Source organism: Lynx rufus, unplaced genomic scaffold, assembly GCF_022079265.1.
Source record: "Lynx rufus isolate CCGP_SWC_20201006 ecotype Redwood Valley unplaced genomic scaffold, mLynRuf1.p SCAF_12, whole genome shotgun sequence".
Taxonomy (NCBI): Eukaryota; Metazoa; Chordata; class Mammalia; order Carnivora; family Felidae; genus Lynx; species Lynx rufus.
In genome coordinates, this window is record NW_025814826.1 from 39,980,741 (window position 1) to 40,124,919 (window position 144,179).

At 40.1% G+C, this 144,179-nt stretch overlaps 1 protein-coding gene across 2 annotated transcripts; it reads right to left on the reverse strand.

The window, feature by feature from the left end:
- Nucleotides 1-655: 655 nt before the first annotated feature.
- SYBU (syntabulin) lies at nt 656-118,034 on the reverse strand. Of its 2 annotated transcripts, XM_047073794.1 has the most exons (8): nt 117,957-118,034; nt 73,122-73,205; nt 71,215-71,419; nt 48,308-48,505; nt 11,726-11,828; nt 5,111-5,314; nt 3,299-3,448; nt 656-1,760 (listed from the first exon to the last, which is right to left on the reverse strand). In XM_047073794.1, exons 2-8 carry the CDS (start codon nt 73,143-73,145, stop codon nt 656-658), a joined length of 1,989 nt encoding a protein of 662 aa, XP_046929750.1. In that variant the 5' UTR covers nt 73,146-73,205; nt 117,957-118,034. The 2 variants fall into 2 exon arrangements, with proteins under 2 accessions (XP_046929750.1, XP_046929749.1); XM_047073793.1 differs by lacking the exon at nt 117,957-118,034 and having other exon boundaries at nt 71,215-71,416; nt 73,122-73,145.
- Between the last annotated feature and the right edge of the window lie 26,145 nt (nt 118,035-144,179).

Below are 144,179 nucleotides of genomic sequence, written 5' to 3' on the forward strand. Positions count from 1 at the left end.
AAACAATTTCCAATAAAACACTATATAATAAGCAAAAAATAAGTTAATACATCGTAAACTTACATACAGTCTCATCAATTAACAGGTTTAGGAACAAACAAGCCATTTCACGACTTTGAAGCTACATTTAGTAAAAAATTGCAAACACTCAAATCTTATCAACCCCAAGTAAGACGCTAAGGAGCTATTCAAGACTTCTTCAAACCAATTACACAAGTACAGTTTTATTTTTGGTTACAGTCCCCTGCTGTGCACAAGACCATTGGAATGCTGTAACAATTACACATTTTAAAACGGCACAAAGCAAAGCAAGGAGATAACATGCCAGCCTTACAGAAGCTGTCTTGAAAAGTGCAAACTCTGCATTTTCTCTTCCTGAACCACTAGGATAAGAACGGGTACCTCAGACGACACGGCAGGGTCATGAGCATGCTTTCTCTACCACTGGTGGGGCATTTACTTGAACCAGGTCTCCATGCCTTTGAAGATACCTCCGGTTTTAAACAGTGAACAGGCTTCAACTAAATATAGTGCAAATCAAATACCGAGGAGCAAAAACGACAGACTAGAGGCCGCCGCAAGTCGACCTGCTGTTTCTCCACCTGGCACGACGCCACACGGGACAGATTGGCACACGGAAACGACGACTTCTATTTTAGGTTTTGATGTGAAAGGCGGTGCGGCGGAGCGAATGCAGGGCGACCACACAGCAGCCCCGGAGCAAGGCCCCGATGTTGTAGACGGGATCTGTCCCCCCTCTCTGAGTACTGAATGCCCACAGAACAGTGGGGACCACGGGGGCAGCCACAGCCAGGAGATCCACCAGGAAGCTGCTGCTCCAGTACTGCGTCCCGACGGCCCCGCGCGACAGCGGGATGATGCCGTCCGACCTCTCTTCCGTGGGGCCTGCAAAATCCAGCTCGCTCATGAGGCGGGTTGCGGGAGCTTCCGGATCCACCGTGGCGGAGGGGGTCTCCACGGGAGACAAAAGGATGGCCGAGTTGGGGTTTCTTGGCGTTAAATCCACCATGAACGCAGAGACGGACTCGGGGAAGCTTTCTGTCGAGTCAGCCCCGGACTCGTCAGGCGATGCCGAGCTCGAGGGCCACGGGTCCCGGAGCTGGAGCACGTGCTGAATGAGCTCCGAGACGGCGGGGCTGTAGGGCACCACGTCGGTCTGCACCGCTCGCTCCACCACCGCACTGCCCTCTTCCTCCCCCGCCGCCAGGGGGAGGCCGTCGAGGGCCGCTGCCGCGGGGGCGGGGTGAAGGAGCTCCAGGTCGCCCGCCTCTGCGGTGGCGGCGGTCACCATGCCATCCAGCAAATCTGTGCGGTCGGCCAGACCGTCTCCCACCAGCGGCTCGCCGTCGGCCCCTTCCTCGGTGCCCTGCTCCTCCGGAGACAGCCCGTCTGCCATCTTGCCGAAAGGGGTGCCGAGGGGGAAGCTGTTCTCTGGGGAATCGCATGGGAAGTCCAGGCACAGTTCATCCCTCAGGGAGCCACTGTGCGCCATCTCCATGCTCTGCAGTAGAGACTCCAACTTCTTGTTTTGAATATTTATGTCCACAAAATATTTCTGGATGCCTTTATCTTTATCAGCCAAGCTGCTCCTCATAGTTTCGATGACCTGTTTGAGCTGTTTGATCTCCTTCCTGGCTTCCTTCAGGGCCAGCTGTGCCTCCACGCGGTGGCACTCTTCTTCAATCCAGTCTTCCCTCATCCGGGCCAGCTGGGACTTGAGCTCCACAATCTCGCTTTCCCTGCAGGGAGAAGGCAAGGTCAACTTCCAACCGGGCGCCTAGCGATTCTGCGCCAAGGCCAGGAGACCGGGCTCTTGCCCTTGAAACTTGGAGGTTAAATCAGTTTTGATTTTTTCTTTTCTCTCACAGGTATTAGCCGGGAACTGCCCCCCTTAATTGCAAAATAGCAAAAATGATAAGAGTAACTAGAATCAGAATAAAAAATGTGACTATTTTCTGCTTTTCTTTTCTTTTTGAGTGCTGTCAGGCGATGCGCGAAGTGTAAGCATTAGCCTCTATTCGGTATTTAATATTTGAAATTTCGTTAATAGGACACATTAGAGTTTCTTAGCCTCCTTTTATGTCCGTAGACCACCTTTTTCGTATATCTACACTTTCTGGAAGTAAAGTTCATTTCACTTTTAATTACCGATCAAAGATGGAAGGCAAACTGGTAAGTTTTAGCCTTGCAGAACTCTTCTGATCATATTCCAGTAATAATTTGAATTTTTTTTGAATTATAAAATGCTGCATATTGCAAGGACTTTGTGAAAATTATTCCCTCTCTTCTCAGGGGAAAATGCTAGTGGATCCATCCTACACTGAAGAAAATCTATCCCATTTTTTAGATCCTTCACAGGACCCTGATTTCAAGATCTTTGTTGGCGATTCCTCCTGATAGATAATTTCTTCACAGTCAATGTAAATACAAGTCCTCATATTCTCAGTGGATATGAAAACCAGGCAGTCAGGATCCTGATATACATGAGGAGATGTTGTTAATTTTGCTTCTCTAAGTTTAGACTGGAGTAGTCTCCAGTTTCATTGCCTTCCCCTGCTTCTCTGCCATGACTGCTCAAACCCTCACAGGGATTCTTCAAATCATAAACAAAGACTTCCAGAAAGTAAGGTCTGACTCACGCCACCCCTGCCCTGAACTCTCAGCCACCCTGGTCAGAGCTCCATTCGTCTATCCCAAAAAGTTCCGAGGGAAATCATGAAGCAGAAAATCTGGCCTGCCCCAAGATGTCAAAGGTCTTTTCTCTGTGATAAGATCTCTTAAGCATGGGCTTTTTTTTTTTTTTTTTTTTTTTTGGTTTTTGTTTTTTACCTTAACACTTAGCCAAGAATAATGAACCTCTTCCTTCGGCCCAGAAATAGCTTGCAGGAATCATAGTGCACATGGCCATCCACGCTCTCAGAGAGATAAACAGGACTCAATAGGGGCCCCATGTGTGACCCTTACTGCTGGAAGTATGGGATTGTTCCTGCCAGTGTTCCTGCCATTTAAAAATAGCCACGCACACACCCAACCCTTCATGTCCGAGCTGTACACACCCAGAAGCAGAGGTTCCCCTCAAACCTTAGAGGGTCCCCGGTGCTCCTGAAACAGCCAAATCACTGAGGAATAGGAAATGGCTCTTTTGAAAGGCTGATTTCAGAAATTTACCAAAAATGAAAAAAATTTTCTTTTCTATTTCTCTACAGTGTGGGTTTGTGTTTCATTTCATGGAAAAAGAAACCATCCTTAGCTCAGCGTGCAAGGAATGCAGATTCACCTTTCATGAAGCCGGCGCTCCGATTCTTTCAGCTTGGTCTTCAGGTGTCTCACTGTAACCTCTTTTTGCTGCAGAGGAGTCAAATATTGCTCTGGGTTTGGGGGTTTGACACCATGATTTTCACCACAGGACATGTACCTTCCAGACCGCCTGAAACAATCCAAGCAATGAAATGTTACTTTTTCTATAAAAAGAAAAGTGACGGCACAGCTCACAGCTAGGGAAGGAAAGACAGCTGGGTACCGGGGTCTGAAACCTCAATGATGCAGGATTCACTTAAGAAGGGGGTTGTAATGTTACCTGCTGATCTTAGGACTGCTCATCACTCAGGAGAGTGTGGGGAGGGTGTTTGTGGAGAGGGTGTACACAGTGGAGAGGGAGGAGTTTTCTATGGCTTAAGAATGACCTCATACAAAATAATGCATGATTGTGCACAGGCCTGCCTGTGGATTGATTCGGAGTAATGCACTGTTAGAGGACAATGAGTGGGACGGGTGGAGGGGGGAAGGACTGGAGCGAGACGGCCTGACTTTCCACACAATGTGCCACTGCCTAAACATCCCGATTGTTATTAGCTGAATTCAAACAGTTCCAAAATCAATACCTGGCAAGAGTGTGCTGATTTGGTGGAAAGTTTCCTCATTCCAAAGGGGAAAGGCCACTCCACTGTCACCAGAGTGTGTGTTTTGTAAGAGAGATGCCTGGTGTTGTAGAAATCTTCCTGAGCTGGAATGTCGGCCCCTCTCAGGCCTGGCCGGGGCTGGGCATCCCTGCTGGAAGACAGCTGACTAACGAGAATGGCCACCCAGAAGGAAGAAGGCCGAGGAAGGAGGGCTAGCAGCTTTCTCCCCAACGCTGGAGCCCTCGCCCTGGTCCCGCTGAACCTGCACTCCACCCAGATGGCCTGTGTCCACCTCCCAACCTTCCAGTCCCCCTGTTGTGGCCCCTTTGGTTGTGGAGGTCCTTTTTTCTGCAGCCTCATGCCCCCCAGGGACTAATTAATTCCTTGCTTGACTTTCGGATTTCATTTCAATGTCATCTACTCTGATTCCTCCAGACTGAGTTGGACAGCCTCCTGACCTCCTACAAACACACGCAGCAACAGGTACTTGCAGAAAAGCCTTAACATGTCTTTGTCACTAGATGAGCAATGTCTTTGGTATCGTCTGGGCAGTTGGCACACGGACCCTCCCTGCTGTCCACTGTCCCATTTCCAGTGCTTTACACGGTCCCTGGCACAACATGGCACTCAACAGATACCTGACATTTGAATGAACATGTGGATGATTCTTTCCTGTTCTGGGGACCCTCCCCCTGCCACAGTGCCATTTTTCCTCCCTATCCAGTCCCTCCCCGGGCTGCTGAGCCTTACCAGAAATCATGGTTTGTGTTCTTTCTGCAGCTGCCTTTGAAGGATCAGCTTAGTGCGGGAAAGGAAAGAGAAGTGGCTTTCTACAGAATAAGGCAGGAGCTCAAGAGATGCATAACTTTTTTTAAGTTTTTAAATTTTTTGAAGTTTATTCTGAGAGAGAGAGACCATGAGTAGGGGAGGGACAGAAAAAGAAAGACAGAAAGAGAGAGAGAGAGAGAGAGAGAGAGAATCCCAAGCAGGCTCCACTCTGACTGTGCAAAACCTGATGTGGGACTTGAAGTCACGAACCTGAGAGATCATGACCTGAGCCGAGACCAAGAGTTGGATGCTTAACCAAGCCACCCAGGTAACTGCCTCCTCTTTTTTTCTAAGTTTTTTAAAGAAAACTTACCAAGTAGGACACACTAAGCCCCACGACCTGGGAGATGAACAGCACTCACCTCATGACTGGGCTGCAGTCACTTCCTTTGTAGGAGCCGGAGTTGCTACTACTTGGGGAAGAAGGCGCATAGCTGGGATGGATGTTAACGGGACTCAGCTGATTCCTGCACAGCATGGACAGGAAGTCCTTCTCCCGTGGGGAGGGGGGGCTGTTGCCAGACTTGTACGATGAAGCTCCATTACTCCGCCCATGGGGACCTCGGCTGGGAGAGAAAACATGAGAAATGTTAAAATGCTTGGGGCTCCCAGTGCTCAAATGCTAATACTTAACTCCTGCTAAAAGCCAGTTACTACTAAGGAAATCCAAGCTTCAGAGTCGAAAGGGGCAATATAATTACCGTCCTCAGGGACAGTCTTGTTGCCGCCTGACTGATACTTTCTTTCCTTCTGCCATTAGCACAGGCAACCTCACCCTCTGCTGTTCTTTCAAATAGTTTCTGACCATAAAGCTTGTTTTGAATTAATCCCAAATGCCTGTTAAGAACACAAACCATGTAAAATATTGATTTGGTTTAGGTTCACTTTAGAGGCTGTTTTGAAGATGTGGTTTTCATTCCAGTACACCTGTTTTAGCTTAAAAATGTTTGGGTTTGGTTCATGCTGGCGGAAGAAAATGAGGGTGGTTCATTTGGAGTATGAGGGAAAAACGGGGTTGCCCGTAAAGGAAGAGGAGAAAAGAGGACAGATAAACAGCTCATATAAGTGTGTCAAGCCTACAGTTTTAACCACCTATTTTCTTTCCATCCCCAATGACTTAACAGAATCTTTATCGTTTAACTGCTGAAATGTTTTAAAGCTCTTTCTTCATTCCCTGGCCTGTTATTTTGCCCCCTAAGCAAGGAGGCTGACTCTCTGGCTGGAGTGGCCTTTCTAAAATGGAATTGGATATCACTGTCCTCAAAGCCATTCAACAGCTCCCTAGGGCCTCAAGAAGACCGATCCCACCTACCCATCGAACCCATCATCTGCCACTCCTCCCTTCCCCCGCTGTATTCCAGAATTCCAAACAACTTACACTTCCCTTACGATCCATGCTCTCCAGCATTTTCATGTTTTTCAACTTATCATTTTCTCTGCCTAGAATGCTCTCCCACTCCCTACCCTAACCCTTGGGATACTTACAACTTGGAGACTGATGGAAATCCACTCCAAGCAGACTTCTCTGGATTCTTCCTTCCCTAGGCTTGTATATGTGTGGCTCCTTAATGTTCCCTAGTACTCCGTGAAAACTTGCATCCTGGGGTTTATTGCATTGTCTCCCAACTACACAATTGTTTGTCTTTCCCACTAGACTAGGGCCTTCTGAAGGCAGGAACACAGTCTGTTCTTTTATATCCCCACTACTTCATGGCACATGCTAGATGCTCCCTAAATGACAGCTAAATGAATAATTTGGGTTTGAGCCTTAGCAATGCCACTTACTAGGAACTTGGGCAAGTAAGCTACTAAATATATGGGGATATATAATAATAATCTTTTTTTGTTGTCCTCACAGAGTCGATGTGAAAATCCAATCAAAGAATGCATGTGAGTGCATCTGATAAGATGTTAAGGGCAATTCAGCTGTAGGATATTATTACAGGAAAAACTTGTTCAGACTTCCCTATTAATCTTGTTTCAGAGATTTGGCACCCACTATGTAAGGCAGCAACTTGAGAATGTTGAAATTACTTAAATAGGATAACAGTTCTGTGTCAGAAATATTTCTTGTTGACATTACAAGAAAACGAAAGAGAACAAGATACCTTTCATCCAGAAGTACTGCTTTTTGACAATCCCCTCTTTGCAATTCTGATTTACATCTGTATTCAACTGACACGTCTCAATGAGAAACTTGTGTAAATGTGAGTGTGCGTGTGGGTATACTTGGCTCCAAAACCACACTTACTCAAAATCAAATATAATTTCAACTAGCTGTCAACCCAGTAAATCACACATAAATGAAACATCACCAAATTCTAAAGTTAAAAAGTTCTTTCCTTTTGAAATCATCCAAAGGGACTCTGCCTCTTTTTTGTGAGAAGGGGACACTTTATATGGAACAGATGGGCTGATGGCTTTGTGACAAACCAACTCAGCAGCCCAGTGGTGCTGGGCTGAGCAGCAGAAAAGAACACGACGGGCTCTGGCTTGGATCTGCTTCTCCACACTTCACTTCCGAGTCTACTGCAACCAGCCTATTTCTCAATGTGACAATGAGAAATATGCAGGATTCCACACTACAAGTCAGGAGAGACAGTAAGGAGCTAACCTAATTTTGACTTGGGAATTCTCTTCTGAGTCGACCTTCACCAATGACCTTCTGTGCCCTAGCCCTGTTCCAGATGCTTTATGAACACAGTTTTACATTGATTTTGAGCATCATGCTATAAAGCTGGTACCTCTCATTTACATTATGTGAAGTGTGTGAAGTATTCAGTTATGTGAAGTGAGTGAGGTTCAGGGAAAAATCTGGTCCAAGAACACACAGCCAAACTAGGATTTAAATACAGATTTTTGAACGTTACAGAAATGCCTCCTTCTTACTTTACATAAATAGAATATATTGTTTGGAGCTTGTAAACAGGTATATTAGGTACTATGTATGTGGTTATTACCTGAAGAATTCACAACTGACCTTTTACTACAGTGCAGTCATTAAGATACAAATTAAGTTAGATGGGAATTTTTAATAACTCACCTGTGATACTGAATAAATAAAATCTCTTCAAGTATTAAACATTACTATAGTACAATAAAATCTTCAAATATATTTCAGGAAATGTGTTATTAGACTATAATAGTTGACTTAAAAAAAAGAAACTACATGCTTAAAAATATCAGTCTGGGGGGGGGGGGCGCCTGGGTAGCTCAGTTGGTTAAAAGTCTGACTTCAGCTCAGGTCATGATCCCACGGTTCTTGAGTTCATGTTCCCATCAGGCTCTTCACTCTCTGATCTTCGGTCTCCCTCTCTTTCTGTCCCTCCCTCATTCCTGCACTCTCTCTATCAAAAATAAATAAACATTTAAAAAAATGGAAAAGCTCCTTTAAAAAAATATCAGTCTTGCTCTTTACATTTAGTTCAGTTCAAGTGCTAACACATATGGGCACAAAGTCATTGCAAAACATTTTCAAAGGAGAGGCTAGGGTTCCATATTTGTCATGGCCATGAACAGTCAAACTCGACGATACCTTCCTCAGCCCAGTCTAAATCCCTTGGTGTGGTGGACAAGAAGAATGCCTTCCACAAAGAGGAGACAGAATTCTGTGGACCCTGCCCACCTCCCGAATACCTGAATACAGTAAATGGAAAGTGAGAGAGAGGGAGAAGGGAAGAAGGGAACCAACTTCATAAGGGGCCTAGGTGAATTTCAGTCCCTCCCCCAACATTGTCCTTTACTTCCCGGTAACATTATCATCATCATCATCATATCATCATCACTGTTATGGGTTGGATCGTGTCTACCCCCCAAATTCATAATGTTGAAGTCCTAACCCCCAGTACCTAAGAATGTGGCTGTTTTTGGAAACAGGATTTTAAAGAAAGGTAATTAAATTTAATTAATCCCAGTCCAGTCTGACTAGTGTCCTTATAAGAACAGATAACTTGGACACAGGAACAGAGAAAGGTTACGTTGAGGAACAGAGACAAGATTAGCCTTTTATAAGCCAAGGAGAGAGGCTTATAAGCCAATCCCGCTGACATCTTGATCTTGCACTTCTAGCCTCCAGAATTGTTGAGAAGGTAATTCCTGTTGTGTAAGCCTCCCAGTCTGTGATACTTTGCGCCAGCAGCCTGAGAAAACTAATATGAACATCATCACCACCATCGCCATCTTCTTCATCATGTCCACTAGTATCATTTTTACCACTACTGACTAAAACCCACTTAGGACACTTTTACTAAATTCTGGACACCATGTTAAGCACTCATATATTAGCTCATTTAACTCAGTGAGGGAGATGCCACTATTAACCCATTTTCCAGAATAGTAAGTCTCGGGGCTCTGGCTCACGTACCTAATAAATAATGGAGGCTAAACTAAAGCCCATGTTTCTCTGACTCCAAATACCAATTTTTTTTTCCCTTCTCATTTCTATCTGTCTCTGATCAGATTAGGATTTTAGTTTAAGAAAGAGAATTCTTCAGAAATGTTTGCAGAGTTGGCCTTCAGTAAGAAGAGATTATTTGTAAATCTTTAAGTTTTGTTTTTTAAATCCCCTGTCAAAAATATTCTCATCAACTCCACTTGTTTATTTCTCCCACTCCTTCCCCAAATGTTCGTGCTCACCTTCCTCCCAGGAGCTAATTTTCCACAGAGAAAATTCATTTATTACAGGAGAATCAAGCCATTTAAAAGGATCATAAGCTATTATAAAGTTTGGCATAAAAAAAATAATAAAGTTTGGCATGGATACCCGGCCCATCTAGAGGAGCTGTTCTCACTGCAAGATCCTACAGAGCACAAATATTACATGAGATGCCCAAGATACCCCATCACAGAAATCTACTGACTGTGCTCTGTGCCTGGGTCAGATAAAAAGAAAAAAAAAGTGAGGATCATGGATAGAACATTGTCAATTCCAATTTTCCATTGATGACGCCTGTACCTGATTTGCATGTAATTCTATTTAGCTATTTTATGATTAACATGTCAATTTTTAGTCACTTGGAGAAACCATGGATTCCAGACTAGACAATTTTCTGTAAGGCACTCAGTATTGTTGACATTAGCTTGGAAATTAACCACAAACACAAACTTCTTTGCAAGGCTTAATAAAATTGGCCTCTTCCACAGGCCATTTCTTTTTTCCTTTGCTCTGCTCTTTGATACCTTGTACCATGGCATGTGCTAATTTTCTTGAATGGGTTAGATAAATGGTTTATTCCCAGAGCAAGCCACATCTGATTTATACTGAGAATGTTTATATTCATGTTCTGTGATCCCAGAGGCACTTTATTTCCAAATTAGATTGTGTTTGGGGATAGAACAATTGTGCTTTTTCATTGTGGACTTCACGCTTTTGTTTGCTTGTCTGGCTTCAGCTTTGTTTTTTAACAATAAAACTTCACCAGAGAGGGTCTCAGGTCCCTTTATAAACATCAGTTAAACGTTCTGCTCACCCAAGAGGAATGGGAAATATTTGCTTGCTGAATCCTGGGAATGCAAGTTTCCAGAAATTAGCTAGTTTTTCTCCAGGAAGAGACCTTAAAAATTATGTGGTCCAACCCTTTTTTTGCAAACTTGGACACTACGGCCCGGGAAAGTCCAGTGACCTGCCCAAAGTCTAAAAACAAATCATCCCCAGTGTCTTGCTGCTCACTCCATTGAACTGTTCGGGTCCCTGGCTCAGAGCTCAGCTTATCACAGAGCTGTCTTGGAACCAGCCTATTTAAAATGTACCACGTATCCCACTGCTCTCAATATCCTTTCTCTCTGTGTTTTTTTTTTTTAATTTTTTAACGTTTATTTATTTTTGAGACAGAGAGAGACAGAGCATGAAAGGGGGAGGGTCAGAGAGAGAGGAAGACACAGAATCTGAAACAGGCTCCAGGCTCTGAGCAGTCAGCACAGAGCCCGACGTGGGGCTCGAACTCACGGACTGCGAGATCGTGACCTGAGCCGAAGTCGGACGCTTAACCGACTGAGCCACCCAGGCGCCCCTCTCTCTGTGTTTTTAAAAATAATTCTATTATTTATGTATTTATTGTCTTTTTTTCCTACTAGAATGAATAGAATTTCCATGGAGTTTTGTTTAATGCCATATCTCCAGAACCTGTCTCACAGCAGAAGCTCAATAAATACTTGTTGAATGAATGAAGTCACTGACAGTAGGAGAGAGTCCCAGGGCTTACAACCTTTCCTACCAAATGTGAACGGTGGGTCATGATTTCCCACAGTTCCTCTCTTCCCGCAACCCAAATAGCATCCATGGTGAACATCTGTTGATGCTTGGTATGTTCTAAGCACTGACCCCACACTATGTGTATATAAACCCTATGAAGTGGGTATGGGTATAGTCCTATTTTACATATGAGAAAACTGAGGCACAGAGAAGTTAAGCAACTTGCTCAGGGCCACACAGCTTATAGGTGGTGGAGCTGGCATTCGAACCAAGGCAGCCTGGCTCCAGAGCACAGATACTTAGCTATTCTGCTCTAATGTCTCTTTATGGTGGTGGCCACCCACGCCATTAACTTTAGTCTTTTTTCACCCCCTTCCCCTAGTGACTGTTGGGAGTATTCAGGGGTCACTATGAAGTCAGAGGTTTCACAGCCAAGAAGTCATGAAGTCAGCCACAGTCATGAAGGAGAGCAGGTAGGAGGTGGATACCAGGTGAGTACACGGGTGAGCGAGAGAAAGAGAAGGCAGAGGACGAGCAGACACACAGCCAAGGACCGGGTGAGAGACAGCCACCGGGTAGACACATATTGGTCAAGCCCTGTGACCACAGTTGGTAGGACAGGGGAAAGTTTCAATTTCAAACCATTATAAAAACCAAAACCTACTCACTGAGAAATAACAAAATCATGAACGGACAGTAATCCAGGTGGTTCTATAGAAACATAAAGTACAGGTGAGTCACCTGCCTAAAGCGTCTCAATAATTACAGAGCAGGAGACGGCGCCTACTTGCGTGAAAAGGAGGACCGCTTGCTTCCCGCAGCAGACATATGGACCTCAGGAGCGGAAATGCTGCCCGTGCTGCTCGAGGAGCTAAAATCAGCTTCGCTACCTGAAAAACAACAGGGGAATGAGAGAGAGGCCTGAAGGAAAGGAAACCTGAGAATGTGCTGGCCAGCCTCCTGCCTCTCCGGTCCGGCTCCCGGCGCGGCGCGTGCACACTCGAGCGCAGCAAGTGGCAGGATTCCAGACCTTCTAGGCTCCCAGCCTTTCCCTCAAAGCAAACAAGAGAAGGTGCAAGTACAACGACATCACGTCATAAAAACAGCTTAGAAGCACAGTGAGGCCAGTTTCATAAAGACACCCGTCATCCAGCTGATCGTGCACCGTGACCCAAGGTTGGGGCAGAAACGCACGCCTCTTCCTGTGTGTCGGGCACTCCTCGACAACATCAACGTGCAGGGCCCAAGCTTTAGGCAGAACGAAAAGCAGACTTGTCAGTCCCAAAGGAGTTTTTCCAGGAGGGTTTATCTTTGGGCTTTTGCAGTCAGCTAGCCATACTTGAATCTGGCACGTTAGGGTCTGGAGAGAATCAGTCTGTTAGAAGCCGTTGGGAAGAAAGCCTGGGTCCGGATAACTGCTTGAACCGGCACTATCTGATCAGTGACTCTCTGACTCCAGCTGCTGTTTTTCTATTAAGAGCACAACCCTAACAAAAAGCAGAAATGGAACATTTCCAAACAGAATGAAGAAAGTTCAGTGACAGTGATGGAAACGGGATTATACTGATATGTGAAGTTTTACTTGGGGGGGGGGGGGGAGCGGGTAGGGGGATTGTTCATTACTTTACAAAAATCACATTCTATTTTGAGCACAGACTACAGTTCAGTATGTAATTAGAAACATGCTGTGTTGCAGAATAATTAATATGAATTCATTTCTAACAAAAAATACATAATTCTGGAATAGTAATAATGGAAATATTCCAAGGATTGCCTGGGGGAAGTTAAGGAGAGTGAAAGATGCAAAAGAGAAGAAGTGGGAAGAAGAAAGAGAAGATTTAAAAAAAAAAAGATAATGTTCCATATGCTTTTGGAAAATAAATCTAGGGATACAATTTTATTTGACCTTATCTCTCAACTCCTACAACACAATTTATGACTCTTCTGGTCTAGAACCCAGAGCCAACTCACATTTTTGAGTTGAGGAAAATATGAATAATCTAAATCCTTTGATATTCTAACAATAATTATCATCACAATAATAACACAAGGCCCTATAAGGACATGATTTCTATTCTTTGTTTCTGTTAATCTTGACAACTCTGTAAGGCAGACATATATCTCACTATTCTACACTGAAGAAGTCAAAGCTGATTTGTCCAAGGCTTGTGGGGGAAAAATCCTGGCAGGACCAAGTTCCCCTGCCACTTCTCCATACCAGGCTGCATCCTCAGGAAAGCAGCGGGAAGGAGGGGCGCCAGGGAGATTCCTGGGTAAACTATATACTACCATCTGCCTAACTGCCAAGATGACCCATTGGTACAAGACGCAGCTGGACTGGCCCACTGGTGAACAGATCCTCTCACTGATGGGTTGTATTTGTTTTGCCAGGTGATGGCAAGGCAGAGAGAGAAAAATCCCTTTCCTGGCTTCCAGGACCTCTCAGGAAGTGCAGCCTCTTGTGGAAGAGACCAAGAATGACCTCTTAGCACAGATGTCAGCAGTGAATCCCAATTCCCAGCAGAATTCTGGGAGAACTAGGGTGGCAATTTATCAGGACTGAGACCGGCTATTCCTTCTGGATTTCAGAGACTGTCTAACATTGTAATGAGCTCCCCAAATGTAATTAGTTGCCTCTGAGTAATGCACTGGCTAACCTGTAGTATTTTACAATCTCAAGGATTCATCATTGGTAGTGCTGTCCAGCAATACACCAGTCCTGATGCCTTAATCAACCAGCCTTGCCGGCTAGTAAATTATCAGGTTGGTTATTAAGTGATAAAGGCAGACATTTTTCAAAAATAGATCCTGTGGTTGCAGCCACCAGGTTTAAGATATTCTTTTCTAACATAAAATTATGGCTCTGAAACACCCCAATTTTCATTCCTTAAAAGAAACACAAAAGCCCATCAATTATAACTTTACTACCTGAATAACAAGAGAAATTCTAGAACAAAAACAGACAACTGCTGAAAATCCATTGTTTCCTCAAGATGACTTTGATCTTTGGTAATTATGTACTCTGAACCGAAGGGACAAGTCTGTTCCACGTTTTATTGCTATTGGAACTCAATATATTGACTCTTAGGTATGGGCAGGGTCCAAGGTCACTTTTTTCGTATACTTCTCTAACTTCCCTTCTGCACTCTGAAAGAAGTTAGAAGACTCTTTTGGGGTACCCAGTGGCTGCATTCAGGACTGAGTAATATGATAGAGAAAAATGTCTATGCTACTTACGCCATTTCAGTTTCCTATTTTTTAAAATACATTTCCAGTTTGGTTAATGCAATGTAAAGTCAATACACTCTTTTGAAGGGGTACAAGGCAAGGTCGATTTTACTACATCATTTACTAAGCAAGACAAATAAGAGGAAGACTGGAGACCTGAAAACCCCCGATTTATCTACTAGCTGGCAACAAAGACTCAAGGAAGGAGAGGCACTCTGTTTCTTTTGAATTTGTATGCAACTAGGTTATTGTTGTGGGTGCTGTAGTTCAATGCTCATTTGTATTATTAAAATCATATAGGGGCGCCTGGGTGGCTCAGTCGGTTAAGCCTCCGACTTCAGCTCAGGTCACGATCTCACGGTCCGTGAGTTCGAGCCCCGCGTCGGGCTCTGGGCTGATGGCTCAGAGCCTGGAGCCTGCTTCCGATTCTGTGTCTCCCTCTCTCTCTCTGCCCCTCCCCCGTTCATGCTCTGTCTCTGTCTGTCTCAAAAATAAATGTTAAAAAAATTAAAAAAAAAAATCATACAAAGAGAGTACCTAACCTAAAAACACAGGCCCTGAGTCAGACAGACCGGGTTCAAATCCTACCTCTACCACTCACTTTAGGCAAATTACTTCACCTCTCTGTTTCAGTCTCTAAATCTGTTAAACAGAGATGATAATCATGGCATCTGTCAAGGTTACTGTAAGCAATGGATGTGTGTGTGTGTGTGATATAGTAAGGTCTCAATAAGTGTTAGCCATTATTACTCCTATGCAGGGGTTAAAAGGACAATTTTTATTACACATTTCCTTTGTAGAAAATTTAGAAAATAGCAATGATTCATAGGACAAAATGTAGTCTATTATTCCATCACCAAAAAAATAAATAAATAAATAACTATAGTTAACCTTTTGGTATATAATTACTCAGCATTCCAAGTAAATACATTACTATGTAACCTAATTGCTTTTCTTTTAATATGTGAGTATCTTTAAACATACTACATTTTGTTTTATTAAATCAATGAATAATAGGCTATGTCCAATTATTCCATTATTAGTAACAAACACTATGTGCCAAAAACCATTCTAAGCACATTTACTTATTTATTTTTAAATGTTTATTTATTTATTGAAAAGTTTTTAACATTTATTCATTTTTGAGAGATGGAGAAAGACAGAGCATGAGTGGGGGAGGGGCAGAGAGAGAGAGAGAGACAGACAGAATCCATAGCAGGTTCCAGGCTCTGAGTTGCCAGCACAGAGTCTGACATGGGGCTTGACCTCACGAACTGTGAGAGCATGACCTGAGCTGAATTCGGACACTTAACCAACTGAGCCACTCAGGTGTCCCACATATTTATTCATTTATTTCTCATGACAGTACAGACTCCAGGGGGTAGGGGACAATTATCAGCCCCTCTCACAAATGAGGCCAAGAAGCTGAGTGACATGCACAAGGGGACACAACTCCCAAGAAGCAGGGGCAAGACTTGAACCCAGGTCATCTGCCCAGGGTCCATGCTCTTAAAATACAGGCCTAATGTTTCATGGATATTCCAGGGAATGCAAATTTATACCCTTGCCTGCTATTCTTTTTTTTTTTTTAACGGTTATTTATTTTTGAGACAGAGAGAGACAGAGCATGAACGGGGGAGGGTCAGAGAGAGAGAGGGAGGCACAGAATCTGTAACAGGCTCCAGGCTCTGAGCTGTCAGCACAGAGCCCGACGCGGGGCTTGAACTCATGAACCGTGAGATCATGACCTGAGCTGAAGTCGGACGCTTAACCGACTGAGCCACCCAGGCGCCCCCTTGCCTGCTATTCTTTAGGATAAATGCCTGCAGGAATTTTTAAGTCAGAGTCCAGAGTGCTAACCATTACACAATGGAACCAGGAATTTTTAAGTCAAAGGATACGCTCAATTTCAAAACTTTTAATATACATTGCATCATATGTGTTTTTGGATGGCTAAAGCAGTTTTTGTGGTCAAGAATGTGTTTGCCCCCCATGTGCCTGTGCATAGATACCCAAAGGTAAATCTCTGATGTCACAGAGAATACTCTGACAAAGCAAAGGACACAATATTTGGCTGTTGAAGACTTGTGCTTGATCAGCTAAACAGGGTTAAAAATATGCATATCTAAGTCATCCTCATCAATATTGTCTTCGATCAGCTGCTGGCATTGGTGGAGCAGGATTCCAGGACTGAAAAGGGGAGGATGAACTTGTTTTGCCAATGTCCTAGTGACTATACATCCTGCAGCAAAAGGCATTCTCCAACTATCAAGAAGCTCAGCTCGCTGGCCTCCAGAAGCTCTGGTGGTTCTTGTTTGGTAGGTAGTACTGCTGTACTATTGCTAGGGTAATAAGCATTCTGTGCATGTGATGGTGAGGCCAGGAGTTGGAAAAGGAAAAATGGAAACAAAAATAGTATGTGCAAAAACTAATAACTAGACTTATTGTTTTGAAACACTGCCTGCAATCTGGTCTCTTAGGACGTTATTATTTTTGCCTGCTTTCAGGAGACTATGGAGTCCTCCTCATACATCAGAGCATCACAGGCCTCTGAAGACAGTCGACTAAGCCGTGTTAAGCCATTCTAAACCACTGATTGAAGCAACCCCAAACCTTCCTTTATCCTTTGTCATTACAAAGCTATCGAATTAATTCAGGTTGGCCACCTATATCCCCACCTCAAATACAGGCAGCAAACTAGAAAAGAAAAAAATAAAAAAATAGTTCCCCATCCCTTCATCCTCCCCCTGTTCCCCCAACACACACACAGATACACAGATCTTTTATTTAAAAGTCTCTAGGGAGGAGAGGAGCCATTTTCACTGAAGCCAAGCAGAGCGATTAAGGAGCAACTGGGGCAGTGGACACATGTAATTACAGAAGACACTCTAAAAAAAAAAGCTTCTCTAAAGTAGATTTGGTAGAACAGATTCTGAGCTGCGAAGCCTTGGGGCACCTAGCCAATGAATCCAAGAAATGCTTCACAACCTAAAGGATTTTTACTTTAGTTTTTGCAAACTATTCCCTAAAACCCCTATAGATGTTTATCTTAGAAAAGGAATATTTGATCAAAAGACCAATAAACTGATTGAAAATATATACACAAGTTTTCTTGCATTTCAGAAGTCTTTCTGAAAAATTCGAAGCATCATTTTCATTAAATTACACAAAGGATTTATCTTCATTCTGAATGATGTTCAATAGATGGAGACACCGTAAATTTAAAAACATATATAAACAATTAAAAACAAAAGGAAGTTCAAATTTAAAGTATTTAGAGAATAATTTTGTATTGAAAAATATGACTACATAACTGTAAAACTGCTTATGGGAAAACGGCAGTCAAAAACAAATAATAAACTGAAAGAAAATATTTACAACATATGACAGACAAAGGGCCAATCTCCTTAATTTACCAAAAGCTCATACAAATAAGAAAAAAAAAATAACAGAAAAATGGGCAAAAGACATGAACAGGCAGATGGCAAAGAAAAATAAATGATCAACCTACACAAACAGCCACTCAATCTCATGTATAACATTATAAATGTAAATGTAAACAAGGGTTTTTTTTTCATCCACAAGACTGGCAAAAAATTAAAAAAACAGTTTGATATCACTACTTCTGTTGAAGGTTTGGGAAAAATACTCCCATAAGAGTTAGCAAGAGTGTGAGTTGGTGTAATATCCATAAAAAAGAAAGCTGTATTGCTAGGAATTTGTCCTGCACCTAAGCATCAAAAAAACAACCTAACTGCCCATCAATAGTGACTGGTGAAATCAGATGATACAGGGACCTAAGAGTATAGTCTACAATCATGCAAGGAGTGAGTGACATGAAGCTGTGTGTGCTGGAGTGAAAACATCTAGAAGACCTGTTGCTACATAAGAAAACCAAGATGCAGAGGCGCCTGGGTGGCTCAGTTGTCTAAGTGTCTGACTTCCAGTTTTGGCTCAGGTCATGATCTCACGGTTTGTGGGTTCAAGCCCCATGTCTGGCTCCACACTGACAGCGTGGAGACTGCTTGGGATTCTCTCTCTTTTGCCCTCTCTCTGCCCCTACCACATTCTCTTTCTCTCTCAAAATAAATAAATAAACTTTAAAAAGAAAAAAAAAGAAAACCAAGAAGCAGAATAGTAGGTATGGCATGCCTGATTTTGATAAACAAATCTTTAAATAATATATAACTGGCTACATGCATAGAACATTTTTATTGAGGGATAAAAAAGATCTGATAATAGTGGTTTCTCTTGGAAATGGGACAGTGGGATATACAAGACCCTTATTTTCATTTTATATATTTCCGAGCTATTTGGCTTTTCTAACCATGTGCATATTACTCTTCAAAAAAAAAAAAAATAGGAGGCACTACAATTACTGACAATTTATTTTTCCTTTGAAACAATCTAATTTTTTCTAAAGAAAAAGCATTTTATAATACAAGCAGTCATGCCATTTAATGTAGTATCAAGAGGGCCCTGGAGTCTAGTCACTTGGGTTTGAATCATGCCTCTTCTAACTCTGTAAAGCCTTAAGCAAATCATTTACCCTCTCTCTCTGCCTTCGATGCCTCATCTGTGAAATGGAGATGAAGATATTAATAGTAAGTATTGTTAAGGGATTGCAGGAATTAGGTGCAGCATGCAGAGAAGTTAGAACAGTGCTTCGTACATGGCAAGCACTCAGTATATGTTAGCTATTACTATTTCTAGTTAGAACTACTGGTACAGTGGCTTGAAGGCCAGAAGAGAGCTTTTTAAACACCTTTCCCTTAAAAAGTCCCACAATAGGAAATGCCTTCTCCTATTTAAGTCAAACATTTTTATTTATTTATTTATTTATTTATTTATTTATTTATTTTTAATTTATTTTTGAGAGAGAGACAGAGAGTGAGCAGGGGAGCAGCAGAGAGAAAGACAGACACACCGAATCTGAAGCAGGCTCCAGGCTCTGAGCTGTCAGCATAGAGCCCGACGAGGGGCTCAAACTCACGAGCCACGAGATCATGACCTGAGCCAAAGTCAGATGCTTAACCGACTGAGCCACCCAGGCTCCCCTTTAAGTCAAACATTTTTATAATCACTCTTTACAAAAGGTGGTTTTCCTTCAGCCATTTGTCAGTGGAGAATATGTTTCTATTTTTTACTCTGTGTGTGTGTATGTGTGTGCATGTACAACAGAGTATGTCTAAAACATCTGTGGTTTTAAAACAAACTCCCTATGATCTCCTCCAAAAATCTCTAGAGTTGCACCCAGGTTAGACCCCTGCCTTCAGAAAGCCCCCAAGAAAATGTACATAGGTTTACTGAGCTCTACTTATCAGAGGCCAATCCCCTGAGCCTGGTCTGAGAAAAGGAGGGGAGGAGCATGAGAAAGGAGGCCCAAGAGGCCTGACAGGGTCGAAGACAACTTCACCTGTTCACTCCTTTATCTTGGGTTGGCTGAGCTGCCTGTCTTGGCAGAAATACAGGGAATACACCTGCTAACCAAGAAAGTGGATGAAAGAAATGATAAACATAGAGGGTGTAAAGAAACTTCAAGAAAGCAGGAGGAAGTGAACATTTCTGACAGGAACCCAGGATGCAACTAGTCTCCCTTTGCTTCACCCCCAGGGAAAATTAAGTCTGTGTATTGACCGACTTGAGTAAACTACAGGAGGGACACCAGGTGTTGTCTGGTTTCGTGAATGACCACCCAGCTTCCCTGGGCTTGCTCTCTTCATTAGTAATAAATAAATATGTGGCCCTTTTAGTTTGCCAGAGATGGCCAGGAAGAGAACGCTAGATGAGAGATCCATCAACTCAACCAAAGGTCAATCAGGTGCCAATCTGGGATCCTCTATCACCACTGCCATGCATTACCCAGCATCAGCAGAAGGAGGAGCCAGCCTGCAAAGTCACACACCCAACAAGCTCTACCTAAAGAAGGCACTATAACAGCCTGACTCCATGTATATATGTATATGTGTATGTATATGTCTATGTCTATGTATATGTGTGTGTGTGTGCGTGTGTGTGTATTTAACAAAAATTTATTGAGCATGTGCCATGTGTTATGTGTCAGCCCCACTCTAGGTGGATAGCAGTTCCTGTCTTGGAGGATTGTTGTGAAGCTGAAATAAATGAAAAGTGAAATGCATGAGATGTGCTTGACAGGCTCATAAATATTCATTTTATACTTATTATTAATAATGCAGTGATTCTTAAACCTTACTGTGCCTAAAGATCACTGGAAAGTTGAATAATAGTGCAGACTTCTGGATAAGAGTCACAAAAATTCCAGTTCAGAAGGCCTGGGGGGAATCCAGGAATCTGCATTTTCAATAAATCTCAGATGACTGTGCAGCCAGCAGTCACAGACCACACTGGGGAGGAGACCTCCAAAGATAAAGAGCACATGGAATCTCCCTCCAGGTGCAGTCAGATTGCAAAGACTTTCTTCAATAGGAAGTTGAAGGTAAGTAAAAAGTCGAGGTGAACCAGCTGCCAACAGGAGGAGTCAGTTTGAAGACAAACTGCCCAGAAGAGAAGAATCTAACTTCCAGAGTGGCCTGCACCCTCACGGCCTTCCGAAGGCACCCTCCTGGGCTAAATTCATCTTCAGAGGGTTGGAAAGGAAGACAGGGACTTGGAGGAGGCACACATTTGAATACTGGCCCAGGTCCAGTCAAACTCATGTGTACACATGTTGGTTTGCAAAGCTAGTGGATAATTAGTAGTGGGTCCATGATTTGAAGTCTTCATAATCCTGTTTTAAAGAGGAAGGACTGGCCAGTTTAGAGCTGGGGGTGTCAAATACCATTCAGCAGAGAGAATAATTTCACAATCTAGAAAACTCTCCATCTGGATTATGCCATCAGCCTTAACTTGCTGCCTTGGGTGTGGCCAATGTGTCCAAGGCTAACATGCTGAATGGCACCAAATGAACCACATAGGCAACACATCATCTTCCACGATGAATCAGCATCAGACACAAACCCTTCGGCAGGTGGTTCCATCTCCCACTGCCTTCCACCGAACAGGTCTGGGAAGGGTTACATCCACTGTGGCCATGAACTTCATCCTAACTGATTGTTCTGGGAGCCTGGTAATAAGGAAAGCAAATCCTCCCTGAAAAATTTTCCAGACTTTTGCACATTCCTTATCTTTAATTTCTTGTCAAATTCACAGAACTGAATGGACTTTCTGCTCCTTTAAAAAAGCTAGATGGGGAGTCTGCTGCTTCTATTTAAGGAGAAGTGTTGTTTATCCAGTGTTTACCAAAATGAAGTGCCTGCCCTCCAGGTCTGGCAGGAAAACCTAAATCAGGGAAAAGCAAACTGGAAGTGGCTGGTGGGATCAGAGTAAGGGTGTCAATGCAGAATGAGTTAATGGGGGAGGGAAGAGGTGATGAGGCCTGGGAGAGAGAAATGCGGACTGATTAAAGTCAGGGACAGGGCTAGGACTGAGGTCTGTGACTTTAAGTCCAGAGTGTAAGAGAAAGGGAGAGGATGAGTCTTGTTCGAAGTCACCTCATTTTCTACTCTCAGTGAAGCGGTGTTGTCCACAGGCAGTTTGACACCATGAATGGAACAAAAACACCCACTTCCTAGGAGATGACATAATTTACTATTCACTGCAGTGACCTGCAACAACACTCTAACACAACATGGTGTTTCATTTTGTTTTTTTAACTTTACTTTTGTCATAAGCACTGTTTTCCTAATTGACTCCAAGATCTAGGGGCACCTGGGTGGCTCAGTCGGTTAAGCTTCTGACTTCAGCTCAGGTCATGATCTTGCAGTTCGTGAGTTCGAGCCCTGCATCTGGCTCTGTGCTGACAGCTCAGAGCCTGGAGCCTGCTTCACATTCTGTCTCCCTCTCTCTCCTGCCCCCCACTCATGCTCTCTCTCTCTCTCTCAAAAAACAAAACAAAACATTAAAAAATTAAAAAAAGAAAAAAGACTCTAATATCTAACAGGCTTGATTGCCTCTCTTCATCCTTGCCACCCCGTGTGACACTCTCCAGGTCACACCACACAGCTCTTGTTCTGCACTCACAGGCCCCGCCACCTGTGACAGTGGCCTCACCTCCAGGGGTGCCACGATCCACATCTACACTGAAATTGCCTCTGGATCTCAGCCCACTCCCTTGACTTTCTCAGCAGCGCTGAACTTCCCCTCTCCTGCACTGAAACAGTCTGTCAGAGAGTTACATCAATGGACCTTGTCAGCACTCAGTCATGCTCCACTTCTCATATCTTAATGTCCTTTCATGTTGGTTCATGAATGATGTATCCCCTTTTCTGTTTCTCTCTTGCATTTCAATCTCTGTGAAGTTGTTTCTCTTTGCTTTTTATGAGGTGTTATGGTTTAGTAGCTTCCATTACTAGCTGTGTGACCTTGGAAAAGCCATGTAGCCTCTCTGTGTCTCCCTTTCTTCTATGAGAGGAAAAAAATAATAGCATCTATCTCGTCGAGTTGTTGAAAAGATTAAATAAGTTAATATGTGAAAAAGTAGTGCCTGGCATTCGGCAAACACTTTAAAATACTGCCCTCATTTTTATTTTTCTTCTTATGATTACCCTCCCTGAACCACATCTGGATCCCAACACTATGTAAGACCAGAATCAAGGAAGAGGACTTGGATCAGGAACCAGGAGTGAGGCGAGCTGTCCCGTGAAGTGTGAGCAGCAAACCAAAACTAGCATGAAAATAAACAAATAGAAGATGGTTCTGATAGAGAATGGTAAGGATTCGTTCTCCTCCAATTAGATTATAAATCAACAAGGGAATCCTCAGATACAGGCTGTATCGACTGAATTCTCCAATTTCACGTGAAAGCCTGAAACACACGAAAGAATAGCCAACTAGAGAACCTTCTCCTAGAGACTGTGGGTCACACGCACGGTGGGAGACGACATTCCACAAGGGTGAGATGTCATTAGTTCATATTTGAATGCCCACAGCTCTTGGTACACCTAGCAAATGTCAGGCTGAGACACTGATCCTGCTGTCAGAAACAGGCAAATGCCTTAGCAGGGAGCTAACTTAGGTTCTAAAAAAGGTCAACAAAGGGAAGTACTATTTCCTGCTGGAAAGATTAAGATTCCATGGAAGAGGCTGACTAAACTAGCCAGCTTTCAAAACTACCCATGACCATTCAAGCCTGTAGCACGAGGGGCTGTGGAGACAGTCGTGCAGGGTGAAGGGAACAGCATACGAGGGAAGTAACACCAGAGGAAAAGCAATAGCAAGGAAATGAGGCAATAAAGGCACTTCAGAGGCAAGTCGTTTAACACCCTTCTAAGACACAGGCCCCCAAATTTGTGTCTGGCAACAAGTCTTTTGTACTGGACACAGTCTTCCTCATTTTCTAAAATTCCTAGTTTTGCTTCTCTGAGAAAAAATGTAGACGTGTTACCTTTTTCCGAGAAGTAGGTATCAGAGAAAAGGAACCACATGTTTTTCCCACCCCAGTGATACTACAGCCATGCTTTGTCTGAATGACTCTGCTGGCGATCTTCAGTGACCTACTGATATCTTCCCTCAGTGACCTTCATTTATAAAGAACCAAATGGACCAAATGACATGAGAGATGGGAGAAAGAGGCAAAGCCTTCAGGCCACAGTGCTGTGTGGGAACCAAGCATGGGCCTAGAAGGTGACATTTCATTATTTTCTCTGCAACTTAGAAATCGATTTCCTCACTCCCTCCTCCTCTTTTAAAAATGAGTCGCAGATGCACAGAATTGGATTAATCAGACTCCTTGGTTCTTGACACACTCTCATCATTGGTCCATGCAAGACTATCTTTATTTCTTTACTGACTGGTTTGTATGAACCAGTATTTATGTTTATTTGTTTAGTATTTATTTATTGTATTTATATTTTTGTTTACATTTAACATAATAATCAGGGAAGAAACCACCACCCATCACAAAAACTAGAACATCCACACTAACTTGTATTTACCTCCTCATCTTATACCCTGTTCACCATTTCCTTCCTTTCCTTTTTATAAAGAATTATCACATGTATAAATATTCCAAAAACCAGATTCTTTTTTACTTTCTGTCTTGTCTATCTTTCATTTTTACAACAGGCTACCATGATATCTATAATCTTTGGGGACAATTTTAATTTAAAATCATATTGCTAAGATTCTCCATATATTTGCGGTGCATTCATTTGACTGCTATCTAATATTCCATTGTAATACTCATACCATCATTTCTTCAATCTCCTGGTGATGAGAAAATGAATTGGGTTTATTCCAGTTACTCATCTAGCCAGAGTTTCCATTCTGATAAACAACTATTTGTATTTCCAGAGGCACAAGTCTCCCTAAGGAAAAAACCCAGAGAGCAAATCCACTTTAATGTAATATATTCCACAGATGAAAAGAAATGCTCTGCAGATCGTTCATCTTTCTGTACTCTTACCTCTTACTGCCATGGAGGATCAACAGTTACAAGTAAAACTAGAATGTCTGCCTTACCCTATCCCAATTTTAGGGTCCAACATGCCTGAGATGATCCTCCATTCTTGGGTCATTCTGACCCTGAGTAGCCCTAAAAGATGAGAGATTACATGACGTCATTTGGGTTTTGCTTAGCTTACTCCATGACTTTCCCCCTTAGTGTCGACAATAAGACCAGCCCAGAGACATGAGAAGACCCCCAGAGTCACTGGACTATAAATATATCCTCACCGAGGGAGAAAATCCTTGCTCCATGGTGCTTCCTTAACACAGCCCAGAACTGGGTAAAGTACCTACTTCTAAAGCCAAACACTGGGTTTGAGTCACAGGTAAGGGAACCACCTGGGTTTTAAACCAGGCCCCACTTTTTGGGGAAGGGGAAGAGACTGTGTAAAAGTTTCCACATCAGAAAGCAACTGCCCTGCTTTGGAAATATTAAAGATAAAGATTTTTATATTTTGATTTTCATCTAACCATCTCCATGTTAGAGCTGACGATTTGTCGCTTCCAAGCGTCTTGGTCAAGTTAAGCAATGAGGTCTGTGGAGCAGGTCAGCAATCATGGGGTAGATTTTAAACCATCCTCTCCTCCTAAATTCACCAAAATCATCTACTTATTCCTCAGAGATGGTGGTTCTCAAAGTTTGGTCCCCAAATCAGCAGCAGCAGCAGCAGCACCTGGGACCTTGTTAGAAATGCCCACATTCAGACCACATCCCGGACCTACTGAAGCAGCAACTCAGAGGCAGGGGTGAGGCCCCAGTAATCTAGTTTTTAACAAGCCCTTGAGATATCTGTACACTCAAGTTGGAGAAGCACGGCTCTAAGACACTCTGACCGGGATGCCCTCAAAGATCATCTAGCGTAGCTCCTGAATGGCTGCCTCTGGGAAGCGGAGTGCAGGCTTGACTGTGATTTAAATAGAGCTGTACACCACAGAAAACACTTTGGTAATCAAGTTTTACACATTTCACATTCAAGATGAGTCAATTTCTTAATTTACTTGGCATAAATCTGAGTGTTACTAACCATGCTTCACTTAACTGACAATACGTATCTAACAGCTGTAGATAAGAGCAGCGTCTAGCTTTGGAAGGTTCTGAGTTCAAATATTTGATCTTTTCTTGAATGACAATGTGACCACAGGCAATCACTTAATCTCTCCACACCTCAGCTTCCTCAATCCAAAAAGGGATCAAGCACACCTGTTTGATGGGATCATTGTGAGAATTTAAGGACAGACTGGGACAATTGTAAGTGCACAATAAATATCCATCATTGTTATTATTGGCCTATTTATTCATATGTTTGGTATGTGTTGCTAAACACTTATGTTTCTTTAAGAATTCTTGCATATGGGCACCATAAATGTGTGTGTTTTTAAATTACTATGACTGAAATAAGAAGGTGAAGTGCTTATTAATGACTAACCTCTAATTCAATGATATAAAGTTTTTACAGATTACTGGGCAGTAATGGTCAGAAATGGCTTATTATGTTCATACACTGTTCAGCATGGTTTACTTGTTTTCTCATTCAATCCTCACACCACGCCCATGAGACAGGTAGTTTTATTCTCATTTTACAGATGAGAGAAGGAAAGGACAGCCATAGCCACAGCCATTGCTCGTGGTGACAGCCACAGCCATTGCTCGTGGTGACACAGCTCATAAATGGTGAAGCTGGGATTTGAAACCAGGTATATTGGCCTGAGAAATATCACAATAAAAAGTGCATCAAAATATGCCTTAAACACTAAGAATGCACACCTGCATGGAACTTCAAGGGTTGGGGAAATACTGTTTTTTCCATTAATGGTCGCTTGCTTGCTCTTGCAAAGGGCCTGCTGAAAGCTTTGAAAATTCATTTACAAACAATCTGCAGCAGGGGTTTTAACAAGATTACAGCCACTCTGCTTGGATCTACATCCCTTTCTGAGAGCAAACAGGGAGGAGACAGCTCTTTTTTTTTTTTTTTTTTTTTTTTAGCACATTAACCCTAGGGGCTGAGCCATTCCTGCATTTTCAACAGAGATAACAGGATTGAATCTTCATTCTTAAGTGAAAAGTGAACATACTGTGAATACACTTAAAAGAAGTACTGTCATTTTAAAACATCTAATAGAAAGGGATTCTTCATGGTGTGGTCTGAGGACCATCTGCATCATGTCATCTAGACTATTTGCTGAAAATACACACTGACTCCCATAATCCACATTTTTATGAACTGTCCAGGGTTTGAAAACCACTATAATCAATGGCTCTTGTTTTTAATATTTAACCATAAACTGCAAGCCACCTGCTCAGATCTGTTTAGTGACTCTGAACTCCGTCTGCTTCTTCCCATCCAGAATGCTCCACCACAGACCATCAGCATTTCTCACCCAGAATTACTGAAACAGCCACACACTGTGCCCTAGCAGCTCACTGTGGCCCTGAACACTCCATCTCCCACGCTGTTCCAGAGCATCAATCTCATTAGGTGGCTCCCCTGTTGAAACCCTCTAATGGCACCCCACATCCTTAAGATCAAGTCCAAATGCATGATTTACAAGCCCTTTATAATCTCTTTAGCTGCTACTGTACCCCAGCCAGTGCAACCACCACCATTTCCTGAAGGCAGCACAGTACTCTTTAGACTCCCAGCTTCCACACATGCTGTTCCCTCTACCTGGATTATTTTCCTGTCCCTCTGAGCCTGACTAACTACTACCTGTTATTCAGGTCTCTGGCCTCTTTGACCTTCAGGAATGGCCCCTCCTTCATGCTCTCACCCTACCCAGAATTTAAGAAGCATTTATCACACTGCACTGCAATGCCTGCTTACAATTTCCCAGCATGTCATCAGCTCCTTGGGCACTCTTTTTTTTAAAGTTTATTTATTTATTTTGAGAGGTAGGGGGAGGGGTAGAAAGAGAGAGGAGAGAGAGACTCAAGCAGGCTCCATGCGTCAGAGTAGAGCCCAACGTGGACTTGATGTGGGGCTCGACCCCACAAACTGTGAGATCATGATCTGAGCTGAAATCAAGAGTCAGAGGCTTAACTGACTGAGGCACCCAGATGGCCCTCCTTGAGGGCTTTTGTTCATTGTATCCCAGTGTGTAATGCAGCTGTTAGCACACAGTAGGTGCTGTTGCCTCGACAGATTTAAAAGTTCCCCACTCTCAGCATTCAGCAGTGGCTCCTGAAAAAGCTCTCCGAGCTACCTTCCTCTTTCTCTCCCTTCAACTGGACTGACAGACTAGTATTACTTACAATTAGGATAGATATTCCCTCCACCCCTATCTCTACCCCATATGACCAAATCTCTTAAAACTCAAGTTTTGGCCCAAAACTTGGCATGCAAAAATCACGCAGCCTAGGAAGGCCTGTGTGTCATTCATCCCTGTCTCCCTAGGGCCAAGCACAGTGCCTGGCATATACAGTAGGCTCAGAAGAATATTTGTTGAATGAAGGGGGAAAGTACTGAAAGTACTTACAGATCTGGCTGAAATAACACCACTAAATTTTTTTAATGTTTATTTATTTTTGAGAGAGAGAGCAGGGGAGAGACAGAGAGAGAGGGAGCCAGAGGATCTGAAGCGGGTTCCGTGCTGACAGCAGAGAGCTGGATGAGGGGCTCAAACCCATGAACTGTGAGATCATGACCTAAGCTGAAGTCAGATACTTAACCGACTGAGCCACCCTGGTGCCACCCCAACCCCGACTAATTTTTGAGAAACCACAAAGGAAGAGAAGTAACAGGCTGGAGATGAACAAAAAGTATACAGGTATTCAAAGCAGACAGAAAGGTAAATTCTGAAAATTATAAACTGCCAAGTTTGGTGTTGATCTGCAGTAAAGCTGTAGAGGCAAGTAGGAGCCAGCAAGAGTTCACGAAGAACCAGATAGGACACACAGCTCTCACTTCCTTTTCTGACAGAGTTAGGATTGCAGGCTACCACATAAATCACACGTGTGGATCCAGTAGGCATTTAGTCACTTAGAACAGTCTTCCGAACAAGGTGGAGATGTGCACTGGGTGATGGCACAGTCCAGTACCCAAAGGATGTTGACTAATGGATTGCCTGTCAACCTTGAGGGAAATCTCCAGTGATGTGTCACCTGACTCTGCCCTTGTCCTTAACCTACTTAACATGCTTTATTAATGACATGCATGAAAACACGAAAGGTATGGTGTTGACGGCAGACTACAGATTACACAGGCCTTGAAGGGATAACCTACTCAAGGAAGGACGGGGTCAGGTACTAATGTTACCAGCTGCTGTGAACCAAAAGCTGAATGTGATAGAAACTCTATGTCTGCCATTTCCTTTAATTCTTCCTGTCAAAAACATTCAGAGTGTAGATGAGGAAACTGAGGTTCTGAGTGTGACGTGATTTGCCCCGCGCCATGAGTTAGTAAACAGCAGAGCTGGTTGTCTGACTCTAGTTTCTTTTCCACCTTCTCTGCTTGGGACCTCACGATCAGAATTCACAAAGATCTAAGAACTGGAAACCAAGATAATAACATTCAATTTAGTCCATTTCAAATATGCAGTAAACCTTGCACATGCTAAGGCTTTGGGAGTAGAGATTGGGGAGGAGGGGCCTGGAGAAGAACTCCAGGGCCCAAAGACCCTGTCAGGAGATGGGCCACACAAACAACTGGAATATGAGAGGACAAGATGGGTGCAATATAGACAGGGGGGCCCCGAGGGAACACAGAGGGAGAAGAAATACTTCTAGCCAGGTGAGGGTAATGGGGGAGGAGATATGTCATGGATGAGATGCCACTTAAGATGGGCCTCGAACACTGGACAGAATAGGAACAAGTGTTGGGGGTGCAGAAAGGGACAGACCTCAGGTGAAAGGGATGGCCGGACCTGACACATGGAGGAAGGAAAACACAGGGAATATTCAGAACATGTTGGATCCCTTGTTTGGCTGGAGGATAGTGATCAGATGAGATAAAGCAGCCACAGAGGTGAGTTGTCCTGGAATGCTGAAGAATGTGAATGCTGTGCTCAGGGAGTTTACTTGGAAGGCAAGAGGGAGCCATGCGGAGTTTTGGATGGAATGGTGATATGAATACAGTGATGTTTTTGCAGATATAGTGACAGCAATATCTGGGGGAGAGATTGGAGGCTGGAAGGCAAGGCAGATGACTATGACAGTTAGGAGGTGGGTCATATGGTGAAGGGAGGAGAGCCCTGACAGTGGAGATCCTTCCCAGTTCTGAACCTAGTTGTTAGGTTCAGAAAATTAACTGCATTGGTTCAACGTCATCCAGGTGAATAAAAGAATTTAAAACAGCAAAAGCAGCAAGTATGTGAAACATTAACAAACACCCTTACCTTGTGTTACATGCTTGACTGCAATGCCACTACATAAAAGAACAATTGAATGAAGATATGTATGTTTTCTGCCCTATCAGAGTGGAAAAGCAAACCAAACAGGAACTTTCTCAGCCAAATGAAAGGAAGAAATGACTCTCATATTGCCTGAGGACTGTGCAAAAAATTAAATAATCTAATCAGAAAGGATTGAGATGCTCCGAGATCAATGCTAGATTTAATCTAGTGCCGTGTAATCCACCTTTAAAGCAAATATCTTTTCTTTGGAAGCACAAATGTCAATAAAATAAAACAAACAAACTGGGTAAATTCTGGCCACTTCTGGCATCTATACAGAGTGTTGGAACAAAAGCAAATGGAGAAACAGAAAGGCTAGAGGGGTTTGTTTTAATTCAGACATGTGTTCAAGGAACTAAAGTGAGAATCAGGGAGAGGGAATAATAGGGTCACATGGAAATGTTTCCAGGAGAAAACCTGGCAGCACAACAGAGAGAATTCTGGATCAAGGGCCTGGCTTGGAGGAGAGCAGGTGCAAAGCAGGTGGAAAAGCTATTGCACTCTGCTCAGAGAGACCTGTTCAAGGCCTAACCCGCCCAGGGAGGGGACACTACCTCGGAGGCGGCCCTCCCACTGTGACCTTGCAGACAGCCGGGTGCATGCTGGGCAGGGAGACAAGGCATTCTGCAAACCGGCTCAGCTTCCATCGGCCAGCTCCAGCATTGCACCTCACACCACTGTTTACCAATTAAAAACTATCTGAACTCTCCAGCTTCTGAACAAAATGCTTTTGCCTGTCCCCCTGAAAAAATTCTCTACTGATTCTTAGGTGGTTTATAGTATTTAAAAAGAATGAAGCACACTCACAATTAGATTAGGCTCCACACACAAATTATGCTCTGAATTTCCATGGACTTGTTTAATGGAACCTTCCCCAGGATCTCCACTCAAAGTGACATCTGGCACGGAGCACAAGTTCCCAGGCCAACACTTTGCTTGCCTTGCTAATCTGCCCCACCCCCAGCCCTCCACAAGTTAACTTTCAAATTCAAGTGTACTCAGTGTTCTCTCTTCTCTCCACCCCTTTCCTCCTCACCCCACAATGTTCTTTGAAAAAGCAAAATAGAATGGAAAAGCAAAACAGACCGTCACAAAAATACTGAGGCCACTGTCTTCAGGACCACTGGAGAATAACTGCACAGTGGTAAAACAGAGAGGATAGGTAGGGGAATGATAGTTTGAAAATATCTCCAAAGAACTAAATGGTATGTGACTAATTTCTGTGGACTATATCTATGAGCACCCCCAATGAGGCAAAACTAACAAGGCTCAAAAGGAACAAGCTCACTGAAGCTGAATTCCAATTTCTCCCTGACATATAGCACCACACAAATATCCTCTGGGCTCTGGGGAGCTTCCGTTCATTCACAAACATCTAGAGAGGACCTACAAAGTTCTAGGCACTGTGCTAACTATGGAGAACGTAAAGGCAAAGAAAACATGGCTCCAGGTCTTTTAAATCTTACCCTTGTGTTCAGACATATTTTTAGAGACACATATGTAAAAAGATGTTAAGATTGTTTTTGAAGTGCAAGGCAATACAAAACACACATTTCGATATAGTGGTGACCTGTGGGGGGAAGCAGAGAATGGGCTCTGGGAGATCACACGGGCAGCTTTGGGGGTGGTAATTCTAAGAGTGGAAGGTGGGTCACAAATATTTGCCTTATTATTATAGTGAACGCCTTACATGTATGTTATATATATTCTTGTTATGCATCACATTTTATACATAACATTAAAAAGAAACAGGGAAGCAGCTAAAATGAATTTAAAATAAAAGATAATAAAATGATAAGGAAAGAAAGAAAGAAAGAAAGAAAGAAAGAGGAAAGAAAGAAAGAGGAAAGAAAGAAAGAGGAAGGAAGGAAGGAAGGAAGGAAGGAAGGAAGGAAGGAAGGAAAGAAGGAAGGAAGAAAATGTAGTCCATGTCCTAGAGAGGCTCACATCCCAGCAGAAGAAAGAGCCATCTAAAAAATAATTATTAGATACAACATAGTAATCATAACAACAGATTTTTTTTTAAAACTCTAAGGGAGAGGAACCCCTGGGTGGTTGAGCGTTTGACTCTTGGTTTTGGTTCAGGTCCTGATCTTGGGGTTTGTGGGACTGAGTGCTGACAGCGTGGAGCCTGCTTGGGATTCTCTGTCTCTCTCCCTCTCTCTCTGCCCCTCTTTGACTCTCTCTCTCTCTCTCTCTCAAAATAAATAAATGAACTTAAAAAAAAAAAAAACCCTAAGGGAGTACATAGTATTCAAATGAACAGCAATGGCTTGTGAAGTTCTGATACCTCAGTGTCTGCACATTTAAACAGCTGGTTTAACCCTTTATAAGTGTCAGTACAACACTACTTCCCCTGGGATGATTTTCAGACTCCCAAGTTTGGGTTCTAAGGTCCTCCTCTCTGCACTCACGGGACCCTGTACCTCCCCCAGAAACATGTTACACATCTTACAGGGAACCCCATGTTTACAGTTATATCCCAGTACCTGGCTCAGTACCTGACTCATCAATAACTACTTGTTGAAAAAACAAATGAGTAGCATTACAGGTTCAGTTCTGTGAAGAGGTGGCTGAGACTAAAGAAAGAAGGAAGGGTGGGAACGCTAAGTTGGAGAATCCCATCCAAAATTCAAGAATGCCCCAGCTTCGTGCAGACAAAACCCCTTACTATCCCTGGCAAGCCCGGCTTGGTGGGATACGACACCAGGGCACCACTTACAGATCCTAACCCATTGCTCAGTACGCCTAGAGCTTCTCAGCCTGTGGCCTGGATCCTTCTCCTCTTCCAGTAACTGAGGGGAGAAGCATTGGATGTCAGGCAGGATCAGGTTCAGGCACAACCTCCATCTCTCAAGAACAGTCAGGCCCGCCAACAGTCTCGGCAGAAATCAGATCGTCCTGGCAGAGGGTTGCAGAGCCTTCCTATCTCAGCCACAGGGGTGAGGACAAGAAGCCAAAGACTCAGGAAGATCCAGTTTCCCCGAATAATGTTGCCGCCACACAGGGCAAGGAAGCATGCCTCCCTCTGAAACTGCCACAAACTCCCTCTGCTGAAAAAAAAGACTCAGCGAACAGAGCTGAGAGCTCAAAATGCTCCTCAGATGTCAACAAAAGGATGTGACCCACAACTCATGCCTGCAGCACCAAGTGCCTAACGGAACACTTGACAAACTGTGCACCATCAGAGCATCTGACTGTGTGGCCGATAACAATGGGAAAGAAAGTGGGGCATTATTTTGGTCACCAGACCAGCATTGTAAAGATAAAAGGTCACCATGCTGGTGGGGATGTTGCTAAGGATTTAACGTTTGCCTTGAAACTTACAACAGAGGGCTTATTCTAGTTCGATTATCTGAGTGATATTGCATATGAAATCATGTTTAGCATAATATATTTAACTATGTATTTGGACATACGTTGATTCCCAAGTTCCCAAACTCCCGAGAACTCATTTTAAATCACATCGTAAAACGTCTTCCCTTTTTTTCCATTCGAGTGGATTGGTATGGTCCTTGTTCCACATGCCACGTTCTTTCCAGGGCAAACAGATGGAAAGAGAGGATATGCCAGAAAGAAGAAATGGAAAATGAAAATGACATAAAAATAAAAATAAAGCTGCAAAATGTAATCTGGGTCAACTCCTCATGCGTTTTTAAAATCAACACCAGCAGGCTCTGTGCATAGGGCATTGGTTTTATATGTACTTTTTTTTTTGGCTCAGATGTCACACAGGATTAGTGCAAAAGGAAAAGTCCCAGCATGGGGCCTATTTTTATACAGATTAATCAATCATTCCTGTCTCTTCCTCTCCCATCACCCCCCAAACTTTCAACTTAATGAAACTGTTCTCTTTTCAAAGTATGTCATTTACTACACTCTGAACGGAAATCCTTTCAGGAAAGGAAGTGAACTTAAACTTTGAACCTAGATTTTTCACTGTCATATTTTTAATTTATTATAAATATTAACAACTTATGCTATGGCCTACCCCCTTTTATCTTACAGACCCATTGTGGAATGCTACATATCCACTAGTGGTAGCAAAATGAGTAGGCAAACGCTTTGTTATATGCATGTATAGCCATTTAACCAAAAGAGAAAAGCACACACTGGAAAAGAGAAGACTATTCTCTATCTCACATTTTGTTAGGTACATTATCTTGTACAGTGAATGCCATCATTCCCATCAGAATACTAAGCACATAGATTCTCAGTAAGTATTTGATAGAAAATTTGATAGGCTTAAAGGAACCAAACCAAAGAATTGTGCAAGCTCTGAGCCACAGCCTCCCTTGACTATATGGCATCACAAAAATGGTGATGATGATACTCACAGTATTCATAATACAACAGCTAATAATTACTGTATGCCATGTGTCACTGATGATGTCACTCAATTTTCAAAGCAGCCTTATATCATAGGTCCTATTATTGTTCCATTGTACAGATGAGGAAACAGTTTTAGAGAGGGGGTTCACATATTTTGAGGTCGAAAAAAATCCCATGTTATGCTGGTTTGCAGAGAAGGGGACAGACACATCGAGATGGTGAAATGGGGCCCTAAGCTACCAATCAGCTGAAAAACATTGGAAAAGTGTCATTGACATTGTTTCCATGTCTCCAAAAGCATGATCACAACAGAGTTCATCATGCCCCTTTATCTGTCTGCTGTTCCTTTGACAGATGGAAATTATATTTATAAAATATTAAGGCAATGACCTAAAGCTTGACCTCAGTGACAAAGTCAGATGTGGACTTGTCACACACTCTCACAGGGTGATATTTTTCACCACTTTGGGCAATAAAAATTGAGCCATGACTAACAGTTGTCAGTCATAAGTACAGAAAATAAAAGAAATTTACAATCTAGCATGATATTCTGTGCTCACTCTTTTATGTGATTAAAAATGAATTTCTCTTATACCAATATAACACATGCTCTGCTTTTTGTTTAGACCTGCTGGATGCTATCTACTGTGGATGGCCTAAAAATCTAAATTTTACACAATTTTAAAGTTATTGAACTACACTTAGGCTTACCATATGTATAGGCTTCCTTTGTTTCTAGTAATTAATTTTAACACCACAGACATTAATCATTTGCCCACCAGATGAAAATCGCTTTAAGATGACTCATTTATTTTACAACACTGCAAACCCAACCCTTATGCTCTTGGAATGTAGAGTAAAGAGGAAGCGTTAGATCAAATCAGTCAATAAAAAGGAGAAGAAGAAGAAGAAGAAGAAGAAGACGAAGAAGAAAACTTTTCGACATCCCAATTCCATGTACATGAAGAGTTTCAGAGTTTCTCCTGGATGCCACGTGAGAAAAGTAAATTAAAACTGGTCAGAGATGTGCTCTGAATAATTTCCATGAACTGGCAGACAAGAGCACGGGAGCAAGCTCTCTCGATAATAAATACACTGCGTCTCAGCCTACACAGAGGCCCACTGCAACTATGCGCAGTGCCAATTAGCATTAATTGTGGTTGTGCTCAACTATTCCCAGAGCTCACCGCTGGGGAAGGCCAGGCTTTGCATTTACAAATGCAGCATGCGATGCTCAGACTTAGAAGAGCGTTCTAAAATGTAAATGTCCATGGTCAATCTATCTTCATTGCGTTGGCTTTGAATTCCACAAACAGACTCACAGATGACAAGGGGTATTTAAAACAATATATGTGTGTATTTTTAAAAGTTTAGTTATAGACTCTGCATTCAGAATATCTGAGAGGCAGAGTTGAAATTTGCTTTTAGACTACATTTTTCGCCTACCACAACTAACTTTACACACACAGACATACACAAAGAGCATATCCTCTGTGATCCAATATAATTATTTACTTACTGTGACTAATACTACTTACTTAGAAGGTAAGCTCCGTAGACTTTCATGGCAAACACTGCCTCTGCAAACAGCCTCCTGCCACAGGCTGGGGTATGTCTCGTGCAGAAATACAGTGTGAGCAGCTCATCTCTCCATGGAGTACAGTCTTAGAGTGGGGTATCCATGGAGACAGAGCCTCCTCCATGTGCAGGGCAAGGAAGTTCCTCTGCTGGGCACCATAGCAACAGGAGGCAGAGAGATGGCTGGCCTATCAGGGAAGAGGAGCTTCTCCCTGGTGACTGCAGCATTTCAAATGAAACCATCGCCCTCGTGAATGGACACAAAGCATTTAAAGAAATACCAAATTGTCAAATAGAAGGAAATGTCTGCACAAGTCAGGGCTGATCCTTTGACAATGTTGGAGCAAAACGCTTAGTCTTTCTACAATGACTGTATCCCAATGGGCAAGGAAGAAATTGCATCAAAACCCCACACATTCCTAAATTTAATGGCAAGAATGTGAAGCTTGGGGAAAAAATGCTTGTTGTACTCCATGAATTCCAGCTATTTAAATATGCAAGGCACTTCACAGAGCTGCCCAAGAGAGAGGAACAGGAGAGATCTGTTGTTCTGAAGGGAGGAAAGGAATCGAGGACTCCCTGGGCATAGTCCTTCCAAATGGATTTGCTTAGAGTAGACATGTTTATTAAACTTTCACCAAAGCCCTCCATTATATCAGAATAATTCTTACAAAACAGTTATCTGTGATAAAACCAGACCAATGCAGAGGAGATGGTGAGTAGACATTCCAATGCCTTAATACTGTGTTATTTGTCAACTTTCCCCATTTCTTATTTAATGACAATAATGACAGTGATTATTTATTGAGCACATACTGTGTACCAGGCAAACACCATCACTACAAATGCAGCTTCCGGCCAAATACTGACATTGGTTTTTATAAAGATACATGATACACATGTTTACCTCTAAAGCTGTGCTCTTTGTAAACTTGCCTCATTTCTTATTTAATAGCAGTGATAACAGAGATAATTCAATACGTTCAATAAATATATTGAACACATACAGCATGCCGCCAGACACCATCACTACAAACAAAACTTCCTGCCAGACATTAACAATGATTTTTGCAAAGATACAAGATGTGCACGTGGACCTCTCAGTGATGTGCAGTATGCATATGCTATATACCCGATACATTTTACGATTCTCACAGCAACCTGCAAAAGCTAAGTATTAATTACTCCTCTATATTATAAAGAAAAAGAGAAGACTTTCTTTTCTCCATAGGTCTGCAAGTGGCCTGGTTCACCCTATTCAGTGTCTAAATATAAGGTGAGGTAACCTCCTCCCACAATTATCTCTCAGAAAAGGAGAAACCCCATATATTAGAGTCTTTCCATAGCCTCTTATTATAGAGCTCTTGCTCATAATTACCTTCTCTGAACAAAAAGTGCTGTTTGAAAAACACACATCAGTCTGAATTGACCTCAATCAGTGCTAGTTAGGCCTGCCTATGGAGGTCAACTGATGGGCTTGTTTAAAATGAAGGAGGCTAAGAAATGAAAAAAACAGATTATGTAATTATTCCTGTGATTTCCCCCCATCCTTTAAAAGAACCTTTTAAATGGCAATATGGTCAATGGTTAAATTGTAGAGATCACAAAAACCCATATCCCTTGCTAACTGAACTCAAGAACCAAATAGCTTTGGATAATGAAGGGTATTTGTATAAATCTACAGGAAAACAGAAAAATCAGCTGTCCTCATGCTACAGTGGATGTTGTGACAGCTTGCAGGTTGTCTACCTCCATTTTCCCCTTTTTCCACAGTAACAGGTGCCTGTTTGACCAAGTGTCCTGGGATATAATTGGAAATGACTTCTGTGTCCTGACCTTAAAGTGACTGAGTGCCCCCCGGTCCCTTTCCCCCTTCCTCTGTCTAGTAGGTCACAGCCAACCTGACATAGGTTGTGATTCGGTGATCAGGTGATTAGGGATCACCCAAATACCTAGGTTTTGTTTAGCAAGAGACAAATAAACTTCTGTCTGGTTTTAACCTCTGTATTTTATTTAATCTTTATATTTAACCTTTGTATTTATAACCTCTTTTTTACAGTAACTTCACTGATACCTTCATCGTACTTGCAGTCTTAAAGAAAATGTCCAATGAGAGCACTAGACGTGGATTCAAAATTGCTTCGTATCAAACAAATTGGGTGGAAGTGAAAATGATGTGTTCCAGAAAAGTCAGAGGAGTTGGAAAGTAGCTCTAGGGATGAGAAAAACTGAATAAAAATCTTACATTAACTGTGAACAAAAACACCCCCCAATGTTTCTAAATTAATAGTACAGTATAAATAAGTATATTTAACTAAAATAATGAATAAAAAAATCCATCAGAAACGGACTCTTCCATTCAGATCTCCTAAGATTTACTCGAGCTAGCAAGTGAAATAAAATTTTTTAATTCTCATTAGGGAAATGCGAGTCCTTTGATTCTGCCATATACACTGCATCCCTATATCTTTCTCTGTTTCCACCGTCCTTCCTAGGCTAAGCCATCTAAACTTAAGTACATCTTCTTCCAGTTTCCCATCCTGATGATCCAACCTCCACAGAATAGTCAAAAGGATCTCAAACATTTACCTTGAATTATGTCTGTCTTCTTGAAATCCTCCAATGGCTTCCCAGTAATCAAATGATACAGACTTCACCTGACACCACTCTCTCCCTTCCTAACTCACTGCCTTACCCCCACCCCCACACGTCCCTAAATATGAAGGGATATGGCTAAGTTCTCAGCTCAAATGTCATCTCCTCAGACACTCCCTTGCCTCATCCCCAGCCACTGTCTATATAAATTACCTTGCTTCATTTGTCACTATCTGAACTCATCTTGTTTGTCTGCTTGTGTAACAGCCATCTCCCCATGTTAAAGGCAGACTCCATGAGAACAGGCATCTTGTCTGTTTCTTCCCTCTATCCTTACTGTCTAGAACAACGGTAGCAGCACAGACTAAATGCTTAATAAATATCAGCTGCATGAAAGCTGGTCAATGTACAGCCAGGATTCAAACCTAGGTTTAGCGGAAACCTCTTAGATGTGATGAAGTGCGGGTTCCCTTTCTTTTCTTTAGACTCTGACGTGAACCTCATGCTTCTGCTATGCCATAAACATTCTAGTCCATGCATCTCCAAGTATATGCAGCCAGGTTCCTGAGGCATTACCTCACTTAAACCATGGCCTGCATCCTTGGCTGCTATCAGATACAAGCTTAGGTGGCAGAAAATGTTAACGCAGTGAATTACCCAAGCAAACATACTATGTGGTTCAACACATATTCTTTTTCTCTTTTTTAAAAATAATGTTTATTTATTTATTTTGTGGGAGACAGAGACAATGCAAGTGGGGGAGGCACAGAGAAAGAGAGAATCCCAAGCAGGCTCCATGCTGCCAGCACAGAGCCCAACGCGGGGCTTGAACCCACAAAGTCGTGAGATCATGACCTGAGCCAAAACCAAGAGTCAGACGCTTAACCGACTGAGCTACCCAGGTGCCTCTCAACCTATAACTTTTTGTCTATAGCCCTGCTGTACACCAAAATGCCACAAAACGAATTGTACCCACAAAGGAGACAGTGAGATCAGGGTATTTAACTGTCTGGCTCTTCTCCTATCAGGGGTTTCATTCCTACGCAGAAGCGCGTGTCCAGTTGCCTCACAAGTAGCCTCAGAGTTCTTTCCCTCTGGGTTCTGAGTAACTCTGCCCTCTTCTGGGCCCTTCAGGATGTAGAAATAACTCCAAGCTGCTGACAAGGCCAAGTATTTCACCATGCCTCATTGGATCCCCTTAATTATGCCCCCACCTCGGCACACAGAGAGTGTCTTCGATAAACTCTCCTCAGTTAGTACAAAAACAAAAGTCTAATCTAAAGCATAGATCTGCATGATTTATAACTCTTGGTTTCCACGTTTATGTATAAGGTTCCAGGTTTATTTCTCTTCTGTTGGCAGTCGATAAGTATGTTTAATAGTGAGTGTGTGGTCTGCTGGAACATCTGCTATGTATGGGAAACCAATAATGCTTCGTTCTCAACACATTAGAGCACTTAGTAAGCATTTGGCAGGCCCCCAAACTGGTGGCCATAACACTACACATGCAATAAATGCTAGCAGACCCAGGATTTGGATGGCAGTCACCTTTGGGAAGAAGGGGATTACAATCCACTAATTCTTAGGGGAACACCATTACCGGACCATTTGGCACCATTAGCTTGATTGGGTGCATCCTCAAAAGCACAGATGGGAGGAAGGCATGGGAGTGAATATGTAACCTTGCACAAAGATAAACACTTCCGTCCACTCATCACATTTCAGCTTTATTTTACTGATCTGGTGTCTGCTGGGGAAAAGTGACAGACTGAACAATAGTCTACCACAACATGTTCTCTGCTGTATTCTGGGTGAGCATTCTTGCTCTCGGGGTGAAAGAAAGGTTCAGAGGCTCATTTCCGTATAAATGCAAAAGCTCTGGTTTAAATTGACAAAGTCTAATGACCTCTGCTTAGGAAAGTATTCATGATATGCAGGGTAGCACAATAAACATTTTGACAAGCAGGAAAGGACTAGTTTATGATTAAGAGGAGAACACCGAAGATCTTAACATTCCTTTGATGTTCGTATCCTCATAGTTGATTGATCTGCACCCAAACAGTCTTATGTGTTCAACTCTGTGGACTTTATTGAAGCTATATTGAGGTTCATTGATTTTGTTATTGGCAACAACCAGCATAATCTACATATGGACTATATTAGCTAATTTATAAAAATTAATAAGAATTTTTAGGGTTTTACAGACATTAAAGAAAAATAATTTCTGTCTTATTCAACACATTTTTCTCAATTGTCACACTCCCTTATTGCAATTAAAATTATTCCTTTGAAGGCAGAGCTTATAAGCAGGGCAATGGTTAAAAACTAGTACCAAGACTGCCCTGTTTCAGTCTATTTACAGGCTGTGTGACCTTGAATGAGTTACTTAACTTTTCTATGCCTCAGTTTCTCCATCTGTAACACAGGGGATAATGGTATTCTTTTCTCCCACTGATGTTAGGATTAAATGAGTAATGTGCTTAGAATTTTGATTGGGATAATCAGTGCTTGATAAATATTAGCTAAAAAAAATTTTTAGAGGAACATATTGCAATTCAACAGTTTTTATTTTAATTTTATTTATTTATTTATTTAGACAGAGAGTCGGGAAGAGGGGCAGAAGAGAGAGGGAGAGAGAAAGAATCTCACAAGGGGGCAGAGAGGGAGAGAGAGGGAGAAAGAGAGAAACAGGGCTCACCCAATGTGGAGCTCGAACGCATGAACCATGAGTTCATGACCTGAGCTGAAGTCTGATGCTTAACTGACTGAGCCATCCAGGTGTTGAGAGAGAGAGAGAGAGAGAGAGAGAGGAGAATCTTAAGCAGGTTCTATGCACAGCACAGAACTGGATATGGGGTTCGATCCCACAACCCGGGGATCATGACCTAAGCTGAAATCAAGAGTTGGACACTCAACCGAGTCACCCAGGTGCCTCCATCCAAAGTGGTTTTTTTTTCAAGTAATTTAATTTTTTAAGTACTCTTTAAAGTTTTTTTTCTAAAGTAATTTAATTTTTTAAGTAATCTCTACACCCATGTTGGGCTCAAACTCACAACCCTAAGATCAAGAGTCGCATGCTCTACTGGCAGAGCCAGCCAGGCACCCCTAGCTAAAAAATTTTTAAATCCAATTTCAGAGTGTTATCCAAGCCCACAGTTCCATCTAATATATCTTCCAGATATTTTCATAAGGTCTTCAGTATCTAAAATAGATCACAGCCTTACTGCTGCAAGACCTTTGATTGTAACTGTAAGCTGTTAGAAAAATCATGCCTTGCCAAGAATGCTGAAAGTTTCCGTAGAACCAAAATCTTTTAGCTCTAAAATTTTAATTTTTTCCACTCTATGAAAATATTTCTAAAATGCTTAGGACATTTTTCTGCCCTCACACACATCATTTTCTGCCAACTCCACCATCACAATGACTCAGTCTGTTTCTACAACATTAATTACTGCACAAAGTGCTACAAAGCACTTACATTTAAGAGGCCACTGTGCTTTTTAGTGGTCTTTTGTCTGCTCTTTCATATTTTCCCATCTCCTTCCTCATTGTCAAGGCATCAGCTGTCAATTCACACTGTTGCCAGTGTTCTCCTGTGACAAACACTGCTCCCATTTTATGTAAACTAGGATCCCATGACATGCTAGAGTGGGGTTTCAAATAAACACAAGTTCTGTGTGGTGAGAGTTTTTTTTTTTTTAATGTTTATTTATTTTTGAGAGAGAGAGATAGATAGAGAGACAAAGAGACACAGAGTGCAAGCGTGGAAGGGACAGAGACAGGGGGACACAGAATCCGAAGCAGGCTCCAGGCTCTGAGCTGTCAGCACAGAGCCCAATGCGGGGCTTGAACCCACAAACTGCCAGATCACAACCTGGGCTGAAGTTGGATGCCTAACTGACTGAGGCACCCGGGAGCCCCTGTGGGGTGAGAGTTTTAAAGAGTTTTCTTGTAAAGGAACGTGCACAGAATTTGTGTCACCTATGGTAGCTACAAATGACGACTATGAACATGCACTTGAGGAATTATTTTGTGGAGGGTCCAATGTTGGGCACTTTACATTCATTAGTCTATTGAATCTTCGAAAGAACCCATTTTACAGATGCTGAATACAAGGCTTTAGGGAGATAAAAGTAGCTGAAGACCACACAGCGATAAAGTGGTGGTATGAAAATTTGAACCTAGTATGTTGGACACCCGAGTCTGGTGGTCAGAAAGTGCTCCCAACCCCGACTCACACTTTCTTTTTCCCAAGCCAAGTCAAGCTGCATAACCTAGGGGGCAGCAGCACATGTTGACATTCTCAAGCTCTCAACTCCCCTCCAGGCAGCTCAAGTTATTATCAGGATGGCCTGCCCCAGGTAAGTTGTCTAGCTCTCCTTTATTTCACAGAACTAACTTTGAAGTGAAGGCATGCTACTGATAAGCACAGGAACATCTGTAGCTATCAGCTGTATGAGAAACAGCCTCCATCTACTGAGGGAACCAGTGTTGATTAATCGCTAACCTAGCTGGTGCCTTCTGAGTTTTCTAGCATCTGCCTCTGAATGTGGGAAATAGTCTTTTTAAAGTAACCAAGCCTCTGTTATTGTTGTGAGGTTATTATAGTTCATCTGGCCAGGTCTCCAATTTCCATAGCCCGGGTGGTGTCAGATGACAAGGGAATACTGCTTTAGTTTGAATGCTGATGGAGCGCAGTGACATCTTTCAAATGCAGATTTCAACATTTCAGTTTCTAAATGTGGATTTCTTTTAAATTATTGTGACCCTAACCATTTGCTTTTTATCTGTCTCCTCAATCAGCAGGTGTGTTTTTTTTTCTCCTTCCTTGTCTTCCAATTATTTGTTTAAATCTTGTAATTGTTTCCCCAGCTCTCCACCAAGCCTTGTGGGGAAAGGATTTAGTATTTCTTTTTGTAGAATAATGACACCAAGGTCTTTTTCTTTCTCAAACTAAGATAGACCAAGTAGCAAATCCAGCATTATAGGAGGCCCAGGAATGTTGTTTAATCCCATTAGGCCTTGCCTTTCTGGGTAAAAATCATCAGGAAAACTGCAAACCAAACTTTTTTTTAAATTAATTTACTTTTTAAAATATTTTAGTTAGTTAACATACAGTGCAATACTGGTTTCAGAAGTAGAATTTAGTGATTCCTCACTTACAACACCCTGTGCTCATGGACAAGGGTCCATCACCCATCTAGCTCGTCCCCCACCCACCTCCTTCCATCAACCCTGTTTGTTCTCTGTTGTTAAGAGTCTCTGGTGGTTTGTTTTCCCTCTCTTCTCTTTTTCTGCAAACCAAACTTGAGAGGAGCACCTGGGAGAAGAATTGTTACGACGGCATATTCCTCAGAGCCCCCAGTCGAAATGCCTTCATTACTTTCCTTCTGATCTGCACTATGGGCCAGATTTATCACACGGTATTCTGTCTTCAGTTACAAAGCAGGGATGGCACTGAGGTCTTCTTTGCATCCCTCCGACGCCCTTCCCATGCCAAACATAATCCCTTGCACAGAGTGTACACTCTATTTCTCGTTTAAATATTTATTGGACACCTACCTATAAAGACAGGCACTGCATTAGGCTCTGGGGATTCAGTCTTGAATGTTTGCTGAACTGACTTGTAGATAAAAGGAAACCATGAAAATGCAAAGCCATTATCCAACTGGACCATAGGGATATCTCCTTTTGCTCTTTGGTGGCAATTTTTAATTAAATGTGCATAGGCATTAAGTGATAGAAGCCAAAATGACAGAAGGCTCACTGCCTCCAAGAAGTTCCTGAACAGGTCCTGCCTGGAGGAAGGAAGGGCTTTCATGCTGTGTGTGCCACGGTGCCCAGCTGGCAAGGTGCAGGCTTGCTCAGCTCACCTTTCTAAGCCTTTCCCGGCATCCTGTGACAGATTTCCCTTCTCCTTCTGCATCGGATACTCAGTGAGCATTATTAGCTCTTTATCTAAATGACTAAAGGGGCATTTCAAGAACTCCTTTTGGAGGTGAATAGCAGTTTTCCAGAATCTAGAACAACGGACCTAAAATTAAATGGGCCTGGGTTATTTAATGTTAAAGAGTCCTGGAACATCTGTAGAAGAGACACTAATTGCTTGCTATTTTAATAAATTGGTATTGGTTCTAATGAGTTGATTTATTTTAAAAAAGTAGAGCACACACCAAGGGCTGAAGATGGGTTTGAGCTGAGGGGAGACTGTCACTTGGGGTTAGGGAGGAGGCAGAACGTTTTAACCTGAGAGCAGAATCTTCTTGTGGTTTAACAGATGAGGTCTCTGCATTTTATAAATTGTGGAGTCATCCAGGGGCCTCGTTTCCAGGATTTCCTCTCTTCATATTTATGAGACCGACAGGTTTATTCTGCCGAAAGTTCAGAGAACTATAGGTCACGGTGCAGATTTTTCTACAAAGAGCTTACTGTACAGAACTGAGTCCCACTCAAAGGCTTGAGCAACTTTTTCGCTGATGACATTAGGAATTTTAGGCAACTAAGAAATAAGCTTTAGGGATCTTTCTGACCTTGGTTAAATGCAAATAAATAAAAACATTGTTAAGATAAAGATTGTTTAGGTGATATGAATGCCTATGAGCAAGTAAATCAGAATTCTGGTGACAAAAGTTGTTTTTTGACAAAAGTGGTGTTTCGGGCTCTGCCTCTGGGCAAGGGTCATTACACCAGGATTCATAATTTCTAATAAAGGAGGTCTAAGAAACCTCAGAAATAGGAAGTGATATTTTGTGCATATGGGTATTTTTCTGGAGTATAGGTTCATAGCCCTCATGATTCCCAAAGGATCCATGAACAAAACAACATGAAGACTGTTCTTGTTTTCTTCCTTTTATCTTTCTTTCCTTCCTTCCTTCCTTCCTTCCCTCCTCCTCCTTCCTTCCCTCCCTTTATTTCTTTTTCTTAATTATATGCATTTTCTTCAGGATGACCTAAGGCCTTAAACCTTCTCAGCAAGCAAGTGGCTGGTCTTGGGCAAGTGGGTACCTACTACTGGAGGATTAAGGACTTGCTCAGTATGAATCCTGCACACACACTTACGGATTTAAGTCTTATGGTAACGTATGATTATTCTTATTACGATTATTGAAACAAGGAATGATAATCTTAACGCCCATTTAATCTTAGTTTGTTCTTGCTGCACCATACTTGTCTCCTGTGTTACTCTTTCCTTGTATTGTTACCTCTATAAAATGTTTTTGGAATGAGGAGAGGTAGGGAGGGGGGGATGGGAAACCAAAATGAAATAATTTCACGTTGCATCCAAACCCTGCACACGTTGCATACAATGCCTGCACAGTGAAATCACTGTTTTGTTTTTGTTTTTTCAATTCACGCAGCTGGCATTCTTTCCTGCACCATTTTATCTTTTCAATTCCACAGCCTACCTTTGCTGTTGAGCCCCCACTATTCACCGGACTCTGTGTTAGGAATATAAAAAGAGGATGACAAGGCTCCTGCTCTTAAGCTTACATCCCATATGTTAGAGAAATAGATTCTACTGGGTGGGTACTCCCTGGTTAAAAGAAAACTGAGAAGATATTTCCAAAGAACATATACAAATAGCCAATAAGCACATGAAAAGACGCTCATAGTCATTAGCCACGTAAATCAAAAGCACTATGAAATACCACTTCACACTCACTAGAATGGGTATAATAAAAAAGACAGACAGTCACAACTGTCAACAAAGATGTGGCGAGACTGGAACCCTCATACATTGCTAGTGGGGATGTAAAATGGTGCAGTCATTTTGGAAAACTTTGGCATTCCTCAAACTGTTAAATATGGTTACCAGATGACTCAGCAATTTCTTTCCTAGGTACATACCCAAAAGAACCGAAAGCATATTCATGAAAAACTGTTACATGAATGTTCATAGCATTTATATAATAGCCAAGAACCAGAAACTATGCAAATGTCCATCACCTGTGAATGGATAAACAAAATGTATAACCATACCAAGCAAGACTTTAATCAAGAAAAAGCTGGAGGTGGCAGGTGTGAAGAGGTAGATGGGAACTCTGTACCCTCCATTCAGTTTTTCTGTAAACCTAAAATTGCTCCAAAAAAAGTCCACTTAAAACTGTGGTATAGCTATACAATGGGATATTACTGAGCCACAAAAATGAGTGAAATACTAATGCATGCTACATTGATGAACTGTGAAACATTATGCTAAGCGAAAGCAGCCAAATACAAAAGGCCATGTACTGTGTGATTCCACTTATATAAGATGTCCAGAATGGGCAGGCCCACAGAGACAGAGTAAGTTAGTGGTTGCCAGGGGCTGGGGAAAAGGGAGAGCAGAGAGTAGTTGCTAATGGGTAGGAGGTTTCTTTTGGGAGATGATAAAAATGTTCTGAAATTTGATAGTGGTGATATTTGCATAACTTTTTGAATAAACTACAAACCAGTTAATTGTATACTTTAAAAGGGTGAATACTATGGTACGTGAATTATATCTCAATTTTAAAAAGAACCACTGAGCTGGAGGAGGGAGGGGGGTAGTTCCTGTCCTTGGGTACACAAGGTAATGGTTTATTTGCTGGCTCTAATCACATCACATTCTTTTAACTCATTGTCTCTGTCTTAAGTATTGAAGGTATCCAACACTTTTTCTACAATAACCATCTTTCCCTTTTATATTCTGACTTCCCCCTTTCTTTTTCATATTATTTCAAAGCAAAGGACTATTAACGAACTCATCATGACCACCATTTATCAAGAGCCTAAGAAAGGGGATTTCTTTTTCACACCGTTTAAGTTGTATTCTGAGACTAAACAACATTGTCTTTGGTTGACCAAACGTAAGATGAAGAATAACCCATTAAGATGTGCTGAGCAAATCAGTTATTCAGGAAGAACAAAAGCAGACAGAGATGGAAGAGGACACAGGACCAAGCCTTGGCTCCAATGAAATAAAGCTGTCTATAGCTCCTTGCACAATAATGCCATCACCAAACAAAAATGAGAAGACAAATGTAAAGAATGAGGACTCCTATAAGTCATTAATCTGTCTTTTCAGTCTCATAAATACGTACAGCATTCACTGTGGGTATCCAAGAAAATAACGCAATATGGCAGCTCTCAATGCCAACGCTCAGAGATTTTTACTTTAAAGTTATAACTTTAGTTTTACTAAAACTGTACTTATTCATATAATGTATATATTTCTGGGATGTAAAATATTTATTTATATATTGCAAGTTCTGAGAACTGACATTTTCTGGTGTTCATGGTGTCTCACCCATTGTAATAAAAATCTCCATTTCATCTCATATTTTACAATATTGAACATCTATATGTATACATATAACATCATATTCATATTTAATTTTTTAAAAGTAAATAAAATAACTAGGCCAGTAAGTATGCCCAGCCCTACAGATCTGCATTGAGATAACCTGTTCTTTTCATAATCTGTAGGCACTTTAGGTGGTTCCAAGTAATTTCATCGTATAATTTCTGCTAGAATTACATAGTATAAATGTGTTAGACCATCCAGTTTACATTTCTCCAACTTTGCTCTTTTTTCTATGTCTATATAATGCACACACGTCCCTATACTTACTCAATTATTAACAATAAGTACACAAAATATTCCACTCTCTGCCCACTTCCTTAAAAAAAAAAGAGAGAGATGTTTCTGGGTAGTGGGTATAACACCAATATAGTATTCTTTGTCTTACAAGTGCTTTGTTTCAAATGTGAAATCACCCCAGTCATATGTTCTGAGAAAAACATTAAGAGTAAGTGCATTTACCTGGCTTTACAAGGCCTGACTTTGGTTCCTTCTTATATCGAGATGACTGGATGCTTCCTTCACTAACCATTCCAACTGTGCATTTCTTTCTGGAAAAGTCTTCATCACTTCCAGGGCAAAAGCCAACAGGGCTGTTTCCGGTATCCGAGGGTGTCTTCACAGGAGACACTGACTGGCTACTGGGACAGCCTGTGTCATCTGGAAGACAGGAATCAATAAGTGTTTAATGAGGAGGAGGAAATCAATGATGGCAAAGAGAAGCCATGCAGTGAGCCATGTACACGTGCACTCACACACACGTGCACGGCTCAGGAGGCTCTGGGTTAATGCCTGGGGATGCCTCTCCTTTTATTTTCCATATTTTGGCCAATTGTGTTAACAAAGAAAATATCAGCTATCACAGAACATATTTTAAGGCAAAATCTTCTAAGCTTTTTGGACCACAAATATTCCTGTAACATTCATGTTGTCAACATGTAAAGATTTGTCTGTTTTAACACTTTAGGTAGTATCCTTTTGGGTCAAAACTGTCTATAGATTTTTTCATGCAGTTAGTAATAAAAAGTTCACACAGCAACTTGGGGGCATTAGTGTGAACTCTTCAGAGGTGTTTGTGTTAGGAAAAAAACGTTACTTGAATATCACTGACCACATCCAGTTTTTGATTACTTGGCTTATCAACTGGTCAATAGAGTTTGAGAGGTAACAGAGTTGGTTTTTGGAGTTCAAGGGAGCAGAAAAAAGTGATCCTGTTTTATTACCATACATACCCACCCAAAATATATTAATCCAATATCTTGCTGTCTGTGCTAAACTGGTAAAATGAAAATAATATTCAATTAGAAACTTTCCCTTAACTTTCAAGTTATAGATTATAACTATGATCATTATTATAAGCTACCATGTATGATATGAAATGACCTGTGTGGATGCTTATTAAGCAAACAGGAAAGTCATAGCTGGCTCCTATAAATGCTTTCCATACTTATTAAATATTCATCGTGGTTGGTTAATTCATTTATACTTTGATGATGAGAACTGTATGGGAATTTAAAGTAAATCAATATTACTTAAAAGTATGTCAAATCAAAATAGTCAATTAGTGGTAAATATTCATTACTAAATAATTCTTCATTATACAGAAATATTTTGATGGCAGTGTTACTTTGGTAACTCATAAGAGAAAAAAATGAATAAAGACTTTTAGTACTAAACTTTAGAACTATTACATTTTTATGAATATTAAAAGAATTAAAATAATTTGCTCCCCATGAAAGACCATCTTAAACTCCATAGCTTTTTTAATAAAGACTGAAAGAGAACTAGGCATGAATAAAATATACTCGTTGCCTGAAATAAGATGACTAGAATCCATATAAAAAGTAATTGCCATTGTTTCATTTTTGGCTTTTATTTCAGTTTTTATGAAACTGATATTAAGAAATATCCTAGTTTCTGGAACAAAGTGAACTTGGCACTGGTAAAATGATTTGTTTCTCCTAATATCCTTTTTTTCTTTTTACTTTTGGACATACTAGTACATACAGGACCTCAATGGTCCATTCTTGGAAGTGGATGGTTTTTAGTGCACTGTTCATGCCTTCTGCCTTGGCTGCTCTTTTATTTTATTTCATTTTATTTTATTTTTAAAAAAATTTTTTTAACGTTTATTTATTTTTGAGACAGAGACAGAGCATGAACAAGGGAGGAGCAGAGAGAGAGGGAGACACAGAATCTGAAACAGGCTCCAGGCTCTGAGCTGTCAGCACAGAGCCCGACGCGGGGCTCGAACTCACGGACCACGAGATTATGACCTGAGCTGAAGTCGGACACTTAACCGACCAAGCCACCCAGGCACCCCTTGGCTGCTCTTTTAAAAATGCCAGTTCTTACCAAACTCCAGAAGAAATTTTGGCCCTGAATTACAGTGATGAGAACCCCTCTGGGCTGCTACCTCTTGACTATTTCATCAAGTATTGTCCCTGCCTTTCTCTTACATTTGCATGCCTCATGCTTCAACCCAAAGAAATCCTAGTTTCCCTCTAAAGGTGCAAAGCTGCTAATTACTCAGACAGATTCCAGCAATTTTACAAGGCTCAACAGGTCTGTACATTGCCTCAGGAGGTCCTCTGTTCTTGATTCCTCTGATCCCAAAACAGATAAACCCAAGCAAATGAGGTCTAATCATTCAAAAATACCCACTGCCTTTAAAATTATTTCCTTATGAGTCACTTCCATAAATTACTTCTTTGGAAAGAAAGATGGCCCAAATAGAAATCCATGCTTCAAATTCTCTACCCTAAAATGTAATTTTTCTTGAAAACTCTCAGACTCAAGGGAACAAAGTCCAACAATGTCCAGTATTGAGAAACACTGTCAAAATTATAATTTAAATAGATAGAAAGCAAATGTGTTTTGTTGGTTCTATTATCATTTTGCCAGGAATATGTATAAACCATGTTTTCAGTACTAACGATGTTAAGGATTAAGTGCTAGGTCTGGTGAAAAATTGGGACCTGAAATTATATAGAAAAGTGGCAGTTTAGGGAAGGCAGAAGTACATGGAATGTGTACTTCACCTATATTTACAGCTAGTATCTCCAGGAGAAGGGATTTAGAAGATGAATACTTAAATAAATCTGACGTAGGTACTACATAGAGCATCTGAATCACTACATAAACTGGTGTTCACCCACATCTCTTAACTGTCTAGTACTGCCCTTCATCTTGAGGGGGAAACAATAGACATGATCTTTCATCGGTTAAACAAATATATACATATATATATATCAGGTCTTGGCACTGAACCAGCCCACAGGCATTATACCCAGCCCCCACACTGATGGAGCTTATAAATAAGCGAAAGGGATTGGGTAAATATCACTTACAATACATAGTTCCTGTAAATTGGCAAGTTTGTTAAAGCAAATCCATACTCAAGAAAGTCGGTGAGTTATCAGAGAAGTTTGGGGGTATTCACCTGTTTTGTCTGATGGGATCAATACTAACAAAGGTATCTGGTTTTAGACAGGGCAAGGCCATTAAATTTCCTACTAGAGAGAATAAACTTTAAGTCATGCAAAGTAAGACCCTAGCAAAGGCAACAGAGGCCCCTGTACCAGGGAGTCATCTGGTAACCTGAGGCACCTGAGGTATTTTCCTCTGGTAGCACTGAAAAAGTCGTTATTTTTTCAACAAGTCTTGCTTAAGATTCCTTTCCCCCTTTCCCTCCCCTTCCTTGCTCTTCCTCCTCCTCCTTTTTAACATCATGGTTTCAGTTGGAGGCAGACTACCAGTCCAGATGAAGATGATACTCCTTTCCAAAATTCTATGTAAAATATTCTCCCTTCACATTTACTGTAAGATTCTAAGAAGACTGCAGCCAAGTTGATGCTTTTTGGTTATTCATGTCTAATCTTACTATGTGCCAAACTACATGTGGATCAAGCACATACTTAAAGAGATTTATTTATTAAACCCACTTCAGTTAAATCCTTTGAGTACGCCTTCTGTTTCCTGCTGCTACTAGCTGAATTTGTCCTGTGGAATCCATAGATTTATAACCACAGAATTTATAATTATGGCTTTTTTGGTTATGTTAGTATAAAGAAATTATCAATGACAAAAATTTCTAAGACGACGCCATGAGGAAACTATTTCAGGGCAGGAAATGACTGAAATCTTGAATGATCTACCCAAAAAGTGTGGAGTGTTTCAAATTTCCAGAAAAATGCCTGAGAAAAACAAGAACATTTCAGCCTGGCTTTGGCATAGGGAACCTTTCCTGAAAGGCTTTAGGAAAAGCATGTGGAAGACTGTCAGTCTATTGGAGAGGGAGAAGTTTTTCTTTTAAAAGACACACACACACACACACACACACACACACACACCCCTCTACCTCAGCGCTTACACAATTGAGCTTTTACACTTCTTTATTATTCACAGTAAGTATAACTTCATTAAAAAAAAACATGCAACAAGACCAAGTTTCATGTTTTACACATTGTGATCCATTTGAAAATACAGGATAACTTCCTTCTGAGGTAAATAATTTTAAATCCCACTTAAATAGGCCCAGGATGGTCCCTGGTGGAGCAGGGGTAAAGGTGACTCTTATCAAGGCTTTTGATCACCATCTATAATGAAGGAGACTAATTTACATTTCCTCCTTGATTTATATTAAGGAATAGGTTATTTTGTTCTTGTTCATTTGCTCTGAATCTGTCAGCACACAGGATTAAGGATAAAGAAAGAATACTCATAGATCCAGGAAGTTCCACAAGCTGTGGCCTATCTAAAGTCCTGTAAAGAAACAGACCTACTAAATAGTTTCCAAATTGTTGTTAAGGAAAAAGAATGTTGAGGTCTATAAAGACAGATGAGACAAAATTATTATAATTTTGTAGCCTGGGGATTGTTTTAAAAAAATGTTCTTTAATCTATTTTTCCTCTTTTTACATTACAAGCTCTTTAAGAATATGGGACATAGTTAATAATTGTACAATTATAATTCTGAAAAAATGTGTATATAAGTATATTTTAAAATAATTTGTATCTTGGGGCACCTGGGTGGCTCAGTTGGTTATGCATCCGACTCTTGATTTTGGGTCAGGTCACGATCTCACAGTTTATGGGATCGAGCCTTGCATCAGGCTCTGCGCTAACAGTGCAGAGACTGCTTGAGAGTCTCTCTTTCCCTCTCTCTCTCTGCTAGTGCTCTCTCTCTCAAAAATAAATAAATAAACTTAAATATATATATATATTAAAATAATTTGTATCTTATTTTAAATGCATTAAAGGAACTTGCTAAGTTAAAGGAAATCTGTTGGGGTTGTTAAAATTTTAACTTACTATTTATTTATTATTTATTTTAATGTTTATTATTGAGAGAGAGAGAGAGGAGACAGAGCACAAGCAGAAAGGCAGAGAGACAGGGAGACACAGAATCCGAGGCAACTCCAGGCTGTCAGCACAGAGCCCGATGTGGGGCTTGAACCCACAAATGGTGAGATCATGACCTGAGCCAAAGTCAGATACTTAACTGACTAAGCCATCCAAGTGCCCCTAACTTAATCCTTAAAATCATAAAAGTAATAATTCTTAATGCAGAGCATCTAGATAGAGTACAGAAGAGTACAAAGAAGTAAAAAGAGAAAATAGACAATAGTTTCCTATAACAGGAAAAATATTTAACAATTTTGCATATTTCTTATTCATCTCTTAATTATGCATATGGTTTACTTTCTCTCTTGCTTTTTAAAGCTCTGTTTCAACATATAGTATAAACAGTTTCATTACTCTGTTACTGAATACTTTCCCCAGGAACCTGTTAGGCTATAAAGAAAGAAGCTATTAAAGACTGACAGGAGCCAACACAAAAGGGTCCACATTGGCCAAAGATGGGACAATTTGAGCATCAGAAAGAATACATAATTAATGCCAGCTGACTGATAACCACTGGATACACAAAAAAATTCTGTGAGCTCAGAGTCATAAAAATAGGAAACTACAGAGAGAAAGAAGGACCCTTTTCACCTAAAAGAATGCCAACACACTGGAAATCATTGGCAGTGATCTAGGGACCAATTCTTTATATCAAACTGTGGCAATTAAAAGGAAAGAAAAAACTAGCATATATCCTGATTGAAAAACCGTTCCTGTACAAACTATATTTCAGTATAACTGAAATCCCTCACTGACATTGGAGCGTTCTCCTTTACAGAAGCATCTGGTTAATGAAAATATATGGAATAACAGAAAGTTACTTTTTTGTAACTATTTTTTAAATGTTTATTTATTTATTTTGAGAGATAGAGAGTGCGAGCATGCAGGGGAGAGGGGCAGAGAGAGGGAGAGAGAGAGAATTCCAAGCAGGCTCCATATTTTGCGTGGAGCCCAATGTGGGGCTCGATCTCAAGACCATGAGATCATGCATGAGCCAAAATCAAGGAGTCAGATGCTTAATTGACTGAGCCACCCAGGTGCCCCAATTTTGTAATTGTTTCTAATGAAAGAATTGATTTAGATAACACACATAATAGATGAGACATGAGACAATATTCTGATAGAGAATTTCCAGTGAAGAGATCAGACCTTACCCATCTCTACCCATTCTTAGCATCACTAGTAGTGGGATAACAGACATGATGTACCTTCTGATGGGATGTCCAGATGAAACACACAGCTTTCCCCATGAAGTATTCTTGCCACAAAAATTTCCCCTGAATCTAACCAAGTTTAAAGCTAATGTCCACCTTATAAAATATATGGAGAACAGAGAGTAATGAGTTAAAACAGGGGCTGGCAAGCTGCAACCTGCAGGCAAATTCTGCTTGCTGCCTGCTTTTGTAAACAGAATGTTACTGGAACACAGCCATGCTGAATCCTTTAGGTATTGTCTACTGTGGCTTTCCAGCTACAATGGCAGAGTTGAATAATTATGACACAGATTGTCTGGCTAGCAAAGTCGTAAATATTTACTATTTTGTTCTTTACAGAAAAAGTTGTTTGGCCTCTGGGTTAAATGATATGAGGAAGCAAACAGACACTTTTGAAACAACTGGAGCTATTTCAATATTCTCCATGATACCAAGGAATTATGGTAATTGTGCAGTAATGAAAATGGCACTATGATTAGGTAAGAAAATGTCAATTTTTTAAAGAAATGCTTGCTGAGGTGTATAGGTAGAAATGAAATGACATGAGGCCTGGAGATTTGCTTTTTAAAATGCTTCAGCAAAGTAAAAAAAGAAAAAAGGGAATAGAAGTAGCAAATATGACAATATCTTGTTATTGCTTAATCTTGTCAAAGTAGGTAAGCAGTATATGGGGGTCACTGTAATATTCTGTTTCTGAGTATGTTTTTAAAAGTTCCTTGGGGCACCTGGGTGGCTCAGTCGGTTAAGCGGCCGACTTCGGCTCAGGTCATGATCTCGCGGTCCGTGGGTTCGAGCCCCGCGTCGGCTCTGTGCTGACAGCTCAGAGCCTGGAGCCTGTTTCAGATTCTGTGTCTCCCTCTCTCTGACCCTCCCCCATTAATGCTTTGTCTCTCTCTGTCTCAAAAATAAATAAAAAAATGTTAAAAAAAATTTTTTAAAGTTCCAAAATATTTGATTTAATTTCTCAAAAACTTACTTTAAATGAGTAATTATTTAAAATAGATACAAACATATCATTTTAAAAAGTCAATTCCATCTTGTGGGTTATTTTAGGTTGTTTCTAATTTTGTCACTACTGTTGACATTGTTTTGAATAACACATTTTAAAAATAAATCTTTGGTCAAATTTTTTTATTGTCTTATAGAATGTATATCCAAAGTGGAATTACTAAGCCCTCAAAGAAGTTTGAGACAATTTATACTCCTATTATTATTGAATGAGAGTGTCCTACTTATAAAATTCCTGCAAGTATTGAATACCATTTGTTTGCATTTTTGCCAAATTAATAATGAAAAACATATTTTTGATGTTTTAGTTGCATATATTTAATTATTAGTGAAGCTTAATGTCTTTCATATGTTCACTGGACCTTTTTACTTAGTCTATGAACTGTTAGTTTGACAATTTTTCCACTAAAATATAATGGATTTCTTATTGATCTGTAAGAAATCCTTATATATATGAAGGGCACTAATCCTTTGTTATGTTTCACTGAGTTTGCTTGTTTTTAATTTACAGTGTTTTTTTAAAAAAAATTTAATATTTTTGAGAGAGAGAGAGAGAGAGAGAGAGAGAGACAGCACAGGCAGAGGAAGGGCAGAGAGAGGGAGACAGAATCCGAAGCAGGCTCCAGGCTCCAAGCTGTCAGTCAGCACAGAGCCCAACGCAGGGCTGAACGCACCAATGGTGAGACCATGACCTGAGCCAGAGACTGACGCCCAACCGACTGACTCACCCAGGCGCCCCTTAATTTACAATGTTTTGACATACAAACCTTCTTCTACTTCTAGTTGTCAAATCTCTCCATATTTTCCTTTGTGATTTCTTCCTATGCTTTAATGATTAGAATGTCCTTCTTCACTCCAAGATCAATTAAACATTTACTTACATTTTCTTCTAGATTTTTATAGTTTCACTCTTCATTTAAATTTAATCCATCTAGAATTCATTAATTTTTTAATGTTTTATTTATTTTTGAGAGAGAGAGAGAGAGAGAGAGAGAGATAGAGAGAAAAATCGTGAGTGGGGGAGGGGCAGCAAGAGAGTGAGACCGAGAATCCAAGCAGGCTCCGCACTGAGAGTGCGGAGCCTGACTTGGGGCTTGAATTCATGAATCATGAGATTCATGATCTGAGCCCAAATCAAGAGTCAGGCACTTAACTGACTGAGCCACATAGGCACCCCTGGAATTCATTTTAAGAGGCAATGGGAGGTTAGATGCCAACTTTATTATTATTATTATTTAATTTTTTAAGGAAATTTATTCTTTCCATATTACTTTGCAATGGTTTTTTGATAAAAATTTGAAATCAATGAATATTTCTTGCAAAGCGAGTATATATACATTTAAAACCCACATTTTAGGGGCGCCTGGGTGGCGCAGTCGGTTAAGCGTCCCACTTCAGCCAGGTCACGATCTCGCGGTCCGTGAGTTCGAGCCCCGCGTCAGGCTCTGGGCTGATGGCTCAGAGCCTGGAGCCTGTTTCCGATTCTGTGTCTCCCTCTCTCTCTGCCCCTCCCCCGTTCATGCTCTGTCTCTCTCTGTCCCAAAAATAAATAAAAACGTTAAAAAAAAAAAATTTAAAACCCACATTTTAAAATAATAAGCTTGCCCAGTTAAGATTGTGTGTGTGTGTATCACATAATTTCCTGAGATTTAACTACAGTGCCTAACAACCAATGTCATCAAACTTTTGGTGGCAATTATGATGACCAAGTCACTACTTCATCCTTGCACCAGTTCCATACAAAAAAAACACAGGTTATAAAGATTACAAACAAAATATTTCTTCAAAGTCCAAGAAACATTTCTGAAACTTCTGGTTCATTTTTGAATTTAGATCTTGGAGCTCATTTGTTTCCCAAAATGCTGAACTAAACAATTCCAGAAGATGTACTTAAAAATAACATCAGGCAGAGGAAAACGTGGTTTTATGCCATGACGTCTTGAAACATTCAGTTATGGTTTGATGTCCTTCAGTGTTCATTTGAATAATTTGGAGGAAAAAAAATCATTGTTGTTCTAAGGAAACATTAAACTACATGCGAATTTAGTTGATTCTCAGGAATGACTGAAGCATTTACAGACTACTTACTCATCCATTCAACAAATATTTACTATCTATGTGCCGGACACTGTTGTAAGTGTTAGTATTATTTCTGTTCCAGATCCTAACATTTCCTAAGACAGTCTGATGGAGACATAAAACGTCACAGTTTAAACTCATGCTTAATCTGAACCTTGTGAAATTCCTACCACAAACCATTCAAATGCACTGAAAGGATGTAGGTAAGATAAGAAAAGTGATACTTATTAAGTAGCTATCAAGTAACACTAATTTTTAATAATATTTCATAGGTGGGAAAGCTGAGGCCCAGAGAGGTTAAGAATTCCACAGTCACACAACTACTAAGTAACTAACTCAAGATTCAAACTCAGGTTTCCCTGACTCTGAAATCTGTTTTCTTCACTACCACAAGCCAGTTTCTTTCTAAAATTTTCTACCTATGTTTGTTCCAAGAGGAAACAGCAGCAATTCTGGGAATGCTCAAATTAAAAACAGACAAAGGAAGCTGTTAGAAAGAAGCCATCCCATAATAAACAGACCACAAAAATTCGAGGCAAGAAGTTCTAGCTGGTTCTAGTTTTCCAATATTCTTGCTTCAACACTGTAACCATATAATGCTTGCCATTCAGAGAATTTTGCTTCTAGATTTGAACAGGACAATTTAAACTTCTTTTCCTTTACCTAATTTTAGCATTTTTTGGAGTGAGAATTCACAAGTCTACAAGGCTTTACACTAATTGCTTCAGTATTACACAGTGTGACACTACCCAACAGCCAATGTTGAAGTGTAAGAATACCATCCATCCATCCATTCAACCATCCAACTAACCATCCATCCATCCATCCATCCACCCATCCATTCCTTCCACAAATAATTACTGATTTCCTATTACATGACAGGTAGTCATCTACATATTAAGGATGTCATGATGATCAAGACTCTCTAAGAGCCTTGTCCTGACGAAGTTCACATTCTAGTGGTGGAGAGAGACAGTTAATAAACAAGTAAAAAAAGAAATACATAGAGAAAATATCTGATTGTGTTTACTATTAATGAAACAAACTGGGTGATATTACATAGACTAGCTAGGTGGGGGGGTGGGAAGTATTTCATCAGACAGGATGTCATGGAAGGCCCTGAAGAGGTAATTTGAGCTGAGACCAAACACATGAGAAGGAACTAATCATGGAAAAGGCAGGGAAAAGAATTCCAGGTAGAGGGAGCAATAAGGAGTTTGGTATATTGAGGAAACTGAAGGAAGGCCAGGAAGGGTGATAGGGAGAGAAGGACTAATGATGAGGTTGGAGGGAGGCAGAAGCCAGAGCATGTGCAAGATTATAGGCCAGGAATCCCAAGTTTATGTTAAGTGCGATGGAAGCCTTAAAGTGCATTAAGCAGATGACAACAATTTGGTTTGTGGAGAACAGGCTGTATTAGTGATGATATATCTAGCTAATATTTACTGAGTGCCTACTAAGTACCAGGCATGTTGTAATAAGTCTTATTAAGTTAACCTAATAACCCTTCAAGACAGGCACTAATACCATCCTGCTTTGCAGAAGGCATACAAACCTAGCACTAGAATTTAAGCCACCTGCTTGAGGTTGTAGTCAGTAAGTGGTAGAGCCATGGTATGAATCCAAACAGGCTAGCTCCAGAGCCTCCTTTTTAACCACTATGTAGTGTGGCCCCTTTAGGAATGAATGAGCCCAAGCATATAAACATGTGGAGCCCCTGACATGGTGGAAATCAGAGATGATAATGGTTTGACTAGGTGGTAGCTGTGAAAAAATCGAAGAAAGTAGATGGATTTGGGATTTACTTTGGAAAAATAATTGGAAGCATTTGATTCACAATAATGAAAAATAGGAAGGGATCGAGGATGTCTTCAAGTGTTTTGTTTTTGTTTTTGTTTTTTAGAGACAGAGAGAGAGCACTAGGGAGAGGGGCAGAGGGACACAGAAACAAAGTGAGAGAGAGAGAGAGAGAGAGAGAGAGAGAGAGAGAGAGAGAGAGAGAGAAAGAAAGTGTGTGTGTGAGAGAGAGAGAGAGAGAGAGAAAGAATCTCAAGCAGACTCCATGCTCAGTGCAGAGCCTGACATGGGGCTTGATCCCATGGATCATGACCTGAGCTGAAATCAAGAGTTGGATGCTCAAATGACTGAGTCACCCAGGTGCCCCTCTTCAAGGTTTTTTTTGTGTAAGCAACTGGTCCATGGTGGTCTTTTCTGAGTTGGAGAAAAATGGGTTTATAAGCATGTAGGTGCTGCAACCAAGAATTCTGTTTTTGATATGTTAAATTTGAAGTACAAACTAACCATGAACTGGAAGATATCAACTAGGCAGTTGGATATGAGAGCCTGAAGCTCAGGGGAGAGGCCAGAAGCATCACCATCCTACAGCTGAGAAATTTAGAGGTGGGAGCCCTTGGGGAGGGCAGGAGCAGGAGGGGGCAATGTAACAAGTGAGCACAAGGAGAGGGGGGGAGCCAGCAATGGTGCCCAAGAAGTGACTCGAGAGGCAGGTGGAGCCTCAGAGGGGTGGGACCAGAGGCTAAGGAGGAAAATCCTTTCTAAGGGAGGGGCTTGTTCATTTGTGTTGAGTGCTGCTGGGAAGTCACAGAAAATGAGGGCAGACAAGAGAAAGATCTGCCAGCAAGGCCACTCACATGCCTGGCAAGGGCAAATTATGGAGTTTTGCTGTGAAAAGGAGAAACAGGATGGCAGTCACAAAGAGATGAGGGGTCAAAGGGGCCTATTTCCTTTAAGGATGTGTCTACTCGAGTGAGTGTATGTATGAGCTGGTGGAAACGAGCTGGGGAAAGTAATGCAACGAAGCCCTTCCACCAAGACTTGTCACCTACATCTATAAAAATGGAGAGCAGAGTAATTATTTAATGAATGTCTCCCTGGTTTCTTGGAGACAAAATAATCATCTCCCATGCAAACATTCCTTGGATTTCTGAGCTATTTTGGAGCTTTGAGCACTCCCTAATGTCATTCTGGTGCATACTTTGGCGGTGGAGAAGGATGAGAGTAAGTGAAGTAAAGGAAGGCAGGTGTCCATTTCTTCATAGGACACATGCTGTTTTGGAAACAAGGGTCCCTACTTGGTTTTTCACCAAGCATCAAGATGTTTGATTTGTGTTAGCAGCCAGAGGAGAAGGAGTTTGGAGGGGAAAATATCTCGGTTCCAACTAAATAGTTAATGTAGTGTGAGAAAGGACACTATGGAAGGGTTCTGGTGAGGGGGGTAGCAGGTGCAGAAACAGGGGAGCAGGGTGGCTCTGTCACTGCCCCAAGACAGGGGCGCCCGGCAGGTGGTGTGTCGAGGGGATCTGTCCTGCAAGCTTCCATTTTCCGTGCTTGGTCCTTTCGGAACGTTGGTTCTGAAATAGGCATGTTACTAATACTTCTGATTCCCTCTCCTTAGCAATAGGGGTTTATTTGCAGTTTCTGATGCCATGCCTTTTTAAAGACTCAGTTATTTTTTTAAAGGTTCCTTGGTGGGAGAAGATGAGAGAGAGGAAGATGGGGAGGTGAGGGAGGAGCACTGGAAGGACCATCAGAAGGAAAGAGGAGAGAGACAGAGACAGATCAAGAAGCTATCTCATCATCTCTTGAAGACTCATTAACAAGGACACTGCAAACCTCTCCAAGGACACCTGAGTTAAACTTAGCTGTCTTGTAGCAATGTAAATATCGTTTCCCTTTTGTTCTATTTTTCTCACACTGAGAATCTGAATATAGTGATGGTCAGGAAGGAGGAAGGGATACAAATGAAGAAAAGTTAAGGAAAAAGCGATACTCACATAATTCCTGTAATTGCTACCTTTGGGTTTTATCTATTAAAAAATAATAATGGTTTCAGGTAACACATGTGTAGCATGGTTTCACTTTGTTTAAAAAAGGGAACAAAGAGAAAGAGAAATATGCTCACAAACAGTCTAATTCCAGTGACATTCATAAAATAAGGTTCTGAATTTTGAAGGTTAACCCTACAGACAAAATGTCCACCTACGAAGAATGCATTGAATAGTGTCCCTCTCTAGAGTGGAATATGTGCTGTCCTTACAATGAACGAGGGGACCTCTCTGTGCTGACAAGCAATGCCGGGAACAGGTACTGCCTGAATACACCTTCCTGGAGACCGGAATTCTGTGGGTACTGTTCATCACTCTACATCAGCTCTCAGGATAGTGTCTTGCCCACAGCAGATGTTCAATAAATATTCACTTAACAAATAAACAGAAAGGATCACCGATCAATATAGCATGATCTCACTTTGGCAAAAAGCAAAGCAAAATAAGTCCTATAAATGTGATTACATCTACTCTATGGGTTTGCACATTTTTATTACTTTGGAATTTTAAAAATACAATAATTAGCATTAAAATATAATCCTCACAAACACCTCAGAATAAATACAAGTGTTGGTTAGGGTCCACAGACTCATGAATTCTGAGGGTTGGGTTAGAGTTTGTGAGGAATGCTAACTGTATGGTCACGCACACAAAAGGAGACAGAATAAAGACAGAGCCAGCCAGGAAAAAGGAGGAGCCCCGGGAAAATTCAGACAGCAGCGGAAAGCTGAAGGATGAGTTTCTGCAGGGAGGGGGGTGAGTGCTGGATGAGCCCACATGACAGCACTGGGAGGCACTGGGAACCTTGGTTTGGGTTCCCTAAAAAGAAAGAGCGGTCATTCAGACCTACAAATACAAAGAACAAATCGGTGGTTGCCAGAGGGGAGGGAAAGGGGAAGAAGGGAAAATTGGGTGAAGGGGAGTGGGAGATATAGGCTTCCAGTTAGAAAATAAATCACAAGAATAAAAGGTACGGCACAGGGAATACAGTCAATGGTACTGGAATAGCGTTGTGAGCACAGCATACACAGAGGGTTCTTGAAACACTATGTTGTACACCTGAAACTAATGTAACATTGTGTGTCAACTACACTCAAAATTTAAAAAAAAAAAAAAAAAAAAGAGAGGAGTCAGCCTGAAAAGGACTGGCCTCCTTCTGGAACCAGAGCAGTGTGACCCCAGGCAGTGGAGCCTGGGGCACTATGACTGTCCAGCAGCTGAGGAGCAGCTGTCACTGGTGTCTCTCTCCCCTCTGGCAGAAGAGGGGCTGCACAGTATCTCCAAAGCAGGAGACAGCCAAGCCGAGCAGCAGGGGACATGTGGAGCAGTTACTGTGCCCGGGAGCCAGCAAAGCCACCTTCCAGTACAGGCATACTCAGCAGTCTTGTATAGCTGAAGTGCATCCCTGTCTCCCCTGGGTCAGTGGGAGGAGACCAGAGCTTTCTCAAAAGCACCTGGGTGGGGGGAAGGGTGGGGTCGTGGCTAGTGTCCAGTTGTAGTGCTGGGAAATGTGAGTATGTAGCTTTGTGCTAAATTCCTTCTTGACTCTAACCTGGGCTGCTTTTTTCTCATGCCTTGCAAGTGCCGATTTGTGAGTGGAGCGTTTTCTGATTTTCTTAGCAAGAGATCTCTCTTCTAGCTACCCAGAGCACTGGAGTCACGGTTCTATTACAGAGATTAATTACTCTTTTTGACATTTGGAGATGCTAAACCGAGATGCCAAACTCTCAAGGACAGGAATGTTTCCTTCATTTAATAAACCCATTGAGTATTAGGTACCGTTCTAGTTGTTATTTCCCCAACTACTAAGATAGTACCTGCTCTCAGTAAATTTTATTAAATGAATGAAAATACTTCACTTGTCTTACTCATAATTATGCCTTCTATCAAATTGCAATAAATACTTATTAAGCAACTGCTATATGTCAGGTATAGTGCAGGGAACTATATTGTTCCTGCCTTCACGGAGCTTAGTCTACTGGGGAGTCAGGTAACTAACTATGAAATCTAAAAACCAGGTGGGTCATGTGGTTTGACAGGGGAAGCATATAGTGGCACCTAACCCAGCTGTGAAATGTATCCTTCAACTACCTACCCTATACTTACCTATATTCATCTCCAGCCTTTCTTTTCTTCCTATACATGTCTTTTTGGGTCCACCCCCAGGTTTGTTACAAAGCTAAACCTCTTCCACTCATTCTCTCAATCTCTGTGTGTGTTTATTTAATTTCTTTCTTGTTTATTTCCCCTCAGCCTAACAATCTTATCAAAATACCTGTCATTTGATAAACACTCTATCTTCACTATAAATAACACTTTTCTTAAGTTTATTTATTTTAAGAGAGAGAAAGAGAAAGTGAGCTGGGGAGGGGCAGAAAGAGGGACAGAGAAGGAGAGCAAGAATCCTAAGCAGACTCCGTACTGTCAGCGTGGAGCCCAATGTGGGGCTTGAACTCATAAACTGTGAGATCATGACCTGAGCTGAAACCAAGACTCCATTCTAACTGATTGAGCCACCCAGGAGCCCAAAATAACACTTGTTTTTATTCTACTTCTTTCCCATCCCAGTTAAGCTTGTTTTAAAAAGCTGTCTACACTGTATTTGTCACCTCCCATTCACATCTCAGCTTGATGCATTTTGGATTCCATCCCCACAATTTCCTGGGATTGTTTCTGCCTAAGATCACTGATACCCTAGTGGTTTTATCCTTGAACATTTTTTAGAGAATACCTTCCTTCATCTTGTGTGACAGCGGAACCTGTTGGCTACACTCTTCTTCACTGTCACTCCTGACTCTCCTCCTTCCTCTCTGAACTCTTTTTTTGGGTGCCTTGGTTTCCTTTTTCTGTATACTCATGCTTGATCTCAGAAGTCTAGCCTTGGGCCTCTTATCTTCCTCCATGCACTGCCCTTGGGTAATATTATCAGCTCCCTTGACTTCAGCTACCCACATCTCTGCCTTCTCTCTGGAGCTCCAGACCTTTCGCTTTACCTCAAATGCAACCAAGCTTAATCTGAGCTTGTTAACCTGACTCACTGTCCTTTTCCCCCAGTCCTGCTGCTCCATTTGTGTTCAACCAGAGGAAATTCAGATAGAACTCTTTCCTGCCCCTTCCCCTTGTAATTGGTGGACTCATATATGTATGTTCTAGCCCCTAAATCCTCTTACATACCATTTTATTGGTCTTCAACTAGACTGTCACAATGGCCTTCAAACCTGGCAGGCTCCTCGCCATCATTCCTACCTCCTTCCATCTACAGTCCAACATATAATCTGAAAGATTTTTCTAAATTGTAAATACAGTCATAACTCTTCCTTGCTGAAAACCCTTTCATGGCTCTGCATGATCTTTAGGAATTGCCATATGGCAGCCCAGGAGCCACACCCAGCCATTTATACATGCTACTTAGCTGGCAGTTAGTTAAAAACCTGAATTTTTAGGGGTGCCTGGGTCTCTCAGTCGGTTAAGCCTCTGACTCTTGATTTTGGCTCAGGTCACAATCTCTCGGTTCGTGGGTTCAAGCTTGGGATTCTCTCTCCCTGTCCCTCTGCCCCTCCCCCCTCAAGAATAAGTAAATAAACTATATTAAAAAAAAAAAAACACCTGAATTTTTAAATTTGAATATTGTGAGAAGGGGCACATGCTGTCCAGTTCTAGACTCCCCTTTATTGTGATCTATCCAGGTGGCCTCACCCTTTACATTACTAGCCCAGTTTCTGTATGGATCTTTGATCTCATGGATCAAGTTAGCATAGCATACAAAACCTTTCCTGATCTGGCCTGGCCCACCTTTCTAATCTTATTTCATGCTTTCAACTCAGGTCTAGGATGCCAAGGCTCATGTTTATCCACTACACCACACTAATAAATGCTACTTCTTTGAATCCTTGGGCTTATGAAATGTGAGAGGCCAATGCAGATAATAAACGGACCAACAAACTCAAATTACAAGGAAGAAGTGTGTGTGGAGTGGGCGTAAGTAAAAGGGACAGGGAAACAAGTAAGTAAAAGTAGTCGCGTGGGAATCACATCAGACGTGGTATCCCACTTATTTTTTGATGCCAGGGTGAAGGCAGTAATAGAATTGATTTTTCCGTCTCTCTGTTTTATTCATCATCATGACTTTAGCACAATTCCTGATCCTCAGCAGGCATTTAATAAATGCTTAGTGGACACCACATTTTTGTGGAAGCTTGCAAAAAGGTGAATGTTCTGCTACTCCCAGGCTACAGTTTCCCTTTTTCCTCATTCAGTGAATCCACTGGTTATTCAGAAAGAGTATATCCAGTGTACCTGCTTTCAGAGTACCCCAAATCATCCTAATACCAAAGAAAGTAAATGCAAAAGAGTTAAAAGTATGCTAGAGATAGTAAATCCAGTGAGAGGATTACATAGGAAAATAAAGGAGGAAAATACTTTCTCCTCCTTTACTTGTCTACCATTTGAACACAAGTTACAACAATAATGTAGATATAAAGAATATTAATGCTAAAACTAATGACACAGGAATTATAAATACAGAGTGAGAAGCTATCATTTCCAGGGAATGTGGAGGCATTTTCCTTGCCCATGCCATGAGTTTAAACAGCTTGGTTGGCCACCACTTCTATCTTCTTTGATCTTTCTTCATCTTGCAATGCTACTGGGGCATACCCTTCACGTCCCTCATACAAAATTCCCAAACACACACAGAGCACAAAGGATTGAGGCTCAGACTTCAGTAGGTATAAGTCATCTAGAAAGCCTATAAAATACAGATTCCTGGGTCCCTCCCATTCTGTGATAATAGATAATAGGTTAGGGTGGGGCCAAGGCATCTGCATTTCAAACAAAGTTTTCCTGAGGATTAGAAAGTAGACAAATGCCATTCTCTGAATTGCGAAACAATTCAGATCATTTTAGAACAACCTTAGTATTTTAGAACATAAAAGATTCTCATGGTACCATAATCTGCTCTCAGGCCTGATCCAATTCCATCATGGTTACTATTCACCATCCCCACTGCGCAGTAGGTCTTTTATTAAATGGCAAAAATTTTTGCTCTTGCCCTCCTAATTGCAGTCACCACATCCTCAAAGAAATATTGCCTATATTGTGACCCATATCATTAGGTGCTTATTTCTGTGGCTGAGGCAGTTAAGCACTTGAAATATCTATTATGCAACTGTGCCTGGGTCCTGTACTCATTAAAATGATACTAAAGTCTTAGGGTCTTTGTTTTTTTCTTCACAGCAGGTTGGCAGTCATTCAATTAGAGTGTAATTCAGTATTGCAGCTCACTTCACTTTAAAATGTTCATCTCAGTTCTGATGATTATGTTCAAAGATTTACTCTATCCAGATGCCAAGCTTCCTCAACTGGACAGAAGCAAAGCAGAAATATTTGTTTGGCAAGGCCTGGCAAATTTTTGGAGGTATTGTCATGTCACAGCAGGGCACTAGTCAGGTTGTAATTTGCCTTAATTGTTCTTCCCACAAATAGCAACGATGATTACCTCTAGGTCACTGGCACTCAAAGAAGGATTTCTTCCCAGTCACTGTAAAAACCAGAATACTTTCCACAAACACCTTCCTCAGGATTCCACTGCAAAGAATCCTGGATTTTGACCATTTAGTGTCTTGACCTGATACAGGTTTTTAAATTTTTTTAATGTTTATTTATTTTTGAGAGAGAGAGAGACAGAGCATGAGCAGGGAAGGAGCAGAGAGAGAGGCAGACACAGAATGTCAAGCAGACTCCAGGCTCTAGGCTCTGAGCTGCCTGCACAGAGCCTGATGCGGGGCTCAAACTCACAAACTGCAAGATCATGACCAGAGCTGAAGTCAGATGCTTAACCAACTGAGTCACCCAGGCGCCCCACCTGGTACATGTTTTAGTGGGTTAAGTCACAAACCTGCCTATATACCTGTGTGTGCACATTAGCAACATGGAAATAACTCCGAGAAATCACTGGTCTCCCATAAAACAACCCGTGTTCTCTACACATAATTTGTTCCACCAGCCATATTTACAAGGCACCCTAAGGAGAACTAGAGTAAAACCCAGCAATCCATCTGCCTCCCAGCCGTAAGGGGTAATTATTACCTCAACTAAGCAAGGAGGAAATGCACAGCAGGCTGCTAACCAAGGCAGGTGACCGATGGAGGTGACTGACTGACTCAGCCAGGTCATGGGCTTTTCTAAGAATGTCTGGAGTCACGGTATTATGACAAACAAAATTCACTACCAACAAAGAAAGGGGAGAAAAATGGACAGAGGCCTAGATTCAATGGGCCACACCCAGAACACAACTCACAAATATGAGTTTTGTCACTTCTTGTGGGCATGTTAAAACAAGAAACAAGGGGAAAGAGGGTGGGGGGGAGGAAGTTGGGGGTGATGTTATACCAAACCATTGGTTAAAAAAACTTTAAAAGTGCGAGAGTGGACATGAAAGCAGGTGTTTTGTTTCTATTAACCTACTATTAACTATACTTCTGTATGTATTCTTTAAAAAAAAACTTTAGCTAATATTTACTAGGAATATATAATGTTTTGTTTGCCATGCACACAAATAGGGCCTGGCTTCCAATACCATATAAACGTTACTGTGCCCAGTTAAGGTCACAATGACGAAGACCAAATACAAACTGTAAAGAATAGACTGTTTTATCAGAAGAATGATGTTGGAGTGCACAAAACACATTCATATCTTCAAAGAAATTCTGTTACTAGGAAGCTATTAAAGGAAGCGCTCTTTGGGATTATACCCCAAATGAATTGCAAAAGGTCACACACAACTCCTTCTTTCTGAAATGAGATAGATACAACACACAAATTAGCATATAGAATATCAAGTCATTAAATGTTCCTTGTCAAAGCTCCCGTGGGAAGATAGGGGAAAGGCAGGGAGTGGGGGAAGGAATACAGTAGGCAAAAATGGACAGGCCACTTTGCAAAGACATGGTTCCCAGTCTTGTAATTTCACAGATCAGTAAAATTAAAAGAAAAACATATGGTGGACGTGGGGAACATCAACAAAGAGTTGTCATTTATTCTGCTCAAGTTTAACCACCATCCACTATCATGACATTCTGTTATAATATAAAATTATAAAATAATAAAATAATATAATACAATATATAAAGGATAAAAAGTCAGACTCTCAAAATAAAGGGTAATTCTTTATATCAAGTAAATTTAACTTCATGTAAACTCACCACATCCTTCTTTTAAAAACTGAGCATCTTAGAACATATGAAGCTCTTCACAATCAATGCCTTTGATATGAATTTGGGGAAAAGAGTCTCTAGCTTGCAGTTCTGAAAATGTAATTTTCAAATTAAATCGCTTTGTGTTTGAGGACCATTTTCCTCCACAATTTCATACCTGATGGTAAGAATCCCCCTAGCTCTGCCTGTCCTTTTTCACATTAGTCAGTGTGATGATTTATAAAGAACACAAGCTAATACAGAATGATCACCGTAAGGCAATGAAGCTATGGCAGCAACAGATCTCTCTAAATTATTTTAATTTAATCCTAACAGAAGATGGCATTTTTAATGTTTGCCTGTACCTTGGTCTCTGACTTAACTGCCATGATTAAGCAGCAACACATATTCTGGCCTCAGTGTTAAAGTGGCTGGATTAAAACCAGCTATTTCCCCCTGCTGGTTGGACGTGTTTTACATTCTCTACCTCACTGCCTGCAGCTTTAATGCTCCCCATAGTACCAAACCCATTTATTTTCCATCCCCAGACTGACCTCCTAAAGCATCATTAACACGCCCCCAAAGGGGGCTCCTGTCAATTTTAGCGCAGCACTCAAAGCTGTCTTGGGGTCTATCGGGGCTCCATAGGAAAGGAAGGCACTGAAGGAAAGGCACCAACCCAAACCTTGGGGAGCACCAACACAGAAAGATGAGGCCCAGGAACAGGGGGAATCCTATTCGGAAACTGCATGCAAGGCTAACGATGGAAAGACAGGTTTATAAACACCCATAATTAGAAGCTTCTGCCACTCAATTCTCAGCTAGTTAATGGCAGAAGGATCAATATCTACTTTCGATTTTCATGTACAGCATTAGGGCCTTAGTGGGAGACAGGTCTCCTGGGAAGGAGAAACCACCCAGGAATGGGTCTTGGAGAAAGTGATTCATGACCAAAATTTATAATTTTATTGATTTGCCTAATATATTTTCTAAAATATATTTGGAGTTTCTCTTTTGTTTTGATCAACTTCCTTTTTTTTTTTTCCTTGCTAACACTACTCACCTTGAAGTCAGTCACAGAGAAAATGATTATGTGGAGAAAATATCGGGAATAAATGTGGAATGGAGTTATGTAAACAAAGCGTGTCAGTTTGGAATGATATCCCCTGGGTTCATTCACACTCAAACACAGCGATTCCTGAGCTCCAAAATGGAGTGAAAGCAAATAGCACTGCCTTCTGCAAACACGTTTCCAGGTCCTAGGGATCTTTGTGTTCTCTTCTTGCAAAAGTACCGAGCAAAACCATCAGTGGGTCTCCACTTTAAATTAGATTCATAAAGTCCAAATGGTAAGAAATAAGCTTTAAGATATAATATTTTGATAGAATTTTTTTTTCAGAATCAAGCAGAGCATCTGAGGCTTTACAAAGAAAAATAAAAAATTGTCAGTACAGTATTTCTAATGTACAATTTATGCATGGGATGGGGATTATTTTGTCAAAGTATATAAGAAATCCAAAGCTGCACTTAAAAGCACACTGAAAAACATAATTACTGATACTAAAAATAATATTGAATCCTGCTAAATTGGGGCATTAATCATAGCATCTTGATTCCTATGTTCCTTCTCATACATGTGTTAATAGAAAATTACATTTTCCCTGAGTAAGCCCTAAAAATTAGCCACTATGAAACATTCTTCATTACTAACAAGACAGTCACTCTTTTAAAGTTTACCCAATTTCCAAATACTTCTCAAAGAATACAAGTCTTTCCAAGTCACATGCTTTAATGGGTTGTAACAGGCTCTGTCAAGTGATAATGGTGGCATCTTCAGAAGCTATGAAGAGATTTATGCCTTTGCCAAATGAGCTCACAACTTTAAGGAAACTTCCTTAATCATGAGCCAAAACTGACATCCATAGTTCATCTTATTAAGAACCATCATTTATTAAGTGCTTCTATTAACCAGGTACTGCATTAGGATTACCTTTAGGTCTCATTCAATCTTACAGCAACTCTACAAGGTAGGTGTTATCATCCCATTTTATGGATATAAGAACTGAGGCTCAAGGAGGTTAAGCAACCTGCCCAAGGTCATTCAACTTGTAAATGGTGAAAAGATCAGGGCTTCCAGCTCAGGTCTGGCACATGACAAAGCCTGTGCTCTTTTCCTCTAAAACTACAAGGTCAGGCCCAGCCCTGGGATATAAACCTCTTTGATCCTGACCTCATTCATTAGAAGTTGTTTTATCTTTGGGGATTCCATAATTGGAAGTACACAGGTTTATAAAGGCTGTTGGTATAAAATGCAAGCAAATACATTTCCCAGAGTGAACAAAGGAATAGTTTTTTAAACGGTCATAGGAAAAGAAGTTAGATTTCACATGGTAAATTATAAACCAGAATAATATGTAAAAATAGGTATGAATTTCCATCAGGACTGAACCATATGAAACTGCTATATGTGAAGGTCAAAACAGCCAAAAAGGTGCAACCTCAGACAATTCATCCTAATAATAGAAGTGCAGATCTAGGCTCTAAGGGGCATGCTCCAGTCCATTCACAGTGCACCAGCAGAGCACAAACTTGGTGATCGTGTGTGGCTCCCATGGGTACTATACCTGAGCAGAAGCTGTTGCTGCTAATGGTCCTCGCTGAGCGCCCAGAGCTGCTGGGGTTGAACTCTCTGCTCTCTTCCTCAGAGAAGGGAGACTCAGAGGCTGGGGACACTTTGTGCTGTTGCTGGGGCAGATGGGGCCGAAGAATCAAACGGGGAATTCGGCTTCTGGAAATCTCCTTCTCATGATGCTGCACTCTCTGCTCCTTCTTAAAATCGGACATTAAAAATAAAACAATAGGAAACTTGTTTCCCCCTCTTAACTCCTGTTTGTTCCTTCTGGGTTCAGTTTCTAAGAAATCACATTTCTGAATACTGTATCTTTACAAAGTACTCCTTATCTCAGTTGCTTCAGTGAACACCAAAACTCTGCCACTGAGCTAATCCTTCAAATTTTCTGAAGACCACACACTTGGGCATGGGTGTGTGTGCATGCACACGAACACACCTCCACTCATTAGCAGGAAAGCCATTCCCTCCTCCCATGCGATTCCTAACTCACCTTCCCTCTCTGGCTTCTTCTATCACATTCAAGCTTTTGCTTCTCTCAAAGGCTCTTTATTACTCACAGCACACTCCAGCTTATTACTTGATTTCCTCTAGACTTCCATTTTGCTTTCCCTGACTTGTTCTTTCCTGTCTCCTCACAAAGTAGCCCCCTATACCTGGAACAATTCTTTCTTGATGGATCATTCAGGCTTATCTTTCAAATCCCTCCTCTTCCGGCCAGGATCTTAATTATTCATTAATATCCTGGTACACAAGGCTTGTTGCCAACAGAAAAGCAAACAAAAATCCAATACCCAGTAAGATGGCTCCACCTTTTACATCCTGGTTAGTTTTTGTTTTCCTTGCAGAACACCCATGAGAAGAGAGTTTTCTCTCTCTCTTCTTAAAAACACAGCATTAAATACAGAACCATGCCTTGGTTTTAAAAATGCATAAAAAAGTAATATTTTGGCAGGGTGTTCCAATTTTTCAAGTGCTTTCCCAACCATTACCTCATTTGATCTTTACAACCCAGGCCACAGAGAGGACACTAATTTAAATCCCTATTTACAGATGAGGAAACTGAGGCTAAAAGAGCTAAACATGCTTAGCCAACAAGGTGTATCATCTAAAAGCAGAACAAGCTTTAAGTCCAGTGTTTTTCGGGGTCACCACCGCCCTGCCTTATTAAAATGGATTCCTAGGAGGAGCTCTTTGCAAAAAACTGACTGCTTCCTCCAACCTCTGCAATCGAAAAAGGCCTTTGGATTAGTAACAAACACTATTTGGAAACATGACCTTCTGCCCATTTCCACCGGCTTACCAGGAAGGGTCGCTGCCAAAGTAAACATCTCTGGGAGGTCTGCACAGTGCAGGAATTGAAGGGAAAGCCTCAGCCGCGGGAACTCCTGAGGTCGCTGAGGCATCTACCCCATCCAGGGCGAAAGCCGCACCCAGCCTCTGGATTTGCTCTGCACATCAGTCACCCAGCAGGTATCACACGTCAGCCACTCTCGGGCACACTGCAGACCCTCAACCAATGCTGGGTCGCTGACATGCTGGGGATCTTAATTCTCAGTCACCAGTACACCAAATCCTTTTTATTCACATCACTAACCGGGCATCATTTGAGAGCTAGATCCCAAATCCCCATTTTCAGGAGATGGATTAACCCTCCAAAGTCAATCTTTTAATCCTCGTGTCACCCCCTCAAATCTTTTCCTCCGGTACCATCTCTCCACCTCCTGGGTCTCATCGTCACCTGAACAAATGTCCTCTGCCTTCCCATCGTCCCCACCACCTCCTCGTCCCCGTTCCCTGCGACTCTCTACGCCACCCCTCCAGCTCTCACCTGACCCGCTCGGGGGCCCCGCGGAGCGCGCGGACACTGCCCCCCGCACCCCCACGACGTGCCTTACTTACCTTGGTCTCTCGAAGGGGTCCCATCGCTCCGCTGCCCGCCGGGTCCCCGCGCCGCCGCCGCCGCCGCCGTCCAGGAGGAGGCACCTGCGGGCACGGGAGCGAGGACACTGCGCTGAGCCGGCGCGGGGTGCGGGCGGCGGGTGCTGCGGGCCGACGCGCCGCCGCCGCGGCCGCCGCTCGCTCGGCTCCGAGGGCGCGCCCGGCCGCCCCGCCCCGGCCGGACACGTGGTGCCACCGCCTCTGCCCGCGGCCGCTCCCCGGGCGCCGCCGCCTCCTCCCAGCCACCCCGGTCACCTGCCGGACCCCGGGCGGCTCGTCGGGTCCGCCCGCCCGACCTCGCCGCCGGCACTTGCCCCTAGTACCGCGCGCCCCTCCCGCTCTGCCGAGCCCGACCCGAAGCGGGCAGGCCGGGGCTCCGAACATCTCCAGCCTGGAGGTGCCCGACCCCCTCGCTTTGGCACCTTAGGGTCCGGTGTGAAGGGGTGCACGTCTGAGAGAAAAACGGAGAAAAACTGCGATATCACGATGAGCCAAAATGGAGAAAGTTTTTTCCCTCGCGGCCCCTCCCTGCCCTCTCGGTTTTTAGTCAACATACGGCTCCCCACAATTACCTCGCCCGAGAGAGATGGGGCGGGTCCCCCTGCACCCGGACCCCAGCCAAGCCAATGCTGCAGGACTGACACAGCAGCTCGTGCAGGGATCTCAAAGGCCGAGATTCTCCTTGGGGGATTTACATCAGAAAGTGCAGGGAAAAAACGACGGGGCCGGTTCCCAAGGGCTTGGAGAGCCAGGCTGTTTAAAGGCGAGGGCAGCCTTTTTTCTCCATCTCTGCCTTGAAGCGGTGGCCGGGGATGCGCCCCGGGGCACACTGCTATGGGAAGGGCACTACACCTGAACTCAGAAACCCAGCGCACTACTACTCTCTTCCAGCCGATGCCTTTACCTTAAAGTTCTTGACCTCTCTGAACCTCAAGTTTACCCTCATTTAATTGAGGGATAACAATAGTATCTACCTCGAAGGTAGCTGTGAGGATTAGATGAGGAAAATAAAAACAGTTGTACCCAAAACAGTTGACTGAACAGAACTTTCCAAAGGGCACTTGAGTCACGTTCAGGTCACCCATTCAGTATTTGCTGAGGCCTCTCACATGACTGAAAAAGCATTTGTGAGACATACAAATTTGTTCAAAAAGCTTAAAATCTGTCCAACTGAGGACTTAAAATAGACATCATCAGCTGGGTCATGGGCCTTACTTACTACAATTACTAGTTAATCTTACGCAAGTCAACATATATAATAACAGATGTCCTTTACTCAGAATTGGAGGATATTCTAAGTAGTAATGTGGACAGGACACAGTCTGATCCTTACACACAGTGTTGTACATGGGAGGACTATAATCCTTGAAAATTATGTTTGAACCACCACCATCCCCATCTGTCTGCCCTGCAGACAGCATTTTTCCAAGTCCTCAAATCTCAAATCTAGGAATGTGCGGTGTGAGTCCAAAGAGAGCCTGAAATCAGAGCATTAGAGAAATCAATTTGCCTTTTTCCTATATTCCTAAAGAAATTTTATCGCATACATCTTCATGACTTTTCAATCTACTTAGATTTCTTAAGCAGTGAGCCTGGTAGTCTTAGGGTTCTTTATTTGGAAAGAGGGGGTGATTAATTCATACTTTCTATACCCACATTGTCTTGGATAAGGACTTCAGAAAAGTGATGATTCCGACAGTCTATTATTTCCAAAATTATGTGCCCAAGGACATGTAGTATGATATAGAAATGCACTGTTAAGGCCAAAATGTGCTTCTGAATTCACTACTGAGAATTGAGAATTGAGTCTGGGGGCCTCATAGTAGAAACACTTCCCACTGAGCTGTCCAAATCAGAACCTCAGAGTCATTCTTGACTTTTCCTTCTCCCTCATAAAGCCCCCACATAGCAGAAACCACCAAGTCATCTCCATGATACTCCAGTAATAATATCTTGAATCTGATTTCTTCTGTCTACCGTTCCACTCTATTATCTGCATTTAGAGTCTAAACCACAAACATCCCAGATGATTGCAGTAGTGGTCTAACAGAAGTTGTCTTGTTCCCAATCGTGCCTCTTATTCCTTTCTTGCCAGTTTTTAAATTTTTCCACAAGGCCTTTCTGAATGGCCAAATCAAGCCATGTTTCTTCATTAAAACTCATTAATCACTTCTCAGGTGTCCTCTAATATTCAAACTCTTGAATGTGGCACAGAGGCCTTTCATGATCTGGCCTTCTTTACCTCTCTGATCTCATTTGTTACCATTCCTCATCCACCATCCTCCCTCCTTATCTACTCCTCCTCTCTGTCCCCCCTTCCCAACCTCTGCTCCACCTACAAATGGATAACCCTCAAACTGTAGAACTTTCAGTTCTCTGGAGGTGTCATGTTTTATTTTTCCTCGAAACTGTTCACATGCTGGTCCCTCCGTCTAAAGCATTTCTTGCATTTGACTCCCCTTAACCCCCTTCAACTCCTAAAGATACATTAAGTTTCATTTTAGAAACAGCTTCTTCCAGAAAACCTCCCCTGACCCTCCAAGGTCAGTCCTTACATATTTCCAGGACACCTGTTTTAAATTCACCCCAGGAGAGCTGTTAAGATCTTGTATAAGAATTCCCTATTTATTTGTCTGTCTTCGCCAGGGATCACAGGTAGTACCTAGTACAGGTCCTGTCATACAGAAGGCACTCAATATACAACAGTCAAATGAATGGTGATGAATGAGTGAGTTCTATAAGCCCATAAGAAGTCCATCAGTACAGGGTAAAGAAAATAGGCAACTTCTGTTTTGCAAATGACTCAGATAAAGCTGCTTCCAATGTCTTTGTATTTGATGATGGGGTGTGTGCCTAAAAAACCCAACATGTGTTCAGTGAAAGCTTTTACTGCAGAAGTGCAGGCAGTGAGAGGCTGTGCAGTAGCCCCGCTGTCACCATAGCAACCCTGCCGAGGGAAAGGCTGATGATTTAGTGTTCTAACGTCTCTTAGCTCTGTACTTTTGGAACCCAAGCCTGTTTTTCTGCTGTTCTAAAAGGCAAGTTTTACAAATGATAATATCTATGCTGCCTTTAATTTCATTCAAGTGTTTCTCATGTCATTAACAGAAATGTCTTATAACGCTTGGATTATACCACCAAAGAGATATAATCTATTATAGCATATTATATTCATCTTTCATCTGCTTTAAAATATTCTCATGCATCATTTTCCATTTCTACTTACTTATTTTGTAGTCTCGTTTTGTAATTTTGTGGTTTCTCCTTTAGAGATGAGTGTAATGCTAGGTTTTAGAAAATATCAGCTGCTTTAGAAGACTAGAACCCATCTAGATTATAAATAATATCCATGCCCAGGCCTGGGAAGGAACTGGAAAGATAGGGTGTTACAGTTTGGGGAGAAAAGAAGAATGTGCAGGTAATTATGCCCCCCAAATCTAGGATATATTATTTAATTCTTTGTTTATGTGAAATTTATAGTTATCAAATGAATAATCTCTTTCATTTATACAAAACTTTATATTTTCAGAGCTCTATTTTTAGAACCTCACTTGAACCTCACAAAAATCCTATGAGGTGCATGTGGCCAATTCCTAAAATTAAAGAAGTGAAAAATGACAGGTTTTTATTGATAGGAACCCCCCCCCCCCCAGCCTGCAAACTTAAGAGAAAAGACAATATATATAAATGCACTGCAAAGAGAAAACATCTCCACCATACAACTGAGACCTACTGCAGTACCCCCCCCCCCCCACCTCTGCTCTCCCTCACAGCTCACCTGCGTGTGTATGCTGAGGGCTTCTCCGGACTCAGTCAAGGCTGACAAAGCACCATCTCCTAATCCTATCAGCTGTGTGAGCTAGCGCTGCCTTCTGTCTCAGTGACCCGATGTTGGGTGATCTGCACAGCAACAAGGAGCAGCTGACGTGCTTTACAACACGTCATGAGGAGAAGAAACTGCATTCTGGGGCATCCTGGGATTTTTTTGTGGTGGGGTGGAGACCCATATTTTTCTCACCAGGGAGAGAGCAGTCCATTTCCCTTTAGAAGTGTGTGTGAGTGATCAATCCTCCTCTTAGATTATGTGTGTTAATGTTACTTTATGGTTAAGGGATTTTGCTGTTGTAAAACTGTAATGAGTAGAATTCTACAAGATCTCTCCCTGAGGAGGGGGGCCAGAGAGTACCTGGATCAGAGAGGGGAGTGGGTAGCCTGAAGTAGGGCCGGCTAGAACAGCCAATGGGTTCAGAGTGTGTCACTTATTTCTGCTCTGCAGAGCCCTCAGTCAGAGGCATCTCACAGATGAAGAACGGGAATTAAAGAAAAGTCCAGCTGAAGAGGCAGAGAGGTTGAGGGTTGGGGGCTTTGAAGGATGGTACAGATACCATCTTCCACTTGTCTGAGGGGGGAGCAAACATGAGGTAATCCTCCCCAAATGCCATCTGCTGTTTGTGGCCTTTTGCCCATTTTTAAGAATAGGGACAGATACCAGCCAAAGACATAGGGATGGTGATTGTATTGAACAAATTGGGGACACGTGGTTGGACAAGTATGTGTATACTTATCGGGGCAGTAGATTTCAAACAACTAAAACTAAGATGCTCTGGAAAGTGTGAGTGTCAAGGTTGTCACCCAAATAGGAGAAACTGAGTCTTGACATTTACCTAATGAAAAGCTTCAAATGACTGGACAAGACAGCAAGATGTGTGGGTCTTACAGATTTACAGAAAGGGCAAAGAAAGTTATCTGTAAGGTAGACATAGGAAGGCCTAAATCCAGAGGCTGAATTCTGGGTGGAGAGAAAATCACCTTCCACTCTTAGGAGACCAAGAGACCAGAAAGTATGAGAAGCACAGGCTGTTGAAAGCTGCCTGAGCCCAGGGCGGGGAAGCAGCGACCTGGAGAGAAGATGAGGCTGAGAGTCTTTTCACACATGGAATGGGCAGAGCAGGTACCCCAGGCTGGAGGCTCTGAAGGATTCATGCAGCATCCACACCAGTCTAGGTTTAGAAAAGAAATGTATGATCTAAGTTCCTAGAAAGCAGATCTGTGGCTAGATTTGAGTTACATTAAGATAAAAGAACCTGTTTTCCATTATATCGTTTATTTCCATGATCTTTCCATTTAGCTTTCTAGTAAATGTTCTTCTCCTTCTCCTTCTTCTTTTTTGAAATTTTACCTTTATTTCTGCTAAAAGATGGGGGAGTGGGGAAGGATTTTGAGATTGTCTACTCAAGGGGCCAGAGCAGTATAGCAAAATGGAGCAGAGCACCCCTAGAGGCCAACTCCTGTGATGGTAGCTGCAGGAGTCCAGGGGAAATCTTGAAGCACCAAGCAAGCCAGTTATACTTTTGAGAGTCCTCCTAGGACACTGCTGTGAACACCTTTCCCTCATCACCTGAAATCCTGTGACCTAATGAGTAAATTTAGCCCCTGTTATGTAGTTGTAGCCACTTTCCTGCAGAAAAATAAATCCAGAATTTGGGAAACTAGCCAATGCTGTTTCATCTGCCTGTGTGTCCTCTTTAGCTATTTCTAGAATACTGTTTCATCAAAGGGGAAAAGAAGTACTTTTTCTTTAAAGATAGCTTTAATGTTTTCTTTTTAAAGATATAAAAACCACATCATCAAAATTTGGGAAAAGAAAAATATTACTCACCATCTCATTGCCCTAACATCACTTATCCATATTCCTTCTGTTAGCATTTTTGTGTATTTGCTTTCAGGCTTATCTATTGTGAATCAAAAACAGGACTGTTGAAATGAGAATAAAATTCTCACTTGGGGCCTCTTGAGGCCATCGCATCTGGCTATTTCTGGATGGCTGTGGTAAGCTCCCATGCCCATTGTTTTCCCAGAAGTTATTCCCCTCTGTTTTCCTATGATTGGGCACTAATACAGGATATTAGGCTCTTGGTCCTCCTTACCACTGTTGACAAACAGCTGGGGCTGCAGCCAGACACTCAGAAGCTCAAGGGTATCTTCCCAGGTTCCTGGCCCTAGTGGTTGCTGGACCAGCCAAATGTTTCATGAAGAGCTGCCAGCAATATGATGGAGAATTAGCAAATTCAAGGCTTGAGAATGACCTCAACTCAGAGGGTGGTAGAGAAACATCTGTGTCCCTTTCAAATAGAAGCCCAGCTAGTGGCCTGCCATGATATGATGCTAATTCGAGGGATAACAGGAGAGTGAAATGAGTTTCCTGAAGTCTGCAAAGACATCTGTATTGAAAAGAAAGTAGTTTAATAAAGGACATGGATTCTCCTGTCCCACAGGCCCTTCTTTGCCTCTTTCTGACTGGGTAGCCTTAGATTACCTTAACCCCTCTAGGACTCAGCATATGATAAGTGCATATTAATTAAAAGAAGGAAGGGTCCGGAGGAAGATGGCGGCGTAGGAGGACGCTGGGCTCACCGCGCGTCCTGCTGATCACTTAGATTCCACCTACACCTGCCTAAATAACCCAGAAAACCGCCAGAGGATTAGCAGAACAGAGTCACCGGACACAAGTGCAGACGAGAGGCCCACGGAAGAGGGTAGGAAGGGCGGCGAGGCGGTGCGCGCTCCACGGACTGGCGGGAGGGAGCCGGGGCGGAGGGGCGGCTCGCCGGCCAAGCAGAGCCCCCGAGTCCGGCTTGCAAAAGCGGAGGGGCCTGACGGACTGTGTTCCGACAGCAAGCGCGACTTAGCGTCTGGGAGGTCATAAGTTAACAGCTCTGCTCGGAAAGCGGGAAGGCTGGAGGACAAAGGGAGGGTGAGCTGCGGAGCCCCCGGACGACAGAGCTCAGTTTGGCGGGGAACAAAGGCGCTCGCCAGCGCCATCTCCCCCGCCCATCCCCCAGCCAAAATCCCAAAGGGAACCGGCTCCGGCCAGGGAAATTGCTCGCTCCGCGCAACACCCAACTCTGTGCTTCTGCGGAGCCAAACCTCTGGCAGCGATCTGACCCCCTCCGGCTGCCACAGGGCCCCTCCTGAAGTGGATCACCTAAGGAGAAGCGAGCTAAGCCTGCCCCCCCTGCCGCCGTGCACCTTGCCTTCCCACCCCAGCTAATACGCCAGATCCCCAGCATCACAAGCCTGGCAGTGTGCAAGTAGCCCAGACGGGCCACGCCACCCCACAGTGAATCCCGCCCCTAGGAGAGGGGAAGAGAAGGCACACACCAGTCTGACTGTGGCCCCAGCGGTGGGCTGGGGGCAGACATCAGGTCGGACTGCGGCCCCGCCCACCAACTCCAGTTATACACCACAGCACAGGGGAAGTGCCCTGCAGGCCCTCACCACACCAGGGACTATCCAAAATGACCAAGCGGAAGAATTCCCCTCAGAAGAATCTCCAGGAAATAACAACAGCTAATGAGCTGATCAAAAAGGATTTAAACAATATAACAGAAAGTGAATTTAGAATAATAGTCATAAAATTAATCGCTGGGCTGGAAAACAGCATACAGGACAGCAGAGAATCTCTTGCTACAGACATCAGGGGACTAAGGAACAGTCACGAGGAGCTGAAAAACGCTTTAAAGGAAATGGAAAACAAAATGCAAACCACCACGGCTCGGATGGAAGAGGCAGAGGAGAGAATAGGTGAACTAGAAGATAAAGTTATGGAAAAAGAGGAAGCTGAGAAAAAGAGAGATAAAAAAATCCAGGAGTATGAGGGGAAAATTAGAGAACTAAGTGATACACTAAAAAGAAATAATATACGCATAATTGGTATCCCAGAGGAGGAAGAGAGAGGGAAAGGTGCTGAAGGGGTACTTGAAGAAATAATAGCTGAGAACTTCCCTGAACTGGGGAAGGAAAAAGGCACTGAAATCCAAGAGGCACAGAGAACTCCCTTCAGACGTAACTTGAATCGATCTTCTGCACGACATATCATAGTGAAACTGGCAAAATACAAGGATAAAGAGAAAATTCTGAAAGCAGCAAGGGGTAAACGTGCCCTCACATATAAAGGGAGACCTATAAGACTCGTGACTGATCTCTCTTTTGAAACTTGGCAGGCCAGAAAGAATTGGCAAGAGATTTTCAGGGTGCTAGACAGCAAAAATATGCAGCCAAGAATCCTTTATCCAGCAAGTCTGTCATTTAGAATAGAAGGAGAGATAAAGGTCTTCCCAAACAAACAAAAACTGAAGGAATTTGTCACCACTAAACCAGCCCTACAAGAGATCCTAAGGGGGACCCTGTGAGACAAAGTACCAGAGACATCACTACAAGCATAAAACATACAGACATCACAATGACTCTAAACCCGTATCTTTCTATAATAACACTGAATGTAAATGGATTAAATGCGCCAACCAAAAGACATAGGGTATCAGAATGGATAAAAAAACAAGACCCATCTATTTGCTGTCTACAAGAGACTCATTTTAGACCTGAGGACACCTTTAGATTCAGAGTGAGGGGATGGAGAACTATTTATCATGCTACTGGAAGCCAGAAGAAAGCTGGAGTAGCCATACTTATATCAGACAAACTAGACTTTAAAGTAAAGGCTGTAACAAGAGATGAAGAAGGACATTATATAATAGTTACAGGGTCTATCCATCAGGAAGAGCTAACAATTATAAATGTCTATGCGCTGAATACCGGAGCCCCCAAATATATAAAACAATTACTCATAAACAGAAGCAACCTTATTGATAAGAATGTGGTAATTGCTGGGGACTTTAACACCCCACTTACAGAAATGGATAGATCATCTAGACACACGGTCAATAAAGAAACAAGGGCCCTGAATGAGACACTGGATCAGATGGACTTGACAGATATATTTAGAACTCTGCATCCCAAAGCAACAGAATATACTTTCTTCTCGAGTGCACATGGAACATTCTCCAAGATAGATCATATACTGGGTCACAAAACAGCCCTTCATAAGTTTACAAGAATTGAAATTATACCATGCATACTTTCAGACCACAATGCTATGAAGCTTGAAATCAACCACAGGAAAAAGTCTGGAAAACCTCCAAAAGCATGGAGGTTAAAGAACACCCTACTAACGAATGAGTGGGTCAACCAGGCAATTAGAGAAGAAATCAAAAAATATATGGAAACAAACGAAAATGAAAATACAACAATCCAAACGCTTTGGGACGCAGCGAAGGCAGTCCTGAGAGGAAAATACATTGCAATCCAGGCCTATCTCAAGAAACAAGAAAAATCCCAAATACAAAATCTAACAGCACACCTAAAGGAAATAGAAGCAGAACAGCAAAGGCAGCCTAAACCCAGCAGAAGAAGAGAAATAATAAAGATCAGAGCAGAAATAAACAATATAGAATCTAAAAAACCTGTAGAGCAGATCAACGAAACCAAGAGTTGGTTTTTTGAAAAAATAAACAAAATTGACAAACCTCTAGCCAGGCTTCTCAAAAAGAAAAGGGAGATGACCCAAATAGATAAAATCATGAATGAAAATGGAATTATTACAACCAATCCCTCAGAGATACAAACAATTATCAGGGAATACTATGAAAAATTATATGCCAACAAATTGGACAACCTGGAAGAAATGGACAAATTCCTGAACACCCACACTCTTCCAAAACTCAATCAGGAGGAAATAGAAAGCTTGAACAGACCCATAACCAGCGAAGAAATTGAATCGGTTATCAAAAATCTCCCAACAAATAAGAGTCCAGGACCAGATGGCTTCCCAGGGGAGTTCTACCAGACGTTTAAAACAGAGATAATACCTATCCTTCTCAAGCTATTCCAAGAAATAGAAAGGGAAGGAAAACTTCCAGACTCATTCTATGAAGCCAGTATTACTTTGATTCCTAAACCAGACAGAGACCCAGTAAAAAAAGAGAACTACAGGCCAATATCCCTGATGAATATGGATGCCAAAATTCTCAATAAGATACTAGCAAATCGAATTCAACAGCATATAAAAAGAATTATTCACCATGATCAAGTGGGATTCATTCCTGGGATGCAGGGCTGGTTCAACATTCGCAAATCAATCAACGTGATACATCACATTAACAAAAAAAAAGAGAAGAACCATATGATCCTGTCAATCGATGCAGAAAAGGCCTTTGATAAAATCCAGCACCCTTTCTTAATAAAAACCCTTGAGAAAGTCGGGATAGAAGGAACATACTTAAAGATCATAAAAGCCATTTATGAAAAGCCCACAGCTAACATCATCCTCAACGGGGAAAAACTGAGAGCTTTTTCCCTGAGATCAGGAACACGACAGGGATGCCCACTCTCACCGTTGTTGTTTAACATAGTGCTGGAAGTTCTAGCATCAGCAATCAGACAACAAAAGGAAATCAAAGGCATCAAAATTGGCAAAGATGAAGTCAAGCTTTCGCTTTTTGCAGATGACATGATATTATACATGGAAAATCCGATAGACTCCACCAAAAATCTGCTAGAACTGATACATGAATTCAGCAAAGTTGCAGGATACAAAATCAATGTACAGAAATCAGTTGCATTCTTATACACTAACAATGAAGCAACAGAAAGACAAATAAAGAAACTGATCCCATTCACAATTGCACCAAGAAGCATAAAATACCTAGGAATAAATCTAACCAAAGATGTAAAGGATCTGTATGCTGAAAACTATAGAAAGCTTATGAAGGTAATTGAAGAAGATTTAAAGAAATGGAAAGACATTCCCTGCTCATGGATTGGAAAAATAAATATTGTCAAAATGTCAATACTACCCAAAGCTATCTACACATTCAATGCCATCCCAATCAAAATTGCACCAGCATTCTTCTCGAAACTAGAACAAGCAATCCTAAAATTCATATGGAACCACAAAAGGCCCCGAATAGCCAAAGGAATTTTGAAGAAGAAGACCAAAGCAGGAGGCATCACAATCCCAGACTTCAGCCTCTACTACAAAGCTGTCATCATCAAGACAGCATGGTATTGGCACAAAAACAGACACACAGACCAATGGAATAGAATAGAAACCCCAGAACTAGACCCACAAACATATGGCCAACTCATCTTTGACAAAGCAGGAAAGAACATCCAATGGAAAAAAGACAGCCTCTTTAACAAATGGTGCTGGGAGACCTGGACAGCAACATGCAGAAGGTTGAAACTAGACCACTTTCTCACACCATTTACAAAAATAAATTCAAAATGGATAAAGGACCTAAATGTGAGACAGGAAACCATCAGAACCTTAGAGGAGAAAGCAGGAAAAGACCTCTCTGACCTCAGCCGTAGCAATCTCTTACTCGACACATCCCCAAAGGCAAGGGAATTAAAAGCAAAAGTGAATTACTGGGACCTTATGAAGATAAAAAGCTTCTGCACAGCAAAGGAAACAACCAACAAAACTAAAAGGCAACCAACGGAATGGGAAAAGATATTTGCAAATGACATATCGGACAAAGGGCTAGTATCTAAAATCTATAAAGAGCTCACCAAACTCCACACCCGAAAAACAAATAACCCAGTGAAGAAATGGGCAGAAAACATGAATAGACACTTCTCTAAAGAAGACATCCAGATGGCCAACAGGCACATGAAAAGATGTTCAGCGTCGCTCCTTATCAGGGAAATACAAATCAAAACCACACTCAGGTATCACCTCACGCCAGTCAGAGTGGCCAAAATGAACAAATCAGGAGACTATAGATGCTGGAGAGGATGTGGAGACACGGGAACCCTCTTGCACTGTTGGTGGGAATGCAAATTGGTGCAGCCGCTCTGGAAAGCAGTGTGGAGGTTCCTCAGAAAATTAAAAATAGACCTACCCTATGACCCAGCAATAGCACTGCTAGGAATCTACCCAAGGGATACAGGAGTACTGATGCATAGGGGCACTTGTACCCCAATGTTCATAGCAGCACTCTCAACAATAGCCAAATTATGGAAAGAGCCTAAATGTCCATCAACTGATGAATGGATAAAGAAATTGTGGTTTATATACACAATGGAATACTACGTGGCAATGAGAAAAAATGAAATATGGCCTTTTGTAGCAACGTGGATGGAACTGGAGAGTGTGATGCTAAGTGAAATAAGCCATACAGAGAAAGACAGATACCATATGGTTTCACTCTTATGTGGATCCTGAGAAACTTAACAGGAACCCATGGGGGAGGGGAAGGAAAAAAAAAAAAAAGAGGTTAGAGTGGGAGAGAGCCAAAGCATAAGAGACTGTTAAAAACTGAGAACAAACTGAGGGTTGATGGGGGGTGGGAGGGAGGGGCGGGTGGGCGATGGGTATTGAGGAGGGCACCTTTTGGGATGAGCACTGGGTGTTGTATGGAAACCAATTTGTCAATAAACTTCATAAAAAAAAAATAAAAAAAAAATAAAAAAAAATAATTAAGAAGGAAGGAAGGAAGGAAGGAAGGAAGGAAGGAAGGAAAGAAGGAAGGAAAGGAGGGAGGGAGGGAGGAAAGGATGGAGGGAGGGAAGGACAGAAAGAAGAAAGAACATTTTGTACAAGTTAATGTCTTTGGGGAAATTAACTTTTCTGATCCTCATTTTCTCACCTATAAAATGGACTTAATAACAGTAATTACTTCATAGTGCTATTGTAAGGATTAGATAAGAATAACTGCAAAGCCTATCATTTATGATGGGCACATGGTAGAGCTTAATAGATACCCTCTCTCCCTCAGGATCAACCACCATTTGTATCTCCTGCTTGCTTTTTTCATATTCTCCTTATCCTGAAGATTTTTATTTTAACTTTTATTAAAGGGAAGCACTAAGGTTTTCCCCAAGTGCTTGCTTCAGGAGCACATACACTAAAGTTTCTCCTCAGGTAACTTATGAGATAGAAAGAAAATTAATTTTTCATGGGAAAAGATGCTGACAGGACTTTTCTTCCCAAAATAAGATTAAAAAGGTAGAAGGCATGATAAATGACCTGATACCTATCATCCAACAATCCATCCATCCATCCATCCATCCGTGTTTATTCCATTCCTATTCTGAGCCACACACTGGCTCAGATACTGTTTCCAGAGTATTCAAAGATGAACAGCTTCCTGTCCTCAAGTATCTCACAGCCCAATAGAGAAGATATGGGCATGGCCATAAGCTGCTACACTACTCACTGTGTTAGCATCTTGATAGATCAATATCCTGAGGACTTGCCAGTATCCCCATTAGTCTGGGGTCTGAGGCTTCCAGGGGTGTTTTAAAACGAATTTCAAAGGACGGATAGGTCCTATTATAACTTTGGCCCATGTAGAGTTCCTTTCTCTCTCTCCTGTCCTCTTCTGTTTTCTCTTTTCCCCTTCCTTCCCCTTCCTAGCCCTTCACTCCCTCATTCCCACCTCTCCCCCCTGCCCCCACTCTTCTTTTTACTTGGAGAGACCTGCTACTCTACATACTGGCCTATGATGGACTGATACAGAGAGAAGCTTTAGGTTTCCCCTTGAATTTTTACTGTTTGACTGTAATCTTCTGGAAGAAAAGGGTTTGTTTCAGAGTTTTGATTACCTAATACAGCATCAAGCACATATCTGGTGCTTCAATCAATATTTTAATTAGCAATATTATTTAAAATTTCAAGAACACCGTGTTATACTGCCACCTATTGGTTCATTAGTGAATTGTTTCCTGACAGGTAAAGTCTTTCCTTTTGGTTTGCTACCAAGTCTTCATAACAAACCTTAACAGTGGCCTTATTCAAACTTCCATCACTTACAGAAAATTTCTAAAGTTTAAGGCTACACATAACTGAATACGTGGGCATGATAATAAGTATGTACTTTGTGTTCTGACATACAAATATTTCCAAATGCTTTTCTTCTCTTTATCTGCTGAGCCACTGTAGACAAGCAAGGGAAGTCATATTTGTAAGTCATATTCAGATATTCCCTACCCTTTATATTTCCAGATCTATTTCTTAAATTATTAGACTCCATCTTTTAGCAGTTTTAGGTTTACAGAAAAATTAAGCAGGAAGTACAGAGTTTCCATTTACTGTTTCAAAGATCAAAAATAGATCTCAGAATTTTAGACACAATCCATTCCTTTTTTTTTTTTTAAATCTTTGGACACAGTCCATTCCTAATTAAACTCTACATCTGAAGAGGGTGCAAGCAAGTGCCTATCAAATGGATCTACATCCCTCACCTCTTCCATACCCCCTACCTGCTTGGTTTGCCTCCAAGATCTTCTAACTTCATGGTGGACTCAAGGCCAAGACTTCTGGATCTTTCTTGAATACTCTTTAAAAATTTTTTTTTCAATGTTTATTTTTGAGAGACAGAGACAGAGTGTGAGTGGGGGTGGAGCAGAGAGAGAGGAAAACACAGAATCGGAAGCAGGCTCCAGGCTCCAGGCTGTCAGCACAGAGCCAGACGCGTGGCTTGAACTCAACAGAACCATGAGATCATGACCTGAGCCAAAGTCGGATGTGTAACCGACTGAGCCACCCAGGCACCCCTTTGATACTCTTAACAGCACTACCTCTCCTCTGACCTGAAGCTGAGCACAGGGTAGGCGGTAAGCCCCACATGCCTGCAGATGGATGACACAGCCAGACTTGCTCTCCAGCTGCAGGGGGACTTCAGTGCTGCCTGGCAATCATTTTAAGGCCCTTCATCAGCATGCTCTCCTATTTTCCACAGGGTCTATCTGAAACCCCCACACTTTAAATCTACTGGCCTACCAACTCCACCTTCATGCTATTCAGATGCCCTTATCTCCTGACTAACAAAATAAAAGCTATTAAGAGAGCTGTCCCAATCTCTTGCCTCCAAACCTACAAATTCACTTGCTTCCACCCCAACCTCTCCATTTCTGGTCCTTCAGAATGGAAGTTATCCCTCTTCTGTACAAGGGTAATTCTTTTACTTGGGCTTTGAGTCCCACTTTTTCCACATCTTAAAGTTATCCCATCAGTTAGTCCTTCTAAGACTCCAGGTTTCTATTTCTTTATCTATAAAATGGGGCAACCATGGTACCTACCTCATAGGGTTACTATGAACATCAGAAGAGTTAATACATGTGTAGAACTTGGAAGAGTGTCTAGGGTACATCAAGCACTCAATGGCTGTTCACTGTGATTATTAGCTATTATTATTTTTGATAACTTTAACTTACTTTTTCTATCAGAGAGTTCACATCATCATTTAAACATGATGAGTCCTTTCCCAACTAAGTAAATGACTTTCTTAAACTCTTATAGCTCTCTAGTACTACCCAGTAGCTTCTCCCAATTCATCATCAAACCCCTGAAAGAGTCTATGTTCTCACGTCTCACATTCTCCTTGCCCTTTCACTCTACTCATGGATGTACCACCACTCTGTCAAGAGCTCATGCCCAAAGTAAAAAATTACCTCCATTTGGTTTAATCTAATGGCTAGTTTTTATCTTAATCTTGACCTCTCAACAGGCTTTAGGATAAACACTCCCACACTTTTGAAAACTGCTTTCCTTCTGTAACTCAGCCCTCTTGTTTTTTCCCCACTTTTCTGTATCCTTTCTGGCCATTCCTTAAATGTTGATGTTCCTCAGTTACTAGCTCTGACCCTCTCATATTTTCATCCTACCTTCCCTCCCTAAGTAATATCTTTCCTTTTAATTGCTTCAATTATTACTTATAGGCAGATATTCCATAAATTCTACAAATTCACATCTCTATTGCATGACTATCCCATTAGCCATCTGGGTATCTTGAGTTTGGATGCTATAGAGTCCACAAACTCACTATATTCCAAACTGAATCTATCATATTTCCTCTAAAAGCTAATCTTCCTTCTGTGTTCTCTATATTAATAAATGCTATTATCCTGCAGACCCAGGAAGCTGGGTGGTACTCTGAGCTCTTCTCTCTCCTCCTTTACAACTAATTGGAACTGAAGTCATAGCTTTTCTACCTGTTAATTATCTTTAAAACATGTTCATTTCTTTACATCTTTTCCTGTCTGGATTTCTAACCTGGCCTACAGACTTGTCTCCTTCAGTACATTTTTAAACAGTAGCCACAGTGATCTCTTAAAAGTGCAGATCTGATCACTCTCTACCCCACCCTGCATCTCCTGGCCCAGTGGAGGCTTTTCAATGCTCACCATTGCCTTGAAGATAACATTCATACACTAACATATGGCTTGCAAGGTCTCATGATCTAATCCTTGTATTCTACCTTTGACTTTCACAAATGTTGTTTCTTCCACCTACAACACTTTCCAATCTCTAACCTCCATCTCCCACCACCACCATCTGGTTACTATTGCCCTTCAGAGAGATTCATTGAAAAATATGACTTGTTAGAGTCATGAATTTACTCCAGTCTTGAGTGTGAAATAGAAGAGAATGATTTCTGGCTTTGAAAATGCTTTCTGCTGTAACCATACGGGTGGATAGTATTATGGAAAGATAAATCCATATTAAAGACAAGATGAACATGGGAGCTGTGTTAGCTTTTGGGCTAGTAACATGAGTTGAAGGGCAATTCAAAAGAATTTTTTAGTGATCAAGTGAAATAATGACTTCCAAATTAGTATAACTTGAAAAGCTTCTGCCAGAGATAATACATATGTTTCATCCTATTTATTATAAAATATTAATCTTAGCTTCATTATTCTAATAGACTCACTTCTCTCAAGTGAGAATTCATAGCATGCTCTTTGAAAAAGTATTCCCCTGACTCCTTGTTATAGTTTTCCCTCCTTTCCTCCTTACCACTTATTTGACTTTTAGTATTAAAATAGAAAACAATTTTAGATGAGGATTTATTTTTTAAAAAGACAATGGCATTTATATTTTTAAATACTCATATGGTTGCATTGCTGTATTTTTTTTTAAATAATAAACTCAGGAAAATGCAACTTTTTCAACGGTATAAATGCCTTAAGTAGATCTATGTTGAAACTTGGAAAATTTATAATAAATAGTTACTGGGACAAGAGAATACTAGAACATCCCACAATATAAACCCTTCTTATATACACTTGAGAGCAGACGGTTTCCTAATGCTTGAGATGCTAAGTATAGAAGCGTGAGTTTGTTAAAACCAATGTGCTTGCATTTCTCATAGTAAACATCTATAATTTCTGCATATAAATTACAATTTTTTTTCTGTCTACCTTAAGGCCAGTAGTTCTCTCCCCAGAGTTCTAAATTCAGAAACACGTCTATGGGAAAGGACCATGAAGTGCTGCAGATGGAGAATAAATATAGACTTAAGAATCTTCTGTTTTTCATTTTTGGCTTTTAATTATGCAATAACAGATATCTGAAATGGTATTTTTTAAAATCACAGTGGAGCTGAAGCAAATAAAAATTAGGCAGTTTCTGTAATATTCACCTAACAACTGCCTTACAGAGTTATACTTTCATTGTTATAAATCCTATCCTGTGAATTCCAGACTTTTCATAAATAACTGATTTTATTTATTCAACAAATATTAACTGAGCCTTTCCTTGGTATGTGCCAAGAACCCTGGTAAATATTAGTGGACATTTAAGTAGTTTGGCTTGGCAGTCGAAATAGATATAATTTTTAAATTTTACTCTGTGCCCTCAACAATGCTGGGACTGTTGCCTGGCCATGGAAAATAAAGGCAGAACAATGAACCCCATCCAACCATGCTGCCATGCTGCATCCTTTTGGGCAATTTTTAAATAATAACATAAAATATGATCATTTTACATTTATGGGATAATGACATGACCTTAATATTAATAACTTCAATTTCCACCTTTAAACAACATTTGAAGATAAAGCAAAAATAAAAATGCAAGCATAAACATGACAAAATGATACTATTTATTAATGCTGGACAGATGTGTATTTCTTTCTCCGAAATCAAGAAATGTGGTCAAGTGAAAATACGGCAAATCTTTCTTCCCCTTGGTTGAGTCCCATGAATCCCTTTTCCATAGAGCACTGCTATTTCTATACATATTAAAAACTTGGGGCACCTGGGTGGCTCATCGGTTGAACATCCAACTCTTGATTTTGCTTCAGGTCATGATCCCATGGTTGTGGAATTAAGCTCCACATCAGTCTCCACACTGAGGCCTAGTGTGAAGCCTACCTAAGGTTCTCTCTCTCTCTCTCTCTGCCCCTCTCTCCTGCTTGCACACTTTCTCTAAAAACAAAAACAAAACACACCTAAATGGACACACAACAACCCCTTAATGATAAGAAGCGTACTCACTTTTTCATTCTATTTTGCCAGAATACTTCTATTAATACACTTTACAGCAAACCAGTCCCGTCTCCATAATTTACAAATAGAGTTAGAGATAATGGCGATTTACAGAGAGAATTTGAGTAGAAAATTCTGCTTCCTTTTTTGTATTAGAAGAATATGGTTCTTCTTCACACCTGAGGTTTTCTGAGGGTCTTTTGCCTAAAGGTAATTTGTTTGTTCTGGTGAGCTTGAAAAGAAAGAAAAGGTTGACAGCAGGTCTGTGTTACATAGTCCTGACACTGGGCCTTCTGCAGAAATGTGCATTAGATATTCAAGCCCTGCTGAAGTATTTTATTCCTGTAACCTGACTTCATCCTTTCCTTTCCACTGTTGCCATTGAAACTGGAAATGACTGCAGAATACAAATCGTATGATAAATATTTGGAAATTTGTCTTTGTAGTTTTTCAGCACCGCTGCCAAATTTCTGGCCTAGAGAGCTGCGGGAGGCTTTTCAACCTGAAACCTTTGAGCAATCCCATTCTCTAGCCAACCGGGAAGCATCCACATGATTTAATTGTAGGAGCCTTTCAAAGGGATTAATAGACACTTCGAGTTCTTTGCATATTTAAGGCTTGCTCATTTGTGGCTCGTAATTTATATCCAATAATTTTAAACACTAAGATGCATCTTCTTTATGGAGCTCCCCAAAATGCGATTTGAATAGCATCAGTATAAAAGCATTTATACTTATCAGTATAAATGAGTATAAACGAGGTCTCTTTCCCTAAAAATTTTAATCACAATATGATCCCTCATTTAATCTGATCCTACTGAAAGATGCTACTTTTGGGTTTCTTTCTGTATTCATTAGTACATCACCGAGTGCACCGCACAAGGTCCCTTTATAGATCCTCTTGAGAGTGAGGTAACACTTGTCAAGAAACAAGTGACAGAGAGCAGATCACACTGTCCCTCAGAGAGGCAACACTGGAGAGTAGGTTTAATACCTCAATGAGGAGAAGAAAGTATAGGACAAAGTTTAGACTAGTCAACATCTTCAGGAAGCTCTGGTTTCTCATTTGTAGGACTGGACTTCTGATCTTCTCAGTGACCAGGCTTTTAAACTGAGGCAGTAACACAAGAAAAAGGCTTTGCCTGCCCTGTTTTCTATACTATAACTAGTGCATCCCGTCGGTATTCTTTAGTGTCGTTAGACCGTCTTCCACAAATTCTGCTAAAGTTTTTAATTCATCAAACAGTGGTTGTTTGATAAAAATTATAAAGAGAAGTGTGGCAAAAATGTCAACAAAGTCAGTGTTTTCAACGTGTTCACAGCTGCTAGCTCTCTAAGTGGTGAAGACAATGTATTGAAACCAGGAAAGGCATTTCCTGCTTGAGCAGGTTGGAAACTTCTCTCTTCATTTAGAGATTAGAGCTAATAGTGTCACCCACTAAACTAATATGCTTGTTTTCACATCCACTCCAAGTACTGAGTCTGTGTTAAGAATTATTCCTCAGGGGCGCCTGGGTGGCTTGGTCGGTTAAGCGTCGGACTTCGGCTCAGGTCATGATCTCACGGTCCGTGAGTTCAAGCCCCGCGTCGGGCTCTGTGCTGACAGCTCAGAGCCTGGAGCCTCTTTCAGATTCTGTGTCTCCCTCTCTCTCCGCCCCTCCCCTGTTCATGCTCTGTCTCTCTCTGTCTCAAAAATAAATAAACGTTGAAAAAAAATTAAAAAAAAAAGAAAAAGGAAAAAAAAAGGGAAAGAAAAAAAAAAAAGAATTATTCCTCAAATCTCTGTATTCGTCTGCTTGGCCTCTTTTAAGCTCAATAATTTAAAATTTGGCAAAGGAGTCTTACCCACACAGAACTTATACTTCATTTTATAGGCACTAGCACTTGTTTTTGGACCCAATAGTAAGGATGGAAAAGTACTGGGTTTGCTGAACAGTGATCATGAGATCATGTCTGACGGCTTTTCCAATGATGTGGGTGAGACTTATGTTTACTTTCAGCAGGGTAGTCTTGCCCCAAGTCTGCTCCACGATGGACTTGTAGTTGGGCAATGAGAGAAAATTACCCAAGGGAATTTCCAGTTTGGCTAATGTGTAGGCAACAGCAAACAACGTGACAATCTGCTACCTCTTATTTGCTTCGGCACCTGTAAGACTTGTATTCAGGATTGTCAAATTGAAGTTCTCCATTGTAACAGGGTAGGGACTTTTCAAAGCTGAAAACCCTTTGTTGCATTTCCCTGCCTAGGTGTTTATTTATGCTGTCCTTTTTTCAACGAGGAACACAGAATGTTAGAATGTATTTCAGAGTGGCTCAATTTGAATTTCTTCTTTTGTACACAGAGAACAATAAATTTTACCAACCAAAGCTCCACTGCTAGATTCATAGGGGCTCTTCACCTCTGCTCGCCATATTTAAACTTAAACTTTAAACAATAAGTGCTATTTGTTGTTTGTTCCCTTCTGCTTTCACTTAGACTTCCCCCTCTCTTCCAAACCTTATAGCCCTTTTGCAGTTCCTTCTAAATAGGTGCAATCTTGGGGCGCCTGGGTGGCGCAGTCGGTTAAGCGTCCGACTTCAGCCAGGTCACGATCTCACGGTCCGTGGGTTCGAGCCCCGCGTCGGGCTCTGGGCTGATGGCCCAGGGCCTGGAGCCTGTTTCTGATTCTGTGTTTCCCTCTCTCTCTGCCCCTCCCCCATTCATGCTCTGTCTCGCTCTGTCCCAAAAATAAATAAAAAACGTTGAAAAAAAAATTTTAAATAGGTGCAATCTAGTAACAGTATGAGAAGGGAAAAATACATATTTACTATTATTAATTAGTTTTAGAGACTGAGGTGGGTGTTTTTGTAAAATGGTTGCATAAGTCAGTTTTAAAAAATTACACTGCTAAACTCCCAAGTATACTGGTCTTGTGAAAATACAAATGCTGCATGGAAAAGAACAAAAAAAATTGGTTTTGCTCTTATATTAGCTGTAATGTTTATGAAGCAAGCAGCCAGTTAGTCAATTAGCCAAATAGCTCTGATGAAATGAGTCTAAAATATACCTAATTCTGAGCCATCATGTGGCAATATCCATTTGGCTTCATTTATTTTAATAAGAAATAGATAGATATCTTTCCACATTGATTTAAAGTTTAAAATAAAACCAGAACCATATTTTTTTGTTTGTTTGTAAATCAAAAAGTCAAAGCCCTTTTTCTTGTGAGGCTAGGAATAAAGCTGGTCCACAGTTATTCACAATTATAATAAATTGCTTCCATCAGAACTATGGTAGAAATTACAAATGATTTTAATGTCATTTGATTATTTATAAGTATTGGAAAGATGAGTACATTAGAAACTTTGTGGACCTGTACTTAACTATGTCGGGATCTCAAATAATCCAATCAGGATTCCCAACTATTGTCTGATTTTTCAATGCTAAGGTTTATTTTCTATGTCTCAAATGAGAATATATTTCCAAGTGTAGTGTGGCCAGCCTATTGGTGAGATCATTAGTGGCCAAGCATAGGAAAACCTTTAATTCAAGTTTTAAGAAAACAATAACATGATCAACAAGAAAAAACAGAAGTTAGAAATAAGATAAAAGCAATAACCTGAGTAAAAATAAAATAAGACACATTAACTGATGTTATTTTCTGCTCATTTGACAAGGATTAGTAAATGTTTCTGACATTACCATTTGACTCTCATCTCCAAATTATTTCACACTGAGCAAATGATCGAGAAGTTCTGACTGTGTCACTACTTTAACTTTTGACAAATAAAAGGCAGGTACTCGTTTCACAGTGAATGGAACTAAAAATTTATGGGTATTCTCAAAGGAAATTCTGGAAACGTACAGAGAACGTAGATCTTTCCACATACAACTCTGTAGTGGCTTACTCTGAAAATAATTATGAAATTCTCAACATCCTATCCCAAGAACCATGAGATAAAACAGGAGAAAGTTTAAGCTGAAATGATTTAAAGGAGAAAGGGAAACTAAGGTGGTTAAAAAAAAAAGTGAGGATGTTGCATAAGGAAACTAAATCTCCAAGGCCTCTAATCTGGGAAGGGAAAGATGGAGAATATTTTGGACAGAAGCATGTACACTATACAGTGTACAGATACAGTGATCTCACACCCATCTACTCAGCAGGTGCTGGAATAGGACTATTGAAGAAGCACCTTCTGACCCTTGAGAAGTTAAGACAAAGTCATTGGTCTCCAAGGTACAGAGAAGTTCCCTGGTCAGGTGGAGGACAGCTAAAGAAATGATGGGGGGGGGGGGGTGGCAAAGCTAGAGTGGCAAGTGGTAAATAAAACATTATGATATTTAATAGGTGGAATGAAACCAGTGCCAAAATTTAGTTCCTAAATCAGATGTTTGGCGCCACCTATCTAAATGCACTGAGGAGGAGCGATCTATAATTTGTAATAGTAACCGGATGTAGTTTACATGTGCCTGGATAATACAGAAGAGTTTTAACTCAATGAAATGGAGAAATGGCTTTAAAAAGTATTCTGCAAAAGAACTGCAGGTTGAAGTTCCTGCTGATAGTGCCTGCCTTATCTCCCAGTATGAACTCATCATTAGCTACATTATCAAGTGAAAACAATAGAGAATAAGTTACATACATAAGGGTGTATGCTCAAAAATTGTGTCTTAGAGGTATGGGATCAAAGAAGTTTGTAGAGCTGGTCTAGGGTCATATAGAATTAAAGACCAATATACAACCTTATCAAATTCATTACCTGCGAGAAATAATATCTATGCAAAAATGCAGTCTTTGATGTCTCTGCTGTATTCTTTTCTCCAGTGAACTTTCAAAATCTCTGTAATGTGTGCTCTCACATTTAAGACTTCCACCTTGTACAAGCTGACAGCTTTCATCTCCAAATCCCACCTGGACACGTCTACTTGCAAATACTGTTATTCCACACCCAAACTTTATTTCAAATGTAAGTCATTTCTTACTCTCTTCAAATTAGCTCCTCATCCCAAACTTATCTATGTCTCCCTCATTTCTTTAGGACATGAGACAGAGATTAGCACAGACGGGAAGAGAATGGGATTTGAATTTAGGCTGCCTGGGTTAAAATTTCTGCTCAAGTTATATTTTCTCTATGAATTTGTTTCCTCACCTATAAAAAAGAAGAAATATTAGTACTTACATCAATAAATGCCTCATGAAATTTAGGAAAACCCATGGTAAGCACATAAAACCCTGGCACAGAGCAAATACTCAAGAACACTGGCTATTATTATTTTTTATCTGTGCTCAAAAAGTTGGGGTCATTTATTGCCATCTCAGCCACATATTTTTATTGTCTGTTTCCACTCTGTCACCAAGTCCTATCAGTTCTTCTCTCAAAAGCTGCTCCTGGCCTAGTCCCGTGGTCACTGCCCTAGAGACATGCATCCTTTCAACTTAGGCTAAAGCCAACAATCTCTGACGTGGTCTTCCTCTCCCTGCCTCTCCCTGCTCTAATCTCTTTTCATACTGGCTGTAGGAGTCTCATCTTGCCATAGGACTCATCTTGTGGGCTCTCTCCTCAAAAATCTTCCTGGGCTCTCTGAGGTCTACCAGAACATAATGTAAACCATGCTTCTGGTTTTAATAGCATTCAAGGTTGGCTTTATTTTGCCAATTCCTTGGTTATTCCAGCCTACTTTCAGTTCCCCGTTTCTGAATGGAAGGATTTGTTCCACAGAACTTAGCACTCACTCTCCATTGGTTTCTTAATATCTCTTTGTCTTTTCTTCTCAACACTCAATGCAAAGGAAGCAGTCATTTTCTTTTCTTTTTACATTCCCAAAGCATCTGGCCCAAACACAGTAAATAGATTATAAACACGTACTTGTTGATCTGAGGTCAATTCAAATATTTTACAATATAGAAAAAGTCACAGGTGATATTTATCCTGGGTTATTAAGGGAAACTTGGATCTTCAGATATGCTCTTGATTTTTAAGATGGAAACCAAGGAAAGAGCTACCCTCTTCTTTAACACAATGCTTAATACCACTGCCGAGGATTCTGCAAATATCAAGTGAATTGTACCAGGCACTAGAAATACAGAGTCTCTTCTCTGTCCCCTTCACTCATATCTTATTTGGGAATCAAGTTTATAAAAAATATATGAATAAAAACAAGGGAATAGGGCAGAGATAGGACTGACTTTGATAGGGACAATAAAGGATGAAATGGATAGGATTGTCTCTGGATTAAACCTAACATGACATTTCCTAGGCATCATCTATCACATTTAACTCATAGCTGGCTTAAATGTTCTTATTATGATTAGTCAATGCACGTACATACAACAGTAATAAATCAATTACACTTTTGAATTTGGTCACTGAGTGCATATTTTTGACAAAATAAGTTAGAGTTAATATATGACCAAACCAATATTTGATAGAAGTTCTTTCTTTCTTTTTTTTTTCCAGTGTCATTTAATTAAAATATTTCTGGTAGTACTTTATTACATCGTTGTCTTTCCTTCTCCCTAGTATATTTTTAAAGTTCTCTTTTTCACTCTTATTTTCTAGTCTTTTACTTGACCTCTAGCTTATATTTTTGCAGTAATTTACCCCTTATGCCCTTAAAGAAATACTTGAGGTACTTATTGGCTTTGTTTAGTGTTGCTGACGGTTTTCCCTATTGAACATGTTGCAGATTATCCTATACTTCTACCACTAATTAGAGTTTAAATTTGAAAGTAAGAACTATGGGTTTGGTTTATTGTAATGTCCACTTAGTATTGCTATTACCACTAACAGGACTAATACACATGTAGTATGACCCCTTAATATATGAAGCTAAATCAACAGGTAATTTGTAATTTTGCATAGCATTGACCAAAATGATTTCTCATTCACTAAAATTCTATAATGGCTCAAATCAAGAGAAACAAAACCGCAAAAGAGTACGTGCTGATTCATGGTATAGGCATTATTTCTCAGAGCGTGTTGCTAGTACGTCAGTCCTGTGAAATGCATGGAGAAAAAAAATGCACTCCATCCATTGTCAACAAGGACTGGGAAATGTTGTATATCAAGTGGCCCTTTAAAAGTTCTCAATCCAGGGTAGTAAAGAGATGAATTTGACTGTGTTTAATCTAGTATTTCCCTAACTCATTTGACCATGGTACTTTTTTTCCCTTAGAAAACCATACTCTGGCAGTCCCAGTGTTAGAAGAAACATACTTCAGGAAAGGCCAGTACAGAGTAAGTGCTGAAGATTTCAGAAATGAGAGAGACCACTCATAGTTGGGAAAGACCGTTATGGAAAAGGGATGTTTTGAGTTCGATCTTGAAGATTGACAAAGGGCACATTGTGAGAGTAAAAACAGGAGAGAGAGCCCAAGGTGTTCAAGGGAAGTTTGGAAGAGCCTCTTTGGGAGAAGCAGAAGGTTCCTGCAGAGTAGAAATTAGGAAACGAAAGGTTAACGCTATGTAAATGATGCTACATAGTAGAATGATTAGCAAACTATATATACGTTTCTTCTCATATAATCACAATTTCTCAAATGCTTATTTGATCATGAAACTGATTACTTAATTAAACCTTGAAGAGTAAAAAGAAAAAAAAACACTTGAGGGGCACTTGAATGTCTCACTTGGTGAGTATCTGACTTTGATCTCAGCTCAGTTCATGATCTTCTCACAGTCTGTGGGTTCAAGCTCTGTGTCAGGCTCTGTGCTGATACTGCAGGGCCTGTTTGGGATTCTCTCTCTCTCTCTCTCTCTCTGCCCCTCTCCCACTTGCACATGCTCTCTCTCTTTTTCTCAAAATAGATAAATAAACTTAAAAAAAAAAACCTGAAGGGTCTAGGCCAGTACTGTCTAATAAAGATAATGAGCTACAAATGTACTTTCCAATTTTCTAGCTGCAACATTAAAAAAGTAAAAAGAAACAGATTAACTTAACAATATATTTTATTCAACCCAACATATCCAAAATATTAACATACCACTATGTAATCAACATAAAATTATTGGGATTTTTCTCTTTTTTTGGCGACATATCTAATACTACAATACTGGATAGCACAGGTCTACCTAATAGGATAAATTAGTTCGATAAAATAGTCAATTTGGATACTTGTTTCTAAGAACATTGGCTGTGACCGAAAGTTTTAAACTCTTTAAATTGGTAAGACACATTTGCTTTATTGGTTTCTGAAATTGATGTTTTATTTTTTAGCTGGTTTTGATATAGGCAATTTAGGTGTCATTATAGATTAAAAGCGAAAACCTCAATTTTCCCTCCAAATTAGCTAATTAATGTAAATAAATTACTTCTTGCTCTCTTTTAACTATTAATAAGTTAAGAGAAGTTAGTGGCTTTGTGACAGTTAAACGCAAAGGCTCTACTACATATGCCAGCTGATTTGTAACCATATACATGTTCTATGAAACTATTTTTCAGGTTTTCAGAATTTTAAATGATTCCTCCTGCTGGTACAATTTCTTCACACTTCATCACATTTCTAAATAAGTGATCATGTAACTGAAGATTTCATGTCCTGAAGGCATTATACCAATCCTTCCAAATGCTTCAACATAAAATACAAAAAAGCAATTTTATTCGCACTTCCCATTTTTGGATCCACTAAGACCATTTGGGGGAGAAAAAACTAGAAACCTGCTCTTCTGTTTTTGTTTTCTATGAATTCTCTTTACTGAGAGCTTGTACGTTTTTTGCTAAGTTTCCAAAAGCACATTTAATCCCCGTCAGAAACTGAGTGAATATGGCACATCCTTTAAATGGAAGCTCTGGAAAAATCTGCTGCTTTAAAAAGGGAAGATGAACGCCAAGGCACCTGCTGTGCCTCTAAGCAGAGAGCTCTTCTCTAAACGACCAGTGTGGACACGGGATAAGAATGGAAAATATCCAACAACACAACACAGTCTTTGAAAGTTCATGGCTTTATTCCAGGGTTTCTGAGTGTCAGCACTATTAACATATTGGGCCGGATGATTCTTTGTTGTGGGGGGCTGTGTCCTTTACACTGTGCCCTGCACTTCTGGCCTCTACTCACCAGATGCCAGTAGCACCACCCCCACACCTGCCCTCACTCTGGGCTTGACAAACCAAAAATGTCTCCAGATATTGTCAAATGTCCTCTGGGGGACAAAATTATACTTGATAGAGAACCACTGTGCTGTTCAAAATCTGAAAATTACAGATTTAAAATTATACTATGAGCTCTAGCTTCAGAGTACAAACCCATTAATATTATCTATATCTGCTTTACCTAAGAGCTTGCAACTCTGGAAAACAGATTAGTTTCACATACTATTTTCTTGTGTCCCACCTTCTCAATCTCAATGATCTTGTTTTAGCTTGCTCTCTAATTTAAATTTAAACGCCCAACCTCATTTTTACCTGGAATCAATATACCATCATAATATCATATTGGTATATCAACATAACACATATCATTATGATATGCTGACTTTCACAGACAATCATTACATTCAACAGTGAAAAAAATGCAGCAGATTAAAATCCCTTAGATATATTTCAAGGGTATGTATTGAAATTGTTTCTCTAACGACCTGTACTCCCTAAATAAACAAGAAGGACACTAAAACTTCACCGCCTTCAATCTGGTATTCTTCAGTAGTACCACAGAGAAGACGCAGTAATTCATGTTTTAATTAGTATGTAAAACCTCTCCAGCCACATAAAATACCATGTATGAATAAAATACTTCAAAGCAAGATGCATATTTCTTTACCTCCTTTAAAATAGTTCAGAAATGAAGCATCTTATACTTAGTACAGCCTATTTCTTGTCATATGTAAAATCTGGATATTTATGAATAGTAAAAACATACTCCATGTCGTTAAGCTTCTGTATTTATTTTGGAATGACAGAACAGGTAGGTAGATGTATTATGAGGACAAGAACATGGTAATTTCATAGAGATAGCACCTGGAACAAAGCATACACAAGATTTGTTCTCTACTACCCTCTGGTGGCTTGTTAAAAAAAAAAAGTAATAGTTAAAAAAACTTAAAAAAAATTCTAATCACTGATCATCTCAATAGTATTTATTCGTAAACACTTGTGGTAGGCTTAATGAAAATTTCTCATTTAACCATGAACAGTTGCTTGAGGTGGGTATTATGACCCACATCTGATAAGGAAACAGAAGCTCAAAGTGTTGAAATAACTTGCCCAAACTGATGTACCTGGTAGAAATGGCATTCAAATTCATACCTTTTGAATGCCAAGGCTCAAGTTCATTGTGTGTGTGTGCTGCTGCTTTCCTGGGCAACTCTTAATGAGAGCTGGCCTGATACCATGGGCCTTGTAATTCCAGAAGGCTAATGGACTTTTTGGCAAAACAGTCAAGTCTTGTCATATTCTCATTTAAATTAATCAAATTCCACATTCAGTTTGAGAGAGAGAGATTTTTAATAGTGGAGCCATTTTCCAGCTTAGGCCTGAGAGTTAACTTGGGCCTAAAAATGTAAGCAATGTGTTGTTTAATACTGCTTGCTTTTGAGCTTTCTAAAAATGGTATCAAACTGTAAAAAAAACGTTTTTTATTTAAAAAAATTTTTTTTAACATTTATTTATTTTTGAGACAGAGAGAGACAGAGCATGAATGTGGGAGGGGCAGAGAGAGAGGGAGACACAGAATCGGAAGCAGTCTCCAGGCTCTGAGCCATCAGCCCAGAGCCTGACGCGGGGCTTGAACTCACGGACCGCGAGATCGTGACCTGAGCTGAAGTCGGACACTCAACCGACTGAGCCACCCAGGCGCCCCAAAAAACGTTTTTTAAATAGGTGATGTGAATCTGTTATTTCTTTCTTACATCTCACTGGGCCACGTGTGTTTCTAGTGTTTAGGGATACAAATACTTTTATTCAGGGTTCTAATTATAAGCCAACAAGTCACCCAGTATTTAACTAATGGAAGTGACCTGTTCTGATGCTAGAAGGAAATTGGCTAAATAGCGAACTTACAAACAATTTAAAGCATTTTCAAAGATAATTTGAATTCTATTATTATTGTTGTTTCTATTCTTATTTACTTCGCATGCTTTCTTTAAAACTTCAACCTAAAGTACGACGTGATCGCGCCCCCTTTGTAGGTGTGTATGTGCTGGGAGAATAGGAGGTAAGAGGTAATTTTGACGGGGTATCACACCATAATTTTCGACAGGAAAAACGAAGCTAAAAAACATATTCATTATAGTATCATTTAAAACTACAAAATAGTAAACTGTCCTTTCAGACAACTGCTGGCAAAGATGAATATATTTTAGAGGTTCTCGAGATGACTGAGCCAGGGCAACACTGAATGATAAATGTTGTTTTATCTTCAAATAAGAGAGTCCTTCAAAACAGCCACAGTGAAAAAGATTGTGCTGACAGCTCAAGTTTGATAATTTATAACTTCAAATTCCTCTTAATTTTTATTGTGTGTATTTTGTGAGAAATAATAAATACGTGTGTTTAACTCCATTACATCAGATTTTAGGTACAAATGGCCTGAGATTCGTTCACATGTCAAATATCTGAGTGCCTATGAAAGGGCAGAATTGAAAACAGAGCAAAGTTTTCACCAGGCGTAGAAATGCAGGTTTATTTCCCTGACTTATTTAATTACTTTATGAAGCAACCGATCTCTGAGATTGAAGATAATTAGTGACCCCGGTGTAAATACCTATAAAATCTGATGAAGTCAATTACATTTATGGAGTATTATTACATAAAACATATCAATGTGTTGAATTTCAAGTGGAAAACATCTTATTGTCATTTCTGATTTAGTACCATGTGAGGTTTTATTCAAACACTGTATGTTTTAATTTCTGGAATGCAAGTTAGAGATTCTACCAACGAAAAGCTCCTTTGGGTTTATTCTTTCCTCATCCCACACCTCTTTCCTCATCCCAACCTGTCCAAGAAAATGCAAGGCAGCAGAGGTTATCATTTCTTAACAAAAAAGAGCAGAGCCATTGATTTTTAGTTTGCACACGAAGGACATTTCTTTGTTAGCTTAAATCAGTGCTTATGCCTTGACTACAACTGTCTTTATGTAAGTTCTATTGACTGAGCCTGGATCCTAGCTACATATGTAACACGTGGGAAATTCATGCACACTTACACTGTCCAAGTCCTTAATAACTGATGGAATGTTCATCACAGGTACTCTTATTTTCAGTAGAAATGTAGAGGACTGGTGGGTTTAGTCTAAATGAAGGAAAGGTTAGTGATAATAGAATTGCGAGCAGAACTCTAATAAATACATTAATTTCCATGATGTAGAAATTAGATTCTGTTATTGTCTATATATATATATATATATTTATAGACAATAACAGATATATATATATATGTTATAGACAATAACAGAATCTAATATATATATACATACAAACACACACACATCAATATACCAAGAAAAACATCTAAACTGAACATGAAAATATAAAATTTTATTTTAAGGAAATTTTAAAATTCAGACTTCTCATATTTACAAAAAGAAAATTCCAGAAAACTACAATGTTACATATATTATCTTATAGATTTTTCATTTTGCAAGTCCTCCTCCCTGTCCATTTGATTTCCAAATGCCTCTTGACCCTTACAATGGTGTTTTTCCTGTAATACTGTTTTAAACGAGCCTATTGTGTACTTATTTTTTGGTTTTATGTGCACTACAGAATGAGGATATAAATGGTGGTTCATTTCTGTCATCAGTGTTTAAGTATATCTTTAAATAATATTTTAAATTAGAGAATATTTGTCTTATCTCTGCCAGGATATCAGTTTTTACCAAACAACCCTGATCCCTTCCTTTTCTTCTTCCTCCCTTCTTCCATCCTTCCTTTTCTTATATATAATATCATTCTGGGTATAACATTTTTTTTTTCTTTCTATTTTTCTCTATGGAAAGGAAAGACAGACAGAGATGGGTGGAGGGGAGGGGAGAGAGAGAGAGAGGGAGAGAGACAGAAATTGGCTTAGCTTGTGCAGGTTATCAAAGGGAATCTCAGTATAGACTTGCTTCTCTTTGAGTTCTAAGAGATAAAAGAACCTACAGGTTCTTTTTAAAGGACTGGTCAAGACAACATCTCTCAAATTATAAATCTTCTAGATGAAGCTACTTGCTCTTTGCAATTCATAGCACAGTAATTAGGTATGAAATTCCTGACTTCAAATGTGTAATGTTGGTTTTCCCCCCATAATAATTCTTTTTGATAGAGTGGATTCAAATTTTATGCAGAAAAGCATTCTTTATGGTTAAGTCATATAAGTTCAAGACAAAATTTATTTCAGATTTCTTAGGTTTTCTCCTCATTATGGGTATAGCATAGTATTTTTTTTTAAAGAGAGGAAGGCTATGTGAGTGCATATTTCATAAGCTTCTTATTCATTATTCATACCATTAGAGATAGAAGGAATATATATATACACATGGAGAATTCTCTCAGATGTGCCCTCTGAGAAGTATACTCAGTCTAAACCTCAAGGGTCTCTTTCAGTGAGGGCTGGAGGGAAGACAAGAAGACAGCAGACGGCCTTCCTAGGGATATACTGATAGTAATGCTCCAATGGGTCCAGTGTCAATGGAATTTAATTTTTGGCCACATGAATTAGGCCAATAGCACTTTACCCCAAAATGCTTTGAGTAATTGCAGTATTTGAAAAGTTTCAAACTAGTTTTATTCTATGTTTCAGAAATATTATTTCTTGAAATATGAAAATAAAACAGTCTCTTATTTCGAAGGACTTATGTCACTTATTTATTTACTTATATAAACTGGACTCATGCTTCTTGAAAGAATGTACAGCTGATTTAGGCCTATGAGCTAATTAATATGCATTGAAGATGCTGTGGGTACTTTATAAATATTTCATTATAAAAATGAGGATAGCATATTCCTCCTCCACTTGAATTAAAAAGAACTTATTAGTTCTTTTTGAAAAACCCATTTATGAAGTCAAAATGAGTCAATAAACTGAGTGCTAAAATATACTACATAATTCAAGAATAGGAAGGAAAATCTTTGTCCTTAATATCAGATTATATTTTTACCTGAACCATCTATATAATTTCAGTCATAAATGAAATATTAAAAATAAAACTAAGAAATAAAAATGAATTTTAGAAGCAACCTTTTTCTGCACCTTGTTTCTGCATATACCTGATACAGATTCTTAGTTATTTTCTCAGAAAAACACTTACTGACATTAATAAATTATCACGTAGTTGGTTATCATTATTAGAAAGAATGTAACAAACACAAGTAATTTTAAGGTTGCTGTGCATTTAATAAACCGTAGTTGAGCAACTTAGAATCTGGGGTCTCAGTATCAATGGCAGGTGTCTTAACTCTAAGTTCACAGTACAGCATCAGGTTCTTTACACACAAAATATAAATTAGCAAGAATTCAAATGAAATAGAAAAAGCATAAGTAACTTCAGTATTAAGATTTATAGCTTGATTTCCAGAGGTTGTCTGATTAAAAATGATTTAAATATTTTCTTAATAAATTGGGCTGTGGACATGGCATCCAACAGGGAATGGGATTTTTTTGTATAATTAAGAATGTGTCAGTTTGGCATTTAGTGGATTGCTTTGGCAGTAGTTAGTTGTTATCAACATTTAAATTGGCTAAGATCCTAGAGTGTACATTGTGGAAAAATCTCTCTCTCTCTCTCTCTCTCTCTCTCTCTCTCTCAATCTCTGTTAGGGAAGACAAAGAAAAAAAAGAGCAAGAAATATGTATTTGGAAAGAGGCAAGTGATATACATATATATGAGTTAAGATTTGGGTTGGAAGCTTTTTAAATAACTTGTGTCAATAAATGACAATGTTCATAAAACTAAGAGAATTTAAGACACTTTAAAATAATATATACAAATTTATCCCTGAGAACTTTTCAATCAAAAAATTTGAGAGAACTCAAATAATTTTAAATGTTTTCTGCATTTGAAATAAGGATGCTTTTTAGTCATTTCTCTTATTTTTAATGTTTAGGCAAATTAATATACCTTGTATTTTCTGCATGATTTCTTAGTTACTCTGAATTCCTTAAATTATTTTGAAGTGAATTACAAAGAAAAATGCATCATATTCCACACAGAGCTCTGAATTAATCCACTTGAAAAAAAAGAGGAATAAACACAATAGATGAGACATGATAGCTTTTTCATACCTATTGCCTGAAGAAAACCATTCTTTTTTTTTTAATTTTTTTTTAATGTTTATTTATTTTTTGAGACAGAGAGAGACAGAGCATGAATGGGGGAGGGTCAGAGAGAGGGAGACACAGAATCCGAAACAGGCTCCAGGCTCCGAGCTGTCAGCACAGAGCCCGACGCGGGGCTCGAACTCACAGACCGCGAGATCATGACCTGAGCCGAAGTCGGCCGCTCAACCGACTGAGCCACCCAGGCGCCCCAAGAAAACCATTCTTTATGGTTAAGTCAAATAAATTTAAGACAAATTTTATTTCAGATTTGGAATAAATATTTGGAAAAAATAAATTTAGGATGTTTTAATATTAAAATTAATCAGCTAAAGAAGGAAGGGGAAAACTAACTTAGATCAAGCATAAATCATGCTAGACATTTAAACATGCATTATCCCATTAACTCTTTCAATAACCCTCTAAGTAAAGTAGTAATCTAGTCAGTTGTTCTAGATGAGGAAACTGGTTGGGTGTTGCCCAAACTTCCGGAATGAGATGCATCACAGGGACAGGAGAAGTGTGATAAGCATTGCTGAATAACTCACACTCTACTTTTTATCTTTAGATATAGATATACTGAGACGTGGGAGAGTAAAATTAAACACCCTTTTACATTTTACTTTTCCATACCTGCCTCCAAATACATCAGCATTTAGATAAAACATCTTGTTTTACAAGTTAAAACTAAATATACTTGCACCCCTATGAATTTCATGCATCATTACCTGCAACTAAAGAATGTTGGATTAACTTTGATATCTCCCTGCTTCTCTCAAAAGTATATAAATCACTCTAGTATTTGATATTGTTGTCTGGGGTGGAGAGGAGAGCAGTGACAAAAGACTTTAAAATATGCAGGGAAATAATTCCTTCTCAGGCAGTGGTTCTCAACCACTGAGTAAATCTTAGAATTCCCTGGGAAACTAAAAAATACTGATGCCTGGGACCCATCAGGTGATTGTAATGTGCAGCTAAGGTTAGAAAACATTGCTTTTAGTTTCCATCCACAACAAAGGTACTGTTCTTTTACAACTGCTTTGCTCTTTCACTCATGTGACCTCAAATAAGATGAGTTTAGGGGCAACAGGGGGTGTGGGGAATTAGGAATAGCTTTCTGTTATTAGCTAGCAATGAGATACCTCGGATAGTAACAATAATTACCATCTCTCTGGCATAGCTTTCAGAACTTTTGCTACAACAGTCTACACCTTAATGGAATGCACCATAAGGCACCAGACAACAACCCTTTTCCCCCTTGCTGAGGTGGGAGTTTAACGGGCTTTCACTTAATGTCAACAGGGATCGGAGCCCCCAGGAAAGCAGCTATATTTAAATACAGATTCACCTGCAAGACTCTCCATCAAGTTGTAAATTGTTAAATTCATGGCAGCTACTTTTGAAAATCTACATACTAGATAATTTAGCAATAAAAAATACAGCACTTTTACTTAACAGCAAACAGAACATTTTAGTCCTGATGTGAACATTCTCAACCAGAGGAACATGTATAAATGGTCATAGGCTACAGAAGCACTCAATCTATACAACCTCAAAACAACTAACATAACACATTCAAAATAATTTAGTCAAAATGCTTCTAGATCAAGAGCATTATTTTTCAGTTACATTCTAAAGCAAAGTCTGCAGTATAAAATTGTGGAGTCTGGAATAAACTCTGGATAGAAACTCACTGAGACTAAATTACTCACTCAACTGCTATCTAGCTGGCAAGTGTAGGAATGGCCACATGCCACCGTAGTCAGTTTTCTCCTTGTCAACCAGATCAGAGATACTCATGGTGAAGAACACAAGTAGTTTACATGGCTGGATAAAAGGAGAGCCGCATTCTAACAAAATGACAAATTAAAATTTCATAACATATGTGGTGCCTGGGTGGCTCAGTCGGTTAAGTGTCAGATTTCTGCTCAGGTCATGATCTCATGGTTTGTGGGTTCCAGCCCCACATTGGGCTCTGTGGTGACTGCTCAGAGCCTGGAGCCTGCTTCAGATTGTGTGTGTGTGTGTGTGTGTGTGTGTGTGTGTGTGTGTCTGCCCCTCTCCCACTCACACTCTGTCCCTCTCTCAAAAATAAACATCAAAAAAAATTTTTTGTAACACATGATTTGTAAATTTTTTTTGCAGTAATCATAAATCAAGCAATATAAATTCTTCACTGTTTAAATGCTCACTTGGAAACTTAAATTGCCTCCAAAACTAGGTTTTTCTGGAAAAATCAGTGGCATCTCATAAAATATGGTTTAGTTAGCCACAATTTAACCTTGACAGATCTCTGACAAAAATATAACCCCTTACCAAAACAAATATTCCTCCCTCATCACCAAAAGCAAACTTACCTATTGGGAAGGGGAAGTAATAAAAAAAAAAATCACTGCTCAGGCAAATATAGTTATATCAGGCTTCAGTTCAGGAGCCAGTGGTTGGAGACTTGTTTAAATGAACCCAAGAGTCAAAATGGCTGTGGTTACCCTCTAAAGGGAAACCAGAGCAATCTGTACTGGTAGGTGGTGTTTCTGGGCACTTCCACTTTGTTCTAAGTAGAATGCTAATGTTAAAGTCACACTTTATATTCATGCTTGCTCAGGGAACACTGATGCAGCCTGACAAAGCTTCCAGCTTAAATGTCCTGATGGGGAAAAACTAAGACCTAGATATGGAACTTTCCTTGTGTACTAGTAAATCTGAACAATTGGAAATCTGTGGTCACATTAACATGATCTCATCTCCTTTAAAAGATAAACCGGGGACATTGAGGAAAGAAATTTCCCACTTCTTGTAAATGTCCACTACGGAAGTGAAAGATGTGTCTTTGAATTTTTTTACCTCTTTCTTCTCCTTGCTGTGCAAAATTTTCATTGGCAGATAAAAGCAGGTAGTGTAAAAAGAAAAAAAAAATTCCTTAGGGCAGTGAAATATAGATCAAGGCATAGCATAATGGGATAAAAAATGCTATGAAAAAGTTAAGGCCATGAAGAAGAAAAAAACCCTAACAATGTAATTTATTCATGTGTTAACATGATATGTTTAAAGTAAGAAGTTTAATTTCAAATCATTTTTAATACTGTTTTTCACTGTACTGGAGGAATATAAAGCAAACCAAAGAGATAAGGCATTATCATGGCCCTAAGAAAATCCAAAATGAAGAGTTTTTGGAAAAACAGAAATTGACAACCGTTAAATATTATTGATGTTGGTATATCCTAATGAATAATGAAGTGTGGGAGTAAAATATGAAAATTCCCAAGCTCTACTTCAAATAGGTTAAAAATATTTGCCAATTCAGCCTCCATGATGCACATTATTCAAATACACAAACTTGTAATGTGTGCACATTTTATTGATACGCTAATTATAAAGTTGAAAAATACATTCATTTCTAAGTCAGTATTTGTATTCTTTTTTATTTATTTATTTTTTTAAATTTTTTTTTCAACGTTTATTTATTTTTCAGACAGAGAGAGACAGAGCATGAACGGGGGAGGGGCAGAGAGAGAGGGAGACACAGAATCGGAAACAGGCTCCAGGCTCTGAGCCATCAGCCCAGAGCCTGACGCGGGGCTCGAACTCCCGGACCGCGAGACCGTGACCTGGCTGAAGTCGGACGCTTAACCGACTGCGCCACCCAGGCGCCCCAGTATTTGTATTCTTATATGTCATTAACTGGGAGAAACATCAATCCTTTCCCCCCTCCATCTGAGCTCTGTCGTAGGGCTACTGAGGGAAAAGCCCATTTCAGCACCATGGACAAAGGAACTGAAGCACTCAGCCTTACTCTTGGGATCTACAGGAAATGTTCCCCTTAGGTTAAAATGTAAGAAATAACTTCATAGTAGCCATCTTCCATTTTAATATGTTTTAAGGATCAAATGAATACAAAAGAATGTTCAGCTCGATAATACAAAGTTTATACTTTTAAACCCTTCTATCTTATGGAAAAACATAATGGCACTCCTAAAGACATGCATCATTCTGATAAATCCATTTAAGTGTCATTAGGTTTAATGGTTCCTACTCAGTCAGACTATTATACTATACCTTTTAGAGTTAACTTAATGCGTATTAATGGTGTGAAATTGAAGAAATTATGAACTGAGTTTCCCTGGGCACAGGTTAAACCAGAGAAGAAGGCAGAGGACAGGTTAATATTACCTTCTACCCCATTCTTCATTTGCACTACAAAATATGGCAGCTATGCCCTTGGGAAAGAAATGCTCACTGTTAGTAAGTTGAACTTAAATTGATTTTTATGGTTTTAAACTTAGGTAACTGTCTTTGACTGGGTCACCAAAGGTTTTCAGTTTTCTTCAGGGAATAAGAAAATATGTGCACTTCTGAGATTAAGTTCATATTTTATTTCATAGTTTCAGACAAATAGATAACCTGCCACTTCCTTCCCTTTCTGTATTCATATTACAAATTCAACTTAGAGGGTCATTCAGGATATTTTTATATGTATTATTTAGATACACATTATTTTATAAGCTCTCCTTCACATTATCACCATGTATCACACAAAATAGTGGTATTTATTTAATCCATTTAAAATTTGAGCTAAATATTATGATAATAAGTACTATTACTATTAATGTAAAAAATTGAAAAAGCCAAAGTTCTGGTCCCAGGCACACTTGATACAGCAAAACTATGGGTCATAATATCAGGAAGATGAGAATCGAATTTTGAACTATAACCTCCAAAATATTAAGCTTCTGATTTTGGCTCAGATCATGATCTCACCATCAGTGAGTTTGAGCCTTGTGTCAGGCTCTGTCTGACAGCTCAGAGCCTGGAGCCTGCTTCAGATTCTGTGTCTCCCTCTCTCTCTCCCCTTCCCCCACTCACACTCTGTCTCTGTCTCTTTCTCAAAAACAAACATTAAAAAAAATGAAAATAATATTCATTTTAATTATGTTTGGAGAAAGAAAAGTATAAAATCATTACTTGTTGCAGTTTATCTATTATTGATGGGTGACTAAAAATACAAAATAGAACTTTGTAGTTACTCTTTTGCTTTTCTATCAAGCAAAAATGATTTCCAAACTAAAAAGGATAGAATAAAACTTGGCAAAGGAGACTAAATCTCAAGTCAAGTGATGCTACTAGTGTCTCTGAAGGTATTTAGTTCATTTGACAGACAAATTATGTTCTAGGTTTTATAATCTTACCGTTTACAAATAGGATTATGACACTATTAATGTTTTTCAAGAATCTTGGAGATGAGGAGAGATGCCAAGAGGGAACAAATCTAGAAAGGAAACCTATAGTTTTGAGTTTCAAAAATTAAAGAGTCTGTAAAACATTGGTGAGACTAAAATAAAATATTAGGCAATATTCTGGCACAAATTAATAAAAAGATGGTTTGTGAGTTCTTAGGAAAGCAAAACGTAATAGTTAGAAATTAGCTTGGGCTCCAAAGAATAACTTGGGTAAGCTAAGTTCATTTTTCTTTTTTTTTAAAGATGGGGTTAAGACTAGTAAATCTGAAAAAAATATTTAGGACAAAAGTCAAAAACTTAGAAGCTTACTTAATCCAGGTAATTAACACAAGTGAGCTAAGTGGCCCAGTATGCCAGCGCACTATCAAATGCAATGGCAATGGGCACTGCGAAGAAAAGAGATTATGCTCTGCTGGGTTATACTCAGCTCTAACCGTATTATTTATTTTCCAGGGAAATCATAAATCCAGGATTTCTTTATAAATCCTCTTGATTAAAAAAATTCTAACTGCAACCTTTTATTAGTGAATACTCCCCTGATTTTTAAAACAAAATACATCTGCAGACTGAATCTGGCTCATAGGCTGCCAACTTGGGACACGTGGCAAAACATATGGAACCCAGTGAGGCATCTGGCAAGGTTTCACATGATATCATTATTGAGAATTTCTGGTTGGGTGACAATAGAGATACTGCAATTAGGTGTGTTCAAATTTAATCAATATTAGGATAGTTAGATCTTCCCAATGATGAAATAGACTGCCCTTAAACCAGAAGTATTCACTTTAACTACAATTTGGCAATTCACAAAATCATATGGAAGAATAATTTGGGGCTGAATTTTGAATTTAATGCTAATAATTTCTCATAAATGTAAATACGTTCGTGTGTATATGTATTTAGTCTTTTATTCACTCATTCATTTGAAAGTGTTTACTAAAAACCTAATATCGTCAAGCGTTGTTATAGGTGCTGGGATACAACAGGAACAAAAATCTCAGTTCTATGGGGTCTGCATTCTATATTTGCCCCAGTTTGGACATTAAATTATATAGGCACTCTAGGAATGTTTCCCTTTGTGGGTTAATTTTATACTGGAATTTTCCTATGTATTCAGCATGGGACATGAAATTATTTGGGTGAACAGCACATTACAATGTGACAAACAGGTGTTGTTACCTAATGCATTTATTCATTCATTTAAATTTTCTTTCTAAAATATTCACTATACAATTGTCACTCCACATGCACGTACATGGTGAATACTTTGCTGACTCAGCCCAAATGCCCTACATTATCTTTGATTAGCCTTTCATAAACTTAAATAAATTAGAGAAGAGGTTGAAATCATCTGTCATCTAGCAGTGACTGTTCCAACAACAATATCATCCTCTTTAAGGAAAAACATCTTGTCTTTATTTTTTAGTCTCTTCGTGCTGTGGCCAACTGTAATCCCAAAATGAGGTGGTCTAGTGATAGACCTATGAATGAATTTGTCCTACTCCAACTTCTTGTCTTTCTATTTGTATTGGTGATAGGGTAAAGAAAACATTTTTAAAAATGTTTTATATCTAAGTATCTATATCTAAGATATTTTATATCTAAGCAATTTTGACATCCAACACGGGCCTTGACTATAACACTGAAATTAAGAGTCACATGCTCCACCAACTGAGCCAGCCAAGCACCCCAAGAAAAGATGCTTTTAAATTACCACATATTACAAATAATCCAATCTGATTTTGTTAATAATTCAGATTTTTTGAAATAAAGGGTCAGGAAAAAATGGGGGATTTAGAATGTGACTGAGTTAATCTCTCCTTACACCAATTTAGTCATGCTCAAAGAATGAACATTCTTTTCTCTCAAATATGGATTTTGTGTTAGGTAAGCTTTAGGAAGATATTTTTCTATGGTCCAAGAAGCATGCCAATATTTCTTGAGAAACAAAGTTAAAAACAAAGCAACAGATCCTTTTAATGCTTGCAAATAGGTTATTTAAATAAGAAAGAATCACAGCCCTGATGAATGCCTTTGTAAACCACATGTTGTTATGGTAAATGTTTGTCTTTTCCTTTTAAAAAGAAAGATTTTATATTTAAGTAATCTCTATACCCAACGTGAGGCTCAAACCCACAACCCCGAGATCAAGGGTTGCAGCTCTACTGACTGAGCCAGCCAGGCACCGGTCTTTTCCTTTCTGGTGAGTGAATATTCTCACTTAAGTTTGATGGTCATAAAAGCTCATTTTGGAACCAGCAGAAGCACAAGGAGTTGAAAGCAATTTTAGGAATGCTGTTATATTTTTTCCATATTCATCTACTGATATTTCTCATATAGTTTTTCAACTTCACTTGAAGAATGCGAAGGTCTTCTCATCCATGGACATTTTTTAAAGGGATTTCTATACCAAATCAAATGCCTTATAGTTTAAGTAAACTGAGTTAATATACTCTGAGAGACTGAAAAAGCCCGCAGACATATGACTTGGTGATTAAGCCTGAGACACAGCTTGTATAGTCATTACCATAAATTATAGAAATAAAAACCAAATATTGATTCTAGTTTCTACAGAGCTAAATATATTTGCTGAGATGCTTCACTCCAATAAAAAATGAAAGTACTTTTAGGAATCGTTTATAATTTAAAAAGCTTAAGAAGGGGTGCTTGGGTGGCTCAGTTGGTTGAGCATCCAACTTCAGCTCATGGGTTCAAGTCTTGCATTGGGCTCTGTGGTGACCACTTGCTCAGAGCCTGGAGACTGCTTCGGATTCTGTGTCTCCTCTCTCTGCCCCTCCCTGGCTCACACTCTCTCATTCTGTCTCTCAAAAATAAATAAGTGTAAAAAATAAAAAAGCTTAATGAAAACTGTTTTTTTCTAGAAGGGATAAAAGGTCATTTTTAAATCACTACTAGGATGTGAAGCAACCTAGTCTCTCTCCATTCTACCACTGATCACGGGCTGCTCTGTGGAGCTAGGTGTGCTTCCCTCACCACCGCCTTGGCACCTCATGGAGCTTTGCCATTGTACCGCATCCCTGGTACACTGAATATACCACTGGTGGGAGCCAGGATGATTTTAAATGGCTCATGGATAGGTCTCTTTCAAATTTATACATTTATTTTTATGTATTTGGAGAAATATAACACACACATAAAACTTGGTATTTCATGGATATTATTGCCTAGATGAAGGCTAAGTAAAAAAAAAATGTATCAATATCAATTTTGGTGATATTAAGCAAACAATAGTACAATTTGTATTTAGAAATGGTAGAAATTATGACATGTACTAGAGTAACTGAAGTTCTGGAAATAGTGCCTCCCCCACTGGAGAATGGTATTTCTTTGGTCAGAAGTGTGTATACGTGAACCTTCCTTTCCTCTGCCAGGACCTGCGAGAACCTCAGTCTACAGGACCACTGAAGCTTTAGTTTTCCATCTCCTTTCAGAATGTGTTCTAGGGCTTCTGCCATTGGTAGCCAACCCTGTAAAAGAAACTTCACCCTGAAATCGATGAGGGTAGCTCTAAAAATCCGCAAAAAACCTTTTCAGATATTTTAATTAGTTTACACTCCTGAATTTCCACAAAGAGAAAAGTCATTATGAGCATCAGATTCTTTCTAAAGGAAGCCTATGTCCTCCCATCACGTCTGCTTGGTGATATCTCTCCATTCAATCACTTGAAGCACAGAAAACATCCTGCCAAGAGGAGGAAAGACCAATTGTAGACCTAAGACCTCAGTATTTTCATGTAGGAATAAATAAGAAAGAAAAACACCTGGCTGTTATTTTAGCACAATAACTATTTAAAGACAACACTTTCTTCCTATTTTCTAAAATTTTAAATAAATTACCTATATTTACTATCTCTTGCTAAGATGCTATTTAGTATCTCCAAGGATATACTGATATCCTAGCATAAGCAGTAATACCTCAGGAGTGTATATGGTCTTTTTAAATATCAAATCAGCAAATATTCAGGCATTAGTTTGTATCACATACTTAAAAATGGCATATACAGTAAAAAGCAAGGCATTTTGTATACAATTCAGATTTAGCAAAATAGCCAATGTTGGATTTTGAAACACTTACAAAATTACTTTGAAAAGACCTTTTTAGGGGCACCTGGATGGCTCACTCAGTTGGGCTTCTAACTCTTGATTTTGGCTCAGGTCATGATCTCGAGTTTGGTGGGATTGGGTCTCCAAGTCGGGATCTGTGTTGGCAGTGTGGATCCTGCTTGGGATTCTCTCTCACCCTCTCTCTCTGCCCCTCCCCTGGCTCCCAAATGCACATGCTCTCTCTCTCTCAAAATAAATTAAAAAAAAAAAAAATAAACCTATTTATTCTGAAATAATTATAGATTCATAAGAAGTTGCAAAGACAGCAAAAATCCATATATTCTTCACCCAGGTCCCCCCAATGACTCTCAAAATAAATTTTAAAAATAAAAATAAAAATGAACCTGTTCTGAAATAATTATAGATTCATAAGAAGTTGCAAAGACAGCAAAAATCCATATATTCTTCACCCAGTTTCCCCCCAATGACTGTATCTTGCATAACTATGGCATAATATCAAATCTAGGAGACTGACATTAGTGCAATGTGTGTGTATAGCTCTATATTTTATCACATATGTGGATTCATATAACCATCATCACAATCAAGATACACAGCTATTCCATCATCACAAAGATCTCCTTCATGATACCTCTTTATAATCACAGACCTCTATACTGCATCTCTAAGACCTGCCAGGCACTCATCTATAAAATTACTCATTTATGCTTATCTCTTACATATTTTTACTAAAATATGAGAAAACCACAGGACTGGGTATTGGGAAGTAGCTAGTTCTAAGTTTGCCACTAGCTAAGTCATGCCCTTGAACAATTCACTTACTCTCTATAGCCTCAATAGCTCATTTATAAAAATGAAGGTTCGGACTCTTTTTCTTTGGGGTGGAGGAGGGCATCAGCATTTAAGAACTCGTGATTATTGCTCTTAATTATGATAGATATCACTTTAAAGATTATTAAATGCAAACCAAGTTAAGAAAATGTGATTTAAAGATGTAAAGCTCAAAAAGAATTAAATGTATTTCAATGTATTCTGCATTAAAATAGTGTCATTGTCAAACAACTTCAGTAACCAAAAGTTGCATTATGATAATATATTGTTGCTTTAAAATCTGAAACAAATAAAAACACGATGTGACTTGTACTCATCTCTCAAGGGACAAGGGGCTACTGTTCCTCCAAATGTACAGGTGGAGAAAACTTGCCACTGGGATTACCAGACTCCCTTTGCTCCCAAGGTCACCCTTTGGGGAAGAAGCAGCAAAGATGCCTAAAATGTGCCTGGCCAAGTATCTGAGCTGGCAATGCTGCAGCAGAAAACTTAAGTAGAAGATTCTGGACTTTGGGGTTCAAATTTGGCCCTTTTCTGAGATGGGAGATTCAGACAGAGCTGCTCTTTGCTTCTGCAACCAGGGTCTGGGGCCAGGGGTTCAAGGACCTGTAAGGAACCTAGCAGTGGAATTTTCTGCTTTCCTTGAGGTCACTCCTTGCTCCACACTAGAGAACATAAAAACAACAGAAGAGCAGTTTTTCCCAACTGACTCATTCCATATAAAGCTTTAAGAATCTCTTCTCATGAACCATTTTAAGCTTACTGATGTCTTCCTCTCTACAATTTACTCATCTTAAATTCAAGCCTGCTGATTTGAGCTCATCAGCTGTGCCCTTCAACAACATATTGATGAATATTCGGTCCTCACTCTTCACCTCAAATAGTCTGTATGAAAAATCCCCAAGGAAGCAGAAACTTGAAAGTGTCGTCTGGGGACTATGGGCCATCCATGTCTTTGGAGAGATCTACCAAGGCTTTCTTTTGGGATAGCACCAATTCCTTACTGAAGGAACCTTCCTTATCAAAAGGCACCATTTCCAAGCTCCACTCTCGAGGACAATGAGTAAAGGGGCATCCAAAACCTATGGCCTGGCCAACCTTGCCTGTTGTCCCAACCACCTCAATGACCAAATTGGGCCACCGTGGTCTCTATCCGCGTGCTGCGAGTCCCCCTTTTCCACGACCTCTCCCAAGCACCCTGACGCCCCACCTCATCCCATGCGGATCCGGGGTGTTCTCCGCTCTCATTTGACCCAAGAGGCCCTCTCGTGCCCGCGGGCACTGGCAACGGAGCCCGCACAGACGCCCAATCTTACCCTTTCTCTCCCAGAAGGGCCCCATCGCGCCGTCCAGGAGGAGGCATCCACGCGCGCCCGGGAGGCCGGGGCCCGGCTGGGCCGGGGTCGGGCGCGCACTGGACCCGGCGGCGCCGCCGGTGCGCGCTCAGGCTCCGGGAGCCCGGCCCGGCCCGCTCCGCCCGCGCCAGCCCGGGCGGGACACGTGGTGCCTCGGCCGCCCGCGCTCTGGGCGCCCGCGGCCTCTGGGCCTCGGCAGCCTGCTCGGCCGCAGCAGGGGCTGCGGACGCTGCGGGGAGAAAGGCGGGGACCGAAAGGGCGGGCTCCGGGAGGTGGGGCGCCGCGACGTGGGCGCCGTGAGGGCCGCACGCGGGGGGCACCGGGGGCCTGCTTCCGGGGCTCGCGACCCGCGGGCTCCGTCCGGGTCTCTGGAGAGCAGCGGGTTGCGCCGCAGGCTGTTTCCCGGGGCCGCTCGGGGCGGGGGCGGCGCACTGCAGAGGCTCCGGGTCGCCGCCCGTTGAGGGAAACGGTGGGGGGCCGGAGCGTCTGCTTGCACAACCCCCTTCTCGGGCCCGCCGGGGATCCCGGAGCGGCTGCGGGTCTGGGGCCGGCGTCCGCCTCGCGGTCTTCACTCACCGCTGAAAACGAATACCCTGTCCGCGCGTGGAGATGCAAAGCACTTAAAACCGCAGCGGGGACCCGAGTTGCCCTTTAGGACAGACTGTCGCTCCCTGGGAAGATTCCTCTCGCGACCACAGCCTGTTGTCTGGGGACAGCTAAGGAGAACACTGCCCAAAACTGGACCTGAAGCCACAAGCTCTTTCCAACTTCACCAGTGACCTTGGACGCCTCTGCTAAACAAGGTGTCTCTGTTGAATTTCCTGATTCTGGGGATAAACGTGGCTATTCACTTTCTAACTCTACGGAGGTAATAGCGATTGGGTTAAAATAATAATAAAGCACTCCAGACTTCTTTATAGCAACTGCAATATAGCTATAATTTGTATTGACTTTAGGTTAAGATTCTTTCCTCAGAATTGCCAGAGCCCCAGGTAGCCCCATCTAGGACTTTCAGCTTTACTAAAGAGCCTCATGATGAGACTGATTGCATCATTTTGTCTTACCTTAGTTGAGGGTCAAAGGGCAGCCACCACAGTCTGGCTAAGGGCTCTTCCTGGTGAGTTTCTTGTTGTGTTATTTGTTCACTCTTAGATCAGTCTTCATTTTTACCCCTAAACAGAGCTTTCTGTACAGAAGAATCCTTACCCTGACTGTTTTCTCCTTACCCTGGCTCCCCTTCTCAACCATATTCACTAGAGTTTAGCACACATAGTCAGCTTGAAGTGTAACAGACTTCTATTTATGTGTGAGAGAACTCAATACAGTTGAAACCATCAGTCTCACATTACTTGGCAAATGTTAAATGCATGAAACATCTTATTCTGTTGTCCCAGCTTATTTTCCTTCGGTATCACTTCTACTTCTGTCTGATCATAAGGCTCATAAGATTTCTTCTCTCTTATATTTCCTAAGTCTTGGAAAGCCCCTCCTTCATGAAAAAAGAAGGTTCATGACACAATGGAACCCCATCACAAAAGAAATCTTCTTTTGCCGAATCTTGACTTTACTAGATCATAGTATGTACCCTTTTCACCTCCATTCAAGGTCCTAGTGGTTTACGCCTCTTTGACCTTCAACAGAGATAAATCTGCCCCTGTGGCTTCTTGTCAAAACTGCTGTCTGCACCAGCGTCTCCTTCACCTGCTTGGCATATGGTCTTTTGGGACAGCGTCCCAGGAATTTGTTTTTTTCTCTTCCTTCTCATAATCCAGGCTTCCAGGCCCTCTGCATCAGACATTCCTGTATAATTTCCATTGAATCCCTTTTAGTTCTTTATAAGATTGTTGTAAAGATAAAAAGGAAAGTACCTGGAAAGTGCCTGGAAATGTAGGACTATTGGGTTAAAGATAACCAGTCTCATGCCCTTGCAGGTTTACAGCTTCCTTTAGAACAGGGATTCCCACCCATTTGGAAGGAAATATTACTACATTTTTATTCTGAAGCCTTCTGAGCACAGGGAATGTGTGTGTGCACACATGGATGTGAGGGAAAAATGGGATGATTGGAAGGTAGAGACAAAGAGTGGTAAAGTAGGGATGAGAGAAGGGTGGATATGGTACTGATGTGAAGTTTCTGAGCAGGAAGTGTCATGGGCTAGAAGGTGGCAAGAGAAGAGAGGAAAATCCTATTGGGAATGGTTTTCATCGGAATGGGTCCCCCAGTACTGCCTCCAGTGGAACAAAATGTGATGCTTGTCCATAGGACTTAGTATCTTACTCATTGTCAATATACATCTTCCATAATGCATCTTCTATAAGATGACCTTCTGAAATTAAGAACACAAGAAATATGTAGACGGTTATCAAAGCACAAACTACTGAACTCAATCTTTCCCAGACATTTTGCAAGAATCCAGTGTAATTATAGAAACTATGTAGAATTCATTTTAGAAGGAAGGTTTAAACAGGGAGGTTTATAGAATCTTGGAGCTTAAAGAGGACTTTAAAAGATTATCTAATCATGCCTTTGAGATGTTGCATCAATCACGCTTCTTGGTTCCTGAGTTCTCTGTTTCTTCTGTCTGGCACCTAAGTCCTTCTTAAAACCCATATGTTTGCAAGCCAGGACATTCCTCATGACTACTAAAATGAAAAAAATCCTCTCCCTTATCTAGTTGTTTCTTCTGAGAGTCTGGATTTGAATTAGACTAGAGAAAATTGTCTTTTTATTTCTTCAGACCTGAGGATATTAAATAACCAGCTTACAGGTGGGAGGATTCATCTGGTGTCCAGAAACCACATGGTCCAATAACAAACTCCAATCCATTTATTTACAGGAAAATAAATTCAGTTAAAATATTTACAAAGAAATGCCAGCTTTTCTTTTCTGGGACTAAAGTGTAATTTTCTTGTGCTAAGAATATTTGAAGTTTTTCACTGCTTTTATCAAAATATGTTGAGCTAGTAGTACCTGTCTATAATTAATTTAGTCATTCTGCAACATTTAGCCAATACCAAATTCTAAACCTATCTTGGTTTTCTTTTTCCTCTTTCCATTTCCTTAAGGTTTGTTTGTTAAAGTGTGATTAGATTCACATGTTACTCCTCCAAGTTACCAGGATGAGAAGGAGTTCTCATTCTCTGACTTTGTACCGTATATCTGGCACCAATTTACATCATTTAATTTAATTTTACACTTTTCTTAAGTTAATCTTAGTACACTTTACTGATGGAGGAACAGAGGCCCATGGCTTGTTTACAGTCACAAAGGTGGTAAATGGTGGAGTGGGGATTTGAACCCAAGTATTTTTTATTATTCTGTATTCTTATTTACTGCAGGGGCTTTCTGGAGGCAAAGCCTTTACTCAAAGGAATAAGTCAAATGGGAAAAATAGTAGATGCAGGATGGACAGGGAGTAGATTTGGTCATCTTCTGTCCACTCAACTAAATCATGCTAGTAATGTTCTTTTTTTCCTATAGAAAGGGCTGGCTGGAGTCTAATCAAAGGCCTTGGAAGACTTGAAAACTATGTTCCACTCTCATAAACCACAATTATGATGATTAATATTTCTTAAAAAATATTTCACAGAAAGATTATTTTTTATAATTCCTAGTTCTATAGCATAACTATAAAAATATTTAAAGTATTAGCCAAGATAACAACTTTTATTTATCAACAAATTAATTTAGTGAAATAAGATGCATGGTGAATTTGAGCAACTCATATACCCCCTCTGAACTTGTAGTTATTCATCTATAAAACAGAAATAATAAATGTAAGTTTCCAGGAGTTTGAGGTGTCAAAGGAAATAATGGAAACGAAAGTGCTTTGAGAACTGTAATTACATATACATTATTGTATATGTCAATAAGAAAAAAGCTAATGGAAATCACATAGTGAATTGAGTGGACAAGAAATATTTTATGTCAAATAAGCTTTGATCGCAGAGTCATGAAGTTTCAGCATAAATCGGAAAATCATAGATTAATTTTCCCCATTTATAAATGAAGAAACAAATCCCCCCTCTCCCAATAAATTGTCCACAGTCACAGCACATCCTTAAAAATACTGTTGAAAATTCTAAAATAAGAAAGTGGTATCATAGGAATAGGCATAGTCAGGCAGTAAATATTTATTGAGTACCCACTGTAAATCTGACACTTTTTTAAATGCTGGGAATGCAGTGGTGAACAAAACAGATTGCATTCCTTCCCTGAAATAATTGATAGTCTTTCTAAAGGAGAGAGTCAGATAAAAGATGTGTGAACAAACAAGATTATTGCAGGCAGGCACTGATAAATGTTTAAAAGAAGTTAAAGGTAATAATGCCAAGGCTTTTGGTCTGAATAACTGAGTGGATGGGGGTGGAAGGGGCAGGATGTGGTCATGATGGAGATGGGAGACATAATTAGTTCTGTTTTGGTCATATGAAATGTCAGATAATGATGGGGCATCCGCATGGAGCTATGGAATGGAAGTCCAAGCTCAAAGGAGAGGTCCAGGCTGGAGATAAACATTTCAGAGTCTTTATCTCGTAGTTTACCTCCAAGCCTTGGATTTCAAAAAAAAAAGTGACTAATTTGTTTTTATGTAAAGCGTTTTCTTGGTCAGGTTGTGGTGTGAGCAAGGTGATTCAAACACGTCTTAGCTTGTCCACTCAAAGTAAAGCCACCCAAAGCTGCTCAGCCATAGGGTAGCAGACCGTCACCATAGCAACAGTGTCCTGTCAAAGGGGGTAGGGAATCTTTTCTCATTTTGAGGCTAGAGTCATGTCTACCATTTTAAAATGAAAGTGTTCATGACCACACGGTTATTCCTTTTATTAAGGCCCAAATGTATGCCTTAATTCCATTTCAGTAACTGTTGTGATGAGAAGAGACTAGAAGCTCCTCTGCAGAAATGGATTTTCATTAGTGCATTATGTGTCCAAATAACCCCAACTTCTGAGCTGAACTTACATGATAATGGCTTCCTATTTCTATGTTAAGACATATATACAAAACCTTCACTCCATTTAGATTTTCTTATCAAAATTATCTTAGCAGCCTATTTTGCTTATTTTTTAATTTTTATGGGGTGTTAGAAAATTTATCTTTCAATGCTTTCACAATAATTGTTATTTATTACTCTGGTAACAGTTGCTGTAATGTGCCAAAGGAAGTTGTTCTTGGGTAAATAGTCTTTTAGAGGAAGAAATAATGAGGCTAGAGATGATTGAGTTCAAGTATAGTGTTTCTCAAGGTGAAGTCTGTGATTAAAAAAAGGACCTTAAACCCCCAAATATCCAGGTTTCACAATGACTTAATGTTCTACCTTTAGAGAATAATTTCTGTTTATCCAGCTCTGGATTTTCTTTGTAGTTCTGTTTAATTTTTTAAAGTAAAACTATACATACATATTATAGAAAATTTAAAAAATGAAAAAAGCACCAAGAAGAAAAACATCATTTGTAATTTCCCACTCAAAGATAAATACTAATATTTGTGTGCATGTTATTCCCATATAACTTTTTAAATAAAATAGAAGCATACTGAAGGTACTGTGTTGTTGAATAATAACTTTCTCTGGGCACAAAGTGGAAAATTTAGAAAATATCTAAGTGCAAAATCCCAGAAAATGATAATTACTTATTATCCTATTATCTGAGGGAACCATTAGTACAAATATTCCTGCATTTGAAATGAATATATGTATTTTATATGCACACATATGTATGATATATGTATATATATTCTATTAAAGTGGGATGTCCTATTTTGCAATTTAATTTTTCCTCAGAATGTCACACATGATTTTGTCTATAATTATTCTGCTACACAGTTATTTTAACAACTTTATAGTATTATACAGCCACATAATGTAGTTGTCTGCTAAAATATAGATACTCATGAGGTGCCTGGGTGGCTCAGTCAGTTAAGTGTCTGACTTAGGCTCAGGTCATGATCTCACAGTTTGTGAGTCTGAACCCTGCATTGGGATCTGTGCTGACAGCTCAGAGCCTGGAGCCTGCTTCAGATTCTGTGTCTCCCTCTCTCTCTGCCTTTCCCCCACTCACACTCTGTCTCTCTCTCTCTCTCAAAAATAAATAAACACTAAACAAATTTTAAATATAGATACTCATGCATATTGCCATGATTTCATGCAAGGGAGTAGGTTCATATCAAATTAAAATGAATGTCTTTAACAATTTTATGCAAGGTAAATCCAGATGGTAAGGTTATTAAGGTAGTTGGTAAAGGAAAAATAACTAGCAAGTGAGCAAGTTTGTAAGATATGGGTATGAAAGGATTAGGGTAGCGCTTCCCCCCATCTTGTTGATGATGCTTATATGAGCATAGGGGTGTGATAAAGGCATTTTATTGACATTCAGCTATAGTTATAAAGGTTGTTCTAAAGGTATTGAACAATGTTAAAGCACTAGTGTATTTGCACATTATGATTATATACACCAGCATTGGTACAGATACAGGAGCAGATATAGGTATAGAATATCATCACCAGAACATATATGGAATTAATGTTTTCAGTTTACAGAATACTTTAAACTGGCCCTGAACATAGAGGCCTGGATGGAAGAATACCCTATAAGTATTCATTCTTTTGGGTACCAGCAGACCAGGAACCAGGTTGCTACATTTTATGCAGCCTATGTGGCTCTTTGAAAGAGTTAATAATGCATTTCATAGTGAAGTGCATGGACCAGTACTTGCATCAGGGATATTTTGGAGCTTATTAAAAATTCAGATTTCTGGAGCTCACTCTAAACCAAATAAATGAAATTCTCACATTTAACGCACTTCCCAGGTGATGTGTATGGAATTCAGATTATTAGAATGATTGGGCATTAATTTAGGGAACTAAGATAAAATGCCTGTGAGTTCCTTAGCATTAGGGATTATTTTTTTCTTATTTGTATTTCTGGCACCTAGCACAGTGCCTGGCCCATGGGAAGTGATAGTTATACACACACACACACACACACACACACACACACACACATATTTTTGCTTTTAGAGAGAGAATGTGTGTGTGCAAGCAGGAGAAGGGGCAGAGAGAGAAAGAGAGAGAATCCCAAGCAGACTCCACACTGTCAGCTCAGAGCCAGCAGTGGAGCTCAATCTCAAGAACTGTGAGATTGTGACCTGAGCCGAAATCAAGAGTTGGATGCTCAACCGTCTGAGCTACCAAGGTGCCCTGATATTTATATATTTATTACATTGATTATTTGGCTTAATACTTGTAATGTTGTAATAAGTTTTTGTATTGTACTATAACATTTTTCTTCAAAATGTCTTTTTTGTAGTTTGTTTAATTATTTTGAGACAGTGTATGTGCCTGCACGAGCAGGGGAGGGGCAGGGAATGAGGGAGAGAGAGAATCCCAAGCAGGCTCCATGCTGTCAGCACAGAGCCCAACACAGGCTCCATCTCACCCAAGGTGCAATCATGACCTGAGCCAAAATTAAGAAGAGTCAGATGCTCAACTGACTGAGCCACCCAGGTGCCCCTCTTCAGAACATCTTGTAATAACTTTTCAAACCACTTTCATAAAATCTCAGTGATTGCACCTTATATGCAATAGGAACTTAATGATTGTTGATTACATGAATGAGTAAAATAATGCATGGTAACACTTTATCACTCTTACCTCAGAGCAGTGTGCCACCCCTAATTACTTGGGATACTGACTTTTGTCCCTGAAGGTTATCACAGCTGAGAGTCAAACCCTCTGTGTTCAGTATCTGCCACAATTTCCACATGACCATGGATGAGCAACTGCTAATCCCTACTGACTTGGGCCTTGTAATCTATAAATAAAGAAAATTGAAGAGATTCAATGAGATAATACACATGGGGATACTTTGAAATAAGTAAAGTGCTTTGCAAATATAGTTATTATTCTTATTTTCTCCATCAAGGTCATCTTCATCAAGAACTTTCCAGCTGCCTCAGGTCTTGGGAGAGCCAATCACTGCCCATTTATATGTGGTAAGCTTGGGACAAGAGTATATTTAAGAAATTTGTGAATGCGAGATCCTTGAGTGTCAGGAGTGGCAAATAAGTTGACCCATGTCCACCATTTCACCTCTGGTATCTACGGCCAATGTCACTAAGGAATTATAGTCCTCTAAAAAAAAGAAAGAAGAATTATAGACCTCTTGTTCTTATGTGCTCAGAAGTTCCCTCCCAGACTTTCTCAACCTAGTGCCACAGGCAATCCCTGTGATTAATTGTCATTGACCCTTCAGTAGAACCTATTTGCCATCTCTAATGTAGGATAAATTTATATAAAAGTATGCATGTATTAGATTTGAGTTTTGCATATATTTCTTAAAGATATGAGATTACATTGTATGTATGAAGGATGTGGGAATTGTATATACATATTGTGTGTACATATGTGTAGATAGAGATGTACATATTATTTGTTACATAATATTGAGTCTGATATGAATGTATGTGTATGTGTAAAATCACGAGAAACCAAGAAGATATTAAGGTCATCTTTTTAGCTAGGCTTTAGCATTAAAAATTCACAATAAAGTCTTCTGAAAGAAGTAAGAACAATATAAAGATTACATAGGTCTCCCTGCTGTCAGCAAGTGTTACAGTCAGCCTCTCAGGCACCAGAACCAGATTTTCTTTTTTATTGCTGGGGAGATCCCAGCTGGAGTCTTATTGGGGAGATCCCAGCTGGAGTCAGAATATGAGCATGAAACATTTGGATAATTTAATTTTACAATGGGATAACTGGAGTTTAGCGTCCTGTAGTGGAAATACCAGTAGTCCTTTGGAATAATGTCCCAGTTAGCTGCTTGCTCAAGTATTTCATGTCCTAAATGAATTCTTCCCTTCAACAAAAATCAGTTCACTTATAAGCACCTACTAGTATGCCAGCCAGTGCTAGATGCTAGATCAAAAACCCTGATCCCCCAAAGTTTAGATTAAATCATTCTATGTGCTCCAATAGCACTTTTAATTTCTGCTCTCAAAAAACCTATCACATTGTGGGATAATTACCTGTATCTCCCACTGAAGTATAGACTCCCATAAGAAAGGACTGATTCACTATTGTATTTCTATTGGTAAACCAGGGGCTGGCAACCTTTCTCTGTATAGGGTCATCTAATGAACATTTTAGGATTTTCAGACCGTATGTTCTCGTCTGTCTCAATGACTCAATTTGTCAATGTAGTGAGAAAGCAGACATAGACAATATAAAATTGAATGGATGTGACTCTGTTGCAATAAAACTTTATTCACAAAAGCAGGTGGGTTAAAATTTGTTCTCTGTTGCTTGGCATGTGGTCAGAGCTCAATGGATTTTTAGTGGTAGTAGTAGTAGTAGTGCTATGTTAATTTTGTTGAATTCATAATAAAATTCTAATGAAATACAATGTTCGCTTTCATGGATCTTACATTCTCCTGAAGACTAAACAATTGCAACAGAGTATGAAGAGTCCATGGACCGTGGGTGGTGTCTTATGGAAGCCCAGAGAACAGGCATCCTGTGAAACTAGGGGAGTAGATTAGAAAAGGCTTTCTGGAAGAGATAGATCCAGAATTCTATTTTGAAGAAAACATAGAAGATAGAGAAGACAAGAGGTAGAAAGGCTGTTCTAAGCTAAGAGAAGAGCACCAGTACTAATGCAGAGCAGCACAGAAGTCCATGACACATTTGGAGAGCTGCAGGTGGTTCATTCTGGGAATCTTGACTATGGAAGATGGTGTTGCAGTTTGCTTCCTCCACCTGTGCGCTAACCTCCTTGTCTATTTTCCTTTGGGACCCATTCCATCCTTTGTTTCTTTGTCCTCTTTCTCTTAATGGTTCTTTCACCTTGGCAGATAAACATGCCCAACTATTTTCTTTATCTGAAACTACTATTTCCGTCTCTACTGTTGACACTACCACCACCATCACCGCCTGCATCATCACTTAAACCACCACCCCCACTGCCACCAGCATCTTCACCACCACTATCTCTGCCACCTCTAGCATCTTCATCACCTCCAAGACCACCACTGCTACGAGCACCTTCATATCTGTCATCTGCACCGTCACTTCTGCCACCTCCTTCACCAGCTGCGCCACCATCACCGCCATCGTCATATCCACAATGAAACTTTCCTTCAGTCTTCCGTCCCTCTAAGTCAGTCATGACATCTCCCTATTTCACAGACAACCTTCTTGACAGAGTACTATACACTTGCTTTTTTTTCTCTTTGACATTCTCATTTGCTATTCAGCCAACCACAACCTGGTTTCATTTCTCATCACCCCATTGAAATTATTTGAAATAAAGTCACTACTTGCCATGATCATCGTATTGCCATTCTCAGTGGACTCTTTGGCCCTTAACTTAGTTGACCTCTCCGTGGCATTTGATTCTGTTTGAGTTTCGTAATGCTAAAATGTTTAGTTTGCCTCCGGATTTTTTATCCTTTTCTTTTCAGTTTTCTCTAAGGGCCACCATCATCTAGTTACCCCTTACATGTGGGCATTTCCTTGGCTGTCCACTGATTTCAAAATCATTAGCCAACTGTGTGTAACCTCTCCTACTTGGTTCCTACCTCCAGTGAGTAGGAGCAAGGCAGTTGGCTGCAAGGGAGTGAGAAAACCTGGGCACCGATGTGTTTGGCATAGCTGCTGAGGGAAATGAGAAAAGGAGTTGGCTAAGATGTGCTGGCCAGGGCAGGGAGCCCAGTGGAAGTTGCAGATCTTAAATTTGTAATGTCTTGAAACCACTCAGTGGTATGTTATTTCCACCATGCTAAGAATAGGAAAAAAATTGATTTGATGGATATTCGTCTAGAAAAAGAGATAAAATCCCTAAATAAATTTCCTTATGATCTTCACTGGGACTGTTCCCTAAACTGACATCATATCCTCAAACAACTGAGAGTGTAGGGCTATCAAAAAATAGTAATCTCTAACTATTTTGTAGTTAAATCAACACATCCTTCTTATATGACGTGATAACTCTTTATTCTATCCTTCCTTCATTTTCAGAGATGTTGTAAGGTTTATATATTTTTTTAATAATATGGAATAAAGTTAGATCTATCTATAGCCCTTGATATAATCTTTGTAGACTTTAAGATGATTTTTTTTTAATACTGAATCCTGGAACAGGCAGAATACATTTTGATGTAAACATTTGGAGCTATCCCCCTGAAAAGGGGCTCCCCTGTATTTTTAGGACTGGTCTAAACCAGTTCATTCTTAACCAGAATCCTTATTGACAATGCATGGATATTTGCAAGTCTGAATTCGTATGTGTTATTTGGTTTTCTATTTCATGTTGCATTTTCTGTTGCAGATCTTTGAATATACTACTTAAAATTGTTAGAAGTCAGAGGGAATTATATTTTGGATAAAATCCAAACATTTTAACATGGCTTTTCATTAGAGGTCCCCAGTCTGTCTTCCCACCTGCAGCTTTTCTAACCTCACAACATATGCTCTAGCCATATTGAATTACTTCTGAATCTTCAAACATGCCTTGCCCTCTCTTACCATCTCATCCTTGTGCATGCTACCCATTCACAGTAGATTATGTTCCCTCTGACTTATTTCTGTGAACTTTGCAAAGCTTCATATTGGGACATCTTTCCTGACACCCTAATGTTAATTGTATCATAGGACTTCATGAATCATATTGTAATAATTCCATTTTTGTTACTCCTACTAGACAATGAAATCCTTGGAGATCTGTTTTTGTCCCAACATCCAGTACCTAGCACAGGGACTTGACAATTGAAGGCATTCAATAATTGATATTTGGCTGAATGAATGAATGAAGTTACTCTTTGTGTTCCATTTTTCTTTTTAAATCACATTACTGTGACATTTTCAATCATTTGTCACAGCTTCTTGAATATAAAATTGTGTTTTAGTAATATTTAATATAAATATTGTTTCTGAGTGGTTTTGTGTCTTTGTAGTTGTTTAGTATTATTCACCAGTGATCTTGTTCTATTCCTGCTCTCCTAGGCTTTACCTCCTCTATTTTCATGCATTTACTTGCTTCTGCCTGCAGGCCTAGACTGACTTGTACTGCAGCAGGAAGTATAGAAGGCTTCCTGCCAGGGACTGAAGGTTGCCTTAAAATCAAACTCTCCTTTTTGCTGGTACCTGGTATCTTTTCTTCTGCTCATCCTGCTTGTAGATTATCTTGTTGCTAACCTGCCTTGGCTTTTGACCATCTGCCCTGCCTTCTAGCTTTGAGAATCTTCAGTTCTTCTATGCTTTCTTGTCTCTTTACTCACCAGCTGTTTGCTCTGACCTTCCATTGCAGGCATTGATTTTTCCTTTTTTTCTTGGTTTCTGATTTTACTGTAACATCTGACCTCTGACTTATTTGTGTGTTTGAATTATGGGCTAAGCAGTATGGTTGCTATTTTATCACCTCACTTAGATCCCTTACTTTGAATATACCTAGGCTTTCCCGGTCTTAGATGCATGCATTATTATCTTGAGGTAACAGCTTGGCTCTGTACAAGAATGCTGTTCCTATTTCTTCATGTTGACTTTGGAAATTGAGGCACAGGGGTTTATAAACTCCAAGTCAACTACTGTGCTATTTATGGTCTGTAAACAAAACATATAATCTAATGAATCTGAAAGTGGTGTTTAATCTATGACATACTAAGTAGGCTTAATTGTGGCCGTGCATCAGAATTACTTGTAGAACTTACAGTATGTTCAGGTACTTGGGCCCTCCCACAGAGGCATTGAATCAGTATCTTGAGGTGGAACCTCAGCATATATATTTTTGAAAGTTTCTTGATTTTTTTTTTTTAATTTTTAAAAAAAAAATTTTTTTTTCAACGTTTATTTATTTTTGGGACAGAGAGAGACAGAGCATGAACGAGGGAGGGGCAGAGAGAGAGGGAGACACAGAATCGGAAACAGGCTCCAGGCTCTGAGCCATCAGCCCAGAGCCTGACGCGGGGCTCGAACTCACGGACCGCGAGATCGTGACCTGGCTGAAGTCGGACGCTTAACCGACTGCGCCACCCAGGCGCCCCTCTTGATTTATTTTAATGAACACCATGGATTGAAATTGAGCAGCACTGCTACACTAATGATTACTCTAGATGTCGTACATTAGCTATGACAATGAGGATCTCAGATGTTAGAGGACTAATAAAAGTCAACGTTATCCATTGCTCACTGTATGCATCTAATTTCCTATGTAATTAATCTTCCAATCAACACTATGCACTAGGTACTATCTACATAGAGGGTTATTAAACTTAAATTTGAGAGATGTTAACTTAGTAGATGAAGGTTACATAGCTAATTGCAGAGTTAGAGATTCTTACACTTAGACATTGTGCTATATGGGATACCAATGGCGCATTGATTGTGTGTCATCGTAAACAATATATTGTAACTGTTATTAATCCATCAGTTTACTACTAGAGTTAATATGTTCAAAAAAAATCTGATCATTTTATTACCTTGCTTGAGGATTCCTATAGTCTCCTCATTGCCGACAAGATAAAGTAAATTTTCCTTGCCATGATATAAAATATCAATCCATTTTCCCACTCCCTCTCCAATTCTATCTTCTCTATCATTTCCTCTATACATTGGTCATGCTATATTTCCCACCATTTTTGTAACACATCAAACTCTGAAACAATGAAATACCTTTGTAATTGGGATTTGAGACTCCTTTGAAGAGGAAATCAGTTCTTTCCAGATTCTGAAACGACTAAAGGGTCATAGGAGTCAAGAATGGATAGAGCAGCTTTATAATGAGTAAATTAGACTAGGAAAAGGCAACCTGGATCCAGTGTCTTGAATTGAGCCTACCCAGCTGGTTATGGATGAAGCAGCTGGATAAGTGCTGGCGTCCCACAGGGATGGGGAATCCAGGAGCTGGCAGACCTTGGAGGAACACCCCTGCTTCCTGTTGGAAGTGAGCACATGAACTGAGGCTTCCCAGTGTCATCAGTCCCACAGTCCCATCACCATAATTTCATCTAGGGTGGAATGAGTGAGAAGTCAAAGGAATCTTTCCAAGATCTCTAAGAAGATTGAAGTCCTGTTTATAACTTGAAACAAGAACTTGGAAAGAGAGAGTGGAAGATTCCCCCTATACTTTTCATGTGTAGTTTCCCTTGCTTTGAGTGGCCTCCTCTGCCTTCACCACCAGCTCATGTATTGCTTCTTTGAAACTTTCTTATTTTTATAATGTATAACATGTGACTCCCTCTCTAGCCATAGCATTCAGTTCATACCTCTTTTATGATACAATTATCCCATAGCATATGCACTTACATGCTTGTCCATTCCAAGGACTGTGAGCTTTTCTGAGGCAGGACCCTTGTCTCATTCATTCTTATAACCCCCAGTGCTAAGCACAGTGCCTGGAACGTTGTGTTCGTTCTTCACAGATATTAAGAGTATTCCAAGGTATGGCCACTCCAAGTTGCCCTGCTCTCTAGAGGTGGCCTACAGTTATTTAGCTTCTTTATCTGTGCCTAGAACAGTGCCTGGAACACAGCACTTGGGACATCACACCATAAAGGTTGAGTGAATGATTTAGTTACAGCAGATCATTTCATACGGTGAAATTTATTGGCTGCCATTTTGTTTCGAGGTATTGGACTTTTTTTGGGGGGGGCATTTTTTTTAAGTTTTTATTTAAATTCAATGTAGTATTAGTTTCAGGTGTCCAATATAGTGATTCAGTACTTCCATACATCACCCAGTGCTCATCATGACAAGTGCCCTCCTTGAACCCTATCACCTGTTTAAACCAATCCCCCTTCCACCTCACCTCTCTTTTGGTAATCATGAATTCTCTATAGTTAAGAGTCTGTTCCTTGATTTGCCTCTTTTCCCCTCACCCCCCCCCCCGCCCTTTGCTTATTTCTCTTGTTTCTTAATTCCACATATGAGTGAAATCATATGATATTTATCTTTTTCTGACTGACTTATTTTGCTTAGCATCATAATCTAGCTCCATCCATGTCATTGAAAATGGTAGGTTTTCATTCATTTTATGGCTGAATAATATACTCTGTGTGTGTGTGTGTGTGTGTGTGTGTGTGTGTGTGTGTGTACATAACATCTTTATGCATTCATCAATTGATGGACACTTGGGCTTTCATAATTTGGCTATTATAGATACTGCTTCTATTCACATAGGGGTTCATATGCCCTTTGAATTAGTGTTTTTGCATTCTTTGAGTCAAGTACCTAGTAGTGCAATTGCTGGACATAGGGTAGTTCTATTTTTAACTTATTTAAGGAACCTCTATCCTTTTCTCCAGAGTGACTGCACCAGTTTGCATTCCCACCAACAATGAAAGACGGTTCCGTTTTCTCCACATTTTGTTGTTTCTTGTGTGATTTTAGCCATTCTGACAGGTGTCGGGTAATATCTCATGGTAGTTTTGATTTACATTTCTCTGATGATGAGTAATGATGAACATTTTTTCATGTGTCTATTGGCCATCTGGATGTCTTCTTTGGGGAAATGTCTGTTCATGTCTTCTGCTCATTTATTAACTGGATTATTTGCTTTTTGGATGTTGAGTTTTAGAAGTTCTTTCTGTATTTTGGATATACTAACCCTTTATTGGATAGATCATTTGTGCAGAAGCTTTTTATTTTGATATACTTACAATAGTTTGTTTTGCTTTTGTTTCCCTTGTCTCAGACATATCTAGCAAGAAGCTGCTATGGTCAACGTGAAAGAAGTTACTGCCAATGTTCTCTTGTAGGAGTGTTATGGTTTTAGTTCTCACATTGAGGTCTTTCATCCATTTTGAATTTATTTTTGTGTATGGTGTAAGAAAGTGGTCCATTTTCATTCTTTTGCTTGTTATGGTCCAGTTTTCCCAATACCGTTTATTGAAGAGACAGTCTTTCTGCCATTGGATATGCTTTCTTGTTTCATCAAAGATTAATTGACCATATAATGATGAGTCCATTTTAGGGTTTTCTATTTTGTTGCATTGATCTATATGTCTGTTTTTGTGCCAAGAGTGTTGGACTTTTAATAGTAAAAGATGTATATTTTGAGAATGGACCAAATATGGATAAAATCAATCAAATGTTACCTTGGAACAAATTAAAAACACCCACTTAAATATTAATGGAAAGCTACTGAATTGGGAATCTGTAAAATTCCATGGGCTGTACAGGATTAGTCTTATAAAATATAGTCATATGCTTTCAAAAGTGCTATTTATCATGCTATATAACTGGTGTGAATGGTCACATATATACTAGACATGAACTCATGGGAGATTTATTCATTTGTAAAGCCCACATTCTATTAAATGGAAGCATTAAACTTTTTTTGGAATTACTTATGTCATGTTATTATTTTCACAGTCCAGCATTACAGCTTTGCTCATGTTCTTTCAGACTGGTACTTTATTTGAAAAGTTCTGGGGTACCTGGGTAGTTCAGTTGGTTAAGCATTTGACTTCGGCTCAGGTCATGATCCAATTTCTTAGGTTTCAGGAAATAAATTTAAATAAAAGTCCCTATTAGGTGTTGTCATGTGAAATAATAAAATTAAACAAATATTGGCATGGAATTTGTAATTATGTTTCTGGGCCTGTGAATCAATTTAATTCATCCCCTGATCCTTGGAACTAGTTGATGAAATCACTGAAGATAGTAGGTCAGCATGCTTATACTTTATATTTGCCCCTCTAGACACAGACTCTGGAAGCTGGAAGCAAATTTCTTTTCCTTTCTCAGAAAATTTCATTGTATTTTCCTTCATACCATGCTAACCCTTTACTGAAGAAAATAAACCTAATATGAGAATATTTTCTTGAATTTGTTAAATGTGAGAGAATGTAGGTAATGCACAGTGCCTAGTATGTGGGTGACGATAAATTATTGTTGCTAGTCCTGCTTCACAGCATATTTCTCTTCCAGTGTTTAGTTCCACAACCTCCTAGGGGCAGTGACCCTGTCTTATTAGCCTTTGTATTGTTTGCATCACCTGCACGGCCCCTTGCACATATGAGATACAATAAATTTTGGTGAACAAATGAGTCCATCAGTTGATTAAAGAGAGAATTGAATGGGGCAACATGTGTGAAAACAGCTTGCAAATTAGAAAATGCTGTTCTAGTAGGAGATTACTATTATTTGTTATGTTGAGTAATTTTTAAAAGTTTTTGAAATATGATGACATTCAGAAAGGTGTCAGATCATCAGTGTGAATTTCCAAAAAGTGAACAAACCCAAGTAACCAGCCCCCAAATAGAAACAAACCAACATCCCAGAAGCCTCTTTATGGTCCCTTCCAGTCACTATCTCCTCCCAGACGTAACTACTATCCTGACTTCTAACATGATTGATTCATTCTGCCTGTTTTTGATTTTCATAAAATTGAATCATACAGATTAATTCTTTTTGCTTACTTCTGCTCAATATTGTGAGATTCATTCATATCTTAGGATGTAGTTTATTCATTCTCATTGCCATATAGTATCCTTTGGTGTGAATGTATTTTAATTTGTTTATCCTTTTAACTGCAGAGGGACTTGGTTGTTTCCAGTTTTTGATTTGTCTGAATAGTGCAATAATGTTCTTCTAAATGTCTTATGGGAAAGATAAGTACCTATTTCTTTTGACTATAGTATACCTAGAAGAGGAATTGCCTCTGGGTACAGACATATTCAGCTTTAGCTGATGCTGTCAAATCATTTGCCAAAGAATTCATACCTATTTACACTGCTATTAGCAACGTAGGAGAGTTCCAGTTGCTCTTCATCCTAGACAAGACTTGATACTTGTCTGGTTTGTTCATGTTAGCCATTCTGGTGGGTGTCTGGTGGTATTCCAATGTGTTTAATTTGTATTCCTACGATACTAATGAAAACAAAGACCTTTTTTTCATTGGCCATTTGGCTATTCTCTCTTATGAAGTGCCTGTCCAAGATTTTGCATTTTTTAATGGGGTTTTCTTCTTTAAAAAAATTCACAGGGCACCTGGGTGGCTCAGTCAGTTGGGCATCCGGCTTCAACTTTGGCTCAGGTCACAATCTCATGGTCTGTGAGTTTGAGCCCCGTGTTAGGCTCTGTGCTGACAGCTCAGAGCTTGGAGCCTGCTTCAGATTCTGTGTCTGCCTCTCTCTCTGCCCCTCCCCCCACTGGCACCCTGTGTGTGTGTCTCTCTCTCAAAAATAAATAAACATAAATAAAAAAAATTAAAAATTCTGTAATAGTTCTTTGTATATTCTAGATATGGGTTCTTTGTCAGATATGAGTATGGCAATTATCTTTTAGGTGAACAGTTTTAACCTGCAGTCCATTTAGAGTGAAGCCACTCCATAGCACCAACTACGGGTGGTGTCAACTTGAAATCTACTCCAATTTCTTGAGTAGATTTCACCAGATACCAGTGCCAGGGCCTCATTCCTGAACAACTGAATCAGAGTCTCTGAGGATAGGGACTAGCTCTACATGTTGTCCATCATTGTATCTCCAGTGCCGAATAAACAGTATTCTTGATATTGAAACAGATATTTAAAATTTTATCTTTAGTTCAAGATTCATTCTTCTGCAAACAGTATACAATATAATTTGAATGCATTTTTTCACATGGTTAAAGTAAATTACATCATTTATAGAATTTGATAAATAGGGAAAGATAAAAATTTATCTTGCATGTTTGCTTTGTGTTCCTGATTATAATAAAACAAACCTTCTAACAATGTTAAATGATATCCTCATATAAAACGGAAGAGTCATTTAAAATTACTTTTTTTCCTATTCCTCATAAAATGATATCATGATTTAAAACAGTTTAAGGGGGATTATGCAATTTTATATTCTAGCAAAGAAGGTTATGGTGCAAAATCAGTTGGGGTTTGTTTCTCTGGAGGGGCAAATGGGTAGAAATTAAAAGTCTGTAGGTTGTGGCTCATGATTAAGAATTTGAGGAGAGGGGCGCCTGGGTGGATGAGTCCATTAAGTGTCTGACTCTTGGGCTCAGCTCAGGTCATGATCTTGCAGTTTGTGAGTTTGAGCATCACATCAGGCTCTGCACTGACAGCATGGAGCCTGCTTGGGATTCTCTGTCCCCCTCTCTCTGCCCCTCCCCCCACCTGCCCTCTATCTCTCTCTCTCTCAAAATAAATAAATAAACATTAAAAAAAATAAAAAGAATTTGAGGAGAGAGCTGCCCAGCAATGCCAAGGACTCCTTTCAGGAGGCCTTGAAAGACCCATTAAGAAGAGTAATCACATGGAGTTTGAATTTCCATTCAAATGGAAATTTCTACAGTAAGTCAGATTAGATGACCTTTAACAATGCCTTGCACCTTTGTATTCTATATGTTTTTTGCACTGTAAGACACTTAATATGGGGCAAACACACGTCTTCCCAACCCCATTTCTCTTGATACTCTTGCCTTGTATGCAGAGGCATGCACTGACCTTAGGTTTTTGGAAGTCACCCTTTGAAGGAGTTTTCACTGAAAAGATACCTAACTGTTATTGATTTAGCTGAGAGGTTCTTATTAGACTTCCATCTTCCTTTCGCATTTATTTTTGCTCTATATTTTTAGGGACCTCCCTCAGCTAGATTCAAGATGTTCTGTGAAATGAAAATGTAGCCGAATGGAAAGCAAGATTGACAGTGAGAATCCTCAATCTGCCATTTATAAAGGATAATTTGTTCAACATTAAATATAAAAAGCTCTGCCTGATGGTTGCATTATAACCAGTGGGGTGTCTTGTCAACCAACGTGCTGGGAAGCAGGTTTATACAACTCACTCCTTTCAATAATTATTGCCTTTTAAGTGAGAGCATCCAAGCATGTTAAATGAGACTTAGTTCATAATTGTCAGATATTAGTATAATGGATTCAGCTAAAAGGATTTTAGACATTTGGGCCAATTTGGCCTTCTGTTCTAGAAGCTGCATGTGGCACGGTATGAACCTGCCTCTTGAAATTGGAGAGAGGACAATGTGAATGACTGAATACCTGGCTTTAGTTTTGAGTATTTCCTGACTCTTTTCCCACCCAATCCTGCATCACTGCATTGAAGCAGGCTTACCTCTAACAGACAGAAACACATGTAGTAAGTTATTGACTCTAGGATGCACTAAAATCAGAGCTTAATTCTCAGGCTGAAAACCCACAATCAAAAATATTTTCATTTGGCTTCTTAGCTTGCATTCCCAAGTGTTACATGGGATTTGTTAGGCAGTTTTTAGTCTTATGTCAGGAAGAGAGCTGTGCTGAATTCCTAGGATGTGTCCTGAACTGCAGCATATTGTACCAGTCCCTAGGTCTGTAAAAGCTTTTATATGAAAAAAACATGACATTTCAATTTACCTTTTTCTTAAGCCTCTAATACATAAGGTGTGCACCCATAACAGGGAAATCACACCCGTTCTGGTGGTAACTCAATCAGCATGTCAAGGGTGGGCCTCGATTTCCACACTTTGGCTGGGTTGGCATTGTTACTTACACAGTTAGGAACCTTTTGAAGAGCTCTTGCAATATGGTGTCAGGAACATTTTGGGAGATTCCAGGGAAAGCATGATTATTTTGATAAACACATAGCTCGTGACTTTTAAGCAGTTAGGGATCTCTGACCTAACCTCAGAGAACCTATAGATGGGGACTGAACCTCCCTGCTGTCAATATTCATTTTAGAATATCCCTTGGCTGTATTATGTCTCGAAATCCTTGAGTCTATGATAAAATTTTATTCCACATCCATGCCCAGGTCCAATCATGGGCCAACCACATATTTCCCCCCATCTTTTGAACAGTACTTATTAGTTTACGCAGGTAATATACGAATGCATTCTTGTAGGAATATTCTAAACAATGAATAACTGTGTTCAGGATTAAAGAGTTGGTCTCTTTTCACTCCTACCACTAATCCCACTCACACCCTAGAAGTAGTTACCATTAATAGCAGAATATCATTTTCTGTTCTTTTTAATGCATTTATGCTCATATGTAAAGAACACATACAAATACATACTTGAGCAAGTATTAAAGGAATCACAGAGCACACTGTTTTTTGTTATTTGCCTTTTTTGTTAAAAAATATAAATTGTGTTTAAACAAAAATTGTATTTGGGAATGTGTCTCTGTTTACAAACCGAGACTTGGACAAGTTTTCCAAAGGCCTCACATGTGACCCTGACTGTACTATTTCACCTCCCCCCACATTGTCTTTGCCATTGTCTCACAGTCCAGCTGCATCAAGAGGGATAATGTTCCATTCAGTGCCTTCAGATTAAAATATACATAAGATTTTTGAACCAGCAGGGTGAGAAAATGGAAAGAGTTAACAAAGATTCTAATTAAGAGCTAAACAGTGTACATAGATAGTCTGCTTAGGCAGCAAGGGAATATTTCTCATAGCCTCAGAGATGGAAATGGGATAATTGCTAAGAAAAATGGGTCCATCTAACCTATTATCCCTTATTTCTGCCAAATTCTAGCAGCTTCCTTAACCCTTTCTTTATGACCACTTGACAACCCAGTAGAAGGCAAGAGCTCTTCCTGCAACGTTGAGCTTGATTGCTTACAATCTTCTGCCCCTAGGGGTTCTCCCCCCCACCCTTGATTAGGAGAAATGGCCCCCTGCTCATCCTGTCAAGACTACCCGGCTGCACAGTGAATGGGGGAGAAATCTCATTTTGGAGACAAGCATTTTCTGTGAACTCTATTAAGCAACAAAGCAGTCAGGCTTTCACGGGGGTCACATTTCCACGATATAATCACCAACTTCTTGGGTGCAATATAAGGCCCCTGCCGGAGTCCACTCTTTCCATGTTCGTCAATGTGATTATTTCACGATAACAGCTTTCTCAAGGGAGTCAGAGATGCATTCTGCACATTTTAATGAGCCTGTCATCCGGCCTCAATTTTTTTCCCCCTTACTCTTTATTTCTTTTCTGATTCCTTTCTTTCATGTTGTGAGCCACATGTATTTGGGAGGCCAAGAGGACACAGAAATTTTAAATGTCATCCAGCATAGATGAAAATCCATTGTCTTCCCTTTTTGAAATTTGGCAATATTGCAGGGTTTTTTTTCTTTAATTCTATAAGGTTAAAAATATTCTGTATCTGGGTTCTGAGAAAAAATAATGTATAATAGTCATGGAATTTCAATATTTTCCTAGGTAAAGAATAATGTTATTTTTCACGAAAAATTGAAACATGTTAAGTACAATTATAATAAAGAGCATTATGACAAATATCCCTGTGTAATAAAAGATTTCAGAGTCCTACCCAAAGACCCATTCGAGATTCCATAGTTATAGTTTTACTAGAATTTATTAAAAGAGCTAGATGATCTGTATATAGACACAGCGGTTTTAATGCTAACATTCTAATTTTTAGGTGTTACTTATTTGGTAGCAAATACTGAATTTGGGATCCATAAAAATTTGGTTTTGATTTTTAAGAACAGGAAAAAAAGAAAGCGTAGATTAAGGCTGGTCAAAATATTTGATTTCATTTCTGTTTTCATACCATCTCATATTTTCTAAATTTATACTTAATTTTCAATATGTTTAATTATTTTTCTCACACTAGACTTTGTTTTTTTTAATAACTAAATATATACTGAGGTTTTCTGTAAAAGGATAGTAGAGTAGAATTTGATTTTATAAATGTTTACCTTGAGATTTGCTATGTAAAGATTATGGATTGGAGTATATTTTAGTGAGTTTCAACTAGCCATTGATGGTTTTTTTCTTCTAGTTTTTTCAGATGGCTTTTGTTAATGAATGATGTCTGTGACTAATGCTCCCTGTAGCTTTACCTACTTAAATTAATCTGGCTCTTTATCCTTTGTAAACATATTTATGATCTGCTTCAATCAGATTTTCTGAAAACAAAGGAAAGTACTCTCCCTCTTTTCTCAGGAGGCTTACAATGATATGCATTGAACTAATCCAGTTGGATTAATATGATTATTTTTGTGTGTATATGCAAAAGGGCATTGATTGCTCAATAACATATGAGAAAAGAGTGATGACTATTTTCCTGCCAGCTTTGTTGCATCTGGATCTGGGGGAGAAGTTCTCTGTGGGCCAAGAACCTATGTGGCTGCTAGCTCTAAGACTTTTTCTTAGGAGCGGTGCTCTCCCTCTGGAACCAAGGATACATTCCCCAATTCAGACAAAGAAGATGCATTGGCTCACCTTCACTTATACCCTTTTTCTATCAGTGATGAGGGGCTGTTAGGCACAGACTTATGCTCCCACTTGGCCACCAGGGTGACAGAACTGAGGCCTGGGTATCAAGGCCAGTTGCCCTCTGTCTGAGCCTGGGTATGGCTCCATGAAGTTATCCCTCACACAACTTCATGTGTGTGTGTTTGGTCTGTTTTGGCTGCTACAGGAAAGTATCTTAAAGTATCTTAGACTGGGTGGCTTATAAACAACAGAAACTTATTTCTCACAGTTCTGGAGGATAGGAAGTCCAATATTAAGGTGCTGGTATGGTTGCACTCTGTTAAGAATCTTCTTCCTGGTCCGTAGCAGGTACCTTCTTACTTACTCCACCTACTTAGGGGTAGAGGCTTGGGATCTCCGTGGTTTCTTTAAGAGTGCTGAATTCCATTCAAGAGGACTCCACCTTCATGACCTAATCGCCTCTTAAAGATCCTGCCTCCTGATACTATCACCTTTGGGGGTTAGATAGCAGTGTGCTTCCTTCCTCTGCTCTCTCTCACTGGAATTCTCAAAGCTCCTGTCAGGGGCATCTGGGTGGTTCAGTCGGTTAAGCGTCTGACTCTTGATTTCAGCTCAGATCGTGATCTCATGAGTTTGTGAGTTTGAGCCCCACGTTACACTCTGTATGGACAGTGTGGAACCTGCTTGGGATTCTCTCTCCCTCTCTTTGCCCTACCCCCCTCCTTGAAAATAAATAAACTAAAAACAAAATCTCCTGTCTTGGTTCTCCTCTCTTTTCATTATACATAAACTCCCAAGTAATTTCACCAACCCCATGGTTTTCATCATCTCCTGTTGACTCTGAAAAATATATCACCAGCCTGGACCCTCTCCTGATATCCAGACTCAAATATTCAACACTCTATTGGATATTTTCATTTGAACATATTGGTTCCTCAAAACTATCAAGTTCCAAGATAAACTAAGTATCTTTATTCTCAAAAGTTCTTTTGTGTTTCTTATCTGAGGGAGTGATACCACCCAATTGCCAAAAATGGAGCAGTAATGTATTCTTTCCTCTTGTCATTTCCCACAGTCTAGGTCACTAAAATCTATAAATTTCCTCTCTTAAATATCTCAGATTTCTCCTGTTTTCCCTGGCACATCCACTATATTATATCAGTTGCTGAATTCATGTATGATTTTGTGAAGAAGGGAAGTGAATAGATAGTGTTTTTCTTAGATGTGGTATATACTCTGTAGGTTGGGTTAGACACTGAACATATTAACATTCCCATTTTTCTTCTTTTTGCATAGCTTTTGTGAATACAATTTTGAGACTATAAATTATATTACTTTGAGTAAGACACACCATTTACCTATTGTTATATTCCCTGCATCAATTTATTGTTCCACTAACATTATATGAAACTGTTCACTCTTTCCAATCCTAAATACTATCAGTTTTTAACAATCTGATGGGCAAAATGCTATACTTCATTCTCTTAAAGTCATATTTTCATGATTGCCAATAACTTCCAGCATTTTCATGCATATATTATAGTTTTGTTTTTTTATGTGAATTAAAACATATATTTTACATGAATTACCTGTTTTCATGATTTGTTCATGATAACATAATAAAATTTAAATATTTCTACTGAGTTGGAGGAGCTTTTTATGTGTTAAGCATATGAACCTTTTCTGGGATGGGGGTAAAAGGTTTTCCTTTTACTCTGCCACATGCCTCTTAAGGATATTTATGTTATCTTTGTCATCCAGAAATATTTTGCACATAGGTTTTTTAATAGAAGTAGAGTTGAAATATGTTGTATTAGTTTCAGGTGTACAATACAGTGATTTGACAGTTACATACATTATACTATGCTCATCATGACAATCGTTAAACCATCTGTCACCGTACAATATTGCTAACTATATTCCCTTTGCTGTACTTTCCATGCCTGTGACTTGTTTATCTTCTGACTGGAGTATGTAGTTTGACTGTGGTCTCCCAGTCCTTTCCTTTATGCCCCCACAACATTGTCTAATTAGTCTCTCTTTCGTGGTCCTCTTGCCTTCCTCTGGGCTCCAGGTTATTCCAGAGATATCTTTCACAACACAAATCAGCCTGTTACTTCTTGCTTAAAATCCTTCGGTGGCCTCCCATTGTCTACATTGATTTTAAAGTACATATTGATTTTAGTACAGCAAAACAGATCTTTCGTGATCTGGTACCTTGCTGCCTTTCTGACTCACAGCCTCTCGCTCATCCCTACCAACCACATGAACCCACCAGTGTTCACGTATGCCACGTGTAGAGCTCATGTCATAGTCCCCTTTGTCTGGAGCGCCTTTCCTCTTTCCTTGTCCTCTTAGGGATTTCCTACTTATCATTTCAGGCTCAAGCACAGTTGATTATTCCTTTCTTTATGCTACCATACGATGTATATTCCTCTCTTGTACTGTTTTCCCAATTTTTGCTATAATAGTGTATCTGTAGTCTTATTTACTTAACAGCCTTCTTTCACATATATCCATTCTTAACTTAAATAAAACTTTTCAGAAAGGAAATGTTTGATCTCTACAGTAAATGGACATGCAGTGCTTTTTGCGATAGCTATGAGAAAACATAAAAATAAAAATATAACTACTACAAAAATCTAACAATGGCCCATGTGAAATCAATGAGCATCAGTGGCAATGCACATGTTACCTTTTGGAGCACACTGCTTAATTGTACAACTTACCAAATTATCCAAAGATTTATAGACCATGGTACAATTATGGCTTACAAAAAGATATAAATTTAAAAGAGTTTAGACGAATTTTTAAATAATCACATTTTTTTCTAGTTATCACCATAATAAAAAGCATTACTCTTAACCTTGTGCAAATGGAGTAAATCTTGGTTGACTATACCTCAACTGAATTCTAAACAGAGTGTGGTGGAAACCCTTAACAGTGTTTCTTAGCCCATCTTTCCTCTGGCTTTTGTCTTAATTCAGGAGGGAAAGTATTAAATACAGATAAAAAGAGAT

Bases quoted from the DNA above. Each gene is read 5' to 3' on its own strand.
- SYBU (XM_047073794.1), bottom strand. From the start codon at position 73,145: ATGGGACCCCTTCGAGAGACCAAG. The intron at 71,420-73,121 runs GTAAGTAAGGCA...TCCGATTTTAAG, and splicing joins GACCCCTTCGAGAGACCAAG to AAGGAGCAGAGAGTGCAGCA. The intron at 3,449-5,110 runs GTGAGTGCTGTT...GGATTGTTTCAG, and splicing joins GACTGCAGCCCAGTCATGAG to GCGGTCTGGAAGGTACATGT.